General features: G+C 40.8%; 2 protein-coding genes across 2 annotated transcripts; both read right to left on the bottom strand.

Annotated features, from left to right (window-relative positions):
• Positions 1-34803: 34803 nt before the first annotated feature.
• On the bottom strand, positions 34804-73697 carry GAD2 (glutamate decarboxylase 2; the record flags this gene model as incomplete). Its single annotated transcript, XM_082045579.1, has 16 exons — positions 34804-34977; positions 35953-36042; positions 37098-37205; positions 38997-39146; positions 40840-40918; positions 44820-44884; positions 46008-46124; positions 47474-47528; positions 51080-51159; positions 61808-61923; positions 65774-65886; positions 66706-66796; positions 71675-71908; positions 73001-73150; positions 73308-73367; positions 73622-73697. 16 exons carry the CDS (start codon positions 73695-73697, stop codon positions 34804-34806), a joined length of 1758 nt encoding a protein of 585 aa, XP_081901705.1.
• A 3079-nt stretch (positions 73698-76776) lies between these two features.
• Positions 76777-133701, bottom strand: LOC309435877 (myosin-IIIa-like; the record flags this gene model as incomplete). Its single annotated transcript, XM_082044619.1, has 20 exons — positions 76777-76891; positions 78663-78833; positions 80223-80263; positions 82756-82865; positions 92642-92780; positions 93501-94473; positions 103140-103345; positions 106088-106167; positions 111227-111380; positions 118896-119043; positions 121085-121295; positions 122218-122344; positions 125641-125755; positions 128007-128209; positions 128903-128986; positions 129071-129175; positions 130279-130395; positions 131894-131993; positions 133085-133091; positions 133638-133701. The coding sequence occupies 20 exons, from the start codon at positions 133699-133701 to the stop codon at positions 76777-76779; spliced, it is 3270 nt and encodes a 1089-aa protein (XP_081900745.1).
• Between the last annotated feature and the right edge of the window lie 10478 nt (positions 133702-144179).

Genomic DNA, 144179 nt, shown 5'->3' with positions numbered 1-144179 from the left:
TTCTGTGGTTTCTGCAGACTGCAGTACACTGTGAAAACTGGTTTCAAGTGGTGCTTTTTTATGAAATTTCCTACTTTGAAATATCACCTTGTTTTAAAAAAAAAACTGTTTAGATGCTTGCCTCTATTAATATTATATTGTAATATGATTTAAGAGAACTTTACTTAAATAAATAAAACAATAAAACGTTTTGGGAGTTTATGTTTGTTCTGGGGAAGGCTAATTGCAGCTATTGTGATTTTTACCACTGACTTTTTTGGGGCCAGAATTTCACAAATGTAATCTGAATTAGTTACCTGTGTTTGCTGAAGTGGCATTAAACAAGGACAGTAATAGTACACATTTCTAAAGATCATTTAGTCTACCTGTTTTCTGTTCTCACTGTCGTAACTGTAGATCTGAGATTAGAATTGCATTTGACGCTACTACACTAATAAATGCTTGTGTCAGAAAAGCAGTACAGTTTATATCTTGGTCATTGCTATGGTCACCATAGTAATGCAGAGAAGAAAAGTGAGAATACATTTTTTTGAAGAAGGCACGTGTACTGCCTTGGTGTGTCGTAGGCTCTGTCACATCTAGAAGTTTGATAGTGTTGTGGTCCTGGTCAGACCTTTGCCGCAGCACCATTTTGCTTTTGTCAGGGTCTCTGCTAGTTAAAGCTCATGTATTCTCAGCAGAGACTCTTCACAATTATTTTAAACTATACAACTGTTTATTCTTTTTGGAGATGTTATAGTTTATTAGAGCTGAGTGAAAGAGAGGTGCTACCAAATGACCTCTGTTTAGGAGTAGTTTTGAAACAGATTCCTCCAAAAAACAATTTGAGACCATTTGAAATTTCTTTCAGCATTTTCCACTAAAAGCAAAAGGGAGAAATTTTACATTATATGTTTTTCACCAACTGCATTTGTACTGATTTGAAGGGCTCAAATAAATAATTACTGTAAGAAACAGATTACAGACATTATTAACATAGCCTAAATTAGCCAAGGATGAAATTCAGAGGAAGAAGAAAGGTATTTGTGAAATACTGGTGAAAAGAAAGCCATCCTCCTCCAGGCTGGCCTTCAGCAGCCAATGTGCTTTATGCCCTTTCCATAACAGCCCAACCCATCTTGATCTTTGACTGCTATGTTCAGTGTCCCTCTCAGATTCACCCTGTGTTTCTCTTTGGGAGTCTGACCTTCACTTGTACAGCATGCATACCTGCCCGGCAGCACGCTCTGTGACCACCCATGGGGTCCATTCCTCTGCTGGGAGGGTTTGCCTTAAAATAAGGCTCAGATAATATTAACTGTGGTAGTGGCAGTGTCTGTGCTACTGGGCTAGTGCTGCCTGAAAACACAGGCAGTGAATGGGCCTCAGAACAGCTGTGTTACCAATTTGCTGGACTTCAGCACCTCTACTTCTGTACATGTATACATGTGTCATGGTCTGCCTCTTGATGCCTGAAAGCCAAATGACTGCTATTGGGTTAACCAGGAAACTCTTGTTTGCATTAAATAATTGGATTGTTACTGCTAAAACAGAGTTTCTTGGCCAGCTGCAGTTTGTATAGCTTTCTTTAGTGTTTCATTGGGCACTGCAGGGCTGCCTCTTTTGTGTATAGGCTCTTCAGAAGAGACACTAACTGTTCTCCAGATGCTCTAGTGCAATCCCGTTAAATGACATCTCTTGAAAGCAGCCTTAAAGGGCTGGATGTAATTTCCTTCCTAGAAGGGTGTTAATGCCCAGCTTTAGCAGCAGCTTGAGGTAAAAGCCTGTCATGTTGAAATATATATATATATCCTTGGGTTAAATAGCATTTTCTCTAAAAGAAGAACTACGGAGAAAGAAAAGTTTCTACATCTTATGAAAACAATTTATCCAACTTTCCCCTTTGCCTTTTTTTCCGCTGGAAAAGTAGAGAGGAGAAAAGAAAACAAGAAAGTGAAGGTGGGGGAAGTGGAGATAGAAGGGGAGAAAAGTTGGAGAAGGAAAAAGCCATTTCCAGTGTTTAGGTAATTTAATGTAGAAGAATTTAAACTAGTTTTCTCCAGAACTTTCTGAAAAAAATTCTTGTTTTCTCAATCAGTTGTAACTGAAAATTTAACTCAAAATGAGTTCTATCATATTTGGCTTAATTTCTGTCTCTTTTCATCAAAGCACTTGCCACCCACCAACTTCTGTGAACTTCAGTAACATTAGCGTATGCTGAATATGCTTAAGTATTTTGCTTAGCTGGAACATCAAGTTGGGTAATTGGGTTAATTAAGTGCCGACTTATATTGGGAAACCTCTGGATATACTTGTGGGTTTTGGCATGCAAACCTCAGTTTTCATCATTACCTCTTAACTGTGTTTATATTGAGAACTGCTTCTCATTATATAAATGAGCCTTCTCTGAGCTCCACGTTATCATCACTTGACTGCTAATAGCACCTAACGTTTCTCATTTAAGTCTCTTCTGGGTATTTTTCTATTATACTGTAGTCAATAATGTAGACATGTACTAAGTGTCTTCAGGATCTCTGTACGTGTGGGATGTTGACAGAGTGTTCTTGTCACAGTTGTTTTTTCCTGACTTGTTTCATTGTTTTAAATCATAGGTTGAAATTGCTTCAAGAGTCCATATGATAGATATGGGCTTTCAAAGCAAATATGACCTGGTGGGTGATTTAGACTGGTAATCACATCTGAGTTGCATGATTGCAGCATTCTCTTGTGGAGTATAAAAAACTTCTGAGAATATTCATAGATTAAATGCAGGTGGCTTGAGTAAAGAGCTGGAGATGCTTTGCATCAAACTCAAATAAAAGCCTCATACTCTACTCAGAAGGTCAAAAAAGTAAAAGGATTTAGTATATACTGTAAAATACGCTGTTTGTTGAAGGAGAAGTACATTTGTTGGTTTTATTAGGAGACAAGAATGAATACATATGCTTTATGCCAAGTAGATAAGACAAATTGCTTAAGATGCCTTTATGTCTGAAAATGCTCTGTACTTCACTTCTTCTTGAACATGTACCTAGGTTTGTTTAAACCTTTGCTTCAAACTACTGCCATAACAATGACTTAGTACAGGCTTGATTCATGCTAAAACCTCTTTGTGGATGATCCGCCCCCTTCCCCCTCCCCCCCCAGCCCTGTATGCTAGACAAATGTAATACATTTCAAATACATCTGATCAGTCCTTGGAAAATAGTGTCCAATACTTCAAGTCTCCCGGGAAACGTGAGCCCTGTGTCTCTGGATGAAGCAGCAGCTGTTAGCCACAGCTGCTTCAGCCTCCTGAAGCCCCTGTCCCAACATGGTCAAGCTTTCCTCACCTTTTGACCTTGCCAGAGGGGTTCAGTGACAGCTGCCTTTCCTGGGAAGCTGCAAATATTTATTTTGTATCAGCCATTAATGTTTTCTTTTCCTCTGATTTCAGCCATTCTGCCTTCCGCCTCCTCGCATGGTTAGCCATGAGGCTGAAAATCCACTGTTACCACATCTCCACTCCTGACATGCAGCTTTACTTCTGCTTTCTCACCTTTCGGTGGGTGACTGTGGTTTGAATAGTTGTTTTGTTGTCTGTAGGCTTCCCTTTCATACTCACCTGTGAAGCACCACAGACACTTAAGCACCATGTACCAGGATGTTTTGTCCCTTTGGGACCTGCCTACACCCTTGGCAGACCAGGGTAGTGGCATTATGCAGGAATGGTGGGAGTCAACAGCAGCATTTGTGAAGAGAAGGTTGCCTGTATTCTGTGCTGTATCTAACTGCAGCTTAAGGGAAATTTGTTCCAGGAGCCCAGCCTGGCTTGAAATCTGAGCAAAGTGCCTAGAAACTAAAGACACTGTAGCATGGAGATACTTCTGAAGTGGGGTGAGTTTTCACAAGTCACTAAGGGCACAGGATATGTCACTTGACAACAGAAACTTAGGCTGGAACTGTAATGTACACTCTTAATTTTTGTACTGAAAAAGTGCCACTCTGGTGGGTCCAGCCTTCAGTTGCTGGTCTTAGGGTCACAGGCACCCTGCACAGCACCCAGCATATACCCAAAATCAGCTACCATAGCTCTGTCATTGTTCGTCTAGTGTGAATACAGCCAGTTCAGCTAGAGAAAGCTCACACAAGCAGTGAAAAGATAAATCTATCCACACCATTTGGTCTTGGGATCTCTTTTATTTAGCGGTATAGATGCACCCTCTGAGGCTGAACAGAGTGGACAGGTAACAAGTGAACATCTGTTATCCTAACCTTTTGTATAGGCCTTATATAACCTTTTATATAGTGATGTGCTTGTTTACCTGTGATCTTGTTTCAGGTGCCTGAGAAAACATATCTAAAGAAAGACTTGTCCAACCTCTTGACTGTGCCTTTGTATCTCTGTTTTTTACTGTTCTGTAAGGTGTTTTGCCAAGAGATGCTAATGCCTTGTGCACAGCAAGCGGTGTGGCATGCTAAACTATGCAAGTATTCAGTCTCAGGTCACTGTTAGAGCTGGCAGTAATCTTGTGGGTATAGTCCTCAATCAATAAATAAAAACTGGTTCTGACATAACTCAATGAAGACCATGCATTCTGTGCGTGCTGCAGCTCTTCACATCTGAAGCATGCGCTACATACCATAGTTCCTCCCAGGAAACCAAAGGATATAAATTCATTGGACTTCACGCTGATGGCGAAGTGTTGAGGTCTGCTAGTCACATGTATCTACATTTATGGAGTGAAACTTATGAAATCTCTTTTGCAATTGTTGTTTTTTTCCAGCTATCTAAAAGATCCACATGGATCTGCCCTCTTCTAATAAATAACCACTGTGAAATAGGTATTTGAATTACAATATTTTTGGTAAATTGAAAATCCTTATTTCAGTAGCACTACTGTTACTGACAAGATACATCACTGAAGTCTGGATCCTTGCTTCAAGTGACAGCTACTCAATCTGTATCCAAGCTCCCAATCCAGACTTCAAAACTATAATACCCAGACAGATGACCAAGGTAGAACCGTAGCCCTATTAGTGACAGTGCTCTAGGAGCTGGGCAATGGCAAAAAACGTCACTAAAACGTCAGCAGAGCAAGTAGCTGTACATGAGTGTGACCTTACAAAAAGTAACAACCCCACCCTGAAATGTCCTCATTCAAGAACAGGAGCTCACATATGTGTCACCAATGTTTCCCCTGCTGCGTCAGCCCCAGCCCGTGCACAGGAACATCTCCCCGGGTTGCGCATCCTCGCTCCAGCCAGGCAGAGGGGAAAGCAGCGTGTGGCTGCCCCGTGCCCCCCCTGCCCAGGGGAGCTGCAGGTGGAGGGGCTGCAGCAGCCCGTTCAGAAACAGAGCCAGGAAAGAAGTTTTCTGATGCCAGAGCTCTTAGGTGCTGATTGCATTCATGTTGCACTAGACGTGTTTCTGTGTCCATTGAGGCTGCAGGTAGGAGGTTTGACTACCAGGTAGAATTTTTTCCATTCCAGTGAAAATCTCAGAGCAGGGGAAGGTCTTATTTATCGCTGCCTTGGCTTAGCAGTCATAAAAGTGGCAATAATAGTTAGCTGATAAGGGCAGTAAAAAGGCAGGTTTCTAACCCTGGGGAAGGTTTTGACAAATGGCTGTTCACTAGATCAGAGGTGTTACTGGCTTGGAGACAGATGGGCTCATCAGATTAATGTAGGTAATGCGGCAGGTAAATGATAAAGAAATTACTGTAGACATGGTTGAGGTAGTTAAAACAATCTCTTCATCTACTGTTGGCATCTTTTGCCTTCATAGTTAACTCATTTTTCTTCTGAGGAGACCTTCAGAGATGAGGGAGTGAGGGATGAGTGAGCATTTTGGACACAAACAAAAGGATACCTTTTGATTTTGGTGCCATACATTAAGTAGCTGTGTTTGAGACAAGTCTTTGCCCCAAACTGCTTTGTTGCAAGTTACATTTGCTTCTGGTTTGCAATCAGTTCATGATAGATTTTCTTTGTAGTCCTTGCTCTTGCAAATTTTTGTTTTTCTGTTTCTCTAAGTGCATTACAATATTCTGTACAGAATTAGATGAGTGGTAATTGAATGTTAAACCTCCATACATACACATTTTAACGAGGAAAGGAATACACAGTCTGTAGTTTGCCTTGCACAACGTTTCGAGCAATACAGTTTTTGTTATATTTCTCCTTTCATCTTTCTGAATGATCCACTCATTGTAAAAATAAATGTTACATGTCAGGTAGCTTTTCTTTTGGGGTTGAGTCCTGAATGTGAACATTCATACTGACTTGCCTTAGGTGCCCTGAGGTCAACACTGAAGTCTTCAAAGAATGAAATAATCTGACATAAGAAAATCCTGCAGACATGGAGGATGTAAGAATTAAAACAGAGGAGGTCACATCACTCCATTCTCCAAATGTCTGTGGATTCCAGCTAAACCCTAAACCTCATTTGATACAACAGGGTGTGTTGATCTACTTTATTAGAAAGAAAAAGTGTATGTGTGGGCTGAAATCTGGAAATTTCTATATCACAGGCCTTGAAAATATTTTTGGGCTTAAACTTTCATGGCAGAAATATTTAAGAGTGTTTCTAAACGCGAGTTAGATGGGACTCTGTATTTTTGACACTTATTTATTCCTGTCTTTTTTTGCAGCTTGTTCATACTTTAAATTTGAGAAAAATCTAAGAAAAATATTTCTTATGGGCAGATGAAGAAGTTCCTTAAAAGCAGACAGCTGACATCTTCAAAGATGGTTTTAGAACACAGATGTTTTCCCTTTTTGAGGACTATTGAAGCAATGCCATGCCATGCCCTCCTTCCTTTCCATAGCTTGCATTGTGCCATAGAGCCACAGCTGTGACAACTCCCCTGTTGTGATGAAAGGGTGTTGCCAACCCTTTGAAACAGATTTTCAGGAAAGGCTTGGGCACACAGAGCTTGTAACAGTGACTCTAAACCCATCATACCTCCTGAAATCACTATGGACTGTTCTATTCACAATAGACCATTATTTAGCTTTTTTCTGGTACTCTTGAAAATTATCTCCAGATTTCTTAAAAGGGACTGAAAGCCTATTACTAGGGCCTGTGTTTTCAGTGCATTACCTGTCATCCACAGCTTACCCTGAGAGCCTCTGCCTCCTTCACTAGGAATCTGAAAAATACATGTCTCAAGCATAGCAATTTCTGAGAATAATGAGAAACAACAATTGTACTAATTGTTTCTTTGTTCTAACAAGAACAAAGTTTGCTGGGCATATGACAGACTAGAAAAGAAAATTATAATAAAGGGCAAGGAAAATACAGTCTGAGCATCAGGTAAGCAAAATAGGTAGTCTGCTGATGACTGGGCCATTCCTTCATCTTCCCTAAGCAAAGAAAACCTCCCACCCTCAATTCTTTTCCAAGTTTACAGGAAGCTGTGCTGGTTTGAAGGCAGAAGTGAATGGAACACCATAAAAAGTCAGGTTTTGATGGAAATTGTCTGCATATTTCCTTAACTCTACACTGAATTTTTAATAAAGTTACCAGTATGCTTGTAAGAGAGATTTTCTATACCTTTATTTGATTCTGACCTCATTCATGTTTCCCTGCTACATTCAGGGAAGAAACCATCACATATCCTTGGAAATGAACCTGGCACCATTCCCTGGCAATGGCCTGGTGGTCAGTGTCAGGAGCTGGAGTTTTGTTATCATTATGCTCTTCCCCAGCAGTTTATCGTTGACCCATATTCAAAGTCACGACACTGGCTGGACAACAGGTGCAGCTTATTAGGAAGTATAGACTGCCTTAGCCTGTGTTCAGGCCTTAGCTTATTTGGTATGCTGCTTCTTACAGAACTTGCTTAGAAACTGCTTATACGGAACTTGCTTAACATAACTCACTTAGCGAAAGTAACTAAATTTGCTGTAAGCCCTTAGGCCGCAAGCTGTGAACTTTTGAACTTTCTGCCTGGTGAAGTAAAGAAGGGCCCCAGAGTTGGTTCAAGCCAGAAGAAAAGGGAGCTTTTGATCATCAGCAGGAGCTGCCTCCCTAAAGATAAGTAAATGAACAGAACAGCACATCAGAAAACAAGAAACAGCAGAATATGTGAACTTACAAATGTTTTGGCCATTGCCAAGGATTTATCTACTTCCCAGCTGCAGGTGCAAAGTACCAGCTGATGGACAACAACTAGATTGACATCTAGGCTGGACAGTGTAAGACAAACAGCTGCCTGCAGAGACAAAAGTGTCCTGCCTGGCAAAAGTGAAAGGATCCAATGAAGAATGGGGAGACCCCAGACTCTAATTTTACAATTGGCCCAAACTGGTGTGTGAGGGGTGGGACACTTAGACTGTAACGGTCTAATTGCCCAGGGTTCTCTTTATTTGGGGTTCCTCTGCGGAGGCACCCAGCTCTGTCTGCTCCGTAAACTGCTCTACATTTCAAATAAACTACTTAAGAAGAATTTCTGGAATCTATACCTGAGACTCTGCTTTGGGAAACCTAGGTAAAAGAAACTTCCTTAACAAACTGCTACGTTATTCTTTAGATTTCAGGGGTCTGACCACAGAGCACTGGTATGACTGGGCAGGTGGCTCTGTTTTTTTGCTTTCACTCCTTGAAAATTGGGATAAAACACCACTATACTGCAGGGGTGTAATGAGGGTAAAATTTGTAATTAATGACTGTGAGCTATTCAGATGCCATGGTAATGAGGCTATATGGATGTCTGGACTATGTGCTTCACTGCACATCTGAAGCAAAACATGTCTGTTTCCTTGACAACCCCTCTGCATCTGCACCATTGTAGCTGCTCTCCACAGTACATGGAAATAGCAAGCATCATTACTGAAGCTTGCTCACATTTTGCTCCATTCATTTTCTGCTTTTAAAACAATTCTGTTTGTTGCATTGACAGTGTGCTGCTCTGAATGATGCAGGCCTATTCCTCCCTGTTCCTGCATCTTTTCCTTCCTCTCCTTCCCCAGGGGTACAGTCCCTGCTTTTTCTCTACCATCAGGATTCATGTTCCTCCCTTCACGAGCCTGATTCAGTTCAGTTGACTGGTAACAAACTAACCTCATGCAAAAATGAAATAAAGGAATAGTTTTCTGCTGAGCTGCCTTTCAGAGGGGTCAGACTGGCTTTTGCTGCTGTGGGGCCTGCATGGGCCAAGCAAGAGCAAAGAGAGGCAGGAGAGAGGGGAGCCATGGAGAGGGAGTTCAGCCCAGCCCCTTTCCCTGCCTGCAGCAGAAGCCTCAGGGTCACCCCACCAAAGGTGGGAAGTAACAGCGCTTCTCTAAGTGGTGCAAAATTGTGGTAATACAGAAACAGATCATGTCCATGCATTGCCCTTGAGAAAATTAAAACAACACGAACTTTCTGAACAACAATTAGTGCTGCCATCTGTTACTGCCAGCATATGTACATGATAACCTTGTGTTCACTTCCTTGGAAAGAGCTGTGTGTATTTCACTTATGTTATTCATGAATGTTTTCCTTTTAGCAATGTTGAGATATGTGATATTAACAGTTTTATCGTGACATGTGCCATGGTTGTATGAACACCTTTACATAAAACAAATAGCAAAGAGATCTTCTGCAGTTCTGAGCTGCATGTGGTCCCTGTTTCTCGACAGGGTGAGGGCTTATAGCCTATGGAAGCCCAAGGACTGCTCATGTGAAAAAGTGCTCACCACAGCACAGAAACTGTGCAGCCTCATCCTCCTAATGCAGTCATTGTCTGTGCTGTCCTTTGAACTCCTGCATGTTAAGGGAATTTGTGGCTCCCAAAGATTCAGCCCTACATACGGAGAAAAGCAAGTATGTCTTCTTTAAATGGTTGTCAGTAATTTCAGAGTAAAACTTTCAGATTTCAAGAAATCAGCTCTTCTCACTGTCAATCTAGCCTGATTACCATGTAAAGTTATAAGGGGAATATAGGCAACAAAGTGGTTGAAAAGCACCCATGTTCGAATTCTGAAGTTCTGCTTGTTCCCAGGACCTATGTCTTTGCAGCTCAGTTCCCCAGGGCTTCATTGCACCAACCAGTACTTCACTTGCTTGTGCCTCTCTTCATGAACAAGTTTGCAGCCCTGTACATTTGCACCGGGTGATGTCCCAGGAAGAAGTGCCAAACACAAGCATGAAGGGGTTGCAAAACTAGATATGAAAATCAATTTCTGGTTAATAAATGTTATATGATTAAAAGGAAAAGGAAGCACAGAATGTGAGTCACGAAGTCTGTTCTGTACATCTATCCATTCATTCAGTGTTCATGTGAGCATATTTCCACAATCATATCTCTAGTGCCAGTGAGATCTCCTTCCATTTTATAAATCTGGAATGTGAATAGCTGCAAAATAATGGAGAATCTTGCATATTTTTGGCAAGAACTGAAGGCAGGTCGAAGAGATATTTCTCTGTGAGATCTAGGAAGATTATCCTAGCAGTTTTTCCTTACAGTACATGTTCTACCTTTTTCAAGTTTATATGCATCTTTTTGCGTAGCAGAGGTTGGTCTCTAGTGAAATCTGTTTCTTGGAGTAGTCTTCATTGCAAATGAAGACATAAGGAATTGCTCTACAGTATCCTGGGAGACCATTTTCCATTTTAAAATTGATGCTAATTAAGTGTACATACTTTAATGTTAACATAAATCACTTCCAAATTTACATGCTACCAATACCTTATAAAACATCATTTTCCTTGATTCCAATGAGATCTTCTCTCAGTGTGTTTTGTGTGAGTTAATTAACTAGGTGGCTTATGTAAAAACACAAACATACATACAATCATATAATATCTACAAATGAAGCAGAGGGAAAAAACAATGGGGATTTACCTTTTTGGGTAGACAAAATTCCCCTTAGGTATGGGAACCCACTGAAACCAAATAAACTAAAACATCCTAAGTAGGCTGTTGGCAAAAATGACCTTGCTACTATTTCAAAACTACTTATGTGTTTGTGAGAAAGCACTAACATACATGTCTAATTCCAGGATATGGCTCAGGATTGCTAATCCAAACTGAAAATAGACACTTTCTGTGGCTTTCATATAGGACTTGTCACTCCAGTCTTCAAAAAGGGCAAGAAGGAGGACCCGGGTAATTATAGACTGGTCAGCCTCACCTCTGTCCCTGGGAAAGTAATGGAACAGCTTGTCCTTGGTGCCATCTTAAGGCTTATCAAGGATAAGAGGGTTATTAGGGGCAGTCAGCATGGCTTTACCAAGGGTAAGTCATGCTTGACCAACCTCATAGCCTTTTACGAGAATGTAACAAGGTGGATGGATGATGGCAGAGCGGTGGATGTGGTCTACCTTGACTTCAGTAAAGCCTTTGACACAGTCTCCCACAGCATCCTCACAGCTAAGTTGAGGAGGTGTGGTCTAGACAATAGAGTAGTGAGGTGGGTTGCAAACTGGCTTAAGGAGAGAAGCCAGAGAGTGGTAGTCAATGGTGCAGAGTCTAGTTGGAGGCCAGTATCTAGTGGAGTGCCCCAGGGGTCAGTACTGGGGCCAGTATTATTCAATATGTTCATTAACGATTTAGACGAGGGAATAGAGTGTACTATCAGCAAGTTTGCTGATGACACCAAGCTGGGAGGAGTGGCTGACACGCCAGAAGGCTGTGCTGCCATCCAGCGAGACCTGGACAAGCTGGAGAGTTGGGTGGGAAATAACCTGATGAAATTTAACAAGGGAAAGTGTAGAGTCCTGCATCTGGGCAGGAACAACCCCAGGTTCCAGTATAGGTTGGGAGATTACATATTAGAGAGCAGTGTAGGGGAAAGGGACCTGGGGGTCCTGGTGGACAACAGGATGACCATGAGCCAGCACTGTGCCCGTGTGGCCAAGAAGGCCAATGGCATCCTGGGGTGTATTAGAAGGGGGGTGGTTAGTAGATCGAGAGAGGTCCTCCTTCCCCTCTACTCCGCCCTGGTGAGACCACATCTGGAATATTGTGTCCAGTTCTGGGCCCCTCAGTTCAAGAAGGACAGGGAACTGCTGGAGAGGGTCCAGCGTAGGGCAACAAAGATGATTAAGGGAGTGGAGCATCTCCCTTATGAAGAAAGGCTGAGGGAGCTGGGTCTCTTTAGTTTGGAGAAGAGGAGACTGAGGGCTGACCTTATTAATGTTTATAAATATATAAAGGGTGAGTGCCACGAGGATGGAGCCAGGCTCTTCTCAGTGGCAAACAATGATAGGACAAGGGGTAATGGGATCAAGCTGGAACACAAGAGGTTCCACTTAAATTTGAGAAAAAACTTCTTCTCAGTGAGGGTGACAGAGCACTGGAACAGGCTGCCCAGGGAGGTTGTGGAGTCTCCTTCTCTGGAGACATTCAAAACCCGCCTGGACATGTTCCTGTGCGACCTCACCTAGGTGTTCCTGCTCCAGCAGGGGGATTGGACTAGATGATCTTTTGAGGTCCCTTCCAATCCCAAACATACTGTGATACTGTGATACTGTGACTTAAAATTCCTGGAAGCTGTGGCACTTCCCTCCTCCCCATTTCTTATGACCATTTCATGTGAATCCCCAGTCCATGGGTGCACTGACTTTTGTTAAGGATGATCAATATCTCTGAAAATTATGAAGGGGCTTTTCATGCCCCACAGGTGTTTTAAACAGCTGAGCATGGACATGGCAGCAGAGCTGCTCTACAGGAACCATACAGAGAATGGCAGAATGTTCTGCGCATTTGCCATAGGTACCAAGAAAGTATTGGCTACGTGACAAAGACATCTTATGGTATACGTGTTTAATGAAGGGCAGGATAGGAAAACATGTATATATATATATATATATCTACAGATGAAAATATACTCTAGAAGTATGGGAGCCATGTGGGGAAACACAACAATTCCCTGTACTGGAATCTGTACACTCAAGTGTGACAGAGACCTCAGTGAAAATGAACTTCAGGATTCAGTAGGCACTTCTGCAAGAGATTAACAAAGCAAATGTGGAGTTGTCTCTAACAAGAAACAGAGTCCTAAATTCAATACAAACTGATTACCCCATTATATTTGGGTCATGGCAAAACTGTGAGAAGCAGAGAAGCGCATCCCTTTGCATTACAGTTCGCTGTAGCTCTGCACCATGTTTCACACTGACTGGACTTCTAGATTGCCTCCAGTCAATAAAAAGACCAGAATGCTCCATCATGTGGTGCCTAATGATCTACATTTCTGTAGAGAATCAAGTCAAACCTGTGTGCTGGCACCAGTGTGAAACCTAATTTAAGAAGCTTCTTCCTTTCTTCATAACAGCCATGAACAAGTGTTGCAGTGCTATGCTGAAGTTTACTGCCTCTACGTTGTAAAGCTGTGGTTGGTTTTGAGGCCATGCTGCAAACCAGGTCACCGAAATGCTTAAAATAGTCACCAGAGGCTCCAGGGTACACACTTCTGAGGCAAATTTTTTCATCACATCCAGCACCATGTAACTGCACAGTAAATGTCATAGCTGAGTGCAAGTCCATGAAATAAATGTGGAAATCCATGAAAAAAAAACATGAAGAATGCAGCCTACCTGTGCCTTCCAGCTATATGATAAACAGTTACTGGCCACAGCCGCAAACAGGAAATAGAGCAGCATCCAGACCTCTGTTTAGTTATTTACAGCACATCTGATCACACCACATTATTGCCAGCTACAGATTTGTTAGCAACCTGAAGTTGTTTCATGATTTCATCATGACTTTTAGAACTGTTGGTGGGAAAAAAAACCTATGTGATTATCCTCAAGATGCTCTTTTTTGGCTGTTCCTGAATGAAATTGTTTCATTTTATTAAAATGGCTTATTTCAATGTATTTAAAATTAAAAAGAACCAGCAACCTTAAAATACCCTTATATCTAAAAAAGGTGTTTCATTTCATCCCATCTCATTCCCACCCTTCTGCTGATAGACTTTGGCAACTATTTTGAGAAGGAGGAGCTTTAAAACAAATGTAAAATCCCTCATGTATGGAGATAATGAACTTTATTTCAGAAAATTGCCTTCTTGAAAATCCAGCAGTGATTTTTAATAAAATTAGCTTATACTTGTGACATCTGATTTCAGCATCTTCTAAATAATAATCTTGAATAGCAACCTTCTCATTGGCAGACCTCAAATGCTTCTACCTCCAGTCATAGTGTCCAGACCTCTGATTTTGCTGTCAGCTCTGCCAGGCCCCTAGAAATGCACACTGAAAGCAGCTCTGGGACACTCTCACTTGAGTTCTTGCCCTTACAAGCAGATCTGGAGGAACACAGAAGTGAGAAATCTCCATCATCCTTCAGAGCACCTTGGAGAACTCTTCATCTGCTTTAATTTAAATGACCCTAGACAGTCCATGACAGCTCAGTGTTAGAAGGCTGAAAAGGTGACTTAAATCTCAAATGTCTGTTGTGCTTCACAGTATTTTCTGCCTTTCTTGCCTGCTATGCTTGGTGGTTGATGATTATAATTACTTTTATTAGATGCAATTGTGCAGTGATAAGACAAGTCCTTTGCTACTGCTGGGGCCGCAAAACTCTTTGTCCCAAAGAGATTTCAGTGAGTACAATGGAGGCAACGTATAAGCTGTTTAGGTCATTCTCTGTGAATGTGCCCACTTAAAATGTTGGCTCATAACAGGCACATTGAGAATGGAAATTAAATCATGTACCAAGAGGTATTGCCTTCAGGTTATGTTTTCCTTAAGTTCCTATTCTTTTTAAGTGGCTGTCAAGGGTTATAATCCATCAATTTAAAAAATATTCCTCCTTTAAGTCTGTCCTTAAAGAGGATGCATCCATTCCAGAGGGCTGAAAGAGTTTAATATCATCAGCTTCTCTATTCCTGGATCACCACGTGCATGTAATTGCCTGCAATCCCAGGCTTTCCCATCTGCTTTCACTAAAGGACAGGACTTTTCTGCCTTAAAGAAATTAAAACCAGACTTTTTCTGTGGGCTGTGACCAGCAGGCATCATAAGGAGAGGACACTAAAATTTTGTTTGAAACAAATTAAGTATAACAGGAGATTTCTTTGGGAGAGTTGCAGTGTCTATGTGTATAAACCCTCAAAATATCCATAGTATTGGCACTGTTTGAAAGTGTCTCTGAAGAGCTGCCCTAAAAACTTCATGGGGTGGTAATCTTCATTTTCTAGATTAAGGTTAAATTCTGAGCTTTCCTGGGGACAAGAATAAAAGTATACAGTCATGAAGAATTTCTGTTAGGGTGTTTCTTCCATTCCCTTCTCTGAAATCAGCATACAGCAATAAGGAGGCTAAATGGCCCATCAGGTAGGGTCCTACCAATACAGGACACAACATTTCATAGACACACACAGAGTCCTTGAGTGACAAGAGGAGAGAATAATAGCTACATCACTTGATGCACCGCTGGAAGATGTTCAGATTCTGTGGTATTAAAAGAATGCACAGAAAACAGCATATGATTTTAACTCTTCTGTTTTTTATCACAGAATCAACATTTTCTTGGTTTCATGGGTTTGAACTTATTCTCTGTAATCTAATTCTTCTTGACTTCAGCTAGAGGCATCAATGTTCAGTCATCCATGGGGCAACTGCATTAGGCCACAGATGATACGTAGACAAACTATTGAAATCTCTGAATCTGAAGACTCGTGTTGTGGACCAGTCCCACATTTCCAGCTGTCTTTGCTTCTGATCAGTCCTTTTCAGTCAAGTATCCAGGAGATACACATGCCTTAGAGGCGCAGCTGTGTGTTTCCCCAGCAGTCTCCTTGCACTTGCCTTTTCTGCTTCCTAAAGCTGCCTCAGGGTATCTTTGTAAAACAGTGGTGATATTCATGGTGGTGATAATTATGTAGGCCTTTAAGATATTGTGATGAAAGATTAGTTTTTACAGAAAAAAAAATTGTCTTCAATAGTCTTTGAAAGAGGTGCTAAACCAAATCTATAATTTGGCCATTCACAACCAAGATAGTGCAACACATAAAAGCTTAACTCTGCTTCCAAGAAAATCAGTAGCAAAGTCTCCTTTCACCCTACTGGGGTAGAATCTGTCTATGGATACTTGATTGTGTGTCTTCTAAAGGCAAGAATTTTTTTTTTCTTGCAGTGAATATAATCAAAGCACAAATAACTGCTAGAATAGCTATACAATATTCAGGAACTCAGAAATTCAATACTCCTTGTATTTAGTTAAAAAACAGCAAGAAAAATATTTACACATCATTTGCTCTGCTCAAAATATAATCAGATTTAGTTGTATTTTGTGAATGTTTCTCAGAAATAATGATTTAAATATCATAATTCAATGGCTTTTTAAAGGATCTTAATGATACACATTTAATGCAACATTTTGGCCATCCCTTGGAGCACACCTGCCCTGGAACAGCTCTGGAATGTGCAGGAACACATTAATAGCACGATGTAGCAGCCACCTCTCATGTGACACTGTTCACCATGTAACATGTTCACGTTGGTTAGACTAAAGCACGTGGTACTGCTGGATAATCAACACTACCACAGCTGTTGGTGGCAGGATTGTGCTTACCTTGGGGACACACAGAGCCCCTGGGGAGTCACTTGAATAAAGCATAGCTTAATACAGCTTCTGGTGAGAAAGTACAGTTTTTTATGTTGTTCTTTCTCATAAACTTTTCTTACCCTACATTCTTTTCATGGGTGAGAATTTCTTGGTCCCCATCCGACTCCATCTTGCTGTTGAAGCAGCACAGGAAAGCAAGCAGCAAGGCCCTTCTTATATGCATAAATAACAACTAACAAGAAGAAAAATCTCAGCCCAAGACATTGTTTGCATGATGGTGTAATTAAGAAAGATATGCAGTGAATAATCACACTGGCGTTTTGTATAGTTTTGGATTGATTTTTTTTTTTTTTTTTTTAAATGAAGAAGTTACTTGCAAATGCTTTCAAAAGCAAACCCACCAGTTTTTTTGCCATTTAATTCTTCTTATTTGCAGAAATGTAACATTACCTTTGGCAGAGTCTGAGGGTGTTCACACTTGCCTTTTCACAGCTGCTTGAGCTTTCTGCAGCAGTAGCAGGTAAGATGAGGGTCAGTAACCAGAAATTGGGGTCAGTTTTCCAGATATCACAGTACATATCTCAATCACTAGCTTTTTCTGGAATGTTTCATCTAATGACACTAAAGTTTAGCTGCATTTTAAAGCAAGGTCACTCAGTTTCTCCCAATTTGATCTCTATTCTGTGGCTTTTTACACAAAGACCTAAATAAGACTTGCTCACAGATGTTTCTTAGCATGTGAATGGGCTTAGTTTGCTGGGAGGTGATTTGAATACCGACAGAAAGCTGAAACAATGCTGAGTTAGTGCTCCAGACCAGTGCCTTCTTAATTTAAAGGAGAGTGAATTGAGCCTGAAAAAAGCTACAATATCACAGTGCTGTTTCTACTGTGGGAATTTTGCATGCAAGTTGCAATAACTGTGTGCAATTCAGAAAGCAGCATGTCCCGCTGTTGGATGAGAGGGAGTGACACACATAGTAATTGGATTAAAATAGAGCAGTAGCAATGAAACACTTGTTCTCAGTGTGTGAAACTATGGGGAAAATAGAACTTTCCCTGCTGTGAGGTTTGACTTTCCCCCGGGGAAATCCCGAGCCTGGTTCCCGGTCCCTGCCGAGGAGCACAGGAGGCTCCATAGGGAGCTGCTGCAGCCAGCCAGGAGTGAAGGGCACAGGCAAAGGCATGGCTGAAATATCTGTCTGACGTGACTCAGAGGAGACCCATGGAGCCAGCTCTTGTTTATTTGCATGCTAGTCCTCAAACTAGTTGGTATTTTCCACAAAAGTTATATGATGACAAAGCTTTGAAATATAGTCATTTGGTGACATCAGAGCAGTGAGATACGGCTCCTTGCCTTTGCTGTCCAGATGATTTGCGCTTTTCATTACAGCAATATGATAATAAAATCAGAGCTGGAGAAAGAAAATGACAGACGAAAGCAGACACTTGCCAGTAGTGTGGTATAACAGACTCCCTTGCTCTGTCTGGAAATATAAGCCTTTTACATCTGTAGAAAGCTATTTAGTTCATTCTCATTACATTTATTGGTAGGGTGACTTTATATAGGTTTGACACAGTGATTTGGTAAGGCTGGCCACTGCATTTGTCTAAGTGTCTTTTTTTTCAAACACTGAAATGGCCTGTCAGGCAGTAAACCTGGCTTTAGTGGTCAACTTCAGCAGTTAGTGAGAGAAAATAGCCAGAAAATGCTGAGGTCTACAAAGGAATTTCTTTCTCTATTTTTAATCACACCTTTCTGGAGAGACACTGAAAATATGAGAACACGCTACCAGGGAATTCAAGCTCCAGCACTTTACTGTGTATGTGTTAGGAACTATACCAGGGAAGAAAGAAACAAAAGTAAAAAATGTTGTATGATTAAATCATCTGGGTAGAGGGGGGAGGCGTGACCTTGGTCTAAAGCAGAATAGTAAGAAATTGAAATTTAAAAAGGGTCTTTTTTTTTTACAGTGTAAAAAAGCTGATGTCCAGCTCAGAGGAATTTGACACATTCATTTGCAGGAAAGATATAGGAGTGAGAATCACAGTAGGGGTAAAATTGCAAAGAAGGTCAGATCGTGCTTGGGAGAGATGTTTAGCGAAAGGGGGTATCTTCAGAGGCACAGACAAAAGATAAGCTCGTTGGGTAAACATTTGTAACACAATAATATAATAACCAGGGCTCAGGAGTCTGCTGGGGCAGAGCGCCTGTGGTTTTATATGACACACAATAGAAACGCACCTTAGTATGGCAAGAGTATGAGTTATGGAGGGTAGAGCTGTTTGCCTTTGTGCTAAATCTCCTGTGCTAAATCTCCTTTTTAAGTGGACAGGAACAGTTTCTTGCTCCACAAGGGAATCCTGCAGGGATGGGGACCCAAGCCTTTGGCACAGAGGATAAAGGAAGACCCTGCCTCGCTGCAGCACAGCTGGCCCAACAGACCTGCTCCAACCCCATGGTGCTCCAGCCCCCAGCAGGGTCGTGCTTCAGGGAGCGGAGAGATGGTCCTCGCTTCAGTCCTTGGCTTTTCCCACATATTGCTTTCCTTGCTCACTAGTCCACATCTGTGCCCAGACCTCGAAGGACTGAGCCTGTAATACATCTCTCAGTAGGGTCTGACTTTTCAAAAAATTGTCAAACTGGTATTTGTAGCTTCCCATCTGTCACTACCCTGTATTTTAGTTGATGTGGCATTTTTCAGATTGATTTCAGCAGCTGCCTGATAGCTTTGAAATTATCGACATTTGTTTCAACAGGAAAGCCTGTACTTGTGAGAATAAATAGCTTTTCTGATTGGTATCCTGAAAAGAGCAACAGTGCGGATGACCGCGCCGGGTGAGAGAGGAAACACACACCTGAGCGTGGAACACAGCAAGATCTTCTAGAGGTCCCAGAGATACTGCACCAGTACCCAGAAAAACCTCTCAGAAACAATAAATTACCTGAGTTAATGCTGGAGAATTTCTTGACAAGTATTAAAATGTCCCACGTAATTTAGCATTCAGTATGTCGTGATTTTAGTGCTTGGAAAGAAAAACTGGGAGAAGCCCCAATAATGTTTTGCTGTAAGGTGGGGCACATTACTGATCTCATTTAAACAACCATTTGTACCTTAAGGAAAGCAGAGATTGTCTGCTTCCTATCTGTAGAAGAATGTTAAAGACTATGAAGCACCAGACTGAAAATGAGGACTGGTGAGCACTCCTAACATGTTAAGCATTATAGACATAGTGTGCCTGTGTATCTTTTGTGGGTGTCAGTTACAAAGTATCTACTCTTATTAGATAATTGTGGTTAATAAGTGTCCATCTAAATACAATAATGGCCACATGATTACTCAAGTGTTGAGTTTTGCAAGCACATTTTGCTTCTGGCTCTTTATTCAAATAAGAAGAAGGGGAACAAAAATAGAATTCTGTTGTAAAATAGAGATGAATCTGAAAATAAATATTTCTTATGCACCATTTCTCGATAGTTTAGTTTACAAATGTGCTTTGCTGTCAAGGTTTAAACAACCTGAAATCTATTACAAAAAATAAAAAACCTGTGTCTGAGAAAGTAATTTCCCATCCTAGAATCAGACCAACACTATAGCTTCCATTTACAACATATGCAACCAAATCCTTACAGTTTTGTCACAATTCTGCAAACTCACTCAAACACTTCAGAAATTTCCCTGTCTTCACAGGGTTTACAGGAAAGTGTAATGAGCTTAAAACCACCATTTAAAAACTGAACCACATTTTTTTTGCAGAATTTTAGAACAAGGAGTTTGTTAAAACTATGGTTCTTTTTTGTCTTTGCATCTCTTCATAGGAAGACCTCTTGCTTACTAAACATTATGACTAAATGCAGCTGTGTGTCTTTTTTTTTTTTTTTTTTAAACCTACAACTCTTACAGAAGCAGCTATACTGAGAACAAATAAAACACTTTCATTAGACAAAAAAAATTCTTTTTCTCTCGTAGTTCAGGCTTAGAAAATGTGGTCATTTCTTCATAGTCTTAGCTCATAAAGAGGAAGAAATCTATAGCATACTTTTAAGTATTTTCCAAGTTATTTCTAGAGAGAAAAAATATCATATTAGTCAATAGCCATGAATTGCCGCTGATTTAATAGAGTTTGTGTAAAAGCTAACCATCATTAATGCCTGTTGAATAATAGGACATACATGTATAGTCCACTCTTTGTATACAGAAATGCACAAGCTGCGGCAGGTTTGTCCTCTCAAGGAGAGCAGGGTCTGGCAGGGTATTGCCTCACCTGCTGTCAAAATGCAGCCCCTCTGTCACTGCAGCTTGTCAGCATGAACCACCCACCATCAAACCCTTCCAGGCCTGGTGGGAGCAAGGAGCAAAGATGCTCAGTGGACACGTGGGACCTCTGGAGTCAGCAGCACTTTTGTCCCTGGCTCTGGCATGGTCAGGTTTTCATCTACCAACTGAATTAGGTTGAAGGAACTGGAGCTAACTCCAGTGACCTTCCAATGCCTGCAACATTTTTTAAACATCATCTTCTGTCATTCAGTCTCTTGATTTGGAGGAAAGCATTAGCTGATGGCCAGCTCTGTGGTGTACCAGGGTGCCCAGCTGTGCTGCAGCCCAGCCACACTTTGCTGCACATGGGTCTTGCAGCAGAAGACTTGACTAGAGATGGTAAGACTATAAGACGACTCATCCCAGCACAGTGTCCTTACATCTGCTTGCCTTGACTTTTAAAAAACCTTCACAGGCTTAATTGTCTTAGGGCAGGATTGAGAAACAAAAGCACCAGGAAGCTCTCAGCTGCTGCTAGTGTCCACCAAAATTAACCCTCCTCCTACAGTTCAGCTGTTCCTTCTTAGCAGGCAATTAATGCCTGAAATGTGAAAGCTTGACTTCATGCCCTGCTATAATCTGTCTGACTCACTCTTCCCCAAGCCAATCCAGGTACCTGTGCTTTGAAATTTTCTTTTTTAATCTATATTATGTAAAATGGCATCTACAGAAAAATAAATGTTTTTAGGCAGAAAGTTAACTACAAAGTATAACTAAGATTTCTTTTATTCTGAACTTAGTAGGTTTAATTTCTCATTGCTATTCATCTCTGATGTGTGCCTCATTGATAAAAATATTATCTTTCTAGACATATGGCAGTAAAAGTTGAATGAAGGCACAGTATGATATAGGTACAAACAGGAGAGCGAAAAGGAATAAAATAAAATGAGGTACTGAGGAGAGACACAGATTCATGCATTAGAAACTTGTAAGAAAATAAGATGAGAAGAACAGTTGTTTTATCTAATGAATTTATAAACACTGCTTATTTAAATGCTTAGATGAAAATATGTGACTAGGAAAGAAATTAGAAATCATTGTAATAATATTTAAAATGTTCTTTAACTGTATCAGCAGCTTTCTCCAGCTAGCTAGTAATGAAGGGCAAAGTATATCCCAACTGCTACCAATGTATTATTAGTCTGTTTACAAACTTAACAATTTAATTGTGAAGTCCTGGGTCAGCTTGACTCTTTTTAAAAATAATGACTTCCAAGGTGAGAATGAAACAAAACATCTCAAGTTGTTAAATCAGCACTGGGAGAAAAATTATAAGGTCTCCTGAATACAACTGAAGTACAGAGAAATTACAGGACAGACTAACAGAGAAACCATCTTCTAAATTATGGCAATGACTTTCACATCTAGTGGCCTCCCTGCATGGGTACCACTGTTACAGGTGAATATTTCTGCTCTCCTAGGTTGGTGGAGCTCTGCGTTATTGATGTCTGGTGTCTACAGCAGCTTCCTGTCCCTTCATCTGTCAAATTCAGGTTTCTGTTAAGCGGCCAAACCTGCTGCTCTCTAGAGGTCTGATTCTTGTGAGAACAACCAGATCACAACTGCGTGATGTGGAAAATAACTACGCGCTCCGGAAACACCGTCCTTTTCATGGAGAAAACCCCATCAAGTTCAGAATGCTGCAAGGATTTCAGGGAAATCCTGCAATACTTACAATAAATGAGAGTTTTATTATTGACTACTGCAAGGCTGGGATTTCATCCCAGCTGGACTGCAAAATCCCTTCCCATAGCCAGGGTGTCACAACAAATCTTAATTTGTCATGTAAAAGACAGATCTTAGCTTAGTAGCTTTTTTCTGCTTCTAAATTTAAATTCCTATGGTCAAGAAAAATCTGACACTTTCCATGTCATAGTCCTGCAATTGATCCATATGTTTAAAATGTCCAGCCTACTGTAAGGACTGCATTTCACTCTTTCTGTACAAGTGTATGTTGCCCTTGGCTGCAGGAAAGCCAGATTAACATTTGTATGAAATAAATTGACATGTACCTATATCTTTTCTGCCCCTCTGACTTGGCTCTCAGCCTTTTCTGAGGCCTTGAAAAGTAATCTACCTTTCTCTATGGGAGGAACATGAGGCATGTAGGTAGTTAAATTAAAAAAAAACTGGAATCATCACATATAGGGTGTTCAAACCACACTGGCTTAATTGCTGTTTGGTACTTCACTGTCTTACCCCTAAAATACTGCTTGCAGGTAGAAGACTTTTTTGAAACCATTACGTGTAAGGTCAAGATAGGGCATCCCCATTTAGTAGAAAAAAATCATGGTGAGTTACAAACATACTAACAACCCGGCAGTAGCTGTGGGAGCATCTGCTGCCCTCTGAGCCATCCTATCTCCTGCCAGCGGTTGTGTTTGTGCCCTGCATTTCATCAGCAGCTGGTACCCAGTGGTCTGGGTGGGGGGAAGGCTGCATGGTCACACAATACCTTGCTGCTTCACAAAATCCACCGTTTTCTGTGGGGCAGCTGCCAGGCTGCCTCTGCCTGTTAAACACTGATGCTCCACAAATACATCTTCAGGATAATTATAGCAAGGAGTGAGAAACAAATTTATGACTCGATGAGACTGAAATGAGTGAATTTGCACACACAGTAATTCTGCTTTGGTGGAAGTTTTAATTGAAGCCTCACCTTTCCAGGTGGAAGATGTGCATGAGGAAAAGCTGCATCCATTGTAAACTGCGCCGGACTCATCTCTCATGGTTGTGCAGTGGCTGGTGTGTCGTCATGTTTAAACTGCTGCTTCTCCCAACACCTTTGCCTTGCCCTCAGCAGCCTGGCACAGGCAAAATGACACGAAAGAGCCTACTCATTTTGCTGTAATTAATGCACAAATGTCCCATCAGGAGGCAGCGTGAGGCCACCTCACAGCCAGCTGTGACAGACACTCTCCCAAGGGCTTGGCAAGTGTGTGGGGAGAAGGAAAAACTCTTCCAGAAATGAAGTGAGGTCTTGGGAGGGTGGGGAAAAAAGGGCCAGGTGGGCTCCAAACCAACTTTGGTCACATAGTGATACTGGACAGAGAGTAGTTATAATTTGAACATGTTTGAGAAACATAACTCCTGCATTTTTAAGCTGAAGATGTGGCATTAATTTTGAAACAAAAGTATTTGCTGAAAACTTTATCCTACTTAAAAAACAAACAGAAAACCAAAATAACCCCAAAAGAAAATACAACATTAGTTCCAGCAATATCATCTGGTTGACCAGAAACTGGGGGGAGACATATACATTTTTTTTTGCTTCTGCAATAAAAAATTATTTCAGGTCAAATTAAATAGACTTTTAAAAAAAGTCCTTGTCTTACCACTGAACTGAAAAATATATTATTTTTCTTCCAAGTCTCTTAATTCTTATTTCTTAGTTCTTCCCTCTTAGCTTTTTAAGGTAACTGCTTTCTCAGTTGGAATGCCAGAGTATAGTAGCTGTTACCCAGTTTTTGGTTCCTGTTTTAATTCCCTCATGCATACAAACTTGAGTACTTACCTCCAAAAGTATGTGCAGGTCAGGAACCAGTTTTTTATCCTGTAGACCTTTGTAACGATTTGGCAACATCTTACCTCTCTAGAAAGCTGACAAATGCTCACTGCCAATCACTGCCTGCCATGAGGTGTGAAGGAGCTGGTGGGGTGATGTGAAGATGAACACTCAGTTGCTTCCTTGTGCTCCAGCTGACCCTGAAGGCACCCCTGGGCTTGGGTCCCCCCTCAGCTGGGAGACGAAGAGCAAGCCCAAGTGCTGCTCCAGGGAAGGCTCCCTGAGAAATGGCTGTGTCCAAAAAGCTGTTCTGCAGCAGCAGTGACAGTCCAGGTTTCCATTTGGCATTTGCCTGTCAGACCCTGTCTAGCTCCCGGGCTCAACTGATTTGTTAGGCGTCATAAATGGCATTGAAACAGATGGACATTAGTTCAGGCAGCCAAGACATCCTGTAAATTATGTGGCTCATAAACTCAGTCCAAGTTCATTTGCAATCAGTGGGAATTTTGCCATGGACCTGGGCAGGGGCTGGATCAAACTCAGCTTGTGTGGGTGTAGAAGAGCAGGATTTACAGCTACCTTCCTTCAACACATATCTATCAGTAAGTAAGGTTACAGGGTATTTTATTACCTGTTCACCACTACACTAGGTTAATTTTCAAGGCGAGTCAGGGTGAGAGAGCATCCAAGATCACCCAGCTGGAAAGATGAATTAAAGACAAGTCACCACCAGCCACATCTGGCTTCTATATTTCATCAGGGACTAGACCAGGACTGTCCTGTGATATGAAGCATCAGTGCTCGTCCCCCGATATGCAGCATCGGTGCCTGTCCTCCTTCTCCAGCCTCAAGGGAAATCGCAACCCCTGTCCAGCCACCTTGCTCCTATATCCAACCCTCTCTTCTCCCTCCCTGTGCCCTGAAGGCACAGCCTGGTGTAGGAGGGCAGTCAGCCCCACACCCCATTTTATCTGCTTAAAATCTTGTAACATCTATATAAACACATGATAAATGTGCCAGTGTGTAGTGAGAATACACAGGCAAAACAAGCTGACAAATTTGAAACGAGCATGGAAGACTCGGTTTGTTTCCCTCAGCATCCCGCTGCTCCTCCGGCAGAACTGGTGGGAGCAAGTCCGAACTCACCCCCTTCTCTTTTTCTTCCTGTTTTTTCTTTGTTACCTTCAAAATCCATTTGCAAGTGTAATCTGGACTTCTTGTTCTGACCGCTCCCACAGTACTCAGATTTGAGAATCACTTTTAGGAATTTTCTGCTGTGTTTTGAAACATTTAATGATTTAGGAGGAGACTACTAGCTGTATGGTAAACATAAGGCAGCAGCAATCTGGGGAGTTGGCAGTTCAGGTCACTGCCTTTGCCAAAGAATGATAATCAGTACTGTTCCTTACATTTGTTATCATACAGATTGCCTGAGATTTCTACAGCTTGCTTACTGTGTTGGATTTCCTAGAAATTAACTTCATCTTAATTCACAGCACTGACACAGTCTTGAAAAGTGTCACTGAAAGGAGTTACAGGTAGTCACAGATTAACCCAGAGCTGCTGCCTTGAGTCACAGAAAAATACAGTAGGAAGGACTTCAGAAGTGTTCCTGGTCCATCCCTCTGCTCAAAGCAGGATCAGCTGTTCCTCTCTTAACATTCACCTGTCCTCTTCTGAACACCTCCAGCACCCCCTGGTCTCCCAAGGTAAGCTGTTTCAAGGCTCTATTACCTTTACCGCTGGAAAGCTATTTCCAATATTGAATTGAATATTTTCTGCTAGACTTTGAACACATTATTTATTATTTGAGCCTTCATGACTACAGAGAAAAATAAGTCCCTTCCTCTCTGTAGCAAACTTCTAGATATTAGAAGACTTTAGTAATAATTATTGGCATGTTTTTTAGTCAAACAGTTTGATTTTTAGTGCAGATTGTATGTTTTTAGATTTCTAATTATTATTGTTCCTGTCATCTTAATGTCTTCCTAGAAGTGCGATGCCTGAACTGGATCATTACACCCCAGTTGAGGCCGTACCAGTTATTGCTGGTGACCAGATTGGAGGGATGACTCAGTCTGTGGTACAAGCCATTTTCCCACTCATATTTTCCAGAGTGACTACATCTTTTTTCTCTCTGATAGAACACAGTTCACTAATAAATGAGCCCCTTTTTTTCAGTCTGTGACTGTGATTAGTCCTGCTTGAAGTGACGCCCTTCACTTGCCTTTACTGAGCTTTAACCTGTTTTTCAGATTATTTTTCCAGGTTGTCAAGACTGAGCTGAATTCAGCTGTCGCCTTTCCCCTGTTCTTCCCAGACTTCTGCTCTGCTTGCACCAAATCATATAGGCACTTGACTGACCTAGTCTGTATTCCACTGTCCAGGTAATTAGTGAGAAGCTGAACAAAATCAGATCTGGGACAGGCTCCCGCAGAGCCATGCTCTGTCTTGAGGCGCGGAATGACCTTACAACCCTTGAAGTTATAAGGAAGGTATGCATTTATTTACAACGCCGAACACACGGGGAATCATTTCACCTAATGCGTGTGTAAAATTACAGTAGCTGTGAGTTTGGTTAAATGCAGTAAAGTGTTACATATTCATGAAAGTTTTAGGAACGCCAATACATATTCATAACCTGTCCCCGAGAAGGCGGTTCGTATTTCAATGAGTTCCGGGAGACCATTTCCATAGTTTCCACCTCTGGCTCCTCCTGGTTGCAGCTGCGCAGTGATCGTGAACCCGGATCCTCTTTCTCTGTACACGGCCACCTTTGGTCCAGTGTGATGAGTTGGTTAGGTGTCAGACTGCTGAGTTGGTTAAAACTGGCGTATCTCCTGTCCTGTGCCTAAGTTTCTGTAATCTAGTTCACCCAAGGATGCACCAAGGATTATTATTTTTGCAAGGCATCAGTGAAGTCCTGTTTTTTTGTACAATAAGTTACACAGCGCTAAGCAAGGCTAGGCAATAGTTACGTGGGTTAAAGAGTTAGCTCTCTAAGTGTCTTTAGTGATGTGGGGTAGGGTTAGTTCTTTAAGTGTTAGTTATTAAGTGTTAATAAATTAGTTGTCAATTCCCTGTATCAGTCTGACCTACAGAAAATGCTCTGAGCACATTTATTAGCCAGTTTTGTACCAACCTGATCACAGCTTCATCCAGACCACGTGTTGGCAGAGGAGATTAAGAGCATTTCTTGCCCCTATACGCACCGATGAGAATTTCATTGGAGTGTCCTGGTGTGGATTCAGGCCTCATTAGACAAAATTAGAGTTTGGACCTGAGACCTCATGGTATTGTTTTTGAATGTCGCAACCACCAAACCACTGAACAAGAGGGGAGACCTCCTCCTCTGCGAGTTTTTAATGAGCTTCAGCTTATTCTGTCTGCAGTTTGTTGCTCTTCCTGTGGCAGTCCTTCATGGGAATTAACTTCAAGTCAGTTCACATTTGATGACTGTAGTAAAATGAAAACACTCACCATTTCGCTGTTGTGCCTTATTGGATGCACTTGAACAAAGATATCCTGTGGTTTCCTAACCCCTGCTACAGGGTGTTTGTCTGGAGCAGGAGAGTGCTCAGATTCATTTAACACATTGGTCCTGCCACTACGTCTGTTGTACCTCTGTGGACTGACCCAAAAGACACCGCGGGCTGGCTGACTGGGCTAATTTGTACCCACTCTGCCAAAGGCCAGCATGTTGCCCTCATTTACACTGCATAGCACTTTGACCAGGTCTCTTCAGGGTACTATGGGCTAGTCCAGAGGAATAAGTATTACTTTTTCAGTATTTATTGAAAGATGTGTAGATGTGGCAGTTAAGGACATGGTTTAGTGGTGAACTTGGCAGTGTTAGGTTTACAGTTGGACTCAATTATTTTAAATGTCTTTTCCAACCAAAATGATTCTATGAGTTCTGAGAGGGCTCTGTTACAGCCTGCAGTCTTTATGCATGACACTAGGGTATTTTGGGGGTATTTGAGAGAGAGCAGGAGTATTTTAAAAATTGCAACATTCCCTGTGATGCAGAAGTCAAACTTGGTGCTGTTTGCATCTGTGCTGTCTGCTTGGATCAGACTTTGTGGTGACCTGTCCTGCCAAACATGCCAGTTTCTCATAGAAAAGGATTAGTTGGTTCACTCTAAAAGCAAGCTTGGGAGCAAGCAATACTGCCTACAATGTGGACAAAGAGCCAGACTTTGTGTGTGGGAAATATGAAAGCTAGTGATCAATAGCTGCGATTTATTTGAGATTCCTACCAGAGTTACTGCAAGAAAATTGCTGTCAAGAACTGTAATACGTCAGTAATTTTAGCTGCATTTCAACTGAGACATCTACAATCAGATCCAATCACTGGAAGGTTCTGTGAGTTTCATTATTTTTATCTCTTTTTTCGTAATGACTGTAGCTGAACTAGCTGAAGAAAAGGAGAAAAGTGATTGCAAACTGTCATCTGTAGAAGACAAAGTCTATCACAGTGGTAAATAAAAGGCAGACTTTCAGAAGCAATGGCAAAACAGTGAGATGATCCATGCATACCTCTTGGGTTGCCAGTGTCATATCAACAATACGTGCTTTGCTTGTAGATTTTCCTGCAGCACCAGCTCATAAAAACATGACACTGTGAATTAAGAGAAATGGCAAAGGGAGAAATGAATCAATGCAAATTGAACCATATTATGCACAAACAAGGCACTAAGTAAAGTGTGTGCATCAGCTGACATTTTTGAGCACTACTGTTAATCGTACGTGTTTTGTATTTCACTTTAATGTGATCATTTATTTCAAGTGCTGACATCTACTGAAATTTTAGTAAATGTGACATATAAATAGACAGATCTCTGGTTAAGCATGGAAAACACTTTTTTGTATTAAAGGTAAAAGGACAGAATGAGATATGGAGGTACTTGCACTATTTCATAACCCTGCCATTTATCATTTGCCTGTTGGATACTAATTGCTGATGCAACTTATTTGGTCTATAGACTGCAAACAGGCAATGATTATATTTTTATCCAAAATTATTACAGAAAATAACCCAATGATAATCTTGCAGTCTAAAAATTCCTATTGAAGCATATATTTGGAACTGTCAAGAATCTCGCTGAGTAGTAAGAGCTTACTTAAGGAACTCTGCATTTTATTAATATCATCCCCAACTCTCATTAGTAGCACAACTAATACAGTTAAATTCTCAGTCTCCAAAATTTAATGTAGACAGGCTTGTCTGTTGGTGAAAGAGCCACAGCCATAGAATCTAGTATGTGGAAGGTATATTGAAATAAATCTGTTATAGGTGATTCATAACTTGTCTAGATCTGTTCTGCTCCCAGGTGGGATCTTGTGTCCAATGCAGGGAGAAGATGCACTGTCCCATCTCCCCCAGGAAGGACAGCTTCATTGGGCTGAGCCCTGTCACAGGCACTGTGCCGAGGTGGTGTTCTGGCTTCTTTGAGCTTTCTGCAGCCAGGAATATTTATCAAACATGCTGGTGGAAGTCACACATCTAGCAACTGGTGAAAGGAAACAGCAGCTCTGAATTCCTTGTGTCCCAAAGTCCAGTTCACTGGAAGATTAATACAAACAGAGAATTGCCTGAAAGCTTATTTTAGTTCCACAATCCCTCCTGATCAGAAGGAAAGATTGGCGAAAGAGAAAAATCATGATGTGAGACATAGACATGAGACAAACTCTGTGCACCAAGTCTCTTCCACACTTTCAGATCTCCAGCTGACAGTGTTACAGCTTCCACTGCTACAAGGCTTGAGCATCAGCTGGTTGCTGGTAATACAAACAGCAGTGGTTCATCTAAATGTGGAAATTAGCTGGATTAGCTTCAGCAGAGTAAGCTTTTTGGCAGGGACTGTTGTGGAGTCACTTCCCATGGTGGGCATTGCTTCTCAGCACAGGAGCATCTGGGGAGCTCCACTGGGCAGTCACGGGTTTGGGCAGTCTTCAACCACACTGCCTCATCGTTCTTTATAGACTGTCTTTAAAAAGCTGTGGTCTGCAGCTAACTATTTTAACACAAGCCATTTCCTTTTAGTTTCTCAAAGCAGCAAAAGCATGTTTACATCAAGTCCCAAACATCTGTTCTTCCTTCCAGAACCTCTTTCATTACCAGGACAGAGGAGGATGGATAGGAAAATCAAAGTTGATCATGCAGGCAGTGCAGAACTGTGAGGAATGCAAATTTACTGATACAGGATTATATACAGTAATAAAAGTATCTAGGGCAATGGGGCAAATGATGTGTATCTGTTCTTATACTCCCTATCCTGCATGTTAGTTTAATCCTGCTTGTGCAGAGCATACCTGTCAGCTGCTGTATAATTGATAATTATTGTATGATTGTAGTGCCCAGCATGGATCAGATGCCAGTGGTACACTACACCGTTACCTATGATGCAAAATTGTTTTAGAAAGAAGGGTTGCCTAGTTGTGTGGTTTTTAAGTCGTGGGCCTCTAAAATCTTTCTATGGAAGGTGAGGATCCCATTAGGAATTTCACATACTGCAGAGCAGTACATAAACTTCTTCTTTACAGTTATCAGTCACAGACATCTGGGAAATTATCTGTAGGGCTTTATGGGTCACAGGCTGAAAGTGAGTAGTCTAGAGGACTGGGATTAAGCAACGTGGGTTCACATCATGGAAACTGGGTAACTGAATGTCTTTGGGAGAGTTGGCACCAAGCATCAGCTGGAGTGTCAACGTGCACAGGGGCAGCTGTTGCAGAGTAGTGGGAGAACTGGAGGTTTCAATCCTTGATTAACTTGTGACTTTTCTGTGCCCTGAGAAAATAGACTTTGCTCTGTTCATGCAATGAGAATTTACAGAACAGATATTTTTCATCTTTCTTTGTAACATAACATACACAGGCTTTTATTCTCATACAAAAAGAGGTACATATTCCTTTTCCTCTGACTGTAATCTCAGACCTGGCTTCTTGCTCCAATTTACAGTGTAAAATCCATACCCCTGCGGCCTTCAGGGCTGTAATGAACAGTGCCATGTTCTGTCTTCTCAGTGAAGAACCCAGTCAGGTCTGTAATTCTTCCAGCTGCAGCACTTGGCTTTCCTTTAACGGCTGAGTTAGTCCCTTTAGTTAGGCTGGTCAGGTAGAAAGCTGAGAGTTCAGACAATATAAGTCTAAGACATTAGCACATTGAAGACAGTATCCTGTGGCTTTCTATGGGGCTTGCTTTTTAGCTAGAATGATTTTCTACTTGGCAGTTAGCCTGACTAATTCAGAGAAAAGATCTACATTTCCTTGAGCTTCATTCTTTGCTTAACCATGCTGGAACATGAGTTTAATACAGCTAACTTGATATTTAAACTTGCATTGCATGTGGCTGTGGGCTGCAGGGTAGGTGAGGGTTTCTCTCTGGGTCCACATACTTGGTATAGGCATTAATCTCAAATTCTGCTGCAGACTTAAAGAAATGACAGACAAAATTTCATTTCAGACATAAGCTTTTTGACTGCTGCTCTTTCATGGCATCCTTTTGTCTTCTTTCTCCGCTGCTGGTATCAGGCTGAGCAGCACTTCAGATGGTAGAAGGAAAATAGAGCAGATAGGTGGCATATTTTGAAGGAATGAGGCCCTGGGTCGCAGGAGACATGAGGATTAAAATATTAACTTTTGTATTGGTTGTTTTGCCTTTTTTTTACTTCACAGCCCTTCAAAATTGTTGCCATTGTATACTCTGCTGTCCTGGAAAGTGCCCTGACTGCTTTCAGTGCTGTGCTGGAGGCTGATTAGAGTCTGTGGTTAATTTGGGGATAAGTGCTCGTGGAATAAAAAGACAAAACAAAACATAAAAAAATAAGCCTGTCTGAGGAGAATAAAGCAATTAAATCTATCTTGTAAAGATAAGGCAAAGGAATACCAGATGGCAGATTTACACTTGTATGCTGGTGCTGAGTATTGCCTAAAAACGGATCTGGTGATGGAACTGGGTTTTTCGTGTTTCAAGAATTAACAGAATGCATCTTGTCATGAAAAGATAAGATGTATAAGGTTACAATTAAACACTCTCTTTATTGGGGCTTTGCCCTGAAATGGCACAAGTGATAAGTGCTCACAGTGCCCATCAGTGCTGCTAATGAAAAGACCCACAGTCACGTTTTACACTTTTATTTGATTTAGATCAACACCACAGACAGGATACTTTGGTCAAACACAAGAACAGGTTGCTATGCCGCTCTTTCCTGGCTGCAATAAGTACAGTAAAGTGGAAAAAAAGATGCTGGTGTTCCTGGAACACCGAATGTAAATCTTGGATTGGCACATACAGCTAATAAATACGTTGTTTGCACTTAGCACTTTAAAACAGAATTGCACATGCAAGATGTAACCAGGCTACTGATCACCTTCATCATTGTCCCTGTATTATTTTTACTTTTTAAGCTCTTTGCTCACCTTGTTCCTAGCCGGAAAAAATAATTTATCCTCTACTCAGTATTTCTGTGATTAGTATGCTGATTTTGACACATTTAGCAAAGGTCACATTGATGTCCTTCCTGACAGAATTGGTATCTCCTCTATAGCTTGACTTGCAACACTACATGCATCATAGGTAGCAATGGTTGTCCACCGAAGTGAGGTGAGAGGTCTACCCAAAAGCTGACGAGGAGAGGTTAACACCAAGCAAAGGTACAGTAGAGGGACTGGCGTGAATGCAGTTCTTGCAATATCAAGAGTCAATACTACTACCACACAAAGAATGACATATCAATAATATATTGTACAAGCTTATACAGCAACACATGTTGGTTTGCAACATTGTACAGTTTAAAACTAAAGTGCACAGCCTCAATCTGAGGTGACAAAACAGTACTATCAATATAATAAAGGCAACACAATTACAGACACAATTTATTTCCTCTTACTTCATGTCCTCATGATAATACATCGAATCAATACTCCGTTTATATATTTTAATGAAATTAAAACCACATTGCACTTCTTTTTATCTTCAAGTATTTTAGAGACAGCAAAACAATATTGCTTTACAAACAAAAGCTGGCCACTTAGGCAAAGTTAAAACCAAAACTTCAGTAGGGTTATAAATAGACAGGCCTTAGCCACACAACTCTTACCAACACTTCCAGATGTTGGGGGGAAAAAGGATAAACTTCAGTTTCCATGCCAGAGTCACCTCTAATGTTAAGGAATGACGCAACACAGGATTTCTGCAAGAGCCCATGGTTTCTAAAAAGGCTATGAGGCTCCATGTGGGCTGTTTCAAGCAGATGTAGCCTTATTTCATTTTTTTTCTGCGATTTCAAAAGCCATTGCATACAAGGATGGAATCCAGCACTGGGAGAAACCTCTGATAAGGCCGTTTGTTACTTAGACACCATCCCTGTCATTCAGACCACAGTCACATTTAATCTAGGCCTCGTCTGGCAGACCTGTACATCATGAAATCTTTAGCCTCTTAATTAATCTGTGAGGTTTCATGCTATTTCTTTAGTAAGAATTTCAGCCAACTTTTATTTTCAATGTAGTTTTGGACTGCTCATAGAAGAAATGGTTATGAGATAAGCATTTATTGAACATGACTTTTTTTTTGGATACGCTTTTTTACCACAGAACACAGAAACCATCCAAATACAACCTTATTTCAGTCTTGGTTAGCACTGTATATTGATTGTGCGTCTGCTTAGTTAGGCCAAGTGGGAAACATAAATAGGAATAATAGCATCCTATTGTTGTACTGTAATTGATCTTACTAAGTGGTTTTAAGAGCTGCAGTACTCTTGAGGTTTTTCAGTAATCAACCCTGGAGATGTACAATCCATATGACATGGAGAAATGAGGTATTGGTACCTCTTAAGAATGTAGTATATGGGGTTGTATTTTAAAATTAAACAGTAATAAATATTTGAGGCACCTCCATCAAAAGAAAAAAAAAATCCTAGTTAATTTTCAGCTTCTGTCCTTGCAGTTTTATAACCCATATAAAATAAAAATCTATAGTTTACAAAATAGGAATTTTTTAATATATATATTTCCTTTTGTAAAACTATACCTATTTAAATACATTTGAAATGTTGCTATAGGTAAATTAGAAATTCTGTTCTAATACTACGAAAAAGCCAAAATACTTTCACTTTTAAACATACAGCTTGTATACTCTGCTTCTCACCATCCCCTCCCACTTTCCCCAATTTGATTTTGTCATCAGGCAAATTTGGCATCATTCAGTCAGATTGCTTTAAATTTAAAGTAGATACTGTGTTAAAATTTGGGATAAAATTTGAAGCATCTTCTGTTCTTCCTTATTTGCTTCAATGCAGCTTTTTGTGCAGTTAATTATAAAGGAGGTATTTTAAAACTCAGGAAAGGACTTTCGAGGAGCCATGTTTCTCGATTTTAAACTGTACTCTACTCCAACGCCACAATATAGAAATAGATTTACTTTGGAACAAACTACAAATACATTCGCACAGTTTGTGACAACTTAATTGTCTACTTAGAGGTCCAGGAACAGACTTTCACACCTGATTATTACAAATCTTGTCCCAGGCGTTCTATTTCATCAATCAGGAAATCAATGTCTTGGTGAGTTGCTGCAGGGTTTGAGATGACCATGCGGAAGAAGTTCACTTTGTCTCCCAGAGGCTGATAGCTCACCATGGTCGTGCCATACTCCATCATCCTGGCTTTTATCACTGGTGCCACCTGCGGTGTAAAAAAAGCAGGGGATGATTATTATTATTATCATGATCATTATCATTATTTCCATCATCATTATTATTATAACAAAACACAGAGTATGTTTTCTTTTTTTTTTTTTTTAAAGATGAAGAGTTACAAGAAGCAGTTAAACCAAAATTACATCCAATATTGATTAAAATGTTAACCTCCATTAAGGATTGTATGTCTCATTGAAAAGACATTGCGTTTATCCTGTTTCTTTGTCCTGCTCTTGAAATCACTGGGAAATTTTCCCCCCACTTTCTCAATATTGCTGACAGGCACATAGTAGGTGTTTTTTTGTACTGCTCAAAACATATTGTTACAATTGTTTTCCACCTTCTTTTCATATGCTGGAGTCCCATGGTATTGAGCTTTTGTTGCACTTGCTGGGTTTAGCGATTGCAGTTCACAGTGACTTCATTTACAGTATCACAGTATCACAGTATGTTTAGGATTGGAAGGGACCTCAAAAGATCATCTAGTCCAATCCTCCTGCTGGAGCAGGAACACCTAGGTGAGGTCGCACAGGAACATGTCCAGGCGGGTTTTGAATGTCTTCAGAGAAGGAGACTCCACAACTTCCCTGGGCAGCCTGTTCCAGTGCTCTGTCACCCTTACTGAGAAGAAGTTTCTTCTCAAATTTAAGTGGAACCTCTTGTGTTCCAGCTTGATCCCATTACCCCTTGTCCTATCATTGTTAGCCACCGAGAAGAGCCTGGCTCCATCCTCATGGAGCAAATAAGTCCCCTAGAGACGAGGCAAACCCAGGCAATACTGAACTTGGAGACCAGAGTAAGGTTGTGCCAACCTAACCTGCAGTAAAATGACCATGCAGGTGTCGTTTGCCAGAATATTGTGACGTGACCTTGCCATGTGCCCCAGGAGATAATACTGGGAATTGTGGGCCTCCAAGGATTTCACTGTTGACTACATGATGTCCTGGAGGATGCTGCTTACCTTCATAAGGCGGCTCATTCTTTCTTCATTGTCTTCCATACTGCGCAAGCTGGGAGGTATATACCAGAAGCAGACGTTTGTGTGCTGAGGCTAAACACAGAATAATAATGGTTTACACTGTAAGAAAAGCTCATAACATCTCAATTGTAATTAAGTTCATGCCTTCCCCCCCTCTCATACATCATATTGTGACAGCAGTCAATGGTTTTCATTATTGTGGTACACTGAGAGTCACCATCATTATTAATGCAGAAAAGATAATTTTAGGCCATTTATTCCCGGGGTGTCAGATGCAGAAACACACCATCCAGCCGTGAAAATATATTTATGCCCTACTGAGAGGCATCTAGATTTTGTAGGTGCTGACCCCTCAAGAGGCTGAAGGGATTGTGTAGCTAAGGCAAGAGTCTATTACAGATAATTTAGAGGTGAGGACCATGTCATTCACTTTTATGACAAGATGGAATACAGAATCTGGTTCTGTAAACAGGAGTGTATGAGACAGTCTAAGATTTTCTTACATTTAATGAAATTCATTACTTCTCAGTTTGAATTAGCTAGCTGCTGTATTAATATGCATGCACCACAGCATCTTATAATAGCTAGTTTAACTTAAATGGGAGCACCAAGTAGAAAGGCGTAGAATAAGAACAGTTGACATTTTGTGCATTTTCGCAATCTCCCAACAGTTGCTTGCCTTGCTATGCTCCTCTTTGCTGGATGCTAAACCTGTAAGTTGCAGCAACTCCTACTGCTGCCAGTTCCTCTATTCATCATCAGACCCAGTGGACCAAATTCAGTGGTGATATGTGAGGTGCGGGAAACAAATCACAGAGTAGCATGTGTGTATGAGCCTGTGATGTCTGAAGAAACACGTATCCTTGTGCAGAGCGCTCAAGGATGCACTAAGTGATCACTACCGGGGAGCAACATTCTGAGAGACAAAACCTTCCAGGGCAAAACTATCACAAGTAGGAGGAACAAAGCTAAAATGAGAGTGGGTTTTTATTTTATTTTATTTTTTTCTCTTTTACAGGCAAACCACCAGTCAACATGCTGTTTGGTTTGACCTGTTGGTAGCATATCAATAGGTGACTAAGGCAACTGCTGTTGACCAACTGGGAAAAAGAAGTTGCAATACATACCTTTCCATCAAACACCATTTCATAGCCTTCTCTGTTCTTTATTTTATTGTATAGGTATTCTGCAAGTTCCAAGCACTTATCAATTTGTGCTTCAAACCCTGTAGTTCCCTTTAGAGACAATGGGAGAAAAAAAAAGTTACGTGACAATCTGTTCTGTGAACCGAAACAGCAAAAGGACCATGCAGCACTTGCCAAAGCACCAGCAAACGTCACCACTCAGAAGTCTCTGAGGGACAGATGAAGGATCTGATTCTGTGAGATGAAGGACACTTTGCTAAGCACAGCTCATTTGTCTCAAGCTCTTGCCACTGACTCCCCTATAGCCACCTCTTCATAAAAAGAACCAGGTCCTAGCTTGTTTCTCAGCAAAATATTGCTCATGCCTCCAAGGAAGGGTGCCCTTGTTGGTAGATTTTGCAGATGCTGAGCATGGTTTCAGATGGCCTGGGCTGGCACAGAGGAGGGTCTCTAGAAGCTCTTAAGTTCCAGACATGGGGAGTCTCCTGCTGTTTTCAGAAGAGGGAGTTTAATCTTTCAGAGGTGATATGTTGGGGGGTTTCTCCAAAAATAATTTTTCTTTTTTAGTTAAACACAGAAAGGACAGATACATTTTTAGAGTCCAGCCTGATGCCTGTGAAAATGCACATTTTGATTAGATACTGCCTTGCCTCTGTAACATTTCTCTCTTCTAATTGACGCCATATTAGCTCAGAAGCTGTGTTTTTAAGAGATGCATCAAATCCTGCTTTTTCTTCTCTGGCAGAAGTCATAATCCTCTCTTTGTGACATCACAATTGTTCTTGCAATCACCAGCTGTGATACCACAAACAAAGGATCCAGCTTTATGCGGGAGGAAAGGGAATAAACAGCTGGAATAGATAAACTGTTTAAGAAATACACATCCTATTTTGTAATGTTAATATTAAAAGTGGAGTGTGAGAAGAGAAAAAGCAGCACAAGACATATTGAAAAAAATGGGGTTTAGAAGGAGAAATGTCTCTGAGTAATGGATGCACGTCCCTGCTAAATCTGTTCTGGCAGCGCAGAACTGACTTAAAAGCCCCTGTCATTATCCCTCTCTGTATAGAGATTTCAAAACAGGGTAGAGCTAGCACAGCCCTGGGAGAAAGGCTCGGAGCTGAAGAGACACATGTGGCTAAAACCGCCTGCCACGCTGGAGACCCCAGTGAGCACAACAGCTACTGCGACAACAGAAACCTGCATCCTCCTTTACAGACTCCCACACCTTCAGCTACATTTGGTGTCTGTCTCCGAATTGTTTTCAGAGTTTTAATGAAGCACATGAGGATCTTTAAGGCTTTCTGGAAAGGAAAACAGTGATGTTATCTCCTCTGAACAAACCTGAGGCAACTTGAAATAGTAGATTGGATAAATATACGGAATAACTTATTTAACAACATCCTACAAATACAGATGAATTAATCATTAGAGCTGGTGTTTTCAGATTTCCCAGAGAACAGATTTTGATGAGTTTTCCTCTACTCCTTCAAAAGATGACTTTGTATCTACTGCATGCAATGAAAGTAGGTATTCCAGACTTGATTTGCCATGTTTAATTTCTGAATGTCATTAAAACATCTTATTTCCAGAAATCTTCATAATAACATTCTTGGGTATATGATTTATGCTGTTAAGACTCCTACAGTTACACAAAGCAAATGCTATGCAAAGCCATGGAGTTCAAGTTTCAAAATCATGTGTGCTGCTTTGAAGCTAAATTGTTAAAAGTATAAAAAACCAGAAAATAATAATGTTCTTTCTTTCATGTTATATGGGAAATTCATGTCAGATATTCTCTAAAATGATGATTACAGAATAAAACCCTGTATCTGGTGTGCATTATTTTAATGGAAACAAATATACTGCAGGCAGTCCTACCTTTGCCCTCCACATCAGCCATAGCTTGAAGACATCAACATGTCGTCCACATTGCAAAGCCTTGTCTCCTGTGTCATAAGACAGGTCATAGTGCTTGTCTTGTTGAAAGAGGTAGGAAGCATGCATTTGATTGCAACTCTGCATCAATCCCTTATAGAAACAAAGACACAAAAAAGTAATGTTGGCACAGATGTGACTACTATTTTGAGGGATGCTTTGAGGCAAAAATGACAAATACCCAAACTCAGTGGAATAGGTGCAAAAGGAAGACAAAATCAGACTTAGTTGCTCAGTGGACTAAGCTTTTCATATCCCATTCAGTGCCCAGGACACCTTGGTACCTGACCCAGCAATGTGTAATCCACTCAAAGAGCCAACACATTTTTTTTTAAAAAAAGCTGGACAATGTGTTTCCTAGCATCATTATGCAGAAACTCATTTTTGGATCTCACTTGTTATTCTTTATTCTGGTTCCCCTTTCTCCCTTCCTTGGAAGGTTGTTTTTTTCTGGCTGAGTCAGACCAAGCCAATTTGATGACTAATCTAAGTAGTATCATCACACCATTTTTCTAATTGCTTTGGTCTCTACGATTCTGATTTTCATTGTTTTCTTTCTTTGTAGGCACAGTTCTTTCTGCAAAGCCCTCAGCTGCAGATTGGATGCTTAAGTGGTATAGAAAGCTTTGAACAGATAGAAGAGCATATGGCCTTTAAACAGCCAGCCAGAGCTATTTCTGGATTGCAAGATAGCATTTTGAGAGACAGCTTTGTGGGAGGGCCAGAGGCCAACAAGGTGAAGAAACCTGGCTCATGAAAGCACAGGGTTTCCTTTTTAACTTTTGAAGTGAAATGCAAAGAGTCATGTTCTGGCTCTAGTTAAGTCGTCAACCAAGTTTAAGGTATACCTTAGGGCTGTTGCCTAAAACTGCAATTTCCAATCCAAGAAGAATCAAAACTTGGCTGTTTATCATCAAGTCTAATCTTTATGTGTAACTCAAAACTGAGATAGTAAAATGAGAGGGAAAAAAAATTGGCTTTCTCTTAATCTGAGCCATCTGTTCTCACGAGAGGTCAAGGATGGTACTGACTTCAACCAGGCAAGATTTGTCTCGGGGAACTGACCCAGAGGCCAAATAAAAGCCAGCTTCTCTCTTCCTAAGTGCAATCACTTTGTATACAATCTGTTGTACAGCTGTTAGCAAAACAGCAACCAGCTTTTTGATAGCTGTTCCAGTAAGTAGTGGTTGTATAGCAGCTGTCCCAGTAACTGGTGGTTATATGAAAATTGCAGGCTTGAAGGGTAATTCAAATTCTAGTACTAAATGGAATGTCTACTTTTTATTTCAAGTGAACTTAGCCTTCCCTTTTTATTTCCATGTGCCCCAAAGTGGATATATGGATCAGAGCTGGGCTGAAATTTCTATCATAAAAGTCTAGGAAGTGTAATGATGCCGAGATTCTGTACCAAATGTCAAGCTGCATGTATAGCATACTACTCATCCTAAGAGGACTAGAGTTTGCCTACATTTTATGCTATGCAGAAACTAGTGGGGCTACACAGCTATGCACCCACAACTGAACTATGGACATTTTGAATAGAAAGCCACAGAACTCTGTAGAAATGTTGCCATTAATTGGATCTACCATTTCTGCTAGACAGCTGCTTTAATTCCTTTTGCAGTCACAGCCTGAGCACGTAACTAGAGGTCTACTTCTCAGTTTCTTTTATAATCCTCATCACACTAGCAAATACTAGCTATGACAAAGCTGTGAAGAAAATATTCATGATTTTCAGAAGCAAAATGTCAGAAAAGATTGGAAACTTGAGTATATTGGGACATACCTCTTCCCTTACAAGCAGGGCTGAACACTGCAGTGGGACGCCCATCATCTTGTGAGGGTTCCAGGTCACTGAATTGGCCCTGGGACACAAAACCACATGAAACTCAGACATTGTACTACAGTGGTGAAACCATGGAGATATTTAGTAATAAGAAGAATAATAATGAACATGTAGTGATGCGCTCATTCTTCTGAGCAAGCAAAGCTGAAAATAATCATGGCAGATATTAGGAAAGTAATGCCTTCATAAGGGACTTAATCCACTGTAGATGGTTTTTGGATTACAATTCTGGCAACTTACCACAGGATGACTGCTTTAGCCACCACACTTTATCAGTATTAAACTTTCTGGGGAGTCATCTATACTTCATAAACAGAGGGCAAACTTCCTAAAAACACCTGCCTGACTGATGAACTTTCTGAAGTCGCACAGCTGACTAAAGATGCAGATAAGAAGTTGGCAAAACAACATTTCCCTCCCACTGATTCCACTTTTAGTAAGATTTTGGCAAGTAACTCCCATAGGCAATTTTGAAAATTCATTCAAATACTTCTGGGCACCTCTAAGTCTCTCAGTAACTTGGAAAACCTGGCCACAAGTAATTTTTTTCATTGCTTTGCTGATGGTAAATGTACATAGTTCCTTGATTTTTGCTTTGCTATGGTAATTCACACAACCAAAGCACTGGGTCCAAAACTACCATAGCAATAAACACAGAACTGATCCATCCTTCCACTTATCCTTATCCTGCCTTCCTTCTGGACACATTCATTGCAAAAGTAACTGTCAGCCCGATCTTGTGAACAAACAGGTTCCTGTCACAATACAGCTTAGAGAAGAGAGATTTGGGACTGCAGAAAGGGTTGAATGGAAGATTGTCCAGTTGCTTATTATTTTAATTTTGTGTTATGCTTGACTGGATATTTGTTAATGACTATTATTACATGTGATGATTAGCTGATGTATACATCTGTGTCCTATTTGGAAGGCTCTCAAGGATGCATAGTGCACAGGATTTCATGTAGTGCAGTGATTTGAGTTTTGATGGCACAAATCAGTCAACTCGAATATGTAAAAACTTAAAAGGACCAAGATACACTTGCAGGTATCATTTATGTGAACAGAGATAAGTATGTTGGAATCTGACAGTATTTTCCTTTGTAGGATTTGGAAACAGCACTATTGGTTTATGCGCGTCCTTGTAATTTCCTGCTAAATTACTTTCATTCCTCTAAAGCAAGCAACTCCAAAAATTCACTTGGACAGCGGGCAGCACTTCTGTGCTTTCTTCTTTGCTATTTAAATGGGACAACACAAATGTCTGATGCAAAATCTGCAGGGAACAGTCTTCCACAGGCAACATCTGGCCACTTGGCTTGGTCTTTCAAGTATTTGGCAGCTTCTAATCAGCTCAGAGTCAGTCACCTGAGTGCAACACCAAAGCTAATGATTCTGAACATGCATTCAGGTCTATGAATTTCCTTTGATATGATACTTTTTAATTTTTATCTGTGTCAACGCAGGATAGGCAGAAATTCTTCAAAAGACTTCTAGGTAATAGTAGTGGTATGGGTTTTCTCAAGCAAAAGGATTATTTACTGACAACAGCCAGATGTTAATTATCTGCCTAAACCATTTAATTTGCCCTTAGGTCATTTATTTCCCCAATTACATCCCTATTGCACACAGAAACAAAATAATTATGTAAAGTAAAAATCCACCATTTTTCATTTGTTATCAGTTATTCTGATCTTCAGCCATCAATATGTGCTTGAAGAAATTGCTGACTGAGACAAACAGTGAAGGAAAAAAGCTACATGGATCAGCAAATGTGTTTTTAAAGCATCTCACATTCACTCAAAGATCTGAGAATGAGGCGCCTATGGGATTTTTTGGCTGTGGGTCACAGACAGAAAAAAAAAAAAAAAAAAGAGGAAAAGTTTTCCCTTAGAGATTTCAAATAGATGACATGAGAGATTCAAGACCAGCAGAATTTGGTCCTTAGCCATCATTAAAAACAGGCTGAGCAACATTCACTGACCAGTCGCAGCCCCAGGAAGGATGCTCAGACCCTGCATAGGAACACTCATTCAGCTGCAAACATGCTTTTCTCATGTAGCTGTCAGCCCCTGCCCAAGCCTCTGGTAGAGTGACACCAGATCGAAATTGCTGACGGTGGCCATACTGATCTGCTCCAGACACCAGGTGATGTGCTTCCTTCAAGGGTGCCTTGGACCAGCTTGCAATCTGCTATGTGGGGACTGGAGGGCACCATAAGAATGGTCCTGCAATTCCTCCTGCCTTCGACAGGAGTACTTGTGCAGGACTGTCTGTTACCAGAAGGACAGGAGTACTCAGAGCACAGAGTGCTACATTTAGTGCTCCCTCCTTGTCCCTTTCTTCCTTACGAAACATGATTACCAGCTCCAGTTCTCTTCTATCCAGACCTGTAATGACAGGGTTGTATTCTAATATCTGCTATGAAACAGGAATGTCCATAAAAGCTGGGTCTAGTAAGTATGCTCTAAAGGTACACACATTTGAACTCTAGACAAACTGAAATGAGCCACTGTGTCCATCAAGCAGCAGAACAGCATTGGAAATGACTAATTTCATTAATTCATTTCCAACCATATGGAGACGGTGCTTACCAAAGCACTAGAGAAAATCCAGTGGAATTCCGCATCTAAAACACATTATTTGGAAAATTCTCCAATATGGACTCAACCTGAACAATTCATTCCAGCAGAATCTGGACAGCAAGTTACGAGGCAAACTCTTTTTTTCATACTCTGTACTCACAGGCAACTGTGTAGATTTTTCTAACATGCTGGACATTTGGATGTATGGCCTTTTAAAGCACAATTTTTAAGTCTGGAGTGCTGGAGGTAGTCTTAACCAAACTATACTGAATTAACAGAACCACTGTCTGATCTCCAAATTTTGCATGTGAGATGTATGAGAAGGAACTGAATCATCAAGGTATCCTCCTAGTCTTCAGTAATAGGATGAAGAAATTGTTTATAATTTTAACTGGCAAGAAACAGCAACTTGGTTTAGAGATAAAAAGGGCAGATGGGAGTACTAATTTACTCTCAAACAGCATGAGCTTCAGAAAATACATAGATGTGGGAGTGACTTCATCTAGCCCAGTATACTGTCTCCAGCAAGTGGCCGAAATAGATGCCTGGGAAGAACACAAAACAGGGCAAGCATCTGCAACCTTCCTCAAAATACTCTTTGAGCTCCCACTCATTCGTGACTCATGGAAGTACTGAATGGTTTTTGTTTATCTTTCCTGAACACAGGTAAATCCTAACATCCTGCGGCAAAGAGTCCCACAGTTTAACTAAGTTTCTGAATAAGCAGCTGTTTTTAAGTTTATGCTTAGTCCTTCCAGATTCTGAACTGGATTAGCATCACTTACATTCATCTGTATGTATCTGTAATGTTTACAAGCTCATGACTACAACATTGTATATCCAGGCACAGATTTACTGAGAAGATGTCATTAACACAGCCTGGAGTGGGGTACTCTCTCCAGACATGACAGAGCAGTGGCCAGTGACCACCAAGACACCTGTCCAAACTGCAAGTGCATCCACCTTTTACAGTTGACTTCAGTGTACAAGACCTCCAAGATTAATTTCTTAGAGATATGCAATGGCTAATTCATGCTGGATGCTGAATTACAGAATGTTGCAGAAACCACTCTGGACCTGCAAGTGTATCCTGGAATGAATGGAAAACCAAACAAGTAATGTCTGCCGTTTGTACTACAAAGCAAAGTGCCACTGTAGCATTGAACATAGCCACTTAGCAATGCTATTTCAACTGGAAGGACAGTTTGCATAATTTCTTCATACTGTATCTCAGAGATAACATTCAGTTCTACTTTTATTTCTATACATGCTATGGTAATCAGAAGTGTGTTAAAATGCATTTAATAAATGTGTTTAATTAACATTAATAAATCATACCTTTCAACGCCATTTAACTTCCATTTGTGTTTTCTTGACATCAGGAGCCCACCACCCCATGCTCCCTAGAAGGCAAAATACATTATCTTAATGAGAAGAGAACTCTGCATTTCTCTGTGATGACATCTGTGCATTCACATCAGTCTGAGGCCCTTTCTTCTTGTCGACGTGGCATGTTCAAAAATGACCAGGCAGATGGGGCCTGAGGCATTAGCTGTACTAACAATTTTCTTCCAGCACCTTGGAAACAGTGCTTTATAGTCCATCATCTGAGCATCCACCTTCCTTATCATCTGGTCACCCCTCCCTCGCCACCTCCTCTGACACTGACACATTGGGCTGCCCCACGCTGTAATTAATGACTTGCAGAGCTGCTCATGGATAAGCTGTCTTTTCTTTTTCAGTGACTAAGTGATGATAACAAACCAAACTGGGATCTCAGCTGCTCTGGTGAGTTTTCATCACATTCCAGATCACAACTGCTTGCCCCCTAGTCATTTGCTTTTGCTCACAGAGATCTGGGACAAGCAAGTGTTTCATCTGACTGAGATATAGTTTAAGGTACATACAAATTCTTTCTTTGAACTGGAGTGATTTTGGCTGACACAGTAATCCAAAAGCAAGATACCCAGCCCTACGGAAATTTAATTACTAAGGCTTTTTGCAGAAAGGATTTGCAAAAATGACATAAAAGTGATTCTAGGGATGAAAGATGACCCTTCAGAAAGATTTATTGACAAGAGCCCAGATAAAGCAAAGTAGCCAATCTGATAAAATTCTCTAGCATTTGCATTAATCTGTTCAGCAATTTGGGGTACTTTATTCCAGACAAACATAGCCTTTTCCTTATGTATTTATATTGCAGGTGTTGCAGAAGCTGAGCCAATGCTCAGTATGGTTCTTGGGTATTTCTTCTACTAATGGCATTTAGAGATAAAGCTGAAGGCCAAGAGCACTCAAACCAGGTCATCTTAAGTGTCCTGTTGCTAAAAGTACCATACAGTCACAGCTCCTAAGAAGTCCCCATGAGCTGAGCCTTTCCAAGGAATGCTAAGTCAGTGCTTGGATGTTAGACTTAATTACAGGAACAAAATACAATGACTTTTATAGTAGATGGCACTGCCCAAAATGAATAAACGAATGCTAATACACCTTGTAATCAAACCCCTCACATAAGATGATACTTACATCCACGTGCATCCAGATTTTGTACTTCTTACAAATGTCTGCAATAGCTATGAGAGGATCAAATGCCCCATACACTGTTGTCCCAGCCGTCGCACTCACCAGAAAAGGAACGAATCCCTGCAAGAAAGCACAGAGGTATTGGGCAGGGTCAGGGTGCTGCACCCTCCTCAGCCTGCAGCAGCCCCCACTCCTCTGGTGCTGCCTCCACAGTGAGCCCACAAGTGTCTCCTAGAGAACACCCCTGCTACATTCCACTGGTTTTCTCTTAAGTTTAGATGCTAGTGATAACATAGTTTCTACCTTAAGGTGGCAGCAAACTTCCAAACCAGCATCCTCCATTTATTAGGATGCACAAGACAGGTAAGGGCTCAGAAGAACAATTCTGCTCCATGCCACCTGCCTGCAACGAAAAGTTCTGCTCTGCATGATATTGTGTAAAACAAACCTCTCCCAGGCATCACAGGGCAAGAAATATTTCAGGTGGTCTGTGCCCTAGCCTGTAATATACTTATCCCAGTGAGTGCCTGAACGTGTGGTAGCCCAGTCCTGTCAGTGGGAGCATCCTGTCTGGGGGTGCCTCCTGGGGACAGTGCAGAGGGGAGGAGTGGGCCTCACCTCTACCCTCAGCCCTCATGCAGAGCGAGGAGACAGGGACCACCTCTTGGATCCCCTCTGCTAAACGCTGTGCCTCACAGAGGAGCACTCACTGTCCACCACATGCCATCACTTACACCAGTGCTTCATTTTAAACTAATCTGTAGCTCTGTTGACTCAAAAAGGTCTGAACTTCCCTCTGCAAAGTGAAATACCTGGTCAGTAGGTTTGGATTGTACTCTATTGTCACGATGCCTTTCATTTTTATCTACTATATTGCTTTTCTTAGACAAAGTAAGCTTTTAATGAATATTTGTGTTATTAATGAGCTTCGAATGCTGTTTCTAATGATTATTCACACAAGTGTTGTTTAAGGCACACAGCTAAGTTCATTGTACACTTTACTCTGTTGTTTTAATTCTAGCTTCTATTAATGAATACATACAAAAGCAGTGCATTTTTAGAGATGTGTGGATTGTAGCTCATCTTCCATTATTTTGATGACTATGAGGAATACTTTCAAATCACTGAAATATATATAAATTACTCAAATGATTACTCTGTTTTTGCCAATGATGAACTGCATCAGAGGTTGATAATATGTAAAAAAAAAAAAAAAAAAAAAAGAGGATGTTATCCAGAGGAGCACATTAAAAAAAACCAAATATATCGTGGAAGTTATAAAGTAGCTCTAAACCTATTTTCTCAGCAACTCTTGCCTCACTAATTTCCAGGCTACATTTCTGAGAAATAAATCCAAAGTTAATGGGCAAGTCTATGTTGTTTCACCAAGGAAAGCAAAACAACTAGGTGTATCATTCTTGGAGGATTTTTTTTTTCTTTTTTGGAAGCAGAAAAGCTAGTAAACTTACTTTTTGTTTGGCTTCAAGAATTCTTCTTTCAAGGTCTGATGGGATCATTTTCCCTCTGGAGCAAAAGACAGTTATATTAGAAATTCGATCGTGAAAACAGCTCTTGCTGTTACTTCTTCACTTAATAGGAAACCCAAGTAAGGAACAAAGTGAATCTTTTGCCCAAGGCTTATGCAGCATTGAAGGGCACAGAAAGATTCTGACCATTAAGTCTGCTTCTACCCTAATTACTTTGTCAACCAGTTTACATCAATATGGTGATGTTAACTGAGAGAAGTAATCTTGTGGCCATCCTCACTAGGGACTGATGTTGCTCCATGGAGCCTCCTGGTCCTGTTTGACGTTATAACCCTGGAACATGCTCCACGCTCCCCAAAAGAGGCTCAGCCCAGGGTCCCAAGAAGCTCTCACTGGGTGCCAAACCCCACGGTCCCCTTTCAGCAGGGACAAAAAATGCCAACTGAGCTGCATGGCCTGGAGCAGCGTGACTCAGCTCTGGTGTAAGCAGTTGTTTCCATGTTTCCATCCGAGGGATGAACTCGTTTCAGGGCAACTATTTCACAGCTTGGTGCATTACATTTTCCCATCTGCTTGGAGCAGGATAGGAGAAGCTACCAGTCTGGATACATTAAATGCACTATCAGGCCGTTTGTATTGACTGTATTCTGTATTTGCAACACATTTGGTATCAACCATCCATTTGAGATTCAGACTCAGCAGTATAAGGCTTGAAGGCTAATTTATGAAATCCTGTAAATGGATTAGGCAAAAGGCAGAACAGTGTTAATACTGAACACTGAGGTTAGCTTTAGCCACAAGAAAGACTAGCTAAGAAGAGAGTATGCATAACCACAATACAAACACGACAGTTCCCCTCACTACAGGAATAAACTCTTCACTGGATGTAAGTGTTGTCCATTTAGACTTCTATGTGCATATGTGCTTTGAAGGACTTTTTCACTTTTTAGTATAGTTGGACACATTTTTTTTCCATCACTAAGGTGTGGGGGACTACGGTGGGTCCGTGGATTCCCTGACGGAGGGCATGGGAACAGAAATTAGCCTTGAAGATATGAAGGCCTACCCATTAGAAAGATGGGAGTAAAGGAGTAGCCAGAGATGTTACGGATGTACCCATGAGAGAGAAGGGAGTAGAAGAGTAACACTGATGATAGCAAAAATAGCCAATGAGATGTTACTGCTGTAACTTGTAACCAATAGTGAAGAGACACATGAATTGGTAAAACTGTATAAAAATGCACTTAGGGCAATAAATGGCATCTACTACTTTCATCCTGGAAGAACTCGGTCTATGTCATTTGTCCGTCTCAACTACGACACTAAGGCACTGTTTCCTGTTGCTATATTAAAAAAACCCTTTAGTAAAGCTCAAAATAGCAGTTTTAGAGAAGCAATTAAAACCATCAGTTTTGGTTTTACTTCTACATAAAAAAAACCCTCAAGTGTTTTCATGACATTTGCATGGATGTAAATTAAAAAAAAATACTGTTTTCTTGTAATAAGATACTGCTAGGTTTTATAAGTTTTCATCCTTGCACAGCTCACAAGAAGTCACTAATTGTTTCAGTAGGAATGGGTTTGCACCGTTGAGTTTTTTGCAAAATCTATCTAAAAATTAGCCCTGATTTTTCTCACAGAAGTTCAAGGTCTGAAGGGTATTCAGGTCATTGTGAATTCCTCCCAGATACATGACATGTTCAGAGAAAAGTGGTAGTTGTATTATCTTCAAAAACTGTTTCTGGAGTCATTAGAGTAATAAAGAAAAAAACCCACAAACATGCCAAAGGAAGGCAATGATTTCCTTCTCCAAAGACAGTTCAGATGTTGGCCTTTAATGGTTTGTAATTTATTGAGCTTGTGCATACAAACACAGACAGAGCTGGGCAGAACCCTTCGTTGCCAAATATTTTTTACCAAAACAAGTGATTATCCAGCTCCTGGTCACATGGAGTATGGCAGACAGAATAAGCATTGGTGTCAAAGTCTTCTTGTATTACCCACATCTGCACAGTCTTCACTGTTGCCACACCATACTAAAGTGTTTTGACTCCAAACCTGCAGGGTGTCTGCATGGTAGAATAAGAGGCAATGGAAGTATGTGGTTGTCCAGTCTGGGGTATGAGCAAGAACTTGATTTTCTGCATGTTCTCCTGGCTTGGAATTCACCACACATTTACATAGTCCCATGATACAGCAAAATGAGGCAAACTTGGCAGATGTGGGTCAGGATGATGAAGAGAAGAGCCACCAACAAGCATGCTTGGTTATGCTGGAAACATCAAAAGGATCTCATGGTGCTCCTTCACTCTCCCACAGGTCCACACCTTCACAGAGTGCCCTCTCCACTGCACAAGCTCACATCCTGTGCAAACAGCCTGCTTTGTCTTGGTGACATCCACTGGGATTCGGTATGACCCACAGTAATCCCACTGTTTAGTTCAGGGTGGGCAGGGTAAGCATTATGGTCTTCACAGAAAATCATCATGCTGAATTTGCACAAGAAGAAAAGGAAGACACGACTTCATTGATCCGTGTCTTTGTTTAGTGATTAGGAACAATCAGAGATTTACTTTGATGTGTGTTGGTTCTGTTGATGTTGTCATTAACTCTTCTTCAAGGTGTGCTCGGTCTTTTGTTAATAAAGAGACAATAAGCCCGTAAGTCAATATGCAGGCACTGTGATTAGCACTGTAATTAGTTGATATTGTTCTTTTAATGCAAGAGCAGAGTAAAACCTTCCATTTATGCTAGAGCCATAAATAATTCAATACCTTATATGACCGATATTTAGGACTCATAGTAAGAGCATATTCTATTGAAAAGATTCTCAGTAGAATTGATAAGGACTGTTTTATTCATTTTTGTCCTACAGAAAGCATGTTTTCCATAAAACTGAAAATCTTCATCAGAACATGTTGATTTTGTTAATATTCCTTTATTTCCTCAAAATGGGTTTTCATAGAGAATCAAAAACTTTTAGTCAGATGAGTTAAACAAGAAGCTATCTACCACTGGTTTTGTATTGCTGATGGGACCCGTAGGCTGGGTGCCTGCCGTGCTACTCCCATTGCGGGGGTGTCCCCCTCAAGGGCACCGGTGGAAATGCAGTCCAGCTGAGAAGGATGGTGAGAGCATGAAGTAACAGAATTACATTAGCAAATGCACCTCGATATTTTACTGCTTTAAAAGGCTCACTTCAGTTCATTTTAATGGATCAAAATCTGAGTGTCAAAATGCTCTATTTTGACCAAAACAAGGTTCTTCCTCATTTCTCAGCAGAACATGTAAGGAATGATAGTTAGTTGAACATTTTGTTTCACTTCAGGATAAAGTAAAAGAAATATCCGAAATCCCTGAGGATGGGAACTTTAAGATTTTTTCTGAGCTCCAAAAACTGACTTGTAAAGAAGCTACTGACAGAGCCAGTTCCTCAAGTGGGATAAATCACTGTAAGGCTGCTACAGATAATAGTTCTTTGATGAATTATCCTGTTAACTGCATCCTGTATGCTCTCTCTGAGCTGAGCACTTGATGATCTTCTTCTATGTATTGACAAAAAGAGCTGTATTTGGCATCTTTACTTACCTTTCATCACATCTAATCAGAATCACACTATCTGTACCAATACCCAAGGCTGCAGCTCCTTTCTTCACGGAAAAGTGACTCTGAAAAAATACATTTATTATTATTTAGTACTTTTATAATTATTTCTTATCCAATTTAATATAAAACACGACATTCTTGCAGGCCCTTCGGCACATAATCCCACACAGGTATTAATTCTATTCATAGACTTTTTGGAAACCAGTCACTGTCATTTGAGGCTTCATATCAGGTCACTACAGTCAATTTAGTGAAACAGCAATCACTCTCATCTGGAATGTTAAATACACAACTGTGGCTGATGATGGACCTAAATTCTGTATTTGACGCATACCTGCAGCTTCTATTGCTTGTACAGATTCAGCTATGAACTTGATTTACTGAAACAAAAAATTATCCCCTAGAGAATTCATTTAGTTCTTAGCATACAGAGCGATGTGCTTCTGCTATATAACTTCTGGCCAAATAACATACTGAGACAAATAAAGATAGGAAGCCTAATTGTGATCTCATGCCAGTGAAAGCCAGTAATAACTCCCATTAATAAACAGAGCTACTGCAGTTTAAAATCAGAACTGTGCTATTAGTAAGACTATTAGTTAATATGTATATACACAAGAAAAAGTGGAAGTTATATACTGGTGTGCAAGTCAGTCTAATTTTCCCTATCTCATATGACTTAATTCCTTAGTCAGTATTGGTTTATAATTCTAATTTAAATTGCAGTGATTATGATAATGCAATAGTTTTATATCAAATTACACCACCAAGAATCTGATTTTTATTAACTCAAAGACAGCTGTAACAATATTGTCCAAAGTAATTTTAACTACAGACAACTAAACTAAAAAAACCTGCAAATTCTTTGCATATACTACAGTACCATTAGCTTGGGATGTAACACTATAAAAGGAGATAAAAATCTAACAGGGCTTTTGAGGTGTCTGACGTGTTAAAGAAGAAACAAAGACATTTAGTATGTGGGAGTAGAGAAGCAGACCACAAAGCAGAGAAGTAATCACTATTGCTTTGTCAAGTGAGTATTTGGTTTCAGCTGTAATGAGAGCAGTAGAGCTATAGGGGAAGAGATGGACGTGATGGTTACACACGTCTGCTTCACTTAAAGGCTGTGAAATCATCGGGATTTCAATGCATACTTAAAGGCTTCCTGCATAATGAACACTTTGACAAATGAAAATCAATTCCGAATCAACTTTATGAAAGAGATAGGAAGAAGAGTAAAACTGCAACATGTACCTTCCGTTTAGTACCCTTTTCCTTGTTTTAAAAATCACTTGGGGGTAATTATCATTAACAGACCTGGCTACTGGTGTTACAGTAGCCTAAGAGTTTCCACTCCGAATTTCTTCTTTCATGTGCCTGTATCTCACTGTTTTGTCTGAGATACCTTAAGTTTTCATGATGCTCATAGAGTTTTTCAGTGTTCAGACATTTTTAAGAAGTTCAGACAGTTCTGAGCCCTGATTCACTGATGATACATGGACAATTTAAAAATACATCTTCAAGAGAAGAGTATTTTTCATACCAAGTTGTTTTTTTTTTTTTTTTAATGCTGTGGTTGGTATAGCTCTCCCCATGCGGCATGGCTGCAGTATACCAGTGATGTGTAATGAACAGCCGTTGACCACCCTGCCTAGACCTACAATAATTTTTAACACCCTAGTACAAAAAACCATCCTAGCCCCTGAATTAGGTACATTCTGAAATGCAAACATTTACATGTCAGACTGACTTCCATGCAAGCTGATGATCAAATGAAACACATACCCACGCGTTCAGATGAGCAACAAGGGATTAGTGCCTTCAGTGTTTTGCCGAATTAGCTAGCCTAATCAGGCTTAAGACATCATGTAGCCTCCTCCCTTTGCAGTCTGGAGGGGAGCCAGGCACCTCCCTGGAAGGATTCATCCAGCATGAGGGTTGCTCGTTTTGAGTGACATCAAGTGAGAAGATTTTTTCCCTTTCCCTATGGACCCAGCCCTGTGACACCTGCTGTCTGTGAGAGTGGAAAGTGTACAGTACCTGTGGGCATCAGTGCTCTGGAAACTGGCAGATACTTAATGCACTATATTGTCTAGCCTATTAAAACCACAGGTTAGTGATATTCTCAGATCAGATACAGAGTTTGCCCTGCTCTGTTTCTAATTGGAGTCACAAAGTGCTAGAAAGTTATTTGCACATGGAACATCAGGGGCCTTGTCAGCGTCGCACTGATATTTTTCATGGTACATAATTTATTTCACAAAACTGAATTTTGGAACATACACATTTCCATGAGCTTCATCAGCTTCACTAAAATCAGTGGACTTTTCCCAGCAGAAATGCACTGTAAATTAAGGCCCAGACTGGGACCAATCCACAAACCTCTATATGTGGAAGATCCTGAAGTGTCTTCCCAACCTTGTGGGTATCCCTCAGCCCCATGGTGCAGCAGTGTGACTTTATGAGAGCAAGGAGGAGAAGAGGCCATGAAGAGGCTCCTGGCATCAGGAGGCTTATGAAAAATTCCTAAGTTTAGGAAGATATCTTCATACTTTGCAAAAACTGAAATAAAGCTAGAATACTGCCAGCATAATGTCAGTTCATCAATTTGCTATGTGAAGCTAGGATTGAATGATATACTTAAAATAATTTATCAGTTTTTTATTCATGTATTACACAAACTGATGTGGGTAGTGTAATATATAAATACAGGTAGAGATGTATGAGTGAAGAGTCACAGATACATTTCACTGGGTTTTGAGTCAATGATATTCCATTGATGAATTTTGCTCCTCATAACATATTAGTTAAAATAGATTTACTACTCTAATTTGGTTTTCTATTAGAAAACAGAACTATCCAAAATGCCTTAAAAAAGAAAGTATGGATTGAGGCCTGTATCTAGTGGAGTCCCTCAAGGGTTGGTATTGGGACCATTACTACTCGACTTGGATGAGGGAATGGAGTGCACTGTCAGCAAGTTTGCTGATGACACTAAGCTGGGAGGAGTGGCTGACATGCCAGAAGGCTGTGCTGCCATCCAGAGACCTGGACAGGCTGGAGAGTTGGGCGGGGAATAACCTAATGAAATTTAACAAGGGAAAGTGTAGAGTATTGCATCTGGGTAGGAACAACCCCAGGTTCCAGTATAAGTTGCGGAATGACCTATTAGAGAGCAGTGTAACGGAAAGAGACCTGGGGGTCCTGGTGGACAGCAGGATGACCATGAGCCAGCACCGTGCCCTTGTGGCCTGGAAGGCCAATGGTACCTGAGGTGTATTAGAAGTGGGGTTGGTTAGTAGGTTGAGAGAGGTTCTCCTTCCCCTCTACTCTGCCCTGGTGAGACCCCATCTAGAATATTGTGTCCAGTTCTGCGGCCCTCAGTTCAAGAAGGACAGGGAACACCCGGAGAGAGTCCAGTGCAGAGCCACGAAGATGATTAAGAGAGTGGAGCATCTCCCTTATGAGGAAAGGCTGAGGGAGCTGGGGCTCTTTAGCTTGGAGAAGAGGAGACTGAGGGGTGACCTCATTAATGTTTATAAATATGTAAAGGGTGAGTGTCACGAGGATGGAGCCAGGCTCTTCTCTGTGACAACCAATGATAAGACAAGGGGCAATGGCTATAAACTGGAACACAGAAGGTTCCATTTAAATTTGAGAAGAAACTTCTTCACAGAGAGGGTGACAGAACACTGGAACAGGCTGCCCATGGGGGTTGTGGAGTCTCCTCTGGAGACATTCAAAACCCACCTGGACACACTCCTGTGTAACCTCATCTGGGTGTTCCTGCTCCGGCGGGGGGATTGGACTAGATGATCTTTCAAGGTCCCTTCCAATCCCTAAGATTCTGTGATTCTGTGATCTGAATGGTTTACTAGAGGAAGAAATTTAAGCCCACATGCTCAGAGGCATCCACTGGAATACAGCCAAGCCCAGCTGCCTCATTGAGAAGTTTCATGGCACTGTTCATACAGCATAGCAGGGGAGAAAATGAATGTGGTGCTGATAGCTCAGTTGCCTGAAGGCTTTTTACAGACTGAAGGGAATTCAGCAGTCAGGAACCAAAACAGGTTTAGGGATAAGCTGAGAAGAAATACGGAAGTCTGTGCACAGAAGGGTAAATGCAATTACAACTGCTAAACAAAATTTGAATATGAAATTGCTCAATCCGTGGATACAGTCACAAATACATGACTACTGTTAGGTTTTTGTGTCTCAGGGTAACATCAGATGAATTACTCCAACTGTCCAAGATGCTCTAAGAAAGCCAGGATGAAAGTAAAAATGGGAAATACAGTTTTAAGAGCAAAGAAAACTTTCATAATGCTTATGAATATTAAAATTTGTTTTAAAATTCCTGAGATGGTGCTGAAAATTTGATTGCCTGTTTAATATAAAGGTAAACACACAGAAATATAAAGGTCAAAGAGAAGCAAAGGCTTGCAGAAATAAGCCTGGTTAGACAGAACTACTGACAGATTCAGCTTGGCTAACGGGGAAGATCTACATTAATTGTGACCCTTTGGGAATGTCAGGGCTACAGACTGTTTGGCCCTGCAAGGACATGAGCTTGAATAGCATCTTTCATGACACAGTCATGTAGGAGTTATGCAGATCTGAAGTCTTATGGTGGAAGAACCAGGGTCTAAAAGGGAGGACAGGGGCAGACTGCCTTATGTCAGCCCTGAAGGAAAAAACAGGCTCAGAGAAGCTGGCACGGCCAGAGTTTCACCACTGTCCTGTGCTTGTCAGAGACAGGACACGCAGAAGGGAGTGGGCTGTCACTGCAGCTCTCGCCCTCCCTCTCTTCATGCAGTGCTGCACGGAAAATGGGTGCATGGAAAAGAAATGTGGTTAAAATTCAATGGTGAAGGAGAAGGCACAGAGCATTAGTCAGTACTAGTGACAAAAGTATATTACTAATAAGAAAAAAAAAAAAAAACGTTGATCTTGAGCCAGGAGAATCTTCCCTTTGTCTAAAATTTCAAACACTGATAGGAATAAGTTTGTTTTCCAGACAGCCATCTTTTCATAGTTAGCTTTGTAGAATAAAAACACATCGTGAATTTATTACAGGTGCAATAATGAGTAGGCCTTTTGGAAAAAGTATAATTAGAATAATTAAAAATGTTATGATGCTGAAAAGCATGACATTATCTTAAATGAACAGTGCTTGAAGATACAAATGCTTCTATTTTTATAGCTTGCAAAATTAATTGCTCATAATCTGGCATAGCTGAAGCTGTAAGGAAAAACCATGCTAATGCTGTGAGCCCCAAAGACCACAGCTGGTTTTTCGGATTGCAATTTCTCCCTGCTCACATAAATCCAGAGTGGCACAAGCTTTATGGAAGGAACTCATCAGGAATGAGTTCTGAAACGCCACGCAAGCCAAGCCATCCGGCAGCTGAAACCTCTCTGAGGTCTGCAGGTTTGGTCTGTGGCAGCCAGTGCTCTGCAGACATGGATCCCCAGCCTCACCCCATCAACCACACACCAGGACGGGAGGCACACACGCCTTCCTCTCCATCTCCCCTGGGCTTTAAACAATGTGGGATCCCTAGAGCTGTAGGTTGGGCTAATTCTCTCTTAATTTTAATAACTGAAAAATGTGTGTCTGATTTAGGCTTGCTGTTTGGGCTCTTTCAATAGTGGGGAAGAAAAGGTACCTCCAGAAGGCACCTCATTCTCAAGGCTTTGGCACCCATTTTAGACAAGGATGAGTTGTCTTCTGCAGATCTTGTTCTCTTTTTATTGGCTATAAAAAGTGTATAGACTAACTCAGATTAGATGTTTACACTTTAGGTGATTAAAGTTAAGTGACATGAATCCTATATTTAATGTTTCATTGTAAGCTATAGCTCCTCCTTCAGTTATCGACAAAAAGAGTATACTGTGTCCCATCATGTTTGCCATTGTTTCCTTTAACTATTGCTATTCCATTTTTAATGTTGTTAATATCAGTGGAGAAATGTTTCTGCAGAACATACTACTATTTCCATCTTTTGCATTTTTGAACCATATAGCTTCATATTGCTTTTCTAGTTCAGCAAGACTCACAACTTCTTTTTTTTTTTCCCCCAGTGCCAATAGTTTTACAGCATTATCTGTGGATAAGAAACATTGCACTGAGTTCAGAAGGATCCTGTAAAGTGTAAAAGTCATGAGGTATCGACCAGATGAAGGATTAGGTCCAAATGATGAATGTCTCCTTTGGGATAGGCTGCCCTAGAGCACTGCCTTTCTGGAAAATGTTTTTGCTTTGATTTGAATGCAGTTATGTCAATTAAGTTGCTCCTCAAATTAAGACCAACTTTTTTACTGTTTCCCTCTGCCTTCAAATACCATAAAGCAATACTTTTCTAGTTATTATGCATTAGCTAATGCAAAGAAAGAATGCCTAAATCCACAAGTTTGATTTTTAGTTCTCTTAAGTGGAAATGAAAACACTTCCTACTTATTCTGTATGCATAGGAATGTAACTTAGGGCTTCGTAATTTATGCCACCAAATGGAAAACATGATCTCCAGGCTCCTCAAATCTTTCCCTGGAAGCCCCACGACACAGGTCACCCCTTGGCCAGCTTTGTGCAGGTGCAGGTCCTGAAAACAGCTTCCTAAGCAGCCTGGATAGAGCACAATGTTACATAACACAAAGTGGTGGGACTAGTGATCAGCTTTTCATTCTGCACAGAAATCAAACTAAAATCTTCCGTAAGCTGCATGAAACAGAGGCCTGTCGAGCTGCCTGCTGTGAGACAGAAGCTACTTTTTAATTTTTGTCTTGGCGCCAAGAATCTCCGCTTCAGATTTCAGAAACTGTTCAGACAAAAACTCTGCAAAGTCACTCTTCTCCCACAGCTACAGGTGCAGTTTGCTGTATTCCCTGCAAGTAATGGGGCTTGTACACGAGGGGAAATCAGCGTGCCAGAAGCTGAAGCAGCGATTTATTGCAAACTGCCTCCCCTGATCTAACTGATGTGTGGATGCTGCGTGCACTATGGCTGTGAGGGTGCTCCCCTACCACCATAAACAAACCACCTCTCACAGATGCTCCTAGTGCTCCTTCAGAAAATGAGGTCCCTCTGACTATACATCCAGCTGCCTACAGTGCTGACACCTTGAGCTGCCATACTGCCAGTAAAGCCTCTGGAAGGAGCTGTTTTGCCCTGAGAACAGTGCAAATCGGGGGAAGCCAGAGGCAGAGACACCCCCTCTGTGTTCTCCCAGCACTCTACCTGGGTGAACTGCCAGTTTTTTCTCTGTGGTTTCTCTTCCAAAACTAAGACATGAGTTGTATTGCCATTTCCCCAGTGAGCAGCTGACAGGGTGTTCCTCCTCGTGGCGGCTGCTAGAGGAGGTGGGAATTTAGGAAAGCTCATGTGGACTACATGAGCACAGTCTTGCTGGGTAGGAGAACAGCAGAGATGAAGAAATCTCTGTGTCTTTCCAATTATGCCCAGCTTTTTTTCATTCCCTGAACTGTGGACTGAGTCCATATAGCCATGGGGTCCATGTAAAAGCTGCAAGTCTATTCAGTTATTTTTACACTATCAAATAAAAAGGCCAAGGACTGGTTTTTAACCTGAACCCAACTAGTTGTCTACAGCTAAACTTTTCCCTTTTGCACCTCTTTCCTCCTCAGAGTACAATGACTTTGTCCTTTTCTCTTGCCAGGGACAACCCCTGCTCCATGCTATTCCCAGCTACTGCTGGATGCTGTCGAGCAGGGTGTTAGTTGGCCAGGTCAAAATCATAACAGGGAATAGGTTAAAATTGAACAGGACTTGCCTTATAGACAAATGGATTAATGAAAATATTCTGAGAAGGCAGCTCTCCCTTTTAGCCACTTTCTCCACACTGAAAAGGGGATGTGCTCAGCTGATCACCCACAGCAGCCTAAAGCTGATGCACTGAGACACAGGAGGAGGCATCATCTTAGATTTTTCACTGTGTTTGAAAGAACAGACTAAAATAGGTTTTTACAACTAGCATGCATCACTTCTACCCCTCTGAGTCAAGGTCTCTTGCGTCACATGCAGTCCAGAACATCTCCCCTGAAGGACACCACTGTTCCTGCACCAGTGCAGATGAAAGAATCACTGATGATGCAGTGGTGAATACAGGGGATAGAATTAAGTCCTGAGCAAGTGCATCTTGGTGAAATTACACCTGTGTCAAGACTGAGCTAGGCAACTACAGTTTACTTCACCATCACTGGTGAAACACAAATAAACAGAAGCAGAGTAAGAGATAAGTCACGGTCTTACTGAACAGCTCAGGGAAGATCTGCTTACTGGGAACATGCACGGTTGAAACAGTCTCATAACCTATTTTAGGCACCTAATGTAGGTTGCATATGTCAGGAGGCTGATCACTGTGTACAGTCAACGCATAGAAGTAACTGAACCCCTCCCTAAGGTGATTTAGACCATCTAAATTCAGGAATATTTAGGTTCCTAAATTGGATGCTCTGAGTTTCCCTCCAGAGGTGCCTCTCTTCACTGATTGTGCGGAGAGTGACACTCTTAATTTAGCAACATGATGCACTCCTAAATTAGGAAGGGAATTACTTAGGAGCTGTGAATTACTCCTTTCTTCCTTTCTCCCCCACTGGCAGCTGAACCTATGATGGCATCAGATTGAGGCCAGATTCTGATTACAGTAATATTGACGACATTTGTGGTATAATTTCATTTGTTTGTAGTAATGGAAGCTCTAGATCAGTAGGAATTAAAACAGAGTCCAGTCTGTGATGCTGACATACTTGTCTGAAAATCACTGATATTGCAATCTCTACTTCTGTCTGAAAATTTTGAGACAAAAATCTCAATGTTTCTAAACACAGGAAGTAACTTTAAGCTTTATTTAGTATTCCATTTACAGACTGCTTATTCCATGGCCATCATCTTAGAAAAGCATCCAGTTCGTGGCAGAGAGAAACCACAATCAGGTTGGGGAGACTAAAAGGAAGTAGAAAATCACTATAACATGATAAATGAGACAAATGACATTCTCATATCTTAGTGTCTATTCAGGTTCTGCATGACATTTCCTGTCTAAAAAAGGGATTGTACTTCTGGGTCTCTGCAATCCCTGTAACAGCCTCTGTTATTTTGAGGGTTAAACCCTGATCCCATATCCTTTTGGCAATTAAGGGTTAAAGGATCCTGTCTTCATTTAGTACGGCTTCTTAACTACCCTGGAAGATGCGTCACTACATACTTCATAAAAAACCTTGATTGAGTAAGCGACAAAATTGCAATTTCAAGATCCTTTAAAAGTGTAACAGATTTCAGATAATGTTCTATGGATTTGCTAGAATATTTGATTTTGGACTGTTTGATTTGCTAAGGGAACTGCTTCTTCCCTGGCATGAAAACACAATTATTAAAGCTCATTTCATTATTTTGAGACTGACAGCACAATTTGGTTCATTGTTTAACAGTTCATCACTATGAATACAATGAAATTCTCTAATTATTAATAGGATTTGTTATTTTAAATAATCATGCTGAACCTTATTTGCAAGACTTATTAGGTCTGTAACTTCCATATGAATAATGCATCTCTAGCTGTACAGTCAACTTTGGAGAGTTGCTACTCATTTGTAGAATATCCTTCCCTCTGACTGCTTTGGAACAATTATTCTGGAGCCCACAGTTGTGTATCTCATCTCATCTTACTGCCATCCTCTGAGGGATGTCCTTCCAGACATTTCTGATCAGTTTTTAGGCTCTTCACACTCGCACAGAATGCACACATGTTCTCTGATGAATCAAAACAGGTAGCTAGGAGGATGTTGTCACCTAACATGAACAGCATCTTGCTGAGCCCCAGTCATGAAAGAGTCCTTTCTGGCCAAACCCACACAGCTGGAGAGAAATTTAGAAGGGGCCATGAATGCTGAAGAGAGCTCACAGCCCCTCCTGGCTATAACCCTTCCTTTTCCCCTTTCTCTTGCACACACATTTTCCACTATAAGCTGCAGGGCAGCTTAAATGGCCATAAACCCAAAACAACCCTCACAATATGGACAGAAATATGACTCCTGGATAGTTATTCAAAGAGCCAAAGATTCCATGTTTCTCCCATCGGGACCACTCTGATTTCTCCAGGGCGCACCTCCCCTCACCTCTTGCTGTGCCAGATCCTGTTGGTGCCCGTGATGAGCCCCCGTGTGCTGAAGCTTTTGCTCACAAATAGAAACTCACGGCAAAGCCCAGCTCCCCATTGTACACGGCAGCTGCTCTGCTGTACACACACAAAGCATCTCCATGCTACTGTCTTCATGTATGTTATCACCCTCATTAAGTAACAGCAGGAGTGGGTTCAGCTAGGAAAAATTTGACTCACAGTGACTTTCTGTTCTCCCAGTGACCCAAACAAAAGACATTTTGGCAGAAAGTGCGGAAGCCTGATGATAAGCTCTCATTGTTTGATGTGGTCCTTACCATTTGTACAGCCACAAGTGAGCGCAAAAAAATGGCAGTGGTTTGTAGAACCTGCTCTCCCTGGCTTTCAGCCACAGATGACTGCACAGCTCATCCCTCTGTATATCAAAAGCCGGCCCCTCCCCTTTTTTTTGTTCCCAGTGAAGGAATAACAGAAATGAAGACAGCCAGCTACAAATTCCCATTTAGCTATTTTCTTCATCATAAATTCATACAAGCAGATGTAACAGATAGGAGAAAACAGAAACACATACATGTTCTGATGTGAAGGCAACCAGTCTGGGAATAGCTGCCATTCCTTTTTCTTTAACTTCTGGGAACATCTTGAAACGTGCAATCAACATAGCATACATGTTAGATATGGCACCACCTGGAGTCCACAGTAATACACTGTTACTTTTTCTATGCATTGTAATATTATTGCAGAACAAACTACAAGTCTTGCTACAGTTTTTCTAACTGAAATGTTAATGTTTTTGCCTAATGGCAGATTCTTCTTCCTGATGCTCCTCACAGCTGGGTTGTGTAAGAACAGGGTCTACCACACCCAACTAACAATTTATGCAAAAAGTACTGCTGCAAAAAATGATGGGGGTTTCCTTCCATTCCCATTTTTGTTACCATCTCTCCTTTAGTCCCCAATCTTATCTTTCCGCACACAAAGTCCCCACTCTGTTCCACCTCCCAAGCGGACGCCACCACAAGGCAACTTTTCCAAGTGCAAACTCAACTGTGCTCACCCCTCCCAAATTAGGGTGATATTTCATGCCCTGGCTCTGAGGAAACCCACACAGTGAGTCCCAACAGATACCACCTTCTGGATAACTGGAGTGTGAGGAGGGAAGAGAAAGGAAAAAGAATAATTCTAACAAGTATTTTTCTCTTTATTTGTCCTCTGATGGGAGCAAGGGGAAAAGGTTTCATGTCCCTAACACTAGCCTTAAAATCACTGGCATTCGCTGACTTAAAATTCCCACTTAAAGATGGGCATTTTACCCACTTCAACATGGGTATCAGATGACAGCTCTACAGTATTCTGTTCACATATGTCAACTATCAATGCATAAATTGAGCACTTCATTTTTCGTTTTCGAGATTTTTACAAACTGAGCCTCTGTGTCTACAGCGGAACAATGTTTGGTTATACATTAATGCTGCATGAGCACTATGGGAATATAATACAGAACCTGAGGCAGAGTCCAAGTACTTTTACGTATGTACACACGTAAACGCACACACAGAGACATGTATACATAAAATCCATCAATTTTATCCTGTATATATACTCTCTCTATATATACAGATTGACTACATATTGATGTTTATGCACATATATTTATACAAAGTGAAGGTGTATACTGATCGCAGTTTTAGGCTCTTAAATGCACAGGTCAGAGTGCAGCTGAGGTTGAGTTCAACTAACCCAACCTTCATCCACCTAAGAATGGAATGAAGAGCACAAGACAGGCACTTCCAGAAAATGGTTCAGTTTATGCTTGTGGTGGCTGGGATGACTTGCCCTGCAAATGCATCCACCATGATTATATGGGAGCTGTGGTAACTAGCCCAGGGCAGACACGCAACGCTTGGACAGCCAAGGTGAGATAAGACAAAATCCACTCTTGAAGCAGATCAAGGTAGGTCTGCTGAAAGCAGTGACGTTACACCAGCAGGGTGTACGTGCTGGCAAATTTAACATTGTTTTGACTTTTCTAAGATTTGTAGTTATCCCACTAGATATATATATATTGTTCCATAGCCCACAGAAATTATGCCTGTCATTTCTCATCAATGTCCTGGCTCTGCTCTTGCAGTGAGGCTGCCCCTGCTCTGGGCTCTCCCTGACCCCAGTGGTCCTCCTGTAAATCCAAGGAGAAATGCCACAGAGGGATGGCATCACTGGCATGGGGGTCAGTTCAGATCACGCTTTTTCTTGTCCTTTCAACTATCTTGAGAGATATGAACATATTTCTACACCTCTTCTACAAATGACAAAACAAGAAATGGAGAGATTAAGAGGAAATGCTTGGGTACCTGTCCCTAAAAAATGCAGCTGTCATGTAACAGCTGCTGCTGCTGATTTAAGTGATTGAAATAAGGTGCCCAAGTTGAATAAATTTGGCCTAAAATGGCTTTGTCCAAAGCCATTTGCTCAGTGTCAAAAGAATCAAGACTGAAACATTAAGTTTCTTCAATATCATACTTTCCTATTAGTATTTATTACCTAGCCATTTAATAAGCCCACATTCTGCCTTTAATTTTGCAGCTGTGTTTATACCCACAGCTAATTGCAGGCAACAAAACAAGCCTACAGAATTTGGAGAATCTAATCAGGCCTTTATGCTTTGCATGTATTGATATGGCATATTTCATTCCAGAGAATGCAGAGCATGAGAACCTTTTCTTTGCAACAGTAAGGCCTTCAGCTGAATCTGTGACAGTTTGAAATGAGAAGATAGCATAGAGATTATTTTAATTATTGCCTTAAAAAGCAGAACCTGCACACTGGATATTGTTGGTTTAAGAGAGTGAATTAGAGAGATGCACTTTGCACAAACCAGGGAAAGAAAGGATGAGGGGAGTAGCAGTGCCAACAGGCAGCACAGGTCCACATCTGACAGAGAGCCCGTCCCCACGCAGCTCCACGAAGTGGGCTCCAGCATCCTGACGCACTAGCAACCTCCTGGCCCCCAGCTCAGGCAGGGACCTCTCACTGACATGGGAGGGACGGTGGTTCCCCCTGAGACATCCATCTTTCCTGACTCACATCACCTCAAGCACAGTTTGCCAGACTTGGGCAGATTTGGCACTTGCACTGAGCCTTTCACCCCCTCCTGCCGCCCAGGCCCAGCCTCTGCCCAGCAGGTCTGGCTCAGCAGCATTGCTATTGCTCTTCTCTCCCCTCTTAATGTCCCTGACCAGCCCAGTGAGGCTATTGTGGGTCAAGCCTTCAAGGTGAGGAAGACCAGCTGTACTGAGTCAGGCCAGGGATTGGACAGTAACCAAGCACTGTCCAGTTCCCAAGAACTTTTTCATAGGTTCTGGGCTTGTGATACATATTTAGATACTGCTCTGTGTGATGGAGGCCATGGTTTTGGTCAGGACCTCTAAGCACTACAGTGAAAGCTATCAGAGCTTTTGCTCTCAGTGCTTTTTAAATAAGGATTCAACAAGAAATAATGTAAATTCTTCTCATCTTTTTCTCCACCTCTGTGGAAATGCTCAGGACAAAACTCCTGCATCACTTCCCACATGTGCATTCAGACATGAGAAGATGAAGATAAGCCTTGCCTGATCTTCTGCACAGCATGAACTTTACTATTCAAGCCCTCAGCTGAGCATCCTAGACTGTTATCGCTGAGGCCCTTCCTTTGCTTGATAGTCCAAATACTCTTTCTCTCTCTATTAGGTCAATGAACTTTCTTTCCAGAAGGGCTCCCTCCCCGTCAGTTATCAGTCTGTTCTTTTTTGACAAGCCAAGATGTTATGCCCCATGTAAATTCTCCCATTTTTTTTCAATTCAGTGAGATAGGCCAACATTTTTAGCAATGAAGTTCCAGAATAAGATAGGCAGTGACAGAGTATAAATCAAAAGACTAAGTGGAATGATTTTAAAAAGTCTTAACAATGTCGGGTTTGTCAGAGTCCATGATTTCTCTACAGTTAATCATACTCATTTTTTGCTTTATTGACTTGCCCTGAAGGAACCAGGCTTCTGAGTCTTTAAGCACTGAGATTAACTCCCCACCCAAGTACCCCTTGAGCCCAACAAGCCAGCTCACACATGGAAAGCCAACTGCAGACCCCACTAAAATGACTTAAAGTTATGCTATGTCTTTCCCTCTTTGCTCCAATTTCCCCTGCAGTGATGGACAGCATTGTTGTGTTTCTTCCCTTCATTATAAATACAATACTCTTCCTATCTCATGTAATCCATAAAAAGCAGGGGCAAAGCAAACTGCAAGGCAAATGTCTCTTCTGATTATGTTTCCCATGTGCCATAACAGCTGCTCATAATGCAGTGCAATTTGCTCAAATAGACCCTCAGAATCACATCCCTAAAATTCATAAACATGCAATACTTTATCTCAAAGAGGCCACTGGTGGTTATAGGCAAGTGTCCTCTCAAACATGCATATTTAATTATGTTTAGTCTTTAACCACAGGGGATGTCATACAGCATAGTCTGAAAAATAAAGAAAGCTTGAAATATCATGTACCAGGTGAAAATATCCCATCGCCACAGCCCCCTGGCCAGCCAATCATCTCTCTCATTTTCCTTAGTGTGACATATTCCAAAAGTACAAACACTGGAGCAATTTCATAGGTGAACCTGAAATGTAGTAATGTCCATATTTAATGCTTTCATCTACAATACTAACACATCTTTTTCCAATATTACATTACATTATAGCCACAATATACTCTATCTTGCACTGGGTAGAGTTCTGTTTTACAGTATTTTTGATAATCTTCCTTCCGATTTGATGTCAATTATCTAGAAAGAGAAATGCTGAGAGTGCTTGAGACTCCATTTCCAGCCATTTCAGTGAAACAAACCTTGCCCACCTTTTCCAGGCTCAAGAGCTGCTGGGTAGCTAGACCCTCTCCTTGCAAAGACCTGCATGCACATCTAGGAGCACACACATCAGCAGCCCTATTCACGATGACGAGACAGTGCATGAAGCTAAGCAAGTGCACAAAAATGCTTCCTAGTCCCAAAGTTAAAAAAAACCCCACAGTTCAAATTCTGCACCTCTTTCTTACAGAAAGCAATGGCTCTAACTGCTCTGAGTATGGATTGTACATAACCCCTCTACATGAATGCAAGTGCTCACTTAGCACACCTTTTGTTTTACACATTTTGCATGCAAATTGTTAAAATATTTTTTCTGGGTGTTTTTTTGGGGGGAGGGTCGCAGAACTGACATCATATTAATATGATGAAATTTTACAGAGGACAGCCTATAGGACAATATTGAAAGTCTTCATGTAAATAGCTGTAGCAAACATTTAAAAAGCAGATAACCGTTTTTCCAGAAACCTTAACATGAAAGTATTCTTTCTTTCATTCAGCTACAGCAGCTAATATTTTAGACTATAACTGTAAAATTACAGTAAATATTATTACGGAAAAAAGTCTGCTACTTACATATTAGTATTTGCTGCTGATGTCAGCCAGTCTGCTGCCAATCCAACCATGTCCAATCCAGTTGAAAGTTGATTAAAATATCTAGGGTGCCCTGTATAAGATGGAAAATGTTATCAAAAGACTGATGACTCTGAATGAAACTATTCAGTGCTGAACGGTATATTTACCTCTGGATTTCTACAGAGAAGGAAGTGCTTTCAAGGTACAAAACAAAGCAAACAGCAATAAATACATTTCTTGGAAAAGAAAGGATTTCTCTCCTTTCTCATTGCAAACTCGGTAAAATCAGAGTAATTACACTGAACGCAAAATAATGAATTCCAACATTCTCTATTATCCTCTCAATATGCCTTGAAAATTAGCACATCGCTGCCTCACAAAAATAGCTGTTTGCTCCCGTTAGTGTGTCACATGTTGTCACTGGATGTGTTTTTGCCTGGCTAGGTTTGAAAGGCACGCACGAGACACCATCTGAAGAGCTTGCCAGTACATATAACATCAGTGATGAATGGCTAATGATTATAATAGACAGGGCGAAATGAGAAAATGGAACATTTTGGTGACTGCTTTGCACATGACTCAAAGGCTGATGATTGTACGAAGATGGCAGGAAAGGTGGCGGTCCTTGTCATTTCTTCCCTGTCAGAGTGTAATTACAAATAATCTCACTGCTCACAATTGTGATTTTAAACAAACCCCGTGAAAACCAGCATTGCTGCCCCAGCAGAATGATGCACAAGAAAATACTCATTGAGCTGATAGTCCATTTACCTGGTTAATCTATTTGGCTCCTCATTTTCTTCTAAAATCCTGTTAGAGATTTTTCTTAAAAACGTGCCTACAGCCATTAATTGCAGGAACCATTAAAACTCAGTTTTTACTAGCTGCTCCCCGCAAGCTGCTGTTCAGTGGTATAATTACCTGTACCAATTATGGATGGTTCACAACTACTTAAACACCCTCTGACTCAAAAGGACAGCAGACTCTGCTTGGAAAACCTCTGTCCTGACCCACAGACGACATACTGTTATTGCCATCACAGAAAACAAAAGACAGAGGAACATGATTGAGGAAATGCAGACCCAGCACCAAGAGAAAACTTATCTTCGGTCTCCAGTGGCCTCTTATCAGGCACAGACACATGGCTGGCAGAACAGCGTGGGGAAATTGCTCCCAGCTCCCACCTTGCAGCACACAAAGGCAGAGTATTTGGGCTATGCAGACGGACTAGAGCAGGGGATAAGCGGCGGAGAGGGTGCACACGCAAAATCCAGCTCCCTGCACCCTTAACCTGAGATGAGCCCCATGCCGCTGCCATCCGGCCTGACTTCTGCCACCTTCCCCTAGTTCACACTACCCAGGACATGCAGCCAGACCCTCTCAGGCAGTGACGGATTCTGCCAAGACCCAGCAGGATTAACAGAGTCTGGCCCCCAACGCAACTCTCTAGAATGGGGTAGGTGGGCCTGGGGCATGTGTGTGCCCTGACACCACTGCCAAAGCCACAGCAATCCCACGGCAGCGGCTCTGTCTGCACAGGACTGCATCTCCCTGATGATGGGATTTTATTTTTCAGAGAGTTTTGATATTTATAGCTTGGGTTCAATTTCATAGCCAGGGTTCAAGCAGGGTCCCAAATTCCACCAGAAAACAACATAAAATTAGGAGCTGAAAGCCTTTGGTGAATCTGGACCACAGGAAGGCTCAAAGATGCCAGAAAACCTCCTGCTTAGGAAATAAATCTGCACTGAAAAGCTGGAGAATAGCAGAATTTCTATTTGCAGCTGCAGTGTCTCGGCAGCTCTCTGTCAGCTCCATGCCCAGCCCCAGGCAACAGCCCTGTTGTCACTGCTGGTTTCTTCAAGGAAATCCCACAGCACACCTCCTGCTTTGGGAACCACCACAGGAATGGGGCCAACAGCACACAGGGGTTGGGGCAGCCATGCCCTGGAGTAAGCGAGGTCGGTGTATCAGTGTTGTGCCCCTACAGAGATGTCATTACAGGGATAACAAGAGGTGCTGCTGCTGGGGCAGCTGCTGGCAGAGCCCCCAGCACCTACACCTGTAACATGGCCCCCTCCGCTCAGTGGCCATCCCTTCTGCAATGTGACTTTAACATGTGACAGCAGAAAACGTAAGCCCCAATCTGCCCCCAACCTCAGCCGCAAGAGTTTGTCTGTCCATTTGACACCTGAGCTCTCTTTCCTGAGCTAGATGGCCACAGAAAATTGTGGGTTAGCTTAAAAGACAGACGCCACCGGCCAGGTAAGAAGAGTTTGGGCGAGGTGCTCAAAAATCACTGCCTGGGTTCCATCTGCCTGAAACACACATTCTTTGTCGTGCTTGTCATCCAACAGAGAGGTGACTGGAAGAGATTGACAAGGTGTGGGGAGAGGGGAGATGTGAAAATAGGAGATTACTGCTTACTGGTTGGTTTAGCAATATACAACATATTTATGTATATCCCAGTGTAAATCGAGAGATGATGGGGAAGAGCCAGGGCTGAGGCACAGGGACGGGCTTTCCCTGCCGAGGATGTGCCTTTGCCCCATACACCCTCCTCTCAAACATGCTTCGCTTGCACTTGGTTTCAGGCACAGACATCTCCTATCATTAACATGCAATGTCTGACCTCAACGGGGAAGCAATGACAATGGCTGGGCAAAGCCGGACAGCACGAAGAAAGGCATGGCTGGCGGCATGGGTTTGGCTTTGCTCGCAGCCCCACAGTACGCATGGCCTGCTACCGGCACCAGGGCCTGCCAGGGGCAAGGCTGGACCAGCACCAGCTCCTCACACCCTTCCCAGGCTTTCCAAGCCATTTTTAAACACTCACATTTCAATTTCCTCTGTGAGCATTGCACAGAACCGAATTTCACATCTCTTTCCCTGCATTTGCAGATGCTGCCTTCTGTAATATACACTCTCAGCTGAAATTCTCACCAGTGGTGGATGCTGGTAGCCGGTAAGGGGGCAGAGAGCCATGTGTGGCTCCCCCAGATACCCCACAAGCCATGGCACACAGGCAACACCTGGGAGCATCCCACACCTGCCCCTCAGCCAAAAAATCAGCCATCCGGCTCTTCGAATCCCAACTGGGGATCAGTGCTGGGACTTGGGGATCCAGCTGTGAGGCTAATCTAAGCAATACAATTTATTTTCCAATCTGCCTTCTGGTCACACAGCCAAACGCTGCCCAGTCCCCCCCAGCCCAGGAGGGGCCATGTCCAAAGGGCTCCTGCAGTGGGAACGGATGCAGACCCCTGCCGCCAGAAACCTCACTGCATTGTCCTTCCTCTGAGGCTAATTCAAGCCTTTTACCTTGAAGCATATGCCAAAGGGCCCCGGGTGTAAATCCCACACGTTTCGCGCCCCCCCTGGCTGGGGCAGCAGCCCCAGACAGCAGCTCCGCGCCCCCGGCCCCGCGGGTGAACCCGGCTGCGCCGCCGCATCTCACACAACCCCCGCGCACCCATCCTCAGACCTTGAAAACATTATTTTCATTAAAACGAATTAAAAAAATACTAAGAAAGTAAAGCTTCACATATTTCCAGGAGGAAGAGAAACGGTAACATTATTTTAAAGAGTCTTTTTTGGATGCTCAAAATTAAATAGGTCCATTACGTCAAACAGGCTATGACAAAAAAAAGATTAACGAAAATCGCTTCAGAAACCCTATTCTTTGATTTCCCAGACTCACAGATTCTGTGTTTTACAGCATTCTGTGAAAATATGTTTCCTGTGCCCTATGCAGACACATCACATGGATCACTGGACCGATCGAGTGGGTTCCTGCGGACACCATTTATCTAACTATTTATTCCAATATTTTACAGACATTTTGACAGTACCCGACCCACACATCAAAAACATTCAGTTGAACACTTCCAGCTCTAAACAAGGATTACACAGATCACGCACAATCTTTACTGGGATCAGTCCGTCCTGTTCCCAAAAGATGAAAAAACCTGTTTTTTGTTTTCCCCTCAACCTCTATTCACAAATCAGTCTCTTTCAGTAATTGCTACACATTTATTTATAAGCAATTTCTCCGTAATTCAAGTTCCCACTAAGAGCTCCCTGCACTCCACATTATTTCTCAATCACAGCCGTAATTGTAGCTCCGCTTTTTGTCCGCTCCGCCGCAGTTAATTTAAGGTGGCCTCGGGAGCGGCGCCGGGGGCTTCCCCACGCCTGGGGCCAGGCTGGGGCTCCCAGATTGGCAGGAGTCAACACAGCCCTGCTCTCTCCAGTGAAAAACAACAACGACAAAGGTTACTAAAACAATTCGGGCTTTGTTTTTATTGCTTCAGCCTAAAGTTGTGGGGGAAAAAAAAGAAAAAAAGACAGACAACAAAAAAAAAAAAACCAAACCAAAAAACCCGAAACAACAAAACCAAAACACCATTATCCTCCCGTGGGCAGTTCCACTAAATTTTCCTATTTTCATGTCCTGCAGGTAAGGGGAAAGACACGGCAAATGGCCGCTCAGAGCTCCCATTTACAGGACGCTTATTGCGATTTTGGCTGCTAGACGGGCTGGTCCCCGCTGCCCCCCTTCAGGGACCTCCCCGCTCCCCCCGCCCCGGCTGCTTCCCAGCTCCGCGCCCCCCGCCCTGCAGTGAGCGAGGGGCCACCCCCGGCCCGTCACACGAACATGGATGAAAAGGAAACGAGCAAAGTCGCAAAGGTGCTGAAAAGGCTGCTCAGTGGCACACGGTAACTCCGACGCACAGAGGCATTAATTTTAAATGGAAAAGGGCGTGCGACGCTGCAGTGACAGCTACAGAGACAGGGCTGCTGGAGTATTTTATCATTAAGGAAAACGATTTCTGTCTCTGCTAGAAATTGCACGGAACTGACCAAATACAATTGCTGCTTCAATCTTTAACGTTTCAAGATAAAACTAAATGACACCTTTAATCAATGGATGAGACCATACAGGGTAGAAAATGAGCATGGCTATTACCTGTTTTAATTGCATACTTCAGAGTTGTTCTGCAGTTCAATAAAATTTCTTCCAAGGTCTGTGGCTGGTCTGCCAGTTCCCAGTTATATTCCTGGAGCAACTCATTTGGGTAATGGAAATCAATGACTTTTGTTGATCTATCAAAACTTTTCACCACATACTGAAGTAAAATGTCCACAACGTCTTGTAGGAAAGACATCGTTGTTATTTCTCCATTGCATGCTGGCAGAAGATCTGGGAAAGGAGAAATGAAAAGTTAACTTCGTTTTACGAACATATACACAGATTTTGGACAAAAGATTCCCCCATTTATGTTTAGGAAATCTTTTTCACTGTGCTCAGTACAAACAGACTATGTTTTCACTTAATAAGTAAATTGGTAAGACTGTATTTTAAGGATTGTTTGGAAAGATGATAGTTAGGTTTTAATTTCCTATCTAAAATAGCGAATTTTGCCCACAGTATATTTCAGACTAGTTTTTAAGACTGTGTGAGAGAGCAGGGAAACAAGAAAAAAGGAAAAATTAATCTCAAGAAAAGATTGGGAAATAAATGCTACAAGAAGCACCATAAAAACTGGCATTTTCCTTGCAATAAAATACCTTCCCTGTTACTCTCCAGTGCAGGTAACTTGTTGATAATTTAATGCTTTTTTTCCGAGGCAATGCTGCACCATCTCTCAGTGTGCACACCGACATCTTTTCTTTAGGTGTGATGGCTATGGCAGAGCTGAGCTGTAGTGGAACCCCTTAATTTGGGGTAACCCGGGAACGGTCGGCCAGGCAGCGGCACCAGCGCAGGGCGGCTGCAGCAGCTCTGCACGGCAGAGCCGGGGACATTTCTGCGGGGAGCTGGGACCTATTGAACAGTGGAGACTCTACCTCCAAGGTCAGAAAAGATGAAGTGCAAAACCACCTCGAATTAAAAAAAATCAGGAAGAGAGTGCTCCTTCTCCCTCCTTCCCACAAACCTTAATTACATCGCAGGGACTTCAACGAGAAGGTCGCTGCTGTCACAGTTCCTTAGAAAGAGCAACCTGCAGGCAATAGCATGCTGGGATTTTATTGCTTTTGTTTTCAGGATCTTTTATTTGTTTAGGGGTTGGATTTTTCTGTTTGTTTTGGGTTTTTTTGGCGGGTTTGATAAATGCCCAGTGCCCGCCCGGGTGCAGGAGTGGGCCGGGGCTGGGGGCGCAGAGATCCGTGGGGCCGCTGCACACTTCGGGCTCCACTGGCCTCCGTGCATCGCGGGCGGAGGCAATTTCCCGACCGAACCGCTGTTTTTTGTTAGTTGGAGAGACGTGTCGTGGCCCGGGAGCGCCGTTACCTGTTGAGTGCAGAAAGGCGTAATTCACCTCCGCTTTTTGGCAGCCGCAGGGCTTTTTGTCGCAGGTACATGCCGGCCGCGGCTCCGCTGCCCCCGGGGCTGCCCTGGCGCCGGTTTCCACGGGCTTCTCGGTATCTCCGTAGAGCAGGGCTTGACAGCGACACGGACACAGGGCCTCAGCACCGCGACACCAGACCCCGTCCCCCCGCCCCCCTCCCCTGGGGCAGGGCCCGCGGCCGCCCGCCAGCCCTCCGCGGGCGCGCAGCTCTGCCTCCGCCGCCAGCTGCCGGGGCCTCCCTGCCCTTACCGCAGAGTTTGTTTCCGATCCCTCCCGTGAACTTCTGGGCAACCTGACACCAGGCTCTGGCTGCAAGACAAAACGAAGCGAAGGGTCCGTGGGGATGGGCGCGGGCCGTGGGCACCTCGTCCGACACCGGCACTGCTCCCCAAGACCCCCCCGACCAGCCGAGCCGAGCCGCGCCGGGCCGGGCTAGAGCCGCCGTCTGTCCCCGCCGCTCCGTCCCGCCGGCCGAGCAGGTCTCCGGCGAGTGAGCAGCGCTGCCGCGGAGGCTCCGCGGCTCCGTCGGGCCGGTCCCGCCCGGCTACTCGGCGCTCCCCTACCTGTGCCGGGGCTCTCGGCGGCCGCGGAACCCTCCTCGGCCCCGAAGGACCAGAAGCCGGAGCCGGGGCTTGCCATGGCGGAGGCGAACCGGCGGGGTGGGCGAGGAGAGGCAAACTGCAACCCAGGCGGCCTGAGCGAGTGTGCGTGAGTGTGAGTGTGCGGGTGTGTAAGTGCATGCGTCTGCGCCAGGCGGCGGCAGGCAAAGGGGCGGGGGCGCCCCGGGCACGCGTGGGCGGGAGCGTCTCCCGTGGGCGCCCCCGGGGCGCGCTCCGCCGGGCTGCCGCGATCGGTCCCTGCGGGCGCCGCTGGCCGCTGTCCTTCGCCTGGGACGGGACGGGCGGGGGCCGGGGGAGGTGGTCCACGAGGTGCGCAGCGGCGCCGGCGGCTGCTGTGAAGGGTCCCCCGCCCTCTGCACCGAGGGGGCGGTGAGGAGGCGCTCGGGGCAGACCCGAGCCCTGGGGGCAGCCTGGGCTGGAGCTGCAGCTGCCTTTGAGGAGAAGGCGAGCGACGTGCCTTGTGCCGTTTCCACCCCGCCGGCGGCCCCGCCGCACATGCAGCCGCGGCGGCCCGAGAGCGAGGGGACGAGCCGTCTGGCGCCGCCGAGCGCTGCGCGCAGGGGAAGGATGATTTTCCGAGCCTTGGTGCGGGCGGCCGTGGCGGTACAACCCGGTGCCCCGAGGAGTGGGCTGGGACACCGGTCTGGGGTGCTAAGGGGAAGCGTCCCCGATCCCGGGAGCCGCAAAGCGCCGAGAAAACTACCCGCCCCTCACCCACTGCACCGGAGCACCCCGGTGGCTGCGAGCCGGGGACTCCAGGGCTGAGGCGCCGAGGTCGGGGCAGCCCCTGCTGCAGGCGGCGGAGTAGGGGCCCAGTCCCGGAGCGGGCAAGGAACAGCCCTCCCGAGCACCCGCTGTCCTCCCGGCCCGGCCCTGCCCTGCCCTCAGCGACCGGTGGGGGCGGCTCCCGCTCTCCCCTCCCGGTCCCGGGCTGGGCAAAGGGGTCCCGGCTGCGCGCTCGCGGAGGCGGCGAGAGGAGCCCTGCGCAGCTGCATAGTGGTCCCCGGCTCCGGCACCTGCCTGCCCCGACATCTCTCCGGGCATCCCCAGGGCGCTTCCGGGGTCCCCCCCCCGCACCCCGGGGATGGGGAGCCCGGTGGAGCCGCCTTCCCCTCTCCAGCCCCGTGGGAACAGCAGGTCTTGGAGGCGAGACTGGAGAAGGGGAAAAACAACCGCTCCGCTTCTCTCCCGGACGTCGTTTGTGAAAGGAACCAAACCTGCCCTTTCCACCCGAGCCAGTTCCCCACAGGAGCACGATGCCCTTGCTTGCCGTGGCTCCATCCCCACTCAGCACAGGAAGGATTTCAAACCCTAACCCTAGGAGGGGGGCAGACGAGACCACACCAGTCCAGGGTTCGGTCCTGCCGAGAGCTCTGGTCACCCAGGCTCCGCACTGCTCCCCGCACCCAGGCCCGGGGGGCTCCCAGGCTGTGCTCAGCCGAGGCCATTGCTCTTGGCCGAGGCCATTGCTCTTGGGCGAGGCCATGCACCCACATGGTTACTAGGAAGGTCCCCCTGAAGTCTCACGGCAGTGTCCTGATGTTTTTCAACACTGTCCTGATGGGAAAGTAAAAGAAAACCACTCCAGGCTTCTCTGAAACTAAAGGTCTGTTCCAGTTTCCAGATCACATCGGCTTTAAGGAAATGTAGACGATCACTCAGGCTTTCCGTGGTGAGAGGCTGCTGTGAGCTCTTCCCCGCCTTGCTCACTCACGCCTCAGTCCGGTGTTCTGTCAGTTCTGGGTGTTAATTCAGATACAGCCAACCATATAACTGCTTTGTGCATTTTTATTTAGCTTTTAATGATACATGAGAAAGCAACTTTAAAACTGATTTCAAAATTTAAACAATTTATCACAAATTTTACACTGCAGCAAATTTTAATCTGATGCACATCCTTCTAAGTAGTTAAAGATCAGGAAGCAATGGTTACCTGTCTCTGGGGAAAGGGGCAAGTGTGTGGTAGGAATGGACACAAACCCAGCCCCTGTGGCTTGTTGCTGCTGCCAATTGTAGTATTTAGGAGAGCTAAGCAACGGAGCAGGATCAGGGCCCTATACAGCATCATGAAATTTGCTTTCTCTTGCTTTGCAGCTGGGAACATGCAATTATGATTCCTGAAAGGAAGTGCAGCAATTCTTAATATCTGTGTGGTTTCTGTGGAATAAAGTATTTTGAATAAGGAATGGGGGAAAATTTGAACACGGTGGCTATTGCTTTTATTTCCACTTAATTTCTAGTGGAACTGATTAAGAATGATGATTACATTTAGGCAGCAATCAACCAGAGAGCATATTTCTATTCCTTTCTTGGCACCCCAGAGATTAAGATTCCTAAAAATCTAAAGCAAAGGAAAACAAAGCAAACACAATTTAAAAGTTTATCATTAGTCACAAAGCCCAGAGGCAGAGGAGAAGGCTGGATACACTTCCCATAAATGGACATCTCCAGCATAAGGATTATACACACAATATTGACCTTTAAAACCGCTACTCGCTTTACAATAAAGTCAATAATGAAATAAACTGCCACAGTATGCTATCCAACTAATCATTTATGTTTGTTTTCATTAGAGGGACACTTGCCACACAGTTCATCCCAAAATTTAGGCATTGTAAACCTAAATGAGCAGAAATTCCCCTATGGCATTCTTGTAATTCTTCTTTCCCATAAAACAATTAATTAAGAACAATAACTAAGGTTTTTTGAAGGTGCATATGGGAATTTGAAAGCTTGACTAGGGAACTATAAACTAAATGATCTATTTTAATTGGATGAGGCTGATGAAATGCTAAAAAAGTAAGAAATATGCATTGAAGAAAGTAAACTAGATTTAAGGTGCTTAATGTCTAATAATTTTAAGATGTAGCACTGGCATCCGAAGGAAATCTGATTTTTACACTACATTTTCTTAAAGGATATGAAATGTGACTGACAATGTCCCTTTGCAACGGTGTTGGGCTGTAAACCACAGTATATTCACACGAACACACACGTTGTAAACTTGAAACATTGGAGATTAAAAAAAAAAAAAAGGAAGCACATGGTATAAAATGATAAAAAAGATTATGCTAATAAAAGCCGAACAGCAGCAGCAGCTAGAACTGCTGGATAAGGCGCCGGCGCTGTGAGGTCTTGCGCAGCAGCCGTCTGTAGTCATAGGGATTATCTTCGGTTTTACTCTCTTCCAGGGGGCTTTCTGCAACCCTCGACCTAGGGATTAAGCACAGAAGTGTTTCAGAAATTAAAGTAAGAATATTTACCTTGGCAAACACGCTTAATCAACTGCTTAACTTCCTCCCTTGGGTGGGGGTAGGGGGGGAAATAAAAGGAGACAGAAAAAAAATTAACTGACTTTGCTAGGCCTCTTCCCCGGCTGCATAAAGCAGGCACCTCGGAACAAACACATTATACACTAAGAGTGGATGAACACAGAAGAACAACATGTTCTTCTACAAAGGAGACATAATAGAAGGACATTAAAATGTTGAGAACATGGGGGTGCTGTGCAGTAGTGTTTTCCTCAGGGTTACTGAACCAGATTTTCAGCTACCATAATTGTGTTTGCTCTGTTCTTAACCTGCCTGTGGAGCTCACTGTACATGTCCTTTTTCTTTTTTTGTTTTGGAAGCCACCTTTGACAGGCTGGAATGGTGACCTGGCACCAAGTGTTACCATGAAGCAAAATTAAATTAAAACTCAGTTATTTAAAAAGTGTATTACTCTGAAATAACTACATAACATCGTAGTGTTCTACATTAGAGGCATACCTCACCACTGGTCCTACACCAGCACCAAAGTGAAACTGCCAAATAAAAAATATTCAGTGATTCAGTTCTGTAGATTGAAATGACTGTATAGTCCTTATCCAGATGAGCCCATTCAAGAGCTATTGAAGTGCAGAAATGTTTCTTAATTGCATTCATCTGCCCTCAGAGGTAGCAGTGTAAATGTTAAAGTTACACAGATTTTTTTCACTATAGCTGATGAGGATGCAATCAAAGCAGCACACAGTAAAAGGTAAGAAATCCCTTTTAGTGGCAAAATTCTCATTCGTCTAAACCAGAGCTCAGGGCGACACGCTTGGCATAATTAACAATGCTAGAAATGCAACATTTTCCATGGGATGTAAACACCTTTTCTAAAACTATTTCAAATCCTACCTGAAAAATGCCAAAAAAAAAAAAAAAAAAAAAAAAAAAAGTAAGGGGCATAAAATATTCTACAAACATTTCCTCTGTTAGTATGGATACATTTTCAAACTCAACAATCATCCCAGGCTTAGTGTTTCCCTTAAGCCTTTGACCTAGATATTTTCCAAGTTCTTCTTACATATCTGAAGACACAAGAAGATACAAACATATAAAGATGTATAAATATGTATTTGCATGTGCCATGTGTGCGGGTGCATTGGCAAGAGCGAGAACCTGAATTCCTTAGCCCAGCAGATGTCACACTCTCTGAAGTGTGTGTGAAGAGAGGAGGCTGAGCAAGCCCGCCCTGTAGCGCTTTCCTCCTCCTGCCCACCCTGGTGGGGTCCACCACATGCAATGGACATGTGTGACACAGGACAACACACGGAGGCAGCCAAGCTGGTGTCCTGTCCGCAGAACGTGGGCAGCAAGCTGAGCACACATCCACCCGGTTTAAAGCTCAACTGAGGCAGAAATAGAAGTTTTAGGTTCTGCTTTAGTTTAATTGATTTTAGATCAGAGATTTACAGTAGATGTCCACCCATCTCATCTGGCACTTGGGAAGCCAAAAACTAGCACGTAGCCTGAACACCAGTCATATAGCAAGCATTTTCCCTGCTGCATAAAGATGGGGAATTTTCAGCTATACATTTTACAAGATAATTTGACAAGATTCCATGAATAAAACAATATATTTATGTCTAATTTATGTGTTTCTTTTTATGAATCTTTTGAATATCTCAACAAGTATATACAACATTTTTCCCCTATTATTATTTTTTATGAATTACCGCTCAGTAGCTCTTAAAACTGAAGTCCTGCGCTCAGTATCTCTTAAAATGGAAGTCCGGCGCTCAGCTGGGTGTCTCTTCCTTTTTATGGTACAACCGCTGTCCTTTGAGGTGGAATCAGTAGATGAAATTTCTTGGTAGTAGATATCTAAATCTAGCACTTTGCTCAGGCTGTCAATAAATAAGTACACTAAGTTAACAGTTTCACTTTTCAATATTATATTCAACATTCAAAAATAAGGCAACAAATAAAATTATTAGTTGTGTCTATGTGTTGAGGATCTAAGAAAATATATATTTATATATAAGCACAAGAAATCAGTCTCTAAAGCGTGACTCCTGTATGATGCAGATAATGAAAATTTTGAAATGCTAAATACTTTTAGATGTTCATAAAGTAGATACATATGACTGAAATCATTTGGGTTTGCCATTATACTCATGGAGAGTAATTTTCATGGTATAATTCACCTGACCTATTTTAGATATCTTTTTGAAGAGGAGTTGAATCATTTTCCTAAAGATTACTATTTTTTTTTTTTTTTCTGAGTAGAAGAAGAGAGTCTAAAACAACTAGTTCAGATATCGGTGTCAATAATGCAGATGTCTGTTATTTTGTCAGATGAATGCTATCCAGGGTATCATGTGTACAGAAAAAAACAATCCCAAAATCCAGTTTAGAATTGCTACAGAAAAAAGAATATCCTAAAAGCAACCAAAAATAAAGGTTCAGAATTCAATTCTGGCAGTGGTAGAAAGCAGAAATAACTAACTGATTCCAGTTGTGATGTTCTACTAATACCGAGTCAGCACATGAAAGAAGATGCAGCCATGGAACTGGTTAACTAGATCTAAAATGATTGAAACCTAACTGAGGCCAAATAAGAAAAAACACTGGGGAGCTGCCCAAAAGCTCAAGTATAGAAATACAAATAAAAGAAAGCTATGATGTATGTCAGGAGGTGTGAATGAGGTCTACAGCACACATAAGGATCCAAGATACAGAAGGGCAGAATTTATCTATTGCTTCCTTTATTTCTGCAGAGATCCATCAACATAGGTTAGGTATATTTTCAAGAAAAGACTTTCGGTTGAAATTTCAATAGCTCTTCTTAACTGTTATTAATAATTCCTTTTTTTTTTTTTTTTTTTTTAATTTAATGATCTATTTCCAAACAATCATATGTTTTTTTTTAGGAAAGAATTTTAGCAGGCTTTGTATTTTTGCTAATAAAAAAGAACTGGTTGCTCATTTGCTTTGACTGCAATTTTAAGCACCTTCAATTATTTTCTGTGTCAGAACTAGCTTTGATGTGGACCTTATCTTAACTTATTATTGTGCTTGTGTTGCCATGGTAAAGGGCCATGCTGTAGGAAAACTGAATGACTGAATTCTATAATGGATTTTTGTCACTGAAAATTGCATATTTTAACTTCGTATACAGTGTCCTTCCTGTGAATCATCAAATTACCAGGCTATTTTAATGCTTTATTCTCCTGGTCAAGAACAGCTAAAAACTATTTCTAGACTACTAATAGTGAAATAATGAAAAAAATTACCTTTCTTTTCTTGGTCTCCGTTTTTCATCTTGTATTGATTTCTAAGAAAATACAAAGTAATTAAAAAATACTAAAAGAAAAGCTTATGCAAAGATACAATTTATCGATACGTTAGGTAGGAGAGTGTTGTATATTTTTTGTTAAAAAGAAAATACAGAGAATCAAATTTGCTGAGCAAATGCCTCAGAAAAAATCTCTTTTCAGGATCCTTGCGATTAAGAATGAGATTAGCATTGTTACTCCCAAATTTCAGTTGCCATACTGTGAAAAAAAGCTGAAGTAATCGTGATCAGAACAAAATGGAGATCTAAAACTTTCAAATATCTATAGTTGTTTTAATGAAGTGGATAACACTATCTCACTGAGGCAAAGGTCCTGCGATGCCATGAGAATTTCCATGAATACAGGCAATACAGTGGCAGCAGGTATAATCTTCTCATTAATGTCAATGCAGTCTTGTCACAGGTTTTAGTAGACCAAAATGGACATATAAAAAGCAATATACTAGGTGGCAAAAGCACCTTTAGGATATAAAACATCCAGAAATGCAGAAGGGAGAGATGTAAAGGAAATATGAATAATTTCTTATCTCTGTCCCTGCAGCCAAAACAATGCTATGCTGCAGCATCTAAAGCATCACACTTCAAAAGCAATATTTTTAAGTGCAGATGGTCTTAATTTTGATCTCTTGTTTTTCTTGCAAACTGATGAAAACTTATTAGAATTAGAGAATTGTACCACTGCAAAGCCACTGAGAACCAGAAATCCTGATGGGCTGACACTTGTGCAGGTAAATGCACAAGACACGTAATTTTAACATGATAGGCTGATCTAAAGAAATAACCCCCAAAATAAACTTTTAGTGCCTTGTATGAGCAATGGACTATTGTCAGACTTTGTTTGTATCTGTGCACCACTTGAGCCCATTTGATATGTAAGGAGATGAGTCAGAAGGCAAGGTGTCTAATTAATATCTGTAACATGTGAGAGAAATAATATGTTTTTGCAGAAGACAGAGGAAATTTTTTTAATTTTTTTTTTTTTTTTTTTTCTGGTCTTGATAATCATCTGCAAACACCTGCAGGTCACAGAGATTTTTAATAAGGTAGAAAATTCATGATAGCTAGAAAAGCTGACTGCCCTCAAGTTAGAGCTCAATGGCTTGGCCAAGGTCTGAGAATATACAAACTAGTAGGTCTCATTTCTAAGCTTCAGTGTATAGATATTTATACTGAACCCTTCCCTTACCAGTGTTAGGAAGACAGGCTTCTCTTTTTCACGGCTTCATGAAAAACACAACTAATTGAGGTTAATATTGATTAATACCTTGAAAAACTGCTGCTAAAAATTTGTTTAAAAATTCCCTGGCATTACTGCAGTTTTTGTTTGCACTGATGTGACGGCTGTTTTCTGACATTGAGCTGGTCATGTAACAAATAAGCTTTCAGAAAATATTATGTTCCTGACAGTATAGTCTCAGTTTCCTAAATGCGAATTTACTTCAGAATTACACTTCACTTTCGAAATTTCCTAATACAGAATTCAGTGTCATGCCTTTCATTTCAGTCCTTTATGTCACCAGTCTTGCTTTCACAAAACGAATCTTATTCTTACATGCCAATTTATTTTTAAGAATGTCATTTATTTTCAGAATACCATGGTTCCAAAGCAGTGTTATTTCAAAGCCACCATAATAAAACATAGCTGTATTTGTCTTTTTTGGTATGCCAGACACAGCTCTCCCTGAAGGCCCTGGTGACACCTTCTGTTGAAAGGAGAAGCAATTGCTACGGTTAGTTTATTAGCTGGGCTCTCACCGGCTGTTAAAATAGGTCACAAAGATACAGCCACCTCGAGCAAATGAGTTTAATTGCTTTTCTGTTGGAACTGCTTTCTGAGCTGCTTTTACGTTTTCTCTCTGCTTTCTTACCTTTTTTTTCTTTTAAGGGCACTGACGTCAAGAGTGGAAAGCAGCCCTTGGTATCTGAACTTGGACCACAGGCTATATATAGAGACACTCAAATCCATTAGTCTCCTAGGCTGTTGGTATTTGCCAGTTCCTTCATAATCACAATCTGACACATTTGTAAAGGAAGTTACAGTATGCATACTAATACAGCCTATTTTAATATTTGCTCTCTCTGCAAGATCAAGCACTAATTTAGACACTCAAAATAGCTCTCCGAATGAACCTGTTTCTCTCTCGTGACTTACAAGGAACTACAGAGACTGGGCACTTAATGTGAGTATGGAAAGTGCAAATGCTGCTTATGCATATAAAGAATCTGTGTATGTTTAGGTACAAAACTAAAAATTGGCCTGACCCAGGGCACAAATCAACCTTAATAATATAAATTGAACCTTAATAATATCAAATCCAGTTCAAAATGTGAAGTCTGTGGCCTGCCTCCTTTCTGGAGGACAAAGGTCTTATGTTGTGGTAGAAATGAATACAGGGAATCGGGCAATAAGAAAGACAGTTTAGGTGGGAATTATCTGACGGTCTTAGCCAACAAAAGCTTGCTAAACTCACATGTATTAGAGTGTAGTAGGTGGAGTCTTCAGGATTATTTAATGTCTTAGGCTTCCGTGGCCTCCTTGGGGGTCTCTGCTTTGGGCGAGAGTCTTCTACTTTGGCTGCAACTGTAAAAAAGCAGAAGATAGTAAAGCTTTTTTCTTCACAGAATGGGAGGCTTCAATAAAAACAGGAGAGAATTTCACAAAAGAGAGCAAAAAATTCCATGTAGCCAGTTTGACTGCTTGCAGTGACCCAAGAAAGCAAGCGGGGCACTTCCATGACCAGACTGGAAACCGTTTGAGGCCTGACTGCCACGTGGACACGTGCCGCATAACGAATGCCAGCCCAGCAGTCTGCCGGGCACAGGTTTCTCCTTCTGAAAAGGGTTGATGCTCCACATTCTAAAAAGGGCTCTGAAAGGTAATGGCTACTGGAAGGTTATCATCTCCTAACAGGGACCTGGGTGGTGGGGGTGATATCTTTTCAGACTCAAGTCAATCACTAAGGTGCCGAATGATGGAATTACCATTAGGCCTCTGATTCAGAGGTTAGCCCTCTACATTATCAAAGTGTAGACTTTCTGCAGGGTCTCCTGCTGAGGCTGTTCTGTTTCAAGCCAAATCACATACCACCGGGCAATACGGTGTGACCGCATCCAATGTATTTTGGTTTAGAGTATTCAGCTTCCATTTCTATAAAAACTTTCTGCAAACGTGCAAAAAATGTCTCATTCTAATGCAAACAAAACCAAGATTTTAACACAAAATGGAACTGCTGTCCCCTGGCAGTCTCCAAACTCAGAGTTAGACAGTGACATGGGGGTTATACTGGCTGGCACATAGCGAACTACCTGAATGTGTTGGATATTTGCTTGTTAAAAATCTATATGCAATTCTCACTGTTCTAAGACATAGGGCTACTAAGGGTTCATGGGCTGATAGGTTCTGAGACCACAGAACTGACCCTGGGGGGCTGAGGAAACACAAATGAATAGCCTGGTGAGCATGATCACCTTACATTCAGCTCCAGCTATAGGAGAAGTTAATAGGGGGCTACGTGAATTCCTTTCTGATGCAGCAGGTGGGTGTTGCAGGGCAGCAGAACACCTGCAATAGAGATGGGTCATAGGGACACATGTAGGGCAATGAGTGAACGCACAGCACCACAAGGTCTAGGCACAGTGAACCATGTGTCCAGGTATATTGCATAATATGGTGAGGTTTTAGATTGTTCCTGTCCCATCACAGAAGTATTCAGAGGACAGTCCATGGGAGAAAAAACATCTCCTTTCTCATAAATGAATATAGTATGAGGATGGAATGAGGGTCTGCTCCCAATGAATTGCTGAGTTGTGTTTTGCTGATCTAATCCTCTTTCACATGAAGTGAACTCCATAAGCCCGATGTGCTAACTACATGTGATTGAGTCTTAGAAGGAAGAATGTATTTGGTCTCTAATGACCATCAGAAACCATTTTACATGACAAAAATAAAAACTCTCCCATGTACATCGGGTATCTTTTTAATTAAGGAGGTGGTGCAATCATTTAAAATGAGAAACGATCAGCAATACATCAGTGTTGACTCCTGCAAAATTAGCTGTGCAAGTTTTTTGTTATGTGTGATAAATAAAGGCTTGTAAAGGTCACGGATATACAGAGGAGGCAGGATTAATAATGTTAATTTAAATTGTAGCTGGATAATGATTACATTTGTTGTTTTAGTTCCTTATCTGAAATGCAGACTGCTTCTCATGTAATGAATGAACAAATATCTTTTAACATTTTGCACTTAAGAGAACAATGGTGTTTTTCTAAGCCAGGGTACAGATAATTCATGTTAAACAATGACATTTAGATGCAATAAATTCATTTCAGTAACCTGCATTAAATATAAATCACATTATTTGATTTGAATAGGTATAGCAGGCTTGACTGTGCTCTTATGTGGGCTGTTGAATTTCAAGTGGGCCACCTGGAGTTATCCAAGTTTCCATTTGTGACAGAGGCATATCTTCCTTATTTTATTTTTAAACACAACAGGAGCCTAAGATGGAAACAATGCCTAAAAAAAAACCCCTTAAAATTCAGTATAGTTGAATAGAAACACTTAACCCTGTGTCTGTAGGACATTTTCAAAAATGGTATCAAAAATCTTGACTGCATGAAAATCTGGAAAAAGAAAATGAAACCAAATTAGGAACTTTTGGAAAATCCCGAGGAAAATGCTCTCATACCTAAAAAGAATTATCGTTCCCTAAGAATTCGTCACTATATTTGCTTTTACATTATTTAATTCATCACTGTCAAACACACAAAGCATTATTGTATTCTAGATTACAATTTTTCCAGCTGAAGTTACTTGTATACTTCTTGCATATGTGCTCTGCAAAGAAGACTCCTCTTACATTCAAAAACCATCATTTTGACAATGATAAGGGTTTCAGTAAAAACAGCTTTTCATTTCAGCTTCTGTGTTGTACATATGTATGAGCTATGCAAAAGAACTGAGAGGACAGAAATACCATGTTGGGGCAGCCAGACTTCTAAGCTTGCACCTCCATCGTTCCTTTATAAAATTGCAGAGGGCTGGAAATGCAATTCTCAGTGTTGTCTCCAAATCACACAGTAAGTAAAAAATAGTTTGATGGATTTAGCTTTCTTTGTTTCACCAGAAAGTGAACCTGTGATTTTCTTCTACACTTAGATTTTTGTGTTCATTGCTACTGAAATAAAGCTGATGTGGTAGTTGCTTGTATTGGATAACTCACTGTGCAAAGTAAAATTTGCTTTTTCATTAGTTGCTGGTAATTCCAGAACTCATTTACTTAGTGGAATTAAAGGTGGAAGGCAAATTAGATACCCAAGCCCAATAAATGGTGAGTTTGATGCCCTTGTTTTCCAGATGGCCTATACCTTTGTGCAGTAGGCAATGAAGCAGAAAGCAGGAGTAAAACCATTCACTTATTAACAGGCCAATTATGTTGCTTCTAGAGTCCATTACAAAGAAGAGCTTTCTATTGAAGCTCAATCCCTCCATAGTGAAATATCTTAGAGCCCATTTTTCCTTAGGACTTCAGGTATCTCTAGCAAGATCTGGCCATGTACTTCATATGTAAAGGGAAAACTGAGGCTTTCTATCTAACAAACATTTAACTACATACGTCACAACATTGATAGGAAAACCATTCATAACAGCAGCTGCCAAAGAACTTTGGAAATGTCAGGTGGGCACTATCATCCCAATCCTACTAGCAGGGTAAATGAGACGCATAAAGCAAGACGCACCGAGACTTGTTACGTCCCAGTTGGTCAGTACCACAGCTAGTGCACAGGACACATCCCAGTTAGCTGGTGGCACAGCTAAGGAGCAGGACCAAAGGCCTGTGCTGAGGCTCCCGGCTCTGCAGCCAGCCTGTGTCCTATGGTTGTATCTACCTGCACAGGTGCTGTCTGTGCTGTGACACATTCCTGTGCCTTAGAGGCAACGCATAGGAGAAACTGGAAACAAAAACATTTGATGCTACACAAACATTCCTTTTTAAAGGCTTTACCAACAGGAAGATGAGTTGAACAAGTTGAAAGGGACAAAGATTTTCCTCAAACTGCCCAAGTGCATGCAGTCAGTACTCAATTAGTCAAAAGAAAGATGTTTTGCTTTTATTTTGAATCTTAACAGCAAATGTCAGCAATGCTGTAACCCATACTCAGGAAGTGACATCTCTCTGCTGCCCAAACCTGAAGCAGACTGTCAAAACATACATTTGGTCAAGTGATGATGGAAAGTCTAATAAAAGTTAAGGTCATTCTCCATGATAGTGAATGAATTAGAGTCAGGGGTCAGCAAAGGAGTGTGCACAGTGTGGCTGCCAGGTAACATTAAAGAAGGTTTAACAAAACTATGGAAAATTCCTTATTCTTATCAGTATCTCAGCCAGCTTGTCTAACACCACTCCAAAGGTTCTTACATAACTTGCACACAAAACCTTGGACTCTACGGCGTTCAATTACAATGTATTACTACTTTCACACTCAGTTCTCACTGAAAGCTCTAAATACACTTAAAAAATAAGAAAAGGGACAATGAAACATAGGACCAGCTCATTTAATATATATACATCCTGAATACCACCAGAAACTATGGAAACTGCAAAGAGCTGCATGTGCTTGAAACATTCAAGTGTGAGCAAGAAATGCTTGCATAAAGATGAGACCGTATCAACAGCCCTTTAGGTTGAACTGTGTCTACACATTCTGACATACGATAAGCTTGGAAGACAATAATCTTGAGGAATCAACAACCACAGATGCTAATGTAAATTAACGTATGACTTACAACAGATCTTATACTGAAGACTGGAGAAATAGTGTGGTTACAGCTGTGATAAGCATCTAAGTGATGAAAGGTCTCTATTTACTAGGCCACCTGGCAAAACAGATAAAACTGTCTTCAGGTCATTTAAGTGAAATGTTACGTGTTTGATTCAGTGCCATTCCACATCTTGTGGGGATAGGAAGTATAAAGACAGGCTCAGAACAAAGCAGGAAGAAAAATAGAGGGAGAGCAGTGATCGTATGGGTTTTGTAGTGGGGCTTGGAAGTAACAGAAAAAGGCAAATATAGTAACTGGAATTCCAGGATTTGACAATAAGAAGTGAACAGCTACTACTGCTTACAACATTTATGTGCATACCTTTTTACTGTCCTAATAGTACACAGTATTAGGATTTAGTTACTCAAGTCTGGGATTGGCACATAGAAAAGCACTGCTCTCTAACATTCTGGTCAGAAATTTTTAGTTATTGTTTATTCATGGGATGTTTACCACAGCCACATTTGGAAATTACAGTTGATGGGTGCAAATACTTAGCAGTCTGGAGAAAACAGAGGCATTATTCTGGCACAGACCTAGAATTAGGAACTGCAAGAGACCAAGAACTTCCCAACTTCATCCAGCAGGAGCTGGGAGTGCTGGATCTCTTGCGCCTAAGTCCTGTGAGACTCACTGCGGGAAGCAGTTTCAGTCTCTAGCTGACACTAAAACTCTCATTGAGGAGCATCTGGTGACCTGGGATTATTGCTATTTAGGAGAGGATGTTTAAGGAAAATGGCTGTACTCCACTTCTGTGACCTCCCAAATCTTATGCTCTGCATGGATCTGACCAGTTCTCCACACAGATCTTCTGTGGCCTGGTGTCCACTCCAGTAGCTGACAACGACTGAACAGCAGAAGCACTTGACTACCCTGCTTTTCTCCAGTCCCACCTTGGTGGTCCCTGGCTGGCCGCTCACTTGGGAAGAAAGACCAGCCCGTGAACACTGCTCTGCTCGCCCAGGGCTACACGGGCTCCCTTCTTGCAAAGGCTGCCCACAAACCCCACACAAACAGTGCTGCGGCAGCCTACAGCAGGAGGAATCCTGGATGAAAACCCTGCCCATATCACAGCTTTGTGTTGCCGAAAAAGTCCCCAGCTGCACTGGAGTTCCTTGCACCATGTAAATTTATTTCTAAATATAGAAAATTCTCTTCCTGAGATTTTTGTACTTGAACTGTCATTTAATACTTACAAGGATGAGCGCCATGATTCATCTGGAGAAAAAAATAAAAACTTGCTACCATAATGATCAAATTCTCCTCACTTCAGGCTTTCACCTCAAAAAACTTGACAGTGGCTATTTGTGCATCTGTTCTGACACCACTGTAATCCAAAGCTCACTAGCAGTCCAAAGGTGCAGTCCTGAGATGCAGCCATTATGTTTAGCTGAATGCATTTAGCAAGCAAATATAACCTACTCAGAAATTCGAGCCACAGGGAATGTTGTTTATTCCAGGAAACTTGTGCAGCTTGCTTTATGCATTTTTATAAATACAAATAAATTCACTTAAGAACAACTTAACCTTGTGGATTTAAGATTAATTTTTTTTTGCTCATATGTTCTTTAAACTGCAGGCTTTGTATTTTTATTAAAATAAACAGTTTTGATAATCTGAACATCTGTCATAGTACACCATCCAGCTGCCCCACAGTTCCTCCTCTTCTGTGGGTAGCAATGTAATAAAATATTTCATCAGAGGAGCCAGTAAATTCTCAAACTGAACAATGGCCATCTACCCACTGATGAAGGCAGATGAGTATTCCTATCTAGCATACAGCTATAAAACACGATTCACATACTATGGCTGTAAAACGACGTATAAAACTAGTGAAGCTAAGGAAGAAGTGTAAATAAATGTAAATGACCAAAGTAATTACAAACAGGTAAATACTACATGATTTAAAGAACAGCTAAAGCTAAACAGCCATTGCCTTTGTAAAGGTAGGACAGCAAAGGTAGCCCTAGAGGGAAACCTGCAGTAAAATAATATTCTTCTGTAAATATGTGTGAATAAATTATACTGTAACACATAATGTTGGCAAGAAGGTAGGAAGGCTCCTCCCTGTTTAATAGACAGTGGATCACCCACCACGTCTACTCGCTTCACTTCAGCATGATAGTCTGCAGTGAGTCACTTCAAGTGTTTGTTTTATGTAGTTATCTTCCTATATAGCATATAGGAAGAAAGTATGATATTCAGAATGCTGATAACTCCTGTGCTGTAGACAGCCCAACCTAAATGAACTGAACACAGGCCTGTTTTTACTTAAATATTGTCTACATCTAGTTAGGTCAGGTTTTCTATAATAAACTTCTACTTAAGACAACACAGCTTTGTGATTGGGCTCTGTAATGCTTAGGCTCCAACTGGCTTACAGGCAAGCTAGGGAATTACCACAGTGTTTTCCTTCAGTAGCCTGTGCATTGATCAGAGCTGGAAAGGAAACAGTTTTCCTGTTGTAGGAATTACATTCAATGTAGAAAAAGAAAGTTCGTGTTCCACACCAAGAAAGGTCTTCCAGTGGACTGGTTAGCAGTTAGGAATCTGGCTGTGGGGATGTGAGAAAACAGGGCCTGGGTCCCTGCTGCCATCGCTCCATATCCCCAGTGAGCAGCTGAGCCTGGTGCCCACTGTCACACTGTGCTGCAGTGAGTGAAACTTCATGTCATGGCCAGGAAGGCTGGCAGAACCCGGTGTCTGGCTGGAGCCCAGCCGGCCTTCTTTCTTACTTTTTCAAAGTTCAATGCCTGGCAAAAGTCACCTTCATGACATTTATCGTGAGTAGCCACACAAGTTGTCTGAGGTGTTTGGGCTAACAACAGAAACCAGGAAACACAAACTATGGCTGCCCAGCTCAGAGCAGTGGGGCAAGAGGGACAGAGGAGCCAGACCCAGCTCCAAGTGTGATACTGCCTGGTGTATCAAGCGAGAGTTTGCTACAGAAAGACTGGGAACATGAGTTCTAACAAGAACTGAATGAGGACTGGTTTTGGGGTGGTTTGACTGACTGGAGCAAAGCATTCAAGTGAGTGACTGGCTGTGCAGCAGTGACCAGGCTGGAAGGGCCAGTTTAGTTTGAGATAGAGGGGCCCAGCTCATGCTTTATGATGTTTAAGGGCAGATATCAGCAGGTGGGACAACTTTACTTGGCCTGTGCTTTAGTGGCAATTTCTCTGTAGTGAGTTCAGTTATAGCTTCTTAGTCAAATAGCACCCACTACTCCATTTTAAATGCAGTCACCTTTGAAAAGAGTAGCTCCTCTTGAGCTCTGTATCCACCTTGTCTACATGACAACTTGCACCAATTTAATAAAGAACAAAGCGTGTGTCCATCATATTTATTTTGAAAAAATAAAATTGCAAAAATTCTGCATGAGGCATGTATTGCTGACATTGTTTGCAAAAGGCAGTCAAGACAGCAAACGTTCAATTTTTGCAGCCATAAGAGAAAAAGCTGGGGACTTGTAAGGCATCAGAATTTCTATAAAGATTTTGCCTGGTGCACAAAAGAACTAAGTGTCGTTGTGTCGCATATGCAGACCTTTGTCGGGAGAAAACATAAAGAAAATAAATCCTCCTTTTGTTAAGGCCACACAACATTAGCTTGTAGAAAAATCTTATTTCCTTCTATTTATTAAAATGAGGCAAAAGACCTGATCTCTTATGCAACTCAACAACTGTTTCAGTGTTGTTGTAAAAAGCATTTTGACTCTGCTCGAAGAAACGTATGACATTTTTCATGTCAGTGTTCAAAGGGATACAATGCAGCACTTTCACACACTTTACCATTGGCAAAACACTGTATTATAAGATGACAGAGGTTTAAAGCAGTGGGACAATTTCAGAGATAAAGGGAAGTGAAGTGTCTGACTGGTCAACACTTTAAGCAGGTTTGCATGCACAGATGACGAACTCTGGCATCCTTTTGCTTCCTGTAGAGCTACTTAAATTTATAGCAATGTGAAGGGTAGACTGCTAAATTTTGCACATGGCATGAACATACTGATATATTTTCACCTGGTTCACTTGTGTAAGTAGTGAGATCTTTAACTGATAAATCAGGGATTTGTGTATTCTCTTTCCCTCTTCTCTAGCTTCTGTAGGAAAATATGTAAGAACAAAGATTTATTTTCCAAAACGTGAATTCCCCAAGTTTATCTTGTCAAAAATCAGCAATATTTAATAGAGAAGTCAGTACAAACCTGTTAATGACAAATACGAGCACTGTTCTGTCTTTAATGAAAGATAATGGCACTTATTTTTCCATTTCACATCTGTCTTCTCTTAAAGTCTTTGGTTTTGGAAACAGGTTGAACTATATGGATTATCTACTACCAGCCAGTTTGCACTTAGAGGTTTAGATTTTGTAAACACCAGGCCCTCATTTTAGCATCTTGCCCATTTGAGAGAACTGCAAAGTGGGGGTGAAGTACTTTTAGGGTCTCTTCAATGTAACAGTGGGAACAGAAGTTTCAGCATACATGATAACTGAATCCACAACGTTATAATGAAAATAGTACAATTAGCTCTGGGCAGCAAGGGACAGTCCTGGATATGGCCCCAGATGAGCAGGGAGGAGCAGAGATCTTCCCCACAGGCAGTGCGGTGGCACGGGCTGGCACAAGTCCCCCTGCAGAAATGGAAACCAGCCCCCGTCATCTGCCACATTTGCCCTCAAATTCCTCCACATCTGTGGCCCAAGACACAGGCTGACGAAGTCTCTTGTTACATCTATTCCAACTGAAGAGATGCAAGCAGCTCAGTCAGCTGTTGTGGATTTCCCCATGGGCACAGGGCTTAGTGATCTGCCTGCTCTGAATCCCATGTCTTCCACCTTGATTCTCCCAGTACTCCTCCCCACTGCCGCCTAACCTGACCCAAGTGTTAACTGCCCCCGTTAACTGGAATATGAATAACTTTAGAGTGTATTTTCAGAGGTAATGATGTCCTCTTAAGTGTCTGAGTTAAATGGATGCCAATTATTAATAAAACTTTACTTGCAGTTTTAAGAACATGCCCACCAACACGGTTACAAGTTTTGACAGCCTCAGTTGCATTTGGGGATAGTTAAAACTTTACTCAACATAAATGTGACAAACTCTGGTAAACTGTTTGACACAGTACCTAAAAAGAATATTTTGTTTTTGAAACATAGTCCTATATCTTACCAATAGCACACACAGATGAGTAACATGAGTAAAAAAGAGCCAGTGAGGAATTTTTACCGAACAAAAGTATTTCTAGAGATGCTATGTCTAGGTCTCACAATGCATCATTCACCAATCTAAATCAATACTGAAACAAAATATCAAGAAAAATGGTGAATATGTAAACCACAATCAAGTTTGGCTACTTCTCTGGAAACTATGTTCCAGACGTATACTGACACAGTACCAAACCAAACAGCTTGAGTTATATAAGAAGCCAGAGCTAGCTCATTTAGCCTTTAAAATAATGACTAGGAGCTGCTTCTTGACAGACCTGTTTACAAATGAAAAGTCTGCTAACAGTAAGGTTCAACATTACCTGGCTGACAAATATGAGAAGGAAGTCGACCATTAGCTTGCTTATCTTTGGACAGCATCACGGGTCTCAACTGATGTGACAATATCATTTCATTCAATTTTTGTTGCAATGCTAGGTAGTCTTCAGATAATTTCGATATCTGAAAAACATAACACAGGATTTTACATTATTATATAAGTGCATATGTTCCAAGGCAATCAAAGGTAAAACAGTGAGAATGAATTTAAAAGGTATTGCTCCACCTACTGCATTTAGGCTCCTACCGCACTTATCTCCCTGCTCCTCTTAAAAAAAAAAAAAAAAGAAAAAAGAAGAGAAGAAAGACAGGTAGGAAACTCCACACTGCAGCCCAGTCCTGCAGGTACTTTATCTTGGGTCACACATGTGAGCAGATGATGTCTTGCTGATGCAAAATAGCTTCTATAGCTGTAGGCAAACTTCTCTGCACATCTGTGAGTCTCTGACATTGACACACCAACTTCTATTTGCATTTACAGAGACATTTCACAAGTTAACTGATTTAATGCCTTGCCTGGTAAACACACATTTTGACAAAGGCAAAACTGCTGCATTTAACCTAATTTAACATAAACCAGGTTAAAACTAGCTTTTTTTTTTTTTTTTTTTTTGCCAGTGCTCTAACTTTGCCTTTCCCTCCTTCCTGAAAAGGGTACTTTCTCTTGCAGCTCAAAATATGCATTTTTATAGAACACTTATTACAAAATCTCAGTCTCAGTTTAGAGAGTGAAATTTTGCCACTGAAGCCAGTAAAATAACTTTGCCATTCTGTCATTGCTCAGAGTATATTGAGATTGCCCAGAGTATTATGCTCAACATATGTAGCTTACAAGCTTCTTACCTGCCGTGAAAAGGCTGCCAAATCACAAGCCTCTTTCTCTGAGTCTCCCTTCAGCGTCTTAGAGTTTTCAGCCTCCGTATTGGTGCTTTCCCTGTCTTTTGTTGGTTTGGAATCATTATTTTGAATGTGTACTGCTTCTGTTGGCTCCTTTATAGTTTTCTCTTGAGTTTTGCAAGGTAGTTTCCCTTCTTTTCTGAGTTGTCCCCTTCTTCTGTAACACCGGTAACTGCTCTGAATAACCACTGCTGCCTTCTCTTTGTCTTCTGAACCTTGTTTTTCTGCCTCAACTTGCTTCCGTGAGCCTCTTAGTGACTGTCTTCTTATAATTCCTTTATGTCCTGTAGGCACCACTGCTTCATGTTTCAGGTGGTTTCTTTCCACATCTCTGTCAGTCCTGGGCTGGACCACAGCAGATTCTTGGTTTTGTCCATTTGCACTGAGTGTGTCTTGATTATCTTGCTCTTGCTGGGAACAAGGTTCAGCTGTGATTTTGACACAAGATTTCCTAGACAGCTCTTCCGAAGAGGCTTGTTCTTCACCTTCACCAACACGTTCTACTGAAGGGTTCTGCTTCACAGAAGCTCCCTCTCCTTTGGTAATTGTTTCCTGTTGCTCCTGTATGTTCCTTGTGTCAATGTACCCAGAGCACTCACTGTCAGTAACAGCATCAGCTTCATCTTGAGTCTCCTCGTTTGCTGCCTCTTCCCGTGTATCATTTTGAGCTGGCTGCAGTTGTGCTTCAAGGAATTCCACAGCAGATAATTCTTCCTCTGCTATGTTTTTGTGCTCTTCCTTCATTTTTTTACGGATTCTGTAGCCTCTGTAATGGCTCTGAACGACGACAGCTGCTTCTTCTTCTGTTTTAGTGAGGGCACTCTTCACTCCAGCTGGACTTTCCTCTTCAAGCTCTTCATCCTTTTCCTTTTCACTAATTGATGCTGCATTTTCAGTTTGTTCCTTTCTAAGTGATTGCCTGAATGGAAGAGAGTTTTGGGCAAAAATTATAGCTGAAGGAGATGAAAGAGAATGACAACTTTACCTCTGGTGGTGTTTGTGTACTAAATGTCAACCTGATACATTGTAACACTGGAAAGACTTAGTGCATAGAGCTGGAATTGAAGTCAGCAAACCAATCTCTGTCTTTCTGATGATTATTATTTCTGAAAGCGAAAAGGGACATCCCCTGTTAAACTGTTCATGGAAAATTGCTAGGGGGACAATCTTGGCTGCATGAGGGCTGGAAAAACAGGAAATAATTAATTTAAATATTAACAAAAACATAAGGCAGAAACTTCTGAGCACCTCAAATATGTATAAATACATGCAATACTAAATATGTTAATGAAAGAAATCTGCCCCAAGTCACCCTAGAAATGCAAAAAGAATGATCCTTGGTCTAAGTCAAATTTAAAAGACTTTTTCCCTAAACTGTCTTTGTTACTATCAATGAAACTTAAGTGCCAGGTGAAACCTGCCACCCTGTTCCTTCCCTCTGAAAGACTGTGGACTCCTTCACAGCCTTTTGCACCCCTCTGGACTAGTGTCCATCTACTTAAATGCTATCATTGAAAAAATGATGGTGATGAGCAAAGTGCTACTAGCTCCACTTCAGAGACTGGGACTACAACTACATTGTGGAGATGTTTAGAATGTGATTGAACTCACCTAACTTTTAGCTGTTTGGTCTGAGCAAGACAATATTGTTGATCTTTCCCTATTCCCTGGGCTTAAAAGTATGAGAAAATTGGCTACTGACGTTAAAAACCTCCACATAAATGTACATTACCTCTGCATACATATCTAGAATAATTCTAATTTGTTCAATCTTTATCTTGCATTGCTGCTCTTCAGCAGTCTACTTACTGAAAAGGGACACATTTGAATGACATAAGAGATTGAAAATAACACTACCTCCTCCTTTCGAAGATCTTCCTCTCCTGGTATCCCCTGTAGTGAGACTGAATTGTTATTGCTGCTTTGTTTCTTGTCTCAGCTAGTTCTTTTCTTTTCTTCCTGACTAAGTATCCTCTGGCAACTGATAAAAATTGTAATATAAAACAACCTTAGGCAACAAGCAATGGCTGTCCCACGCATTTCAGAGAGTCGAATGATAATAGTGTTAAACACAGAACAATAGCAAAATATGGACCACGGTGGTTATTATGATTACATTTAATCTGAAATTATTCCGTCCCACAAAATCTTTTTGAGATTTCAGAAAGTTGTACTCCTTCTACATGAGGTTACAAACAAGCTCTTTCTTTGTATTTTATTGGACTAAAGAAAATACAGGAAGAGGCAGAATGATGCAGAAGAGCAGTGCTATAGACGTGCCTCTAGAACACAGTGCTCTCAGTTTCATGTACCTGCTTGGCCTGATTCAGGCAATTGATTTGACTCAGTCTTTCATTTCCCTGGGAAATGGCTGATTATCAGGCTACAGAGATTACCAGGCTCTCTTCTGGCACAGGCTTGAAATTAGCTGAATATTCACTAGATCAGAGAGAAACTGAAAATTTTCTAGCTCAGCAGTTACAGAAGACTTAGCTCATGATCCCTTTGCAAAGACTCATTATTCAAAATAAAAAAGCTCAGCCTGGAAGATGTGCTAAGCTCCACAGTGACCAGGTACACTTTGGCTTGTGCCTTGTGGGAGGCACAAGTCCAAGTTTCTGGTCTGAATAAGGACTCAAACATGGCTATTCCCTGAGATGTGTAGGTGCTGACTAGTCACTAGGGGCTTGATGCAGTTGCTGGCACATGGGTATCTGGTGCCATCTGAAGTGCTCCAGGATAGCCAAGGGATCTATGTGGAGCTGGCAGAAAGAACAAGACAGATGGGACATTCTGGAGAGAGAAAGCTGGGTATCCCACATGACATAAAGCTAAAGGCCAGGCAAGATAACCCAGGGCACCTCAAATGACACTAGATACCAATATGGGGGCAAATGAGCTGAGCATTTGGTGGTTTTGAATAAAATAAATCGAACTCTAGGTTCTGCTGACTATAAGAAGAGTTTAGACACCTAGGTCACTTTTAGACATTTACACTGAAATGTCTTAATCAGAAACTGAATTGCATTCAGAATGTTGCCTCAAAAATTCCTGAACTTGCAAATAATTCCCTAATGGGAACTGGCACAGTCTCCACAGTGCTCTGATTTGGACAAGTCTGCAATTCCAGGGATTCAGCACAAATCTGCCAATCCCTTGCAAAGTAAAAAGAACACAGTATTTTGTCAAAATATTTCTGTTGAACTCTAATTCCAAATGCAGTACCAAGACTATGGAGACAGAGGATTCAGGTGATTTAAATAACACAAGGAGCTGGGAGCTCTGGGATCAGGGAGCTGGGATCAGGGAGCTCTTACTCCAGCTCTGCTGAGAGCGTTCTGCATCACAGGAAAAGGTCAAGCTCACTTAAGAATGGGAAGGGAGCATATGTAGTCTATTCCAACACATTAGTGTAACTTGGTGCTAGGTTTTATTTGCTTTAGCATTCCATACTCATAATTTAGACCATCTTGGGCTCCACCAGATGTGTTGGTTCAGTCTAAGAAGCACTGTATAAATGGAACATAAGTTACATCTTGATAATTTGATATAGAGTAAAGGAGCCCAAATACTTATTGGAAGAGGCACAATTGGTTCTTATACTGCAGTCTGACAGAGCCTTAGAAAAGTGCAAATTGTAAAGCATTTGGAACAGTTCTAGAATTTCTTGGACTTCTGAGACAATCCTCATTCTGTTTTCATGCAAAAGCAATTCAACAGGAGTCATTGTGAAGTAAGCAACATTGTCAATGGACATACCAACTAATGCTATGTCTGGTCTTTTTAGACTTATTCTAGTTCACTTTTGAAGTTTCTCAAGAACTTTGTTGTGAGACAGTAGCTGTCTTAATTTTGTTTTCAAACTGGAAGAGGAGTTTTGTATTGCTTTAGAGATAAATGTGGAGGAAGGGTGTGTGAACTGAGAGCGCTAAATAAAAATGGACTTCCATTTTTATTCTGGCTTCTCATGCACTGAAGAAAGTTGAAATGAAACTGCACACAAGACAGAGAAGGTGGACAAGAAGAAACATTGGGGAGATCAACAAACAGAGAAAGGTGGTAAATTTATACTTTTGCATTTGCTAAATATCCCAATATAATTGACAACTTTCAGAGGTGTAATTATTTTTGGCACATCACTGGATTTATTCTGGTTTTAGATTGTTTTCTACATCAATGAAGTTCTACCAACCTCAGTGAAGTGCTCTTCAGTACACAGTAACATTAACAGATGCATCTGACAATGATTAAAACCAGCACTGATGTCAGTAGATAGTCATGAAGATCTATCTGAGGCAGCGTGAATCTAGGTAGCCTGGATAATGGCAGCACCAGCCTATATTTGGGGTTGCCACCTTTGTAATTACTGAAAAGTGCTATGTGGATTTGTGCCAGCTGTTTTCAGACCTGTGTCTCTCTAGCTGTGCTGCTGCTGATTTCGGAGCTGCCTTGACTACACCTGGCTTGGGGACATCTCTGGCAGGGATGGAGGAGACAGAAATAGAGGGAGGAAAAAGGGATATCACATGGTATACATCTGGAACCAAGGTAATTATTGCTGCAGAAGAGAGGGAAAATTTTGCTAGGTTGGATTGAGCGATGGCAAAAAAGAATGCAAGACATGAGTGAAATCACAGGTGGGAAACTTCTCAAATGTAACTATTACTGATATGTTACAAAACCTATTCCTAACAGAACACCGCGCTCACACATGATATGTAGATAGTCTCATGTGAGGCTTCAACAATATCAGCTGTAATACTCAGACGTATCAGACTAGGAGTGAAAAACCTTCATATGGAGTTTAACTTCACATCTATGGAAAGTGTCTCTAAGCCAGCCTGAGGTACAGGGAATGGAATACACTGACCTGTTTCAACCACTGTATACAGCCATACAATAGACAAATTGTACCTCAGAATGCATAAATGAGCACAGTCAATCAGTGTAGCTAGGTAGCAGCAAAGAGTCTGAATCAACATATTGTATAGAGGTAGCACACTAAAAGCCACAAAAGCAAATAATTCTTACTTGCTTGAAGTCTAGTAATATATTCTTCCACTTTTTTATTATGTTTTGCATTTGTGTATTCTTTACGAGCAACAAAACCCCTGTAAGCTGAAAAGAGATGTCAAAAATTAAATAATCCATTAGATACACAAAAGGCTGCAAGAACAAAAAAAGTTTGGAAGGAATTACAGACTTCCATTAAAATATTCATAAATATTTTCAGGCTTTATATAATAAAAATTGCAAACAAGCACAAGCAGTAAATCTACATAAAAACTATGTTTTCTGGCAAGCAAAGTTATTATGAATGAAATTAATACAAAACACAAGAGAATCAGAATGTAAAATAAGATGATGTTTGAAATGTATTAAAAATTTAAGTTGATGTCTCCATCAACAGTGTAATTGGTCTTATTATCTAGGCTGGTTAATACATTTTATTTTCATTATTATAGTATATCATACAACCTTGTAAGAGCATGCCAGAATATTATTAATAATGGTATCATCTGTGCAATCACATCCTTTCATTGTTAAAATCGCCTTTTAAATGTAATGTTGACAAACGTAACTTCAGTAAAGAGATTGTCATAAACTAGCTAAAAGAATTTTTTTCTTCATAAGAACAGATATCACCAAGTATAAGATATTTTGTCAAATGTAACAGCAGGAAAATAACAAAATCCACGCCCAGCATGCACATCCATCTATCAACTGTACACGCACTAGCTTTGAGCAAAATGTTTAATGTTTTAAAGCTATTACCTGATTGTATTTTAATAGCACTTTGTTCCCTTTGTTCCTTTATCTTTTTGTATCTCCTTGAACCCAGCCACCCTCTGACATAAGCTTGAATCAAAATAATCATGTCAACTGTCTCCTTCCGCATTAAATTTAGCTGCTCCACATGATAGTATTTGAGGAATACCTTAAAAAGAGTAGGCAGACAAGCAAAAGTTTTAGTTGCCCTCCCAGGTCCTGTATGCGCTCAATCCACTTAATCAACTAGAGTTACAAATTGGTTTTAAATGACGAACAGATTATTTACCTGTAGTATCTAAAGGATCATTCTTGTTAAAGACAGCATTTTGATTGTTTTGGGTATTAGTTTACCTTACTCTCCCCTTCAACATCTGTTGTCAGTCCCCGCTTATTCATGCTTTCATGGGAAGATGTGCAAAACTTCAGTCTGTAACTATAAACCTGTTTTCAAAACTATGAAGCTGACAGTTTTGCTAACTTCACAAATCTGATGTATGTTACACAAATGTGACCCAAATCTGGAACCTTCAACCTCTCTGCTTTCCAATGAAGTCTCAGGCATTGTTTATTTACTAAATGGCTTTTATCAAGCATGGAGCTCATATAATCCTTGAAAAACTAGTCCAGCACAAGAGATACAAACACATTTCTGATGTATATTAGGATGAAATAAAATGTGTAGAAAGAACTTGTGCAATTAAGACAATAATTATGCTTATTTTGCAGAATTCCCCTGATCTTTGATCACTCATTGGTACAGATACAGGTTAACCCTAATTTAAGTAAATGTAAGCTATAGATCTCACATCTCAGGATCTGCTTCCTTGGGCTTCATGTTGCCCATTAGCCTCACTAAGTCAGCAGAGGGAAATAAAGATTGAGGAGGGAGTAACTTCATGGCTTCTGTCCCACCCACGCAGGAAGATGTCTCAGAAGTTGCTCCTTCTCCACTGAGGTGATTTCAAATAGTTTAGGATCCATCTGCCTCTCTATCCATATCCTTCCCAGGCACTTCTGTTACATTAGCAAATAGAGAGACTTAGAGCAGTAACTTGTGTGACACTTTTCTCTGGCAGACCTGAGATCTGTCAGTCGGGGGTGGGTGGGTGGGTGAGTGTCCCTCTCTGGCACACTGCGAAGACTAGTGAGCCAGAATCAAAAGCAAGAGTATAGGAACAGTCATGTGTTTCTCTTATAACAAAGTCTTTCCCTCACTTCACAGATAGGGGATCATCCTGCTATCTCTTCCCCAGTGCTCAGCAGTCTCCCACAGGTGCCTCTGTCTGGAAAGCCCAAACTTTCTCCTCTCCCTTTGTGGGTCTGATTGCTCCAGGGAAGAAGTATAACTTCTTTTCCTTAAGAAAGCTTGCACTTAGCTCTCTAGGATCCTTACTACCACATTTTTTCAAAGAAAATGCAAGCAGTGTCATTGTCACATACTGCTTGGCAGTGTGGCCTTGCTAAAGGTGATCAGAATTTGAACACTTTACAGGGTCAGGATTTCAGCCAGGTATCAGGAAACAGTACCCAGCAAGGGGTATTTTTTGTAAACCAAGAGAGAGCAAGAGCTACCCACCCAAATGGATGAGAAAGCAAATTGCTTAAGAAGCTAGCAATGACATATTGCAATTATGTAGATATAGTATATGAAAAAATTACTTTAGTTTTTCCAAGAACCCAGTTGTCAAGGTGGGCTTTTTCCAAGATGGCAGCACAGGTTTCCGGGCTGACTGGAGGATCATCATTTGTTTTGTAACAGATGAGGTAATATCTAAAGACAAATACATGATTCTTTATTCCATTAATAGTGAGCAACAGATGCAAATACATTTAAATAATTGATTTAAATAATGAAACAGTTGCATGAAAGAAAACACCGCACTAAAAAAAACAAAATAGCATATGAAAGAAATTGCTGTGATTTATATGCAGTACTGAGAAATTCAATGTAAAGTGGCTGAGTGACATATTATACACCCTCGAGGGTTATTTTATGCTATATTAATACCAGAAGGCTTTTAAAAAGTGTGCAACCCAAGTAGAGCTGTGCAGCAGTTCCTTGCTGCTTTGGCTCTCGTAGCAAAATAAAAATATTTTAAAAGCTTTTCTGCCTAAATTAGCTTATTTCATATCTAGAAATGTCGTGAAAATTTTGAATCTTATGTGCTAGACCATCTACGTTTGAGATAGTTAACATGACGTGAGATGCATCTCAGCTCTTGTTACCTCCTTGGATTCAGCTTTGCAGATCCTCTTGGAACACACATGTGCCATTATGACATACCATATGTAAGCATTTAATCTGGCAAATTCATTACACAGAACTAATTCTGACTAAGAAAAGAGGTCAGGATGCTCATGCACAAATATTACCTGTAACATACCAGCTCAGCTGCTGGGTAGGAAAGTTCCTGTGTGTTCTGGGACTTTCCAAAATGCTCCTTTACAAAATGCACCATACCTATCTTCTTGTGCCTTTTTTTTTTTTTTTAAAGGAAAATTATATGAATTATGTGTGCTTCCTGACAGTACATTCTGCTTTTTTTCTTGTTATTCAGCCTTCATACACAAAGCTTGGGTTGCACTGGCTTTAAATAGAGGCAACAATTTCCTCATGGAATAATAAACCAAGAAACAATGATGATTCCTGCATTATCATCAATTCCTACAGATTATTTTTATTTTTTCTTTTTTACTGGACAATGACTTAGCTTATTTTTATTCTAACAAAATAATTTTGCCATTTTCCAAGATCTACTTTTAACTCTCAACTATTAAAAAAATAGACAAGGAGATACACTGAATAAAGATCCCTTTTTGTTTGAAGGCTACATCCTCAGTGCCAGAGACCTGCACAGCCTCACTGCAATCAGGGGCACCCTCTCTGGAGAGCTATCCTGTTATGTTCACTGCTTTCCTCTCTATTACCCAAACAGTAACATTTTTTATAAAAAGCAGTGACCAAAGCCACCCATACTGCACTCTTCCAAAACAGTAATAGTCTCAGGATTATTCTTTCCAGAAACAGTGCTATAAAAACATCACTTTGTCCTGCACTTTGTCCTTGTGCACCTGCAGCACTCTGCTGCTGGCTCTCTGCTTCTGCACTATTACTATCAAGTGCCTCTGTCTGAAGGGGTGTCAGTTGTTTCTTCCCAGTTTCAATCTCCATTCCATAAAGCTCAGTTCCAATTGAGGCAAATACTCAGGGTCTTTATTTGTAAGAGAAAAGTACAGATTAAGTGCTCAGGATTAATTTTTGGGGGCGGAGAAAGAAGAGATAGTAAAAGCAATTTTAAAATCATAGTGAGTTAATTATTCTTCTTAAAAAGTGACTAATACATAGAAATTATATTTTAAACAAAATTCTGCACTTAATGAACTTCTCCGCCCTAGATTAGCAATACCAAATTATCATCCACCCTGCACAAGCAGATGCTGCACAGTGCTGAATGTCAGGAGCTAGAGAAGCTGTGGTTCTCCTTGTATGCTATTGCTCCAAATTCTGTGCATTAAATTTCTAAACCTCAACTCTTTGAAGAAAACTTGCAGATTATAAACAAGGCAATTTTTATCCAAATGCACAGGGAGACTGAAACAATCATCCTGAGATGCCTTATCTTCCCCCAACAACCCAAAACAGGTCACTAATCTAGTGCCTGAACTGCTCTCTGTCATCCAGTCTGTAATCTTTGTCACAGGAAATGTCTTCTATTTCTTTCTTTAAAGATGATACCAAAGATACTGATGATGCTTAGCAGACATCAGGCAGCAATGATAGGAAAGAGAAAGGCTTATTCACATCAATGTTACCGTTTTATGAAGTTAGCGAAGAGTATACGGTGTGAATAACCCTGTCTTCGAATTCTTGCTGTCTCCAGAATTCCTGTGTAACGCAGCTGAACCAACACTTTTTCTTTATCAAACTTGTTTGCCTGTCGGTCATTGTTTGGCTTAATGCACCTGACAAAATGAGGCTGGCCAACGACCATTTTGGATAACAAATCCATCAGAGAATACTGCAAGAAAATAACAAGATATCTGCCACCAGGATGTTTATAAAACTTGTATATAGGTCCATGTGTATCTGAAATTTTATTTCATCCCATCAGAATCATGTCCAAACCCATTTACATTTCAGTAAGCTAGTACTTCAATGGTAGATGAAGTAAGTGACCCAACAACAACTCTAGCTTTGATAAGATCTCTAAGTTACTAGTGTATACTACTTAAGAGAACCATTGATTCCATATGGATGTACCAAATTACACACAGAACATTCTCATGAGCTGCCATAATGTCTAAATACAACAGAAACTCTGCTTACACTTATTTGCTTCTCCTGGAGCCTTGTTAGGTAATCACAGCTCACTTTTTCCTCTTGACACCTATTTGAAGATCCTAATTCACCCAGAGAGTAAATCATCCTTCTATGGATGGGAAGTGTAAGACCAGCATTGCCATCCCTTCATTAGACTGGAGGAAACTCAGGCCACCCCAGAAGAGGGGCTGCTCAAACTGCTCTGATCTAGCATGTCCTGTTCACTGTGTAGGCTGATGGTGATACCATAGCTACCCTGCCAAGAGGAAACTTCTGAGGAGGGCAAAACTAGAAGTACACAAATCACAGTTCCAAAGTTGCACTTTTCCCACCTCAGTAGGGTACCAGCCTAGTAGAGGGGATGCAGTTTGTAGCTCCCCATGCTAACTGAGGGGAATCTGGCTGTAAACAACCTTGACTGGTGTTTTGTAAAATTGCTTCATGGGAGGATCTTATTGAAACACAAATGAAGAGGCTCATTCCTCAAGATTCAACCTGACTCAACAGAAAGAGGCAGCCAGGAGGTAATGCAGTTCAGCAGTAGGTTGGATACATGAAACTAGTGTAGGATGTCAAGAGCCATATGTTTCCTATTAAAATGTGCAATTTCATTCTGGACAGACGCTGCTCCGTGCAGCAAAATGCTTAATTAGCTTCATCACTAGTGTGCCAATCGAACACAAACAAGTAGGACACACTAATGGATAATTTTTTTTTTTTTCCACTCAGTCTGAGGTGGCAGATGCTTTTCTCAGTCACCCACAGGTTTCTGTGTATGAGTAAACAAATGAGGCTGAATCTGAATCTTCATTTCAGAGCATTAGCTAGCATGATCTGAGCAGGGATTTTCACTGCAGAAAATAATAACAGAAAAGTGTAAATAAAATTAACTCATCTGCAGCCTCTGATGCTAGATGGACTAGTAATGCACTGAATTACAGACTTTAGCTCTGAATGAGATTCAATAATTTTTTCCATCTAGAACTCTAAAACACCATCCAGCTTTGGACCACCATGATATCTAGGCTGAAATTACCCTTCACAGTCCAGAGAGCTGTGCAACTGTATCTACTAAACAGAGATCTTGCTCCTTATTGTTCTCTGTCATAGATACAGATGAACTCTTAGAGGTCATGAACATCACCTCAGCCACCTTCATGTTTTTACTGGGAGATATGACTAAATAAGAATCGAGCCCAAGTGAACCAACCCTGTGCACCACTTTGGAGGAAAGAATGCTCTTCACAGCTATTTTCTATTGCAGGACCAGCATCAAAGCCAGTGCTTGGGAAGGTCTTAAGCACTGCTGAACAAGCCACAAGGATGGACTCAGGACAGCCTCTGAGAAGTGACCATCAAGATGTTTCTCTGGAGCTCCTGCTCCAAATTGACTTTGCCTTCTTGCTTCCTAAACTCTTAAAGAAATGCTATACCACTAATGTCCAACCTCCCTTTATCTCCCTTGGTAGAAAAAAAAAAAAAGCAAGTGAAGGATTAATATTGATCATAATATATCATCATGACAGAAATGTGGCCATGTAATCAAGTATAATTAAAGGTTAAACATCACGATCTCCTCTAGATATCTGTACTGCACAAACCGCTGCACCATATATGCAGTTCACAAACTCTAAAGGGATCACTGTTGACTCTAAGTCTACAGATGCATTTGAAAAGGTGAAAGAATAAACGCTGATTCTACTCTAGAAAAGTTTATTAAAAGATCTGGTGTCTTACTCTGAAATAAGAAGCGACTGTCTGTGTTTTCATGCTGGTCGTCTCTCTCGGATGATGTCCAGTATCTCCTGCTTCATGCTATAAAGTTGAAGAAAGAAAATGACATTTTTTATCTTTGTTGAGCCTGTAGAGCCCTTTCCAATGCCACAACAAAGCGTCCCTCAGAGAACACTATTAATTAAAAATAAAGTCTTCTAAACAGAAAACGTTACAGCATGATCACTAGCACAAATAATTTACACCAGTACATTACATTACTTTGCTACACAATACACAAACATTCACACACAGAGGACACAACTTGATAATGGGGCATCTAAATATGTCACAAATAACCTGACAAAGTCTGAAGTCCTGTCTTTTATCATCATTGTTATTTTGGTAGTTCTCTAAGAAACTTGACTATACACCACACCAACATTTTAATTTCTCTTTTTGCTACAACACAGCTAGGAAATAATACTTTTTCCCAGAATTTGTTATAAAACTATAGCCAGAAAGAAGGGAAATGTTAGGTTTTTTTTACCTCACGGAAGGGATATGAATTGCACAACACAAAGATATCCAGCTAAACAGAAAAGAAAATAAGAGAGGGAGAAAAACCAAGGAAGGGGTTACTTGCTTACTTTTAGTACCAATAACAGTATTGCCTTTCTAGTTTAAATTAGGGTTCAATGCAGAATCACAAAGTCAGTTTTCTTACCTTTGTATGACTGATTGATTTCTGGGGGGTCCACATTTGGTAACTGATCGTAGTTTTGCTTTTAGTGTGTGCCAGGTTACCTACGGGAAAATGAAAGAAAACAACCTACCAAAGTGCTTATATCTCATCTAAACTAAAAACTACGCTAAACCACCTTATTCATGGCCCAGTGTAACCATATGACTATAAAGGTCGTTGACTTTTTTCGAGTATGTCCTCATTTCCCCTTTTACCCTTGGGATGGAACCAGCTCTGAAGAAGTTGCATGAAGATGGAACATAGGCTGAATTTTCCTCCTTCAGCACTTATGTCATCTACTAGAGCAAAAAAATAAACAGACTGCTGCAGAAGGTAAGAAAGACACATCTTAGAGCATCCATGTGGTTTTACACTAAGGATGTTCTTGCACTATTGTAGTTCTAAGGCTACAACTTATATTAGTTAAAAAGAAAGAAAAGCTAGGAACCTTCTCTGGTCCTAAGGGCAAGTAAAATGGCATTATACAAGTCTATATAGATAAACTCTATATTTCACTGCTCTTTTAACCCCTTGGTAAAAATAAGGTTGTATCTTTCCACAGAGCTTGTTGGAAACCATTCTGGTCTGCACTTTCTCTTGAAGTGGGCATTTCTGGGAGACCACTGACTGACATGGTTCAAAACCATCCCAGGGTAGCATGCTAACAATCCAAATGGGCAATCCTTGGGGGGTGTTGCAGCTACCGTTGACTGGCTCTGTTTGGTTTACTAGTGTAGACATAATTTTAAGCCTCTAACCTTGAAATTCTTAATCAAGCAAGTAACTTGAAGGACTGGGTGCACTGGAGTGGTTTACACAGACACTGGTCTTCTAAAGGAATAATGAAAATTCTGATGAGCTTTCCATCATGTCACTCCATGCTGATAAACCCCAACCATTGCTGCATGCTCCCAGTGCTTCTCCTAATAACACAACACCTCTGGAATCTCACTCTCCACTGGGAGTGCCTGTAATGTCTCTGTGCTCAGCTACTACCAGCAAGAGGTGGATAAGAGTTGGATAAATGGCTGCAAATATACAGCATGCCGAGCTAATGCGTCATATATTATGTGATGATATCAAGTGCTAAATCCCTCTTGGGCTTAGCTGAATATCACAGGGTAGGAAGGAGAGACAATTACTCACACCTAACTTTAGCTATCTGAAAGTGAGGTGTCTGCAGGATCCTCGCTGTGTTCAGTGGAGAGAAGCACCTTCAGAGGAGATTTATCCCATCCTGAGAGAAACACCTCAATCACACTCTGGGTAAACTTTTGCATTTCCATGGATTCTAGATGAATAACTGAGATCAGAAATCTAACTTTTAGTTGGCTATAGCTGGATGGTTTGGATCAGTTTTGAAAGGCTACACACAGTATTTCATAATACTAATATTTAACAAGAAGACTAAAACAACTTTCAGAGTTACCTTGCAAAACATTACAGAAGACTTGCGATCAGTTCTTGGGACCATTTAGGCCCAGACTTTGGCTCTACAGAAATTATAGTTTAGTATCTTAGCTGATATGAAAAAGAAAGTTCAGGCAAGGACATTGAGTTCAATGTTTTTCCAGGAACGACTTAAAATGGAACTTCAAGACCAAATTTTGCGTTCCACCAGCAAAGCTCTCTTTGTGAAAAACAAGACCCTTGCCAAAACCTTAGTTTCTGTAAGCTATGATAACATTCTAGAGAAATTTCCATTAGACTCTTCCAATTTTGCTTTTCTGTTCTACTACAAGTACATCTCCCGTGTAGTTGTACAAGAAAGTAATGTTGTAAAGTACGCACTGTATGGCATCAGTGCCATCACACAGGGAGTAATACAACACAATAGCAAACTGGTTGTGAAGAGACTTACCCATCATCATAAAATGGCAGGTAGGACACAGTGCAAAGGCCTGGTTCAACTATGGTGTTCAACTAAGGTTCAACTAAGGAGTAATTTCTGTAGAGCCAGTCATATTCCTCCACCCCAACTTAAGAACTCCCCAAGGAAGGGCTCCCTACTAGGACCCCATAAGTTATCTACTGTAAAGGACTAAAAGACTGGGGAAAAAGAGGAGTGTATCCTCACTCTTTGCAGCGAATGTTAGGAGCCCCAACCTTGGTTCTCTACTACTTCAGAGAAAAATTGCACGGAGAGAAAATAGGCAATTTATATATGCCCTGTCCAAAAAAGGCCAGTGACTTACCTGATCCTTTCTGTTCAGTCCTCAACAAAACGGATGCACTCCATTCCCTGTCTTGCTCCCCTACCCTGAAGAGAGGACCCTGAAAGAAGCCTCTACCATTTCCTTGGCACTTGACCAGACCAATCCCTCCCCTGCAGCTTGAGATGGCTGGGGCTCCATTCTGTATAGATTCTAGGGTTGGAAAGTTAAGCCACAAAGTGTATAATGTCATCAACAAATGGTCATATGAAACCTAGCAGTGGTCATCACGAAGGCTAGAGAAGAATAAGATTACCACAATAGTAATACCTGTTTTTGTGAGAGGATGGGTTACCAACTGTCGCGTCAGATTGTTTTCAGATGATCGCAGTAGCAGCACAATATCAGCTGGCAGAGTATCTCTATTTTTGGCTAAGAATCCACTTGCATTATATAGAACCTGTTTAAAAATGCATTTATGTATCTTGAGAGCTTTTGAAAAGTAATTGTAAACTTAAGCACTCTGGCATGTGGCTTTTAATATATCAAGATACACAAGTAGTTTTTCAGCCATCAGCCTTCTTCTTGCTTACCGTCCTTCTTTTGATCACTGGAAGTTCTAACTTTTGAATACTGAGAACCATTATGATGCAAAATCACTAAAAGCAAACCCATCATTCTAAAGCACCTTGAGACATTTATTTTCCCTAATGCAGGTATGTTAATATAAGTTTTAGCCAGTGTGGATTTATCACTAGGACAAGTGTATTGCAATCCTCCTTTGTGCCACTACCTGTGTAAATGCACAATTAACAACGCACTTGATTTCAACAATACAATACAGCATTACCCATATGATTGTACAATCTTTCTGTCCCATTCATATTGTGCTGTACTGGACCCAGGACTTACCACTCTTCCTGGAAGTTTCTGTATTAATTGTACAGGAAGTCTGCAAAATCACGAACTGCATATTGACAGTTGAAATCTCTAAAAATACCAGGAACTGTGTACCTAACTCAAAATGTACCTCCATGGCTCTACCTCAATGATGCTGTAAAGGATCAACAAGAAAACCTGGCCTGTGAAGAAGGGTAGAAGATACTGACATAATTTATTTAGAAAAAAAAATCCTCACAAAACAGCCCAGTAACAATCTTAAATTAAAAACATAAAGCTTGTAGATGAAGTAGAAATAAATAGTTCTCCAGTTTCACAGTAAACAGGACTAAGAGTAACGAACTTACATCACAGGAATGGAGATGTAAGTTAGGCAGTAGGCAAAACTTCCTTATGAAAAAGCTTATTGAACACTGGAAAGGGCTGACGGGACACTGGTGGAATCCCCATTTTCACTGGCTGGTATCAGGAACGGTACAGGGAGAGCTGGTTCTCTACTCCTCAGCAGTGAGATATGCAATGCTGGTGAAGCATAATTCAGTTGGAGAGAAGGTTTGGAGGAGTTTCTGCTGACCTTTTGTAGCTGACTGTCTTACACCAGGTGCAAGTTATGATCCATCAGTGATGAGCAGTGTGTTGCCTCTTCCCAGGCCAGCTGCTCCAGCACTGCACAGACCTACTCCATACTCTTGAAAAGAGCTGAAAAGGAGGTGGGAGCTCTTGCTTTTACAAGGCAAGGTTCAGGTGACCAGTGACATCTTTTCAAGTTACTTTTGATGTGTAAGGCACTGTCAAGATTTCCATGTTAGCCGTGAATAGATGAAGGTTAAGAACTAACCCAACTGACCTCTTCTGTTTCCTTACAGCCCTACCAGTCCACAATCCTCAACTAATATAATTAGGTCTCTTACCTTTCCCGCATAGTGATAAATCCCAAAGGTTAGATCTACTCTTTTGGGTCTCCAAAAATATTTTGACTTCAAATTATCTTCAAATTTTTCTGAAAGGAAACACATAGCTTATCTTACTGGAGTTACTGTACAATATTCATCTTATGAAGCTGTATCCCTCTAAGGATATTGCCTGGCTTCTCAGACAATGCAGAGGCACAAAACAGACTGATGTTTTTAAGGACAAAAATACCATGATGATATTGTAAGAAAAGGCACTGGACAGAGAATATGGAAGCTCTTGGATCAGTTACTTTGTACTAATATTTTCTGTGAAACCTCAGAAAATCGTTTGCCTTTCTAAGCTTTTGGTCTTCATATATGGAATAATGTAGTAATCCTTCCTAAGGATTCCTCGGGGAATTGTGAGGGAACATTGACCAGTTGACTGAGGGCCTCTATACTGTAGACTAAAAAGTATGAGGATGGAAAGACAACAAGGTCATATAATTTCTTTAGCATGGGCACCATTACTGGATTTATCAGGTTTTGTGACTGGGGGTTGCTTAAAACTCTCATCTGACACTTTCCACATTCAAAAATGAGTAAAATGAGGATTTATCTGCACAGAAACCCCACTGAAATAATTAAGTCAACTCTAACTGCAACTACTCAGCAGCATTGAAATATTCAGGATCTGAATTACAACAAATTTAGGTGTTTTAATTTTAATTTATTAATAGAAAAAAACAGGAAGCATAATTTGATGAAAGGCACTGAGGCAGGTTTGCAGCCATTACTCTTAAAAAGCACTAAAATTCTTGTTCAGATACGGCTCACCAAAAATCTCAAAGCTAAACATGATTCAACTTTGAAAATAGTGTTCTTGGCATATGAACCTAGACTTTTAACTCAGTTTGATCCTTACCTTTCAAACTCTGCAGCTGAAAATTCCTGAAGGCAGAAGAATTCAAAATCTGGATCAGCAGCTTAGGTTATTTGTACTCGTGATGCTTCTCTATCAAAGACACTGCATGCTTGCCTCCCTCAAACATGCTGTGACACTGGAATGTGGAATCACTGAAAACATAACTAGCATATAGCCTAAACTGGACATGCCAAACAGAAATCTAACAGGGAGACAGCCTACAAAACTGTGAAATAAACCATATACTTACCTACAAGTGTCTGATCTGTTGCTTGTGGGAATCGACTTTCCTCATCCAGCAGGGACAATAAACCCATCGGTTTCTGCAGGAACATATCTAAAAGGGGCCTGTTGTCCTCGTATTCTATAACTCTTGCATCAACACCTTCATATAGGTATTCATTCTGTAACAAGCAACAGAAGGCACGTTTTGTCTATGTATACAGAACCACTTCAGAAAATAATTCACAAATTGTCAACTGTGACAAATTAGAACTACATTGAAAAAGTATGCCCCAGGGCTAAAGACACCAAGGTTTTCCAGGAACAAATGTCAGTTGGGATGTATCACACTGTCAGCCTATAGATTTTAATTTGATGTTGGATATGTAAGTGCTCCCTGTGGCATATTTGGTAAAATAAGATGCTTTCCAGGAACATGCAAGAATTAAAGGAACAGAGCTGAAGACGATATAGTGTTTGCAGATGGACACCTCAGTGTCTATTTACTTCCCTGATCTGCAACGTAAAAATATTTCTTAATAATTTAGAGCTACATTTACATTCCCAATTGGTTGCTCAGATCTATGTGATGTACAATGGCCAAGATTTACAAACATGCCTAAAGATTACAGAGACCTCACTTGTTTAATCCCTTTCCTCAAACACCTGGGAAAGTTCTTATGTGGAGAAGAATGGTGCACACACTTTCTAACAACTAAAGAATGGTGTACATAATTTCTAAAAATTAAATAAATTGTCCAAGGTTGGCATCTACAGCATTTTCACTCCTTTCAATGAACTAGGAAAAGGTATTCCATAAGATTAAGAAAACAATAGAAAAGTTGGCGAATAGAAGAGCTGGTGGAGTTCTGTTTTGTTTTGTTCTTTCTTTCTGAATGCTGCAAATATCTTTGGATTCCTAGCAGACTGAGAAAAACCTGATAACAACTGCTGGGTCCACCGTGTGTTGTGATGGTTTTCTCTTGAAAATAATTTAAATTATAGCTGAAGAATACAAGAACGACTTTCTTTAATCCTTCAGCAAGGCAGAGGACAGTCATAGATTCACCAAGAGAAGGATGCTCTAGGGACTGCCAGCCCTCTGTTATTCTCACTGGCATCGCATAATGCAGTAGCAGTTACCACTGCACAGCACTCCCATATGTGCCAGGGCTATATCATGAAACACATAACTGAAGCTTTTGATCTACTTTAAAAACCATCCCTCTTCCAAAGGATGGGACTGTATAAAATGTTGTATTAATGTATGGTGTTAACATCACAGTTGTGCTATCCTGAATTCATTGTGAGAAGAGTGTCATAAACATGAATGATGGCTAATACTAATGAGTTCAAATACCTCTAACCCTGAGAGACCTCTCCTTCTGTGTCATTCACTTGAGTCTGCATAAGAAGGCAATTACACTGAGCATTTTGAAAAGGAGTTAACTGCCATATACAACAGAAAAGCAGATGTTTTTAGACTTCATACCTTTTAATCTCTAAGTCAGAGAGAAACAGCAAAATTAATAAAATCAAAAACACTGTTCTGGAAATACAGGCCCAAACACATAAATCTGCTGATTCATTTGAAAGAGGACACAAAATATATAACTAAACCCTTCCAGTATCCAGATTGATCTAACTTCCCAGGACACTCTTCACTCTAAGGATAGGTTATGGCTCAGTTTGTATGCCCGTTCAAGGGTGTAAGCAGTAAGAATCTCTCCCAAAGCCCTATGGGGGCTCCTCATCTCAGACATATAACATTAAGTTCATTCATGTCTCCCCTGGAGCAGTGGACAGGTGAAGTTTTGCTTTTTATTTTGACCAATGACCTGAGTAGCAGGACAAGACAGGAGAGCAATAAATGTATCACTGATACAGGCAAGAAGTTAATTATGTACCTGTAGGAGCTAGTGGCAGGAAGGGAATAAGTCTGTGTTATCTTCCAAAGATAACACTAGAGAAGGGGCAGCTTAACCGAGGGCTACGGTTGTGCTGACACACAGATGGTATGTTCAGGAAACCAGCTGTTACTGCTTAGGATTATGAAGAGTACAGTTATCAAGGGAGAAAAAGGAAGAGATTGCTCAGGATGAATCTATCAGAGAAGAGTGTTCTGTGACACTCAGACATCCTCCAACAAGCTCTCACAGACAACCTATCTAATGATTGATTAACTTTTTCAAATGCTTTGTGTGGGAGGCTGGTTTAGAGAGCTGATAAAAGAGTTCTCTTCCAAACCGAGAGGAGTTCTGTAATAGCTGTGCTACTGCACCGTGACAGCAGCATCTGACCTCCAAGCCTGCAGCATATGTGACCATGCAAACTTTTGTGTCTGCACCTTGACAACTGAAAGATCATCAGTGCTGACGGTTTCGGCAATGCTGCCATCTGCCCAGGAGGGTATGGAAGGAGCTCACTCCATCACTTCCCATGGGCTCCTGGAGGATGACTGATAACCAAGTTGTCCAGGCACTGGTGTGACAGATGGCTCAGAAATAAGATACCATATTACATTTTCTTACGCAACGCTGGTCTTCAACCATATTATTAGGATACAAGCAGCAAGGATAAAAGCCTTAATGATACACATCATCAAAACATAATAAAATAAATCTTATTTGAATTAATAAGCTGAATCAGCTACAGGATTCTGTGATCCCCCACGACGTTTTATGACAAGAAAGCTCCTAAAAATAGCAGCTGCTCATTGAAATTCTAAAGTATAATCCACTAGGAAGCATTCCTATGGATAAGATGTCAAAGGGGATGACTGAATTACACTAATACTTGGGCTCCTACCTCATCTTGATATTGCATGGTATCTTTTCTATGATCAAAACTAGATAATATTAGCTTGGGTAATTCAAAGGAATTACTTAATGCATTAGGAAATGGTCTTCATGTTTAATAAAAAAAGTTAATGGCATTTTGCTGAGAACATGGTATGATGACACTTTGGTTTAAATGGGAACACTGAAGACTTATTGAGAATTAATATTTTCCAGCTTAAAGTAGTAGATTAAATTGTCATATAAATGTAAAATAAACAATGCATATATTTAATGCTAAAGTAGCAGCCTTACAACTGACAGTAAACTTGCCAGTTTCCAAAATATTTTAGGTATTTGACATTATATCTTTTACTTTTTATGGAGGAATCACAAATGAGAAAGAAATGTGAAGGTTGTCTTGCTGTGCAATGTTACCTGCAGATCATGGAGTTGACAGAGCATTAACTTACATCAGTACCTACATGTAGGAGAAACACCTTGAAGGACAGGACTGAAGAAGTTGTGCTTTGCTTAGTAGTAACCTAAAAAAACCTTGTGCCAACCTGGGTCCCCAGCAACAGGATAGCTCCATCAGCAGAGCAGTCAGCTTCTGCTGAGCAAAAGTCAAGGCAAAGGTCTCAGTGGGCATCAGCTTTCTAAACATAACTCCTGTCTTTTAGTATTAAAGACACAAACCCTTACACGTGTGTAAAGTCAGGAAGGCTCACCAGCGAAGGGCAGGGGTCATCCTGTTGTTTGGCTTTTGCATAAGTCATACTTCGTATGATTAACAAGAACAATGATATGCTGAAATTTTAATTTCAGTTATATGATTTTGAAAATATTTTCCTTTTTTATGTATAGAAAATTTTGGAATTATTTTCCTGCAAATAGCTTTCTCTTATTTGTCAGCAGGGAGGACCTGATTTTGAAGCCACCTGCTTTCTCTTATGATGTAAAACTGAAACAAACACATTACACATAAGTGAAAAGTTATGCCTTATAATGATTATGAATCATACTGCAAATCATCCCCTGCCATTAGGCTGTAATGCTGAATAATACATTTGTCATTTCCTGGTTCTGAAAGCAGGGGGATTTACACCCACACTTGCATGAACTTAACCTGTATAGCTCATTCTGCATTGCCACAGTAACACCTTTGGAGACTACTACAAGATAATATAATGAAGCTTGATATAATCTGGTGTACTGGTGACACAAATTAAAGTAGACCTCTTACTCGGTTCGTGTTAAAGGTAGAATGCGAACACTCATAATAGTAATATTATCACTGGTATAAATGAAAACCTTGACTTCAGTAAAGCCTTTGACACAGTCTCCCACAGCATCCTCACAGCTAAGTTGAGGAGGTGTGGTCTAGACAATAGAGTAGTGAGGTGGGTTGCAAACTGGCTTAGGGAGAGAAGCCAGAGAGTGGTAGTCAATGGTGCGGAGTCTAGTTGGAGGCCAGTATCTAGTGGAGTGCCCCAAGGGTCAGTGCTGGGGCCAATATTATTCAATATATTCATTAACGACTTGGACGAGGGAATTGAGTGTACTATCAGCAAGTTTGCTGATGACACCAAGCTAGGAGGAGTGGCTGACACGCCGGAGGGCTGTGCTGCCATCCAGCGGGACCTGGACAGGCTGGAGAGCTGGGCAGGGAATAACCTGATGAAATTTAACAAGGACAAGTGTAGAGTCCTGCATCTGGGCAGGAACAACCCCAGGTTCCAGTATAGGTTGGGAGATTACATATTAGAGAGCAGTGTAGGGGAAAGGGACCTGGGGGTCCTGGTGGACAACAGGATGACCATGAGCCAGCACTGTGCCCTTGTGGCCAGGAAGGCCAATGGCATCCTGGGGTGTATTAGAAGGGGGGTGGTTAGTAGATCGAGAGAGGTTCTCCTTCCCCTCTACTCTGCCCTGGTGAGACCACATCTGGAATATTGTGTCCAGTTCTGGGCCCCTCAGTTCAAGAAGGACAGGGAACTGCTGGAGAGGGTCCAGCGTAGGGCAACGAAGATGATTAAGGGAGTGGAGCACCTCCCTTATGAAGAAAGGCTGAGGGAGCTGGGTCTCTTTAGTTTGGAGAAGAGGAGACTAAGGGGGGACCTTATTAATGTTTATAAATATATAAAGGGTGAGTGCCATGAGGATGGAGCCAGACTCTTCTCAGTGGCAAACAATGATAGGACAAGGGGTAATGGGATCAAGCTGGAACACAAGAGGTTCCACTTAAATTTGAGAAGAAACTTCTTCTCAGTGAGGGTGACAGAGCACTGGAACAGGCTGCCCAGGGAAGTTGTGGAGTCTCCTTCTCTGGAGACATTCAAAACCCGCCTGGACATGTTCCTGTGCGACCTCACCTAGGTGTTCCTGCTCCAGCAGGGGGATTGGACTAGATGATCTTTTGAGGTCCCTTCCAATCCCAAACATACTGTGATACTGTGAAATATCAATGGAAATGTGCATATTAGTATCAGAAGAGTCTTAAAAGAATGGCCTGTGATTTGAATGAAGAGCATTTGTTCACAGCAATAAAATCAAGGAAAGTGTTGTTTACATCAAGACCAGAAAGCCTGCACATGTATAAAAACCCCACACAGCCAGCCAGCGAGTGGAACACCCTCTAAACCTGACAACAGGAGGATGACAGCAAGGTTACGGCACATGACATAAGCCTTTCCTTTTCCCACCAAGGAAACAGACTGTAGGCATAATGATGTTTATATTTCAAACAAGCAAAAACTGATCTTGCTTAAAGATTCCAGAGGCTCAAATAAGTAAGGTTCTGAGCCAAAGAACTGCCCTGTAACAACTGTTGACTGCTAAAGGGTGTAAGAGATCTGTCCAAAAACTGTCTCAGCAAGAAGAACCCAAGAAACATGACCTTGCTAGTTGGTGTCCCTTATTCTCTGTGTTGCTCACAAATGATCCTGGTCAGACCACTTGAACACACACATCTTGGTGCTTTCTATGTGAGTGTGAGTCAATGAAATCTATGTGAGAATCAGTGGGAGCGGGTAAAATTCCCTTCCATAAGGTCTTTCATAAGGTTTTCCCTTTCCATAAGGTCTCTCATTGTCATACTAATTTCCTACAAGAAGAAATGAGTAAACCATGTGTTGTCAAAAGGCTCATTTCCTCCCCCCTCACCTTCTCAGTAGCAAAACAACCACTTGATCTCTCTGCAGTGGGGTGTGTGCAGGAGAACAAACTGTTCCTACTAGATGGTGACACCATAAACCTCTGCATTAACATAGGTCTGGCCAAAATGTTCTGTAGTAGGATACCTAGAAACAAGTAAAGGCAGATCACACTGACTAGGACCCAAGTTTAATTAAAAAAGAGAAGGAATATTAAGCCAGTATTTGGATGTACAGGGGTAGGGTCAGGAAAGCCAAGGGAGGTCCATCAGCAGCAAAAAGGCAACTAGGGAAAATGTGGGTCTGCTGTTAAACAGGAGTGGATGCCACAAAAAAGGCTGAGATACTTGACGTCATCTTTGCCTTGTTCTTGACCAATAATCCGAGGCCCCTGACATGAGAGGGAAAGCCTGGAGCAAGGAAGACTTACCCTTGGTGGGGGAGGATCAAGTTGGGGTACATTTGAGCAAAGTGGGTGCACACAAGTCTACGGGACCTGGTCAGTGCCTGGATTTGACAGGAATAAATACCAGTGATGCAGTCAGTGCTATTTCCATCTACCAACTGTTAGAAACAGCAGTGATCAAGTGCTCTTTTTGTGTGAATTTATGCACTTTGGAAAGAAGATGCCTAAGTAACTATAGTAGTTCACGCTAATTTCTCTCTGACTTTTAGATGGTATTAAGGACAAGGAATTAGTTGTGAATTAAAATCTCTCACATAAATCTATAAAAACAACCACAAGGTCTAACACTGCAAGACAGCATTTCTTGAAATAACTGGAAACAGGATAAAGCATTGACCTGTATTAAAAAAAAATCCATTTTACATATAGATATATAACCTGTAGACTGACACATGCATGTACACACCTGCATACACAGACACATTCCAAACTTGCATATATCTCATCCTTAAAAAAAGCAGTGATTAAAACAGACAAAATACTCTTTTTCTACTAATAGTTTAAATTGGTGTTCAGGCAGATTTTTGTCTGTGTATCATAAAAGCCAATTATTCCAATAAAAGAGAGAAGGTATTATTTCACCTAAAATTTGAATGACTGTTCTGCTCATATAGAATTCTAGAATATTTCTATTTTCTGCAAGATTAATACTTTTTTTCCTCAAATGTGTTATTTCTTCAAGTAACAATACTGAACAATGATTTAAAGGTGATTAGTTTAATTTTGATGGAATTATTTACAGAGTTGAGATGATAGTTTTTGAGGTTTTTCACTCCACACTTCAATTTCATGAACTTTTATAATTAAAATTTTATTACTTTTCTCTGCTTTACATCAAATTATTTAGAATAAATCCACTATTATTTAGCTTAGATGATCTAGTTCCTGAATAAGAACAAAATAACTTGAAGACTTTCATTTTTTAATAATGGAATTTCAGTGTTCATTAAGGTTATTAGTAAGCTAATATGAATACTGCACTTTAAAAATTATGCTACTACTCTTTTTTTTTATCATAAAATCACACATCATATCACTCAAGAAAGCAACACTGCATTTGCATCAAACTGATTATCACTGTTATGTTGCTTGCATACTGTAAATTTCAAGTTTAATGCATTTTATGTAGGCATTTTAATCGCAAATAGCAAATACTGCTTCACATAATACATACCTGGAAACCATTTGTTCTAATTTGTAATCTACAGTGTATTATGGTGAAGGAACAGTGTAATTTCTTGAGACAAGGTTTTATATGTTCAGCAATATTAAAGCTTTATCAAAATGATCAACACATACCTGTTCCCACGCAAAGACATGTTGATTGAAGTAGAACTGAATTTGTTCATTGGCAATGTTGATACAGAGTTGTTCAAAAGAATTTTTTTTGAAATTCTCAAAGCCAAAGATATCAAGAATTCCAATGTTCAAACCGTCATCGTTTCCACTGCAAAGATTCAATAAACTTTCTATTGTTGTACCTTTACAGTGACTAACTTTATTATTATTCCACCAAAGGAAATAATGGGCTAAATCTATATGCCATTTTAACAGGATAATTTTTCCTAAACCAGCTATCTCTTAAAATAACAATCCATTTTTTTAAAAAAAACAATAAATGCACATAAATTCAAACGTGACTATATTTGCCAAACAGATACACCAAGTGTACACCAAGTCACATAATGACTGAGTCAACTGGTAAGTGTATAGAGGATTTAAAATCTTACTTTTAAACTAATATTTGCTAGTTATTATTCTATTGTAAAAAACTGACTACAGTACAGGAACAACATGGAGTTCTTTTTGCTTCTTTTGTAATAAAACAGGCTTTACTCAGCAGCATCTTGAAATCAAAGATTGCTGTAATTAAATATGATTCCTTCATATTATTTATTCACAACAATTAAAACTGCTTATTTTAACATAAAAGTCAAAAGAATGAATAGCCAGACCTTCTATGCATCTAAATTACTATTTTAAGCATTGGAGTGTGGGTATGAATTTAAATTCCAGTGAAGTACTACTAATAGAAGTTTAGTTTGAAATTTTAGCTAAGGCATTCTGAAAGATAAGTGTTCATTTCTGCAACTGGATAGAAGTTCTAAAATTGAAACAAAAGATTAGGAGGATATATTTTATATCAAACTGAAGTTGACATTAGCATTTTTTTCCTAGGTAAATTAAAAAGAATAAATCACATTCCATCTATAAAATCCCTTTGAGGGGCCATCTGAAACCAACTTTCTCACCCCCCCCAAAAAAAAAAGTGTAGGAAATCAGATCTGAAGAACCAGCCTCAAGATACTAATGAATAGTACTTGAAACTCTTTGAGAAATCCACCTCAAAAATTGAATAGTTTAATTGTGGAGGATCAAAGGTGTTTATTGATTTTGACCTGACTTTGGTGACCAATTTATCTGTCTGGAAATTACATTTTTTTGTGAAAAGACTGCTGAAATTTGCTGCCTCATTCCTTCCCAGAGCTAATTACAAAAAATAACAAAGACAAATCATTTTACTCCTACAAAACCAGAGCAGACTTCTGTGGCGGGGTGTTTGGTTTTCTTGTTTGGTTCCTTTTTGGGGGGTGAGGTGGGGTGGGGTGGGTTGGGTTGAGTTGGTTTGGGTTGGTTTGGTTTATTTTGAGTGAACGTTTCACTTTAAACTTTCTCTGTCCTCACCAGCACAGTAAATATTCAATTTCAAAAAGGTTCTGTAACAGACAGTGCTGCATGCACTTTATTCTATCATTTACTAATTTGAATATAATATTTGAAAGTTCAGACAAAATTTAGGATTGCAGCCTTGGCTTTCTTCAGTTGATTTAAAGAAAAAAAAAACATCTAGAAAACGCTGATTTGCAAACCAAAGCTATTTGTTATTGATATTTCACTTCAGGTAGTTATAAGTTTGCCCCTTTTCACTGCTGTTATTCAGCCATAGAGAGCCCTGACCTTTAGGATCTAGAGTGAAAGCCACATAATTTCTTCTTTGATTAATCTGAAAAATGTGTTACATCCGTATTCCCAGTATCTTTCTTGTCTGTGTGTTCAAAAGTCACCCTGTAAGGGTAGGGTGGGCATTAGCCTCAGAGAATGTGTTTGAAAACTACTCTCACATATGTATGGAATCATGCTCGTAAGAACAGCAACAGAAGCACCAGCATGGGAGCAAGTAAGAGCAGAATAGGACCTGTGTAACCAACACATAAATGTCAAAAGTCAACTCTGTGTACAGGGGAATTAGTGTAAAGGAAGAAGTAGTTAATATGTCATTTACAAAGGGTCAAGTGAGAGAAGGTCAAACAGGAAAGCATAAGACACCTGTGCTATCCATATCTACTATATTTTCACTGCATACTACGAATAAGATAAAAGCTTTTTTTCTAACATGATGGTGTCAGAAACAAAAAGGTAGCAGAGAAAAAGTAGATGAGAACACTTGTAGGTGATACTATTCTCCATGATGGAAAAGCTTCTTTTACCTTAAATGTTTGTCAGGTTTGAGTAAAGTGTTGATGCGATTGACTATCCAGCTGAAGAGGCGCCCGTACAGTGCTTTGGCCATGGCATCTCTGACATCAGTGGCTTTTTCCACAGTGTTGGGACGAATAATTGTTTCTCCTCGAGTCACCACACAGTGAGAGGTGAGGGCCTCTTGCAGTTCATCTGCCTGGATACACAGTAAGGATGCACCTGGGAAGGAAGTTCACAGGCAGGGCTCAGAGGCAGACTTTGGAAGGAGAAATAGACATTTTTGCAATCAAGGCTGCAAGTGCAATGTATTATGAATAAGGGCTGGAAATAGCCCTAACAAGGGTGTTCACACCAAACAGTTGTCAGTGTCTAATTTAGTCACCAGCATTCCCACTGCAGTCAGTGAGTAAGTGATTAAAAGCAGAGGCCTTTAGGTTTTAAGTTGCTTTATAAAGAGGGCTGTTCCTCCAAACTGTCTACAGAGAAATCAAGCTGCCTATGTCAGGAGCATGTAACTTCTGAGGTGTGAATACCTCTCTCAGTTATAATCCATCCATATAAGTCATTGCTGTCCTCCTTTTACTGCTTCTTTCCCAGTTGCACGATATTTTTCTATTTATGGCAGAAAAATGTGTAAAAATATAGAATGAAGACTTAATTATCTCCCCACCTGTAATCACTCTAAAAGAGTCGCAACTTCCTTGAGAATTTTTGCCTCTTTGCCTCCTCTGCCTCCCTGCAGCCTATAACGTCAGGTATCCCTTCCAAAGAACTGGTGAGCCATAAGTAATGACTATCTGAGAAAGAAACTGGGGAGAAAAGCTATTCAAAGTGTTAATGAGGTTCTCCATCAAATGTTCAAATAACTTTGGAAAAATTCCAAAGATTTTCTTTTCAGGCATCTGCAGTATTAGTCATATTTCCTGAATGCCAGTGAACTGTTTAGTCAAATAAGGTGCATAACATGGACAACTTTTTAATTTTGCATTTGAATTCAGGTGGGCTTGGAATTAATCTATCTTAAGCATTTAATTATTCGTGCAAAATTTCCATGTGAATGCAATTTTCATTGGTAACTCTCTAGCAATAAAATAAGTTTGCTATCAAAACACTAAACAAAAAATCAAGAAAAACCACTCACAATTCTCAAGGGCTACCGGATTGGAAATGTTGCTCTTGTCAATCATATGTTCAGATACCACTGCAGAAAATTCAATGTTACCCACATTTAAAATGGCAGCCAGGACACTGTACACACTTCCAAGTTCCTGCAAAGTATATTAAAAAAGATGCAACACTTAATAGCCAGACAGAATTGTCACTTTGTTTTGTGTGACGGGCACGCATGTGTGTTGTTTCCTAAGCCTGGAACAATCATTGTCCCTCTCTTGACTGCCTCCTGCCCACGACTTGTAGGAAAACTTTCCTCAGCATAGTCTTTCAAGTGTAAGACACCAAAAAGAGCAAGGTAAGCTACAGCCTCATCTCTCTTCTATACTTGTCTATGGGACAGGGCTGACATAGAGCAGGGGAAGCACAAAACAGTGGTGAGTGTAATCCTCTTACACAGAAGGAATTCAGAGGTTATTTATATCTACCCTTCACTGTGTCTACAAGCATAACTGTGCCTAAAAATGTAATACCTAGATCAAAATATAAAAAAAAATCTGCATCTATATTTCTTTGATCACGGAAATTTAAGTGACTTCAAAGAACAGGTCTGCAACAGCGTTCACCAACATAATTAGAAAAAGTTTAACTGGGAGAAGAATGAGATCTCACATCTCTGGTTTGCCAAAGTGCTTTACCCTTAGAAATGTCACATAGGAACTCCATACTCACCAAAGCACTTTGGTATGGATTTTACTTAAACATATTTAAATTTCAAATTATTTAGTAGGTTCTGAAGAGGGATTCTGCCTTGAAAATGGGCTAATACTAGTCTTGACAGTCAAGGAATATATACAGTAAATTAAGTACTTATATATGGCAGATAAGGTTATATTTGCAATTAATGAGACAGTGCTTTCATTGCAGGTTTGACTTAGATTTGAACTGTGAATTTTCATCTGAACTGTGAACATTTATCAGTATACTTGATCATCTGAGGTTTTAAGCTAGGAATCTGTGCTATTACATATCCTGAGGCATGCAGTAATAGTATATTTTATAAATAGCAGTTTTATAAGTTTTAGAGTAGTTTTATAAGAATCAGTTTTGTAAATTTGATTGGTATTTTATAATGATGGACTTATTATAATTGCACTGCATTTTATCCCTACTATTAAACAGCTTGCTGGTACCATGTCAGGCATCATTTACTCAGATAAAATCCTTAAGTGCTCTAGAATACTTCATCTTGTTTTCAACACTTTCAGAAATTAATCTAGCAGTTAATAATTATTTCAGTGACAACAAGACAAACTAGATAAGCTCACTCTAATAAATTACGCTCAGCATAATTGGCACACAGTTTACCTATGTTTTAAGCAATCATTTTCCTTTTAAGCTTAGGAACTCAGAAGAAATGTTAAGAAAAGGATAGCTTAACTTCTGCCATTATTCTGTACAGTACAAACAGCTGCTGACATTTTTGTGCCCTTTTCCAATGTGTTTGAAATCTGGCTTGATCTGTTTCATACAGCATGATTATTGTTCACCTCAGGCAGTTCTTTCCTATTAACTTTGCCATGCAGCCTGAAATAAAACACTGATTTTAAGACAGGGAGTATTGACAGTAGCTGCTATGAAAGCCTCCCAGTCAGTCAAAAACAAATTTCAAAGAAGTAAAGCCTTGTTTAGGACTCAGTTTTAATTGGAGTGGAGAAGATATTCTGTCCAAGGTTTTCTGCTAATAGAACATGGAACATGCTTATATAGAACCTCCTCTGTGCACTGAGATAAATGTCATAGCTTAAGACTGCATTACTAAAAAGTGAATTTAGAAAAGGAACTCGTCTTACAGTATCTTTTTCTCACTGAAAATAAATTGCCTCTGCACATGCATCCTGTATCAGAACCTTAATAGGGGAAGAAGACTTCGGTGTTCCCTCACTCTTGCATACAGAGCCTCAGATAGACTAATTCCCCCTTTGGAGAATGTAAGACAGGATAACATGGATGTGGCTCACATGGAACCACAGTTAGATTGCCCCTGGCACTCAACCTGCTTCTGAAACCGTGGTAGTTCTACGGGTAGATAAGTCTTCACAGATTCAGCTCCCAGTGGCTTGCTGAGTTAATCAAGTGAATATCCATGCTAGAACTGCACAATGCGGCCAGTGACCTAGTTCTAGCTGGATCTTCAATATGTAAGGAAAGTCATCTCTTGTGGATGATCAGGATTATTGTTTCCATCCATCCCAGTGAACAAAAGAACTGGGAACAAAAACAGGCTTGCTGCTTTTCATGGTATAAATAAGGACTTATAAAGGTCTCTGGTGCTGTGACAAAACTGCTATGAGTGCTGAACTGTGCAGATCCTTCCACGCTGCTTCTGGAAAGGTGACAGTACAGGTGTGAAAGGATGTCTGGTATTACAGGTGGGATATTACTAAGTGCAATAGTTGTGAATAAGCATGTAGAGGAGAAAAAGACTGTGAACTCCACAGCTACTGCGACTGCATGCAAAATGAGTATGGAGGAACAGAATAGGTGAATGAATCCGTTCTGCTAGCTATTCAAATATTTACATTGAGGAAAACCAGAAATATTCAACTGAAGTGAGCAGTTTTCTGTGAAAAGCTCCTTACAACATGCAGTTTTGTCAAGAAAATTAAAACATACATCCGTTCTGCATCGCTAGTGCTATATTTCACAGATACTATATGTATCATGCTCCTATTATCGTTTGTGATAAATGAAGTCACAGGCAAATACAGTTGTGATGCACCACTTCTAAGAAGAGAGAACTAGGGTGCAGATGGGATTTCCTTCCCTTGCATCCTACTTTATAAATCCAGAAGCCTGTTTTTATTTTAATGATACTAAAGACAGCCCAAGGAGAGGGGTTTAATTGCCAGTAGAGCAATTATATGGGATTATAAAGAAAGTATGGGTTCAGTTAATCTTTAGCGAGGGGATTCACTCCAAAGGGATGTAAAAACTTCATTCACCTTTGCCTCTGGAGTTGTGAAAATGTATTGAGTTCATCAAAACTCAGATCAAATCAATGAATTTTTAGAACTCTTCATCTTAAAACAGAGATGAGCCTCATATTCACAGGGCTAAAATTATAGACTAATAAATAGTTTCAGCACCATTTTCTATGCATTTAATTTCAAAAAGCCTTTTTTTCTCAATTACTCAGCTGTGCTATGTTCACTGATTCAAAGGCTTGTTGACTAATACCATTTTATTAGTTTATCGATGCCTTGAAACCTTAAAATTTTAAATGTGGTAATATAACAGTAAGTTGACCATGCAATATCCTAAAACATAAACACACTACTGCTAAAGGAAGAAAATAACAAGGGACATTGCTTGAATGCTTTATACAAGTTTTTCCTGATTAAGGTAGCCATTAAAATTCACACACACAAAAAAAAGGGTTATCAGCACTCACCTCCAGCGTAAAACCTATGACTTTGAAGCATTGCTCAATTAATTCAAATTGAGACTTATAGAAGCTATTGTTCATGAAATCTTGCACTATTCTGAAATGATCATTTTGCAGATATCTGAAAGAGTTGATGGATGCAGAATGTAAATGACATTGAGAATTCAACAACATCACATTTCTTAGTAACCGGTTTATGTAAAAAATAAACTGCATTACCTGGGAGGTCTATATTCTGGCAGTTTATAATGTGCAAGTTTTTTCTTTTCTGCCAGACCAGCATAAATATAATAAAAAATATGGAAATTTTTCTCTCCTCTGAAACAACAGAAACAAAAAACTGGTTTAGCAATGTAACTATGTTACATTTACTGATGACATACATGCTATTATTAAATGTTATTTTAACACAAATGTCTGTGAACATGCTTTCTGTGCCATCGTTGTGAATCTGCCAGGGTGGCTGCTCAGTTCTACGAGCAGCTAAATGCTGCTCAGCCTTTGATGCAATTGGTAGATGCTGGGTGAGATTTTGTACGTTGCTCACCCACCCACATTAAATGGGCTGCTTAACCTCCAATTATTTAAAAATAATCTGACCATGGGAGAGCTTTACACTCCTGATTCACTGAATCCAGTATATTTGCTGTGTCCTTTAGCCCTGAACCCAGAAAATACATAAGCAGACATTCAGCAAAGGGCCTTAAGACTTGGTATGCTTTGCCTAAAATTTAGGTGGCCAAGCCCAGGACAAAAGGGTTATTCTTGCACAGCCAAGGTTCCTGTGCACCTTATGAGGAAGAGCTAGATGCTTAGGTGGAAATTTGCAACCACCACTGAAGCCTGAGATGGCCAAGTCATTTTACTGTGGACAGTCAGCAGTAGAAAACAAGACCAATTTAAGGAGTGGTAACAGATCCCTCTCTTCCCCCTGTGCAACCATGAGGTTGCAGAGCCATGCTTAGCATGCTCTGAAACCCCACTGTGTCCCAAGGGTTTGTGTATCTTCTCAGAAAGGCAGGGGAACCTGTAGGTTCCAAATCTCTTGCCTTTAAGAGTATCTGGAACTTGGGTTTCCCATTTCCTGGGCAATCAGTCACTGGCTTTCTGAAAAAAGTCATTCCTAGCTCTCTGTGTGAGTCTGGGAGTCAAGTTCTCCCAGAAGAGCAGAACAGACAGCCCTGGCAATGCAAGTACCCAAACGCCAGTTCTCTGCCCTGACACAGCTGTATGGACCAGCCACACTGAGACCTCCCTGAAGGGGAAAACACACTTGACACAAACAGCTTCAGGTGCCTTTGGAAGTTCATGTCTCAAAATTTAACCTCCTACATGGCTGTGACAGCCCAGTGGCATTGTGTGAATTCAGACATCCATGTACCTACATAAATAGCATTTGAAGCACGTAAATGCTTTGCTGACTGCCTGTCTCAGCATGTGGCTAAATATAAATACAAACTGACAGCCACAGAACAAACACATGAAACATTATGGAAAAAAAATGATATTTTAAGAAAAAAGCTGATTCTGTTCTGAAAAAAAGCAGTTTCTGTGGTTATGTTCAAACAAAACCATTTAATAAAATTGCCTCTAACTTTAAATTGTCTATTGAAACATTCCAAATGATACTGAGATGTTCTTCACATCACAAATCTACAACAGGCAACGTCATGCTAAACTACAAAATGAGTAAAAATGAGTAAGAGATCAGAAAAGGTAATTATTGAAATAGGTGACAACATTTCTTGTCTGAAGTCCATTTGTTTTATTGTTATTACGGCAAAATATTTTTTTATCTGGATGTGCTACATATTAGGATCGAAAATGCATGTCAATAATTTAAATTAATTGTAATGCCATTTAATTTTTCTGTCATTTTATATTAAGGGATACACACATGACAGAGATGGATTTGTTCTGCATTTGGTCCATAACCCTTTATAACCAAACCCTATTGGATGCTCCAAAATGGAAAACAAGCATTTTGCAAACAAACAAACAAAGAAAGCTACAATACTAGAGGAAACATAGAGGAATTAAATTCAAATTATATACTTAACACGATACTTCAAACTTGCACAAAAAAATTTATAACTGAACTGTTAGAAAGTTTTTAAGTCTTTACACATTCTGATACACTTCATATATCACATATGCATTTTTATGAGATTTGTTTAAATAACTCAGGAGGCAATGAAAAAAAATCAGGAGTAGTTTTCAGCTAGCTTACAGATTTATAAACTGTTCATCTATCATTTATAAGGAAAAAATCTCAGTATGTTATCCATCTTCATGTTTTGATGTGAGATAATTTCCTGCATAGGCCTACTCCATAACCCCCAAATTAGGTCAAATATATTTTTTATACTTACACTGCCTGGTGAACAACTCTGGATTTTTCAAGGAGATACTCTGAAATCTGAGCTCCCACTACAGTGCCACCACAAGTGAATTTCATTTCCAAATACTTTCCAAATCTGCTTGAATTATCATTAATGATAGTGCCTGCATTCCCAAATGCTTCTACAAGGTTATTCACCTGCAGGATCTTCTCCTGTAGAGTCCTGTTATTAGCCTAGATATGAAAAAGATATTGCTTAAAATTATCACTAATCATTAAACTACATTAATTCTTAAGTATTTCTTTCCTCTTCTAGTGGGTATTGTAAAGTGTGACATCATCAGGGCAGCCATTACCATGTGAATTGTCTGGGAAGAAAGGCATATATATGTAATCAAACCTGTCAGAATATAGCACTCCGCAGCACTAATCACTGGCTGGAAGAGATAACACACATAATGATAATGACAGTATTGGAACTAATAAATTTCTGTGGTCCAGCACTCTGAGATGGCTGGGCTGCTTTTAGGATCCTTGTTAGCATCTGCTGACTGCTGTGCTGCACCATACCAATAGATCAGTTTGCTTTAATCTCACCTGGGACATGCAAAAATGGCATTTTATTTAGACAATTATGGTGGTCACTTCCAAAAATGAACATATCCCACTGACAGCAATCTGGTTTTAGAACGGATAGAGTTAATTTTCTTTCTAGTAGCTCCGTTTTGGTTTTAGTAGGAGAATAATGTTGCTAACACACTGATGTTGTGGTTGCTGGTGGGTAGTCAAGGATTTTTTGGCTTCCCCTGCTCTACTAGGTACACGAGAAGCTGGGAGCAGGCAAAGCCAGGACAGCTGACCCAAGCTGGCCAGTCAGTCAGGTCTAAGATAGCAAAGACTGACAGAAGCATTCCCTTTGAAACATACCTTGCCCAGGACAGTGAGCTGCTGAACCAGAAGATGGGCACTTTGCGTCTTGCCAGCTCCACTTTCTCCAGAAATAACGATACACTGCACAGAACAAAAGCATGACTCTGAGCTCATTACATATCTCTCAGCCTAGCAAAGGATAGAATTAAGACAACTCATCTTTACCTGATCAGAGTTGTATGTCACCATGGACTGATAACCTATGTCAGCAACAGCAAAAATATGAGGAGGGTTGGCAGTCCGTTTGGCTCCAATATACAGTTTGGAATGCTAAGTGTAAAAAAAATTAAAACATTATCAGTGCTCCTTAATATTTTTTTATAGTTTAGGTTTATCTTCAGATTAGTGCACAGCATGCTGAGGTTACCAGCAGGGATGTTTTCTGATTGAGCTGTTACTGCACTCACTATACCATGGATCTGGATGTACTTAGTACTGTAAGAACTGCTAAAAACAACGAAGCACAATTTTGTATTATGTCAGCCCTAATTATGCTATGAAACTCAGATTATTAGAGGAAAATTTAATGTTGCCAGACACCAAGGACCAACTTACAATTTCATTTTATTTATACTTCTCATCCTCTTAGTATTTCTGCACGACATTGATGTCAAATTTTAAGGTCTCTACCTGTAGAATCTGATAATTAATCATGCCAATTATTGTACGATCAGACTTTCGTATCTGTCCCCTTTTGTATAATGGGCAGGCAACTTGACAAAAGTTAAAATTTTACAGGGCTGCTTTGTAAACTGCCCGATCAATTAAATAGCTGTGGCTTCCCCAGCTGGTGTGGGAGGAAATGCCCTCAGCTCCTACCTCCAGCCATTCAAGCTGTTCTCTGTGGGAAGTGGAATGTTCCCACGCACAAAGAGGGGCAAGATCTACCTGAAAAAATGCACTTGTCTGTACAGATACTGCTTCTGAACTAGCTGCTCTGGTCAGTTAGTGCCTTTGTACTTGTGGGTGCTGGTCAACAAATCTTACGAAGCTTAGCACAATTTATCTCAGAATTAATGTTGAAAGTCACTAGAAGAACAATAAGCTCAAAAATCCTATTTCTATCCATTGACTAAAATGGCCAACTTGCTTAGATATAGCTTTTTACACTTCAGACATGAAATAGACATGATCTACACTACAGACACAAAGATATGAGAAATTAAATTCACTGGAATTTCTCACTTCTGTGCTGAAATTCAGGACATAATAAGGATGTTTATCAACATGCACTTGAAGGGACTGGTAATTCTGTTTTTCAGAGTGAACTGAAGTAAAACTCAAGAATGGTCTTAATTTATGTTTAACACAAATATTCATATTTTAATGGAAATTAGAGCTAGTTTAAAAGAACCAAACCTAGATTTTCACACCTGTGAAGAATAAATATCTATGTTCCGAAACGGATTGACAGCAATGAGAATGTCCCCAACATATGTGTAGATCTGATCCTTGGCATAACTCTTCTGCAACTGCTCTGTTACTGTATTCTGATGGAGAAAGAACAGGAACACTGAATCACATGGGAAAAATAATAGGACAATGTACAAAATATTTATATAATTACAATGAGTGAGGATAGAGGGAGAAGGTGAAAATAGTCAGGAATGCAATTAATCATGATCAAAAGTGAGTAACCCTCCAACACACTGGTATTCCTAATTTCTTGTGTCCAAACTCACTTTGAACAATATAAACTTACAGATCCACAAGTGGCTGTAGAAAAATGAGTTAATAAGTACTGCTTTAATTCAATTAATCAAAAGTTTCCATGAGACATGCCTGTCTTCATTTCTAACCACTCATATGCAAAAGAGGTTTTAAATTGGATTACAATTAGTAAAATATCATATGGTCAAATGATGCCTTTAGGTGGAGGCTTCCTGAGGACTTTCCTGAGAATGCTCCACCTCTGAGGAGATGTGATATACTTCTTGCTCATCTGGGGTTTTTGTTCCTTCTCTTTAGCTCAGTTTATTTATATGCTTCATGGCAAAAGATAAAAATCAGTCTTGCTAGCATATAGCTATTCCCAATATTTAAAAAACATTTAAATCTGAGCTTTGTGCAGTAGATAAAGTTTGGACTAGCTCAATTAGTATTAACTAAACATTAAGTTACTATAACCAAGCTCTTGGATGATGGAAGATGTTCTGTGAGCTGTTATAATTATGCAGTTTGCCAGCCCAAGAGCCACATTTAGTATTCTGGACTGACGAAAATACAGTATACCAGAGAAGTTTTAGAGATTAGAGAATGTGAATTATAGCCTATGCACAGCCTAGTAGAGGAAGAATGACAGTTTGTTTACAACCACTGATGGCCTCTAAGACCTGTAGATAATGTGCTGAGTTCTGATTCTTCTTTCTGGTTTTGAAGCCTAAAGCATAAACACAATGGACTTCCCCTCCAGTATGTATGTTCTCCTGTTCCCAGTGGATTCATTTTCAAACCTTGACAAGCCTGTGAGATTTGTATCAGTAATTTTCTTAAAAGTTCACCAGAATGCAATGACAGGTCAGAGCCCCAGCTGACATAAACTGTTGTCAATGGATCCCCACACTAAGCAAGTCAGGGAGAATCCAGCCTAGGAGAGTATGGTAAGCTGGTTTAAGACAACTTTAGATGTCCAAGCAACAGGGGAGAAGGTGCTTGTCCTTGGACCAATTTTAGGTTAACACATCATTACAAACTAGGTATTTAGCTGCAAAAAAATCCAGCAATATAAACCCTGTTAAGCAAATGGTGCTACAATACTGCTTGGTCTAAGGCTGTAACTGCCGAGGGTGTTTTAGCTTTGAGTTGGAACCATTCCTGACAGCAAATCTCATCTAAAATATTTGGCATAAACTAGTAAAATGCCATTGCACATTTACTTACACAACTGAAGTGTGACAATATAGTTGAACTTGAAAATCAACAGCACACCATTGTGTTTTAATATGTGATTACCCCTCTTCAGGAAAGTGTGAAAAAGGAGGTTCTTACCTCATCCAGTACCTCCAAGGTTGCTAGATCATCTACCTCTTCCTGGTTTGAAACTAGTGACTTAGTGTAGTTCCCTTTCTTTGTATGAATACGTTCAAATCTAGAAAAGAAAGACATGCAATTTCCTGATGTAAGGAATCACAGATCTTGCAACTGTAACCAACTTGAAGGCAATTCAGCCAAAACATTCCAGCTTTCCACTGTTGGAATTCAAACACATGAATCTTTCAATAACGGGATATAACCTCTTAGTGCAGCACACCTGTATTTGACAATTCAACATCTATGGTTTGATCACACAACTGATACCATGAAGCACTATTTTACTGTTTCAGATCCCTGCTTGATCACACTCCTACATCAGCTGCAGGACTGGAACTATGCAGTACAGGGAAAAGAACATATTTTATAAAGCATGTAACAGTCAAACTCTGGCACCTACCTGCAAAAAGAAAAATGACCCAGATAAAAATTATGGATAGGACAAAACCCGGGGTGTATGATCAAATAGTATGGCAAGGATGATGCAGACAAAGCATTCAGGATGGAAACATTTCTAGCTTAGTAATGACAATACTCTAAAGCCTGGCTGAGATGGCCACACTGTAGATCAAATGGCTACAAAACCACTGGGCTATGTGAAACACACCCTGCCTAACAAGAAATTTCTTGGACTCTACAGGAAAAAAAATCATACAGAATAAAGTAACATTTTTTCAAATTTTTTCTTATCAGGGTTAAACTTTAATTAAGTATGTCTTAAAGTGAAATTTCTTTTCTCTTTTAATCAAACCAAAGAAAACTTTATGCAGTCGTATAGAAATTAGCAAGAAAATTCCCAGAGACTTGGATCATTCTCTATCCAAGAGTAAGGGCATTGCTAAACAAAGCAAAAGCAGCAGAGAATGCAAGGTTTACAACTTGCATTAGTTATACTTGCTCTCTGAGATGGGGAAAATCGGGGAAAGGGAAACCGGATAAGTAACAGCTGAGTTCACAAACTAAATCAAGCTCAGATGTGCAATACAGCACTAGCACAGAAAGACTACCAAGTAAATGTGATCTCCTGGTATGACCTCATTCCCATTGATACTATAGGTAGGAAGGCACCATTCAAGCACATTGTATGTATACCTTGGTAGGCTGAGACAGCAGGAAAATTGTGTTGTATGAGACATACTCACTCTTTACCTTGATTCTAGAGAAGACCAGGGAAATCCTTTATTTAATTTTGACACTGGACATACAGCATGAGTAAAAGCAGTGTTTTCTACCCAGGCAAAAACTTTAATATGCAGTGAACAGAGGACAGGAAAAAGAGGGCAATTGTAGCAAGATGGAAAGTTAGAATGAATGAACATCACACTGATAGGGCAAGCTAAGGACTTCTAAACTCCCACAGTAAAATTTACTGCAGAGTTTAATGGGCCGTACCCATTCCACGAACATCACCTACTTCATGGGTGCTACTTCAGGTCATGCAGACGGAGCACTGATGTGGGATGCAGCTGCAGAAAGTCAGGCAGAAACCCACTTGGCATCAGTTACTGACTGCCAGGACTGAAATGGGGCTGGAAGAAACAGGTAAATAATGCTCTCCCAAACTGTGAGTGCAATCAAGATCCAGATGATGGAAGTGCAGGCATGAGTGCCCTTAATCTAGCACTTCTTACAGTTCCTCTTGTCTCTAATGATCATTCCCTGAGAGTGACAGATTGCCCTGTCCTCACCCAGGTGCCAGTACCAGAGCAGTTTTTTTTCTCCTTTAGGCAGGTGACAGCTACCACTGGAGTCTTTGCATTGTCCATAGTGCGAAGGCAGGAGTTTCATACCCACCACAGCCAACTGATTCTGCAACCTTAACATTAAAACACAACCATGTAAGACTTCATTGCAAGAGCTAGCACAGATTCATGGCCTCTGTGCCAATACTGCAGCCCAATACCCAGTGTGGAAGCTAAGTGACCACGGAACACAATGAACAGTATGGAACAACAGGATCTACATTGCCCTGATGAAAGAGAGGGACCAAGTCTTTTCAGTTTTACACCCACCTATTTTGCAGACTACTCGCAAACTGCTGTTAGAACCCTGGAGCTGCATGGGAAAGCAACCCGCTTCCAAATGTTTTATTTCTTTCAGTATTTATTACAGGCCAAAAAAGACTGTTATAGAAACAGTCATAAAGATGATGGTGAGGCTGAATTACATGGAGGTGAAAAGCAAGAGGACTACTACACAGTGCAGTAGCAGAGCCTTATTGCTGCAATGCAACGTGGAACCTGCAATGCGTGGGCCTGTTTCCACATGAGCAGCACAAACAGACAACAAGAGATTCAGGAGGAGAGCATGTCTGTGGGGAGGGAACAAAGGTGGATTTCGCTGCAATAAATCCATAACTGGACAGTATTTGGTATGTATTTAAATACATTGATGCAGAAAACACACAGGAACATGAGAGGCAGCATCAAAAGTGATGAGGCAAAGCAATTGGCTTCTCCTAGGTGCAATCTCTTCCTCCCTTTCCTTTGGAAACATTTGTACCGCAAGAGCTGCTCTGCTAGTACTGTCCTTGAAATAACAATGTGAGACAAGTTTTGGTTGTATGTACCCCCAGATTGTATTAAAAATGACGTGGTGATATTAAGAATTAAAATAACTCTTCAGCCTTGCATGGTCTGCTGCTGCTGCTTGATTTGCATTTACCAGCTAAAGGATATTACTGGATTCAAAGTCAGAGGTGCAGGCAAAATCCTACCCCCTCAATAGAAATCTGTCCCCTCTATAACCCATGCTCCTGTTCATAGGAGCAGTTTCAGCTGAAAGTTTCAGTTTATTCAGTTGAAAGAATTTTTCCTTTGTTTCTGCATGAAGGTCGTTTTGTGTCCATAGGATGCATCTAACATCAGCATAACTTTGAGAAAGACCTATCAACGTGCACATGAGGGAAAGATGTGGGAACTGCAGGACTACATCAGGCTCTGCTGCTCTATTTTTGCCATTGCCGAAGGAAGACCCAAAACAAGACATCTGTCAAGTTATGCTTTCCATTTCTGGTGGAATTGTTACACACTGAAAACACTTCTTTTTTTTTTTTTAAAAAATGTTACTGCATATCAGTGAGAGAGCGATATTTCCCAAGTTTGTTTCAATTATAATTTTTAATTTAATGTAAGAAGTTAATAAGTGCCTTGCAGGAAGGGAGGGGAATGTTCCAGTCCCGGAGACTTTTGTATTTATTTTTTTTTCTTTTTAGGAAATGATCTCCATTTATGCCAAGGGAGTTTAATTACATAAAATAGATTCTCCTGTAATCCTCTTCAGCTGACATTATGAGAACACTAGCGCTTGTTAAACCAGATTATATTCTCCATTCTCAAGAGTACAGCAGAGCGGCAGATTTGCAGAACACAATATTTTTCTGCTTTGCTGTGAAAGGGCACAGACCCCTCAAGGGCAGTTACACTGCTTCAATTGCTAAAACTCCGACCACTTAAAAAAACCCACATCAGTGCTGTTGACATCAATGCTGAAATTGTGTTATTGTCATGCACATCAACATTGTGAACTGAAATAATCATGTTTCTCTGTTCTGTTCAGAAATTATTTGTTGGAGGCATTAGATCTTGCAGCCACACTTGACAAGCAATTCAAGCAGCTAAAGGCCAGAAACATCAACCCAGCATGGACAAGAAAATGAGTCAAGGCAGCATTGTTTCTGTGCATCCTCCTTCACACTCTCCTGCTTATCTTTCAAGATTCAGTTAAATCAAAATGAGGCAACTGCAGATTTTTCTTCTTCAAATTGTCAGAATGTATTTAAAAGATTTCTGATAGTTCCAAAAATACCATGAAAAGGGAAGTGTGACTCATGATGCCCTGTTGAACTCTCTGCCTAAACTGGTTGGAGAATCATGTACAGACTAAGAAGTGACAGGAAAAGGGCTAGCCTTAGTCTGGGTGTAAAGAAGAAACTAAAAATAATGAAGTTTTCTGTAAGGTGAAGGTGGGAACAGCTGTACACCTCCCAGCAGTTACAAATACCATTAAAAGTGACAAAAGAAAAAGAAGCAGCACAGAGAAACCTGTACAGGATCTGCCATTGCTGATGATTCTGTTTCTCTGGAGGCTGCACAGAGCAATGATAATTCACACTTAAAATGAAAATTTTGTCTTCAACAGATGTACCTGGTGAAATATGCTTAGATAAAACTATAGTCTTATATCTATGCAAAATCTGTACCTGAATTTAGGAAAGTGTATTGATAGACTCCAGCTGCATCTGCACAATGCTTTGCAGACAAACCTGTGCTCCCTCTGTGTTTAAATGATTGCACAGCACCAGCTGCCATCTCAGGGAGCTGGGCTCAAGCTTATGCAGAGCTGCTGAGAGCGCAGTGCTGCCCAGCAGAGCTATGGGGCTTTTGGTTCAGAGGTGCCCAGCTGGGTCATGTCCTGGTCTGCACAAGCTGTTTGCCAAAGTCTGTGCTGGTTTACCATGCCCTGCAAAAATGCAAATTATTGATCCTTCATAACGGGTTCAAGAAATAGCTGCATCCATGACAAATTTCAGGGAAAAATATGTGTTCTTAAATAAGCAAATTAAATATCTCTAAAAGGATTAGTTCTTTATTGCCCTCACGAGTCAGGCCCCTGGTCCAGAGTCAGAACCATACTGAGAAGACAAAGGGGAAGCTCCAAAAGTCAGTGATACCTTGTTAGATATCCCACCTTCAGGAGAAATTAGCTGCTGAGCAAGTGGACTGATGTGACAATAAAGTAGTAGTTGCAGAGCATTAATCTCAGGGAGTCCTGAATGCAGGAGGAACTACTTTCTCCTGTTTTGCTTCAGGAGGTAAACTATTCTCCATTGAGGTATTGCTCCTGCCTATTGCATTGTATAGAAGGAGACTGGAACCACTCTAGAGACATACGGGACTGGAGATCTGTTTAAGACCTCTGCTGCCAGAAAATCTTTATTCCTTCTACAACCCGAGAGCAGTTTGCAGCATAGCCATCCTACATAGGAGTGTCCTCAGTGCAAGAATACACGCTGCTTGTTGCTACAACAAAGCCCGCACTCAGGAGGGGAAGAAGTAGCCTGAAGTAGCCTGAAATGCTTCAAGATTACTCTGGAACTCCAAAGCCTCAGGTTTAAGCCCCTACTCTGACAAACATTTCATCTGGAGACTTTGACCAAGGCAGCACTGGACCCTGTGGGAGCCATCCTACTCTGCTCCTCATATTGCCTTTGTCAAGCTGGTGTGGTCAACTCCTACTCTGCGCTACAGCCTGCACTGCAGAGCTGAGCCTGAGGGATTGCTATCAGCTGCCTTCCACTGGCAGGATGACAGAACAACCAGAAAATAAGTGACATAATTCTGGGCAATCAGGGAAAGTAATGGAAGAAAACTATAAGATACTCCCTGCTTTTAATGCTGATGAATAAACTGACAACCACCTTTGTGCATGTTGTACATGAACTTCTACGAACTTACTTCTCCAAAGTTTCCAAACAGTTAAACAGAAGAACTGTTTAGCACCCTGTCCCTGGATTTCAGCGTTATCCCTACATGACCAATACGAAAGGACAAACTCTCAGGATAACTCAACTCACCCAAAAGCCCTTGCTCTGAATCACTTTGCAGTAGAATGGGTCTCTTTCCCACATGTATTTAGAGGGAATATAAAGATGAGGCTCTTAACTTGGGGACCAGAGCCAGTTATGAAATCTAGGTGCAGTGAATATCACTCACAAATGCAGCTTACTCTGGAATGAGTCATAATTCCCAAGAAATACACATTGTACTAATCATTGCATATTTCTGCAGAGATTATTGTAAGAGCAGTCAAGATTAAGACAGCCAAACAACTCAAGATAAAAGTCTTACAAGCCTGACTGTCAGGTGTAAATGCGACAGTTCTGAAGGCCGTTTCAAAGACAGCTATTTCTGTCGCAAAGTGAAACTCTTGACAATGCAGTTTTTCCCCCTCCTTTGGCCTAGCAAGAAGTATATTTTTAGAACAGTTTTTGAGTATGTGCTGCAGCACTGATTTCTAATAATTTTTCTCATCACCAATTATAAATTTTAACAGCTACAATGTGACTTACAAGAATGTAAGTATGTGATTGAGGGATTGGCTAGAAATGAGGGGAAACTTAAGCAGTGTCCAAAAGTGAATCATAGAATCATTTCATTTGGAAGAGACCCTCAGGATCACCGACTCCAACTCTGGCACTAAACCATGTCCCTAAGAACCTGTCTAAATGCCTTTTAAACACCTCCAGGGATGGTGACTCCAACATTTCCCTGGGTAGCCTGTTCCAATGCTTCACAACCCTTTCAGTCAAGAATTTTTTCCTAATATCCAATCTAAACCTTCCCTGGCACAACTTGAGGCTATTTCCTCCCATCCTATCACTTGCTACTTGGGAGAAGAGACCAACACCCTCCATGCTACAACCTCCTTTCAGGTAGCTGTAGACAGCGATAAGGTTTCCTCTCAGCCTCCTTTTCTCCAGGCTAAACAGCTCCAATCCCTTCAACCACTCCTCATCAGACTTGTGCTCCAGGCCCCTCACCAGCTTCGTTGCCCTCCTCTGAACTCTCTCCAGCACCTCAGTGTCCTTCTTATGATCAGGGGCCCAAAACTGAACACAGGATTCAAGGTGGGGCCTCACCAGCTCTAAGTCCAGTGGCACAATCACTTCTCTAGTCCTGCTGGCGACACTATTCCTGATACAAGCCAGGATGCTGTTGGTCTTTTTGGCCACCTGAGCCCTCTGCTGGCTCATATGCAGCTGGCTGTTGACCAACACGCCCAGATCCCTCTCTCCCAAACAGTTTTCCAGCCACTCTTCCCTGAGCCTGTAGCGCTGCCTGGGGTTGTTCTGACCCAAGTGCAGGACCCGGCACTTGGCCTTGTTGAACCTCATACAATTGGCCTCAGTCCAACAATCCAGCTGTTCCAGATCCCTCTGTATGGCCTTCCTACCCTCCAGCAGATCAACACTGCCACCCAACTAGGTGTCACCTGCAAATTTACTGAGGGTGCACTCAATCCCTTCATCCAGATCATTGACAAAGACATTAAACAGAACTGGGCCCAATACTGAGCCCTGGAGAACACCACTCATGACTGGCCACCAACTGGATTTGGCTCCATTCACCACAACTCTTTGGGCCTGGCCCTCCAGCCAGTTCTTTATCCATTGCAGAGTATACCCACCTAGGCCATGAGTTGTCTGCTTCTCCAGGAGAATGCTGTGGGATATGGTGTCAAAGACTCAAATGAGGTTATTGTTTCTTCATTAGAGAGTGTCTTCTTTTAATTAAAATTTGTGCAGTAAAATCCATTATAATGTGTTTTTTTTGTGTTGCTATCAACACAGAGAAGAATTGAAATACTGTATTTAAAGAGGTAGGTCTTTAAGGTCCTAAGGACTGGAGTAACAGATACAGGATGAAGTTTATTTGTATAAAACCTCAAGATTATACCACTAGAATGGAACAGAATTATTTCTAATAGTTTTAAGTTCAGCAATTGGAAAGTACTGAAGGAAAAGAAGTATCAAGATGTTTATGAGCCATGAACCACTCTGAAAAGAGGCATATACCACCTTATGAAGTTGCACAACGAAACAGGCTTTGCTTGCTGCAGCCATGATAAAGCCAACTCCTGCAGAAGCCCAAGGCCCTTGTCCTGAAGGTGACTCCACTCACCAGGAATTCACAGTTCAGTGAGAACCCGAATGCTAAACAACAAAGCTACAAATTAAACACACTTAGTATGCAACTTGGCCTGCTTCACCTCTTCCTTAACATGAATTTATCTGCCATAGCTTACTTCATCATACCAAAAAGCAGATTTTAGAGAAGTTTCAGTCAAGATGCTATGGGAGAATATTTATCTATCAAGGGACATTTTCTCCTGCTCTTCCCATTGTAGTTTCTCCATTTGAGATCTGAGCTAGGAAAGGTTAAGTTGTAACCAGACTTTTTCAGCACACAGAAGTAAAGGCTTTAAAGAAAAATGTATTGCAGTTGCTTAAAGTCAATAAGTGGAATCTAATGAAGCTCATTGCTAGGATTCATACTTTTTTGAGCCTTGAGTAGCACAAGACATGTTTGTGCTGTAAGACTCTGTTCAGAGGCTACTGAAAAAGAAATACAATCTTCTACCACCTTCATTAAGTCTGGATCAGATCTATAGCATATTGTTGTTTAAAGTTTGGTCAGCATATGTTGAGATTTCTCTGGTTACTCAGGGTTGGTCGGCTCTGTTTCTCTTGCTAGGTGTTTGGAAAGGATGTGGCACAATAACCTAAAGCAATAATGGGAAGGTTCAGTGGGCTCAGTCCAATGCCCTAATGACTCAGTGACTTGTAAATGTTAGAAAATACCCCAGGAGCAATGGTGCTAATGAGAGTGACTGTAGGGTGGCTCCACTCTGTGCCTAGAGATCACACACCCTTCCCATGCAGACACAGAACACAAAGATTAGCTCCGAGGACCTGGCCCTCTGCAAAAGCCTCTGACAATGTAACATAACCCAGCATGATCTCTTTTTTCTGAACTTTACCAACTGCACACTCAGCAAACAAGAGGACAAGATCACGACTGTAACAAGAAGACTACCACTGGAGAAGGCAGACAGAGCCAAATTGCACCTCAGCATGGTGGGCAAAGAGGGTGATTTGATATGGACTGAACACAAGAACAGTGCACACAGGGAGACCCAGTGGCCAGACCTCAGCTATTAACTTCCATACATTTTACTTTTTTCTTTTGAAATACAAAATATTAATCAATAAAGTATAATTTGAGGAGGAAACACATACTGAGAAAATAACTGGCTTCCTTACTTTCAGCTTTAAGTCAACGTTACTAAATTTTTCAAGTTTATATGGCATGCCCATTTATACAACATGACACAATAGGAGGATTTCTCCCCTTGGTGGAAGGAAGGGTTCTTTAATCCCTTAAATTACCTGCCTCCCAGTGACAGCAAGCAGGAGAACTATGCCTTCAAATTATGGATGAGGAGAGTGTAAGCTGCAGATCAGGAGGGAACTTTACAAGGACAGTTGCCAGCCATGGGTAAAAGTTCAGGAATTCTACATTAGGGCCCTAACATACCAGTGTCAAAACAGTCCCAGAACAGGATAATCAAGGAAAGAAAGACAGGAGGTTTTAAGCTGAGACTTTTTCAGGTGACTTGTCACTACACAGCCTATGTCTTGACTCTGAATCAGATTTACATGATACTTCTGTACAGACTTCTGTTGACATCACTTGCTCTGTGCAGATTGAAGGTCAGAAGATACATATGATTAGTATTTAAAAACTTTAAAAACTATAATGACTGAATTCAGAGAACTGCATATAATCTTTTAATCATTCAACAGATGAAAAGGCAAATGCCATTCTGTAGTAACATCCTTTACAGGCTTGGAATTACAATTTCTTCTGAAGTGAAGTGATGTGCATTACTACAATTTCAGCTACTGGAAAATAATATCTGTTTTTCTTGCTTGTACAAAGAAGCACTAGATATTAGGATGGGTATTCTTAGTGTTTCTAGGAGAAGGTTAATCTTTTTGCATTCCCTGCTATGAAAGACAATATTCCTGCAAATGTAGTCAATAAACATGTTAAAGCTGAGGTAATTATATGTACAGTGACTGTAAAATGTGACTTTTACTTGCAATCTTTCACGCTACCTTCACTGATCTCAGGTATGAAAAGACTTGGATAAATCAATGCAAATGAGGTTTCAACTAGTATCGGCCTACTTGTTAGTATTTAAAACTGCTAAACTGAAATATGGACACTACAGACCAAGCTACTAGTTTAACCATGACATTTAAATTACACCTTAGTTAAAGACATGGGTTTTTTGCACATATTCAGATAAAAAATATTATTATTTTCAGAGAGAAAATTCCATCTTCCTTTGGTAACATTTATGTAGAAATTACAGTTGATCAACTGTAAAAGCATAGGTAACTTCATCCCATAGTAAAACATTCCATTAAACTCTGTTCATATGAAGAGTGATCAGTCAATAAAACACAGTCTAAACCGGATGGAGAAAGTGCCAAGAGATCATCCCATTCCTGTGCCATTTGACTACTTTGTGCACTTGCAAATCAGCTCACTTTCTTTTTTGCATTATATAGAAAAAATTCATGTCATTTGCCTTATGCAGCATTTAAATGAAAAAATGAAAGGATTTTTTTTTTAAAGCCTGTGTTTTATAAATCCTTTTTAAAGTCTGGAGTAGGTTGCTGTTTTAGTGCTCAGCACTGACATCCAATAAGCTTGTTTCAATTCCAGAACCTTTCTAGATTAAGCAAATGTCAAGTCTGCACCATAAAGAACATACCAATCCAGTCTGAGGCCTAAATTTAAGCCAACTGCATAGGCTTTTACTGAAATGCCAGAAAAGAGAAACTACTACTCATCCCACAACCGCTTACACAAAGTCCATGAAAACCTGAAAATCATAAATTATTAGAAGTAAATTTTTCATTATTATCTTCAAAGGATTGAGTAAACAGAAAATTCTCAAAGACTTGAACCAAAGACTGCTGTATATACTGTTACTATAAATATGTGTGAAAGGAAATGTGGCAGATTTTAGTAGTCTTTTTCCATACATAAGATAATGCCAAAATATAGACTTGATTTTATGTTCCATTTAAAAAAATGTTATCCTTTACCTTGAAGCACAGGAGAAGTTGTGCCACTAGTACATTAATACTGATCTTCTACTACATTCACATCTGATACGTGACTTCAGTGTACTGAGTGGGGTTTTTAAAAATTGTAAAATAGAGCCACGCCATTTTCAGTTGTTTTAAATAAAAGCCATCAGGTGCTAAGTGATTCAGGCAGAACTGATATTACTAAATACTAGTGGAAGAAAGAAAGTATCTATTGAATAAGACATAAGATTTGAAGTTTGCAAAACGAGGTCTGGTATTACTTCTTTCAGTCAGTAGCATTCAATTCTTCCAGGAACCTGACTAGTTACTTGTAGCATACTTGCTTAAACTAAACATGAGCTGGCAAATGTAAGAAAATGCCAAACATTAGTTTTGCCTAACCTTTGTTTTCTGAAACCTGGGATCCTAATCTGCATCTGGAATCACAGGAGAAAGGGGAGGCACTTCTAAAGATTGTTTCATCCCACGTGTGAATCATGATGCCACTTTCTTTCCATTGGCTCTATAGGGGATCCCAAAGATAAAGCTCTCTATTTTTTGGCCAAATAAAGTTATGAGAGGTGAATCTTTCTCTAAGTTCTAGCCATTCTGAAAAAGAGAAAGTGTCAAAATTGTCACGACTAGTCTATTTTTTAGCTGGTTTTACCTTGCCTTTTCAGTGACTCCCATTTGTTGATGAACATCAATAAATTCCATGAGTTGCCTTTGTAGTATGTTTTCTCTTCCTTCAATTTGCTTAATAAAATCATGCTGCAAAAGACTAGATACTGTTGGACGCTTCTCATAATCTTTAGTCAAGCACCTGTGCTGGCAGAAAAAGCATATGATCATTGAGGGATCACTGTTAAGTTTTGAAATGGTTGTCTGTAGTTCAATTATACCTCAATAATAAATAGAGGTATCCTAATCACAGCAGTTCTGTACTGAAAATTGTAAAGATTTCATTGAATTGATGAGTCCAACAATTTAAGTTACTGCTTTTTAAAACTAAATATTCTGTAAATTAAGAAAAACAGAAATATCAAGTGTGTTAAAATGTTATTTCATGTTTTAAATCTGGAGTCTCACTTGGAAGTCAAACTGGGTTTGCAAACTAGGTTTTTAAGGGAAATTATTAGTAACAACAGCTTTCCATAGAGAATGCAAAGATGTTTTACACATGACATTTACACATGTTCCATATTCAGCTACAGTGGTCCCAGTTGTTACTCACTTGTTAATGAAGTCATTGAATTCAGGTGACCACAGTTCAGGCTGCTGCAGTGTTGGAGGAGGATTCCTGCAAAGGTCGGTGTGATGATAAGTTAATAAGCTACTCACTTGACAAAAACAATGTGCGAAGGCAGGCTGAGTAATGAGTTTTAGAAGACCACTGAAAAATGATATTGATTTCCACTGGTAAAAGGAGCATGGGTAGATGATACAATGCCTCGCTGGTTCTCCTGCTTTACATAACTAACAAGGAGAAATAGCATGGAGATGATGTGCCAAGCATAGCTAAGAATCACTATAATTTTTTCAATCAAATCAATAAATGGAAATTAAACTAACAAC

This window comes from Streptopelia decaocto (genome assembly GCF_964273445.1).
Source record: "Streptopelia decaocto genome assembly, chromosome: 2".
Classification (NCBI taxonomy): Eukaryota; Metazoa; Chordata; class Aves; order Columbiformes; family Columbidae; genus Streptopelia; species Streptopelia decaocto.
The sequence above is the reverse complement of the archived record's forward strand: the minus strand, read 5'-3'. Positions and strand labels throughout refer to the sequence as shown.